Source organism: Schistocerca piceifrons, chromosome 3 (assembly GCF_021461385.2).
Source record: "Schistocerca piceifrons isolate TAMUIC-IGC-003096 chromosome 3, iqSchPice1.1, whole genome shotgun sequence".
Taxonomy (NCBI): domain Eukaryota; kingdom Metazoa; phylum Arthropoda; class Insecta; order Orthoptera; family Acrididae; genus Schistocerca; species Schistocerca piceifrons.
In genome coordinates this window covers 76803289-76947467 of record NC_060140.1, presented here as the reverse complement: position 1 = coordinate 76947467, position 144179 = coordinate 76803289, and the positions used below count along the sequence as shown (strand labels likewise).

General features: G+C 43.1%; 1 pseudogene; it reads left to right on the top strand.

Moving 5' to 3' along the window:
* The first annotated feature begins 127430 nt into the window (after positions 1-127430).
* Positions 127431-127548, top strand: LOC124790444 (annotated as a pseudogene).
* The last annotated feature ends 16631 nt before the right edge of the window (positions 127549-144179 follow it).

Below are 144179 nucleotides of genomic sequence, written 5' to 3'. Positions count from 1 at the left end.
TAGCGGTCGCGTGGTTCCAGACCGAAGCGCCTAGAACCGCTCGGCCACCAGTGGCCGGCAGCTGCGGTTCACCTCAGTTAGCCATTTCGGAAATGCTACTACCCTTGGCTGGAAAACAAATGATCATGCCATTTTGAACGCCAGATAAATCGCATTGTTTCCGCGTTAGGACAACGACTGCACTAATTTCCGTATCCGCCGAGCACACTTTACACGGGGTCGTCCATTCTTACATTACAATGTTGACATTCGAATTTTGTCTAATTTAACACCTTCCCCTTTTCTGTTAAAATTATTATGGCGTTTATAGATCTCAATAGCCTCTCTCTATATACGCTCATGATAATGTCATGTTTTCGATATGACACTCTTTTCAATCAATTTTATTTCATGACCACAGTCTTGGTAAAGCTGTTCCACTAGGCTGATTTATCCGTATGTCCTAGGCAACAGTTGCTCTTGTGTTCGACGAGGCGGGTGTTAACACTTCTTTTTGTGGTACCGGAAGTTTTAAGTGATGTCAGTACCAGCAGTGAAAGATTACATGGTAGGACCATACGTGTATGTTAGCGTGAGACTCGACTCAGAGATAGGATTCACTTCCAGACATCTCTGCAGTGTCTCGTGCAGTGAGGACCTGTGCTAATGCTGACGTCATCCCTCCAGACCTGAAGCTCTATAGTATCTACATCTACATCTACATTTATACTCCGCAAGCCACCCAACGGTGTGTGGCGGAGGGCACTTTACGTGCCACTGTCATTACCTCCATTTTCTGTTCCAGTCGCGTATGGTTCGCGGGAAGAACGACTGTCTGAAAGCCTCCGTGCGCGCTCGAATCTCTCTAATTTTACATTCGTGATCTCCTGGGGAGGTATAAGTAGGGGGAAGCAATATATTCGATACCTCATCCAGAAACGCACCCTCTCTAAACCTGGGCGTTATTCGAGAGAAGCAGACTTTGTGGTGGCTACAAGTCTCACTCTCTTCGTACTCCTGTCGTACAACATAACCATAACACTCTACTGTACAAACACCAATTACAGTTATCCACACTAACCAGATACACCGCAGCACACAGTGAGGAAAGGACCCTTTCATTTTGCCTGGAGTTCCACCATTAGGCGACTGAATCTTACCTCTTTGGTCTCCCAGCCAACCGTGCGAGACGACTCTTTCTTTCATTTACTGTTGCATCCAAGACACTGTATCTGCTCATCCACACAATGGCAAAGGCGACGGAGGCAGACAGTTCTTCCACAGAATTAAAATGACTTCCAAACTAACTTCGGCAGTTTCAAGTTTGAGAATAAGTTAACGTCTGGTGGGCTCATGCCAGGATTGTGAATCTGGTGATGTGATTGTACTTTAACATGGTGATTCATATTTTGGGTACGATATTTCTCTCATGAGTCGTTTGTGAGCCAGCATCTATTATCTGACATTTTCCTAAGCATTTTCCGCTTTAACTGACGACAGAAAGCAAATATTATCCTTGACAATATTTCGTTGAAGTCGTTGAACTTTTATTATTATTATTATTATTATTATTATTGGGAGTTCATCGAGGATCACAATGTCGCAGTAAATAGTACTGATACGCCCGCTAAACCCGGTGGTCAGAACAGGTAATAGGATTGTGAAAAAGGCCAAGGGTTGAGGTCAGTATCTGCTTCTAATTGTCATTTATTGTAATTTAATAACCTTTACAACTAAATCGGCACATAGCCTAATCTTTACCGAATGCAACTCTTTCACAGCTGGAGGCCTCCAACAAGAAATCTTAACAAGATAAAAATCCAATTAAGATAGCAATAAAATAATTCAAGAGACAACATACGCAAGGTGCCATACAAAGGGCTGAGGGCCACAATGAAATTCCAAAATCTTAGAATATAGTACCATAGACCTCTAAAGGCAGAAGGCCAACAAGAAATCTTTAAAAAATCGAAAATTCATTTAAGATAGCAATAAAATAATTTAAATCCCGAAGAGCAGCATGTGCAAGTTGCAACACAAATGGCTAAGGGCCACAATTAAATTTCAGAACTTCAGAATATATTACCTTAGACCCTTAAAGGCAGAAGTCCAGCAAGTTTAACAACAAGACATCTTAAAATCCAAATAAGATAGCAGTAAAATAATTTAAAGAAGAAGCATATGCAAGGTGCAATACCAACGGCTGAGAGCCACAATTAAACCTTAAAATTTTTAAAATATATTACCACAATCTTTAAAGGCAGAAGGCTGCAGTGTTTAAGCTAGAAAGATAAATTTAAAACTTAATTTTGCAAAATTTTAAGAAAACAAAACAAATAATCATACCTGAAATTTAAAATAGCTGACAACAGATAATTAAACACTGGTGGCACTCAGAAAGCCTCCAGGGAGGTCGGTCTGCCCTCGTTCACTTAGGTGAGACAGGTGGTCAGCCCAACTACACTTGATCCGTCGGAACCCAACCGGGGGAAGCCACGGACCAAGCGACACAACAACTTGCTTCCCGTCAATCAGTACATGAGAACGCAAACCGGCAATGTTACATACGTGATAATCCGCAATGGAGTATCTTATTAGCTGTCAAAATTACACACTATGTTGGACAGCGACAGGAAAGGGCACTGCCTGAATTTAGGTCAGTGCCCAGGGCAAGTAACTAGAACACTAACGGCCACAAGACAGAAAATCCCACTGGTGCACTCAAATCGAAGTCGACCAAAATAGTTAACTGCACCGCATTTTGGCTAAATCTCAGCAGTAGAACCACTCAGTGTTGCTCACTGGAAAACCCCCCCGACAGCAAACCACCGAAGCGAACCACCACAACACGAATAGACGTGGCTTGGGTAGTTGAAACCACTACTCAACTTTGACGTCCTGGATTGGTGAACCACGAAGCTCGTAGCGATTGGACAGCTCCACACACACTCCGACACTGTGCAGGGGCTGCCAGTGGCCCCAGCCGACTGCACCGTGTGGACATAATTTCCCTCCTCCGCAACAACCAACCGACTCACTCCAAATCCCCTTGCCGGAAATTATATGCACCAAACATGGAGCAAATATCGATACACGTCACTGCTGCCACACATAGAAGGAAGAAGAACCACGACGTAACCGCAACAAGGGAGGGAAACCAAAAATAGATAGACAGTGAAGTTCACGAAAACGCATAGTTGGGAGAGAGCTCGGATCATGTGACTGCATAATAAATATGCGAGGTGTGCAAAACTTTAGTACAAAGGTAACTTTCACATAATGTACTCCTATCAAGTAAAATAGCTGGACGGACCTTGGTCCATATGTACAAAGAAATGCTAGAATAAAGTATAGAAGTAAAGGAAAGGAATACATAATGAGACAAACTACAATTACAGTTTTATTCAAGGACGATGACTACATTGAGTTCACAGCGGTTTATGATGTTCTGAGATATGGTTCTTAATAGGGTGTGTAATAACTACAGAGATTAGTGTGCTCTGAACTGTTCTTGCATGCTAGCCACAAGACTGGTAATGAGCTCTTGTGATAGCGCGTTCCACTGCTTCAACAATGTGGTTGACAACCGCTGGGTGGTCGCTGGTGCATGTGAGTAGTGGAGCTAGGCCAGCACCAGTCCATTTTGTTAGTGCGAGTAACCTACATCAGGGGCAGGTATGCACTCAGGGGCAAACCCATTGTTCTCCTTTGTTTGACAGGTACTTAAACTATTGTTCTCCTTTGATTGACAGGTCCTCAACCTATTGTTCTGTTAAGTGGTTTTCCATGTCACTGCACTTAACCTACTGTCCCCCCCCCCCCCCCACAGGAAACCTCTCATCGCTGCTACAGGTACACTTTCAGGTTATTGGAGTAACCTCTGTCACTACTATCAGTTTGATAAAATCGACAAACTGCAGCGACGGATTCCTGATTGCAAATAGAGGAAAAACGGTTCTATGAATATATGTCTGGAAATTCAGCAATGCGTTTCCAGACACACCTTCATAGCACTAGTTTTCCTCCATTTTCAATCAGGAATCTGTCCCTGCAGTTTGTCGCTTTTATCAAACTGATAGTAGTGACAGGGGATATTCCAATAACTCGAACCTAAAAGTTTACCTGTAGCAGCGAGGGGAGGTTTCCTGAGTGGGGAGCAGGGTGGACAATAGGTAAAGTGCAGTGAGATGGAAAACCACTTAACAGAACAATAGGTTGAGGACCTGTCAATCAAAGGAGAACAATAGGTTAAGTAGCTGTCAATCGAAGGAGAACAATAGGTTTGCCCCTGAGTGTATAGCTGCCCCTGATGTGGACAACCCGCCCTAACGGAATAGGCTGGTGCTGGCCTAGCTCCACTACTCATGTGGACATGCTACTATATGCAAATGCTTCCTACAAGTTCTCGATGATACATTATAAGAGGGAACTGCCAGTCCAGTCAGTTCACTAATATCCTCTAGTTCCCGCGCTGTTTGATGCGGTCGTGCATTTTCATAAAAGAAAATGCATCCCTGAAAAGACCAATGAGTGTACCGTGTTCAAGGATTTGGCGGTCAGTACGCTAATTTGGCATTATGCATCACCACACCATAACACCTAGTCACCAAACTGATTATCTTCGACAAGATTGCTGGCTGCATTCCGTTTTTCAACCTCTCGCCGTATGAAGATACGTCGAGAACGGCTATCCAGATTGACTCTGCCCTCATCTGGTCCAGTCTCTAGTCTGTTGGCTCCATCGAAAACGTTGTCACCGATGTGCGGGAGTCAACGGAAAACGATGTACTGAGTGCCGTCGCGCTCCGACTGCCGAGCGTATGACTGCATGCCTAGCAGTGCTGTTAAATGTAGTTGCAATTGCACTCTCTGGTCGACAAGGTTCCCTCCTTGCCTGCTGCACAGCCTAGCGGTCGTCTCCTGCTGTACCTGAGTGTGCTCGACCCCCTTCTTTCCTTCGGACATCAGTGCACGTGTTACGGAATACTGCCCACATACGTGAAATAATCCTGTGAGCAATTACTAAATCCTGGGCTACACCCATCACACTTTGTTCCTTCTTCCAGTTTCTCGACGACTGTCCCCTGTGTCAAGTGATCCATATGACATCTCTGGGCCATGTTGGGATGAAGAGCACCACCACAGTGCACCGCAACTGCTCGTTGATAGACGCACACTGTTTTCTCCTTTCCTTCAACAGCCACGTGTTTAGGGACCAGTCGCATTGGCGCTACACTCACGCTGACCTCACGCTATCCAATTTCATGTCTATTACTGGAAGGAGACCACTGACAATGTTTTACCGCACTTTCATTCATTTCCATCTAGTAGTTAGTACGTTATGTTGTTTTACATATCTCGTCCTTAAGTGCACATACGAAGTATGGGTCCTGCACCCTTTAGTCCACCTAGGTACAGAAAGTGATTTGGGTGGTGTGAGGTTGTACGGAAATTTCTCAGTGGTTGGTTATCTATTGTCCTACGCAGTGTGAGCTGGTTTATTACCTTATCACCTCCATATCCTTCCCAAATTGCTTCAAAACTTATTACAGTTTAACTAAGACGCTGTTGCAATTCTGCTTAGCCATGAAATATGATAAAAAATCAAATACTGAATAACGGGTACTGCCTTGAAAAGGCAGAAATGAATTTCTGCTGCTATTCAGGTGTACGTTAGAGCAGCGACTCAATTTTCCGTCCGCAGCTTGTGGTTTCGTGGTCGCGTTCTCGCTTCCCGAGCACGAGGTCCCGGGTTCGATTCCCGGCGGAGTCATGGATTTTCAGCTGTCTCAAGATGACTGAGTGTTTGTGTTGTTCTCATCATTCCATCCTTCTACGTGAAAGGGGCGAGACTCGACTGAGCAAAGGTAGGGAATTTGTACGGGTGTTGATATCCGTGCAGTTGAGGGCCCCTCAAACCAAACATCATCACCATCATTCAATTTTCCTAACCATTCACATTAATGCGATCACCAGCCAAAAACCAAATACCGACTCGTTGCAGTGCGCACTGATGTGAGAGGTTCAGAAAGTGAGGGTTGGGTTGTTTGGGGGAAGAGACCAAACAGCGAGGTCATCGGTCTGATCGGATTAGGGAAGGACGGGGAAGGAAGTCGGCCGTGCCCTTTCAAAGGAAGCATCCTGGCATTTGCCTGGAGCGATTTAGGAAAATCACGGAAAACCTAAATCAGGATGGCCGGACGTGGGATTGAACCGTCGTCTTCCCGGATGCGATCACAAAGTGAGTCAGTGAGGTTCTGGAAGACACCGACTGACTACAGTATCATGACCAGCTGCCCTAGATTTTTCGGTTGAACATCCGCGGCGCGAACAACCATATTGAGATTTTGTTTAAATCCAGGTAGTTTGGTGTCCAGGGAAATACGGCAAACTCATCCTGATGTTCTTACAACTACGAACGTACACTGCGAGCTCTGTGCCACTCTGCATTGTCGTGCTGGTAGCGTGATATCACGCCGATGAACGACAAATTACGTTTAGGACTATTGATCCGTTGTGCTTTCAGGAATGATGAAATCGCCCAGGGAATGCCATTTAAAGTTTCCCCAATCTATAACGAGACCTCCTCCGGTCTGGACAATTCCGACGACTGTTTCAGAGTGTTTGCTTTCAGTTGTTTCATGCCGTTGGAGCAAAAAAGGTATTTCAAATGAAAAGGCCACGTATCGCCATTCAGTGGACGTCCATCTAAATCTTCATCTGCATACCTACTTCGCAAGCCACCATACGGTGCCTGGCAGAGGGTACCCTGTACGTCAACTTATCGTTTACTTTCTTGTTCCACTCGCAGATACATCAAGGTAAAACGAATGTTTATTTGCCTCCTTATAATTTCTCAAATCTCATCTTCGTGGTTCTTATGGGCAGTCAGCTTGAAATGCCACTTCTCTAAAATTCCTCAGTAGTGTTCTTCGAAATGAATGTCTTCTTCTCTCCATGGATTCCCTCTTGAGCTCCCGAAGCACATCCGAAACGGTTACGTGTTGTTCGAACTTTCCGGTAACAAATCTAGCAGCCGGCATCTGAATTCCTTCAGTCCGACCTGATGCGGACCCCAAACACTAGCATACTCAAGATCACGTCACACTAGCGCTCTATAAAGGGTCTTCTTCACAGATGAATTACACTCTCCTAAAATTCTCCCAATAAACCACAATCGACCATTCGCCTTCACTACCACAATTCTCAAATGCTTGTTCCATTTCATATTTCTTCCCAACGGTACGCCCAGACTGTGCCAAACAGGACACTGCTAATGCTGCATCCTAAAATTAAAGATTTGATCGTCCTATTCATCCTCATCGAATTACATTTTTCCACATTTAGGGCTAGCTGCCATTCATCACACCAGCTAGAAATTTTGTTTAAATCATCTTGTATCTTCTTACATTCACTCAACTTCGACACCTTACCGTACACCACAGCATTCATTATCATCAAACAATCGCAGACTGCTGCCCACCCTGTTCGCGAAATCATTTAGGTATACAGAGAACAAAAGCGGTCGTGTCACACTTTCCTGGGACACTCCTGATGATACCGTTGTCTCTGATGAACAGTCGCCGTTTAGGACGACATGCAGAGTTCTATTACTTGAAGAGTCTTCGTGGCACTCACATATCTGTGAACGTATTCCATATGCTCGTAACGTCGTTAACAGTCTCCAACGGGGCAGCGTGTCAAACGCCTTCCGGAAACTTAGAAATAGGCATCTGCCCGTTGCCCTTCATCCATAGCTGCAGTCTGTCATGTGAGAAAAGGGCAAGCTGAGTTTCGGACGAGCTATGCTTTTTGTCGTATCAATCGTATCAATGATACGATTCGATGATGACATTTCTATCCTGAGTGAAAGTGAAGAAGAATTAAATGATCTGCTGAACGGAATGAACAGCCTAATGAGTACACAGTATGGTTTGAGAGTAAATCGGAGAAAGACGAAGGTAATGAGAAGTAGTAGAAATGAGAACAGCGAGAACCTTAACATCAGGATTGATGGTCACGAAGTCAATGAAGTTAAGGAATTCTGCTACCTAGGCAGTAAAATAACCAATGACGGACGTAGCAAGCAGGACATCAAAAGCAGACTCGCTATGGCAAAAAAGGCATTTCTGGCCAAGAGAAGTCTACTACTATCAAATACCGGCCTTAATTTGAGGAAGAAATTTCTGAGGATGTACGTCTGGAGTGCAGCATTGTATGGTAGTGATACATGGACTGTGGGAAAACCGGAACAGAAGAGAATCGAAGCATTTGAGATGTGGTGCTATAGACGAATGTTGAAAATTAGGTGGACTGATAAGGTAAGGAGTGAGGAGGTTCTACGCAGAATCGGAGAGAAAAGGAATATGTGGAAAACACTGATAAGGAGGACAGGATGATAGGACATCTGCTAAGACATGAGGGAATGACTTCCATGGTACTAGAGGGAACTGTAGAGGGCAAAAACTGTAGAGGAAGACAGAGATTGGAATACGTCAAGCAAATAATTGAGAACGTAGGTTGCAAGTGCTACTCTGAGATGAAGAGGTTAGCACAGGAAAGGAATTCGTGGTGGGCCGCATCAAACCAGTCAGTAGACTGATGACCAAAACAAAAAAAAAATGCTTTTTGTCCTGACGTTGATGGAGCTCTTCCCCACCGCCATCTGAGCCATTTTGCATCCGGTGCTGACTTCTGCCTTGGGGCGCTTGTTCGCTGAGTTCTAAGTTGTTGTTGTGATCTTCAGTCCTGAGACTGGTTTCATGCAGCTCTCCATGCTACTCTATCCTGTGCAAGCTTCTTCATCTCCCAGTACCTACTGCAACCTACATCCTTCTGAATCTGCTTAGTGTACTGATCTCTTGGTCTCCCTCTACGATTTTTACCCTCCACGCTGCCCTGCAATGCTAAATTTGTGATCCCTTGATGCCTCAGAACATGTCCTACCAACCGATCCCTTCTTCTAGTCAAGTTGTGCCACAAACTTCTCTTCTCCCCAATCCTATTCAATACGTCCTCATTAGTTATGTGATCTACCCATCTAATCTTCAGCATTCTTCTGTAGCACCACATTTCGAAAGCTTCTATTCTCTTCTTGTCCAAACTGGTTATCGTCCATGTTTCACTTCCATACATGGCTACACTTCATACAAATACCTTCAGAAACGACTTCCTGACACTTAAATCAATACTGGATGTTAACAAATTTCTCTTCTTCAGAAACGATTTCCTTGCCATTGCCAGTCTACATTTTATATCCTCTCTACTTCGACCATCATCAGTTATTTTACTCCCTAAATAGCAAAACTCCTTTACTACTTTAAGTGTCTCATTACCTAATCTAATCCCCTCAGCATCACCCGATTTAATTTGACTACATTCCATTATCCTCGTTTTGCTTTTGTTGATGTTCATCTTCTATCCTCCTTTCAAGACACTGTCCATTCCGTTCAACTGCTCTTCCAAGTCCTTTGCTGTCTCTGACAGAATTACAATGTCATCGGCGAACCTCAAAGTTTTTACTTCTTCTCCATGAATTTTAATACCTACTCAGAATTTTTCTTTTGTTTCCTTTACTGCTTGCTCAATATACAGATTGAATAACATCGGGGAGAGGCTACAACCCCGTCTCACTCCTTTCCCAACCACTGCTTCCCTTTCATGCCCCTCGACTCTTATAACTGCCATCTGGTTTCTGTACAAATTGTAAATAGCCTTTCGCTCCCTGTATTTCACCCCTGCCAACTTCAGAATTTGAAAGAGAGTATTCCAGTTAACGTTGTCAAAAGCTTTCTCTAAGTCTACAAATGCTAGAAACGTCGGTTTGCCGTTTCTTAATCTCTCTTCTAAGATAAGTCGTAAGGTTAGTATTGCCTCACGTGTTCCAACATTTCTACGGAATCCAAACTGATCTAAGTAAGTTTCTAAGTAAGTTTCGCATTTCGCAGTTAGTGCAGGTCGTTACCTCAGCAGGTCGCAATTTGTATAATTTGCAGTGCAACTTGGGTTGCTTTATTAGTTGACGTAGTTCGCGAATCTTAAACGCAGTTACTTTGCTGCTGCGAGCTGTGTAGGTTACAAAGCTCGTAGCGCTTTCCGAGCAGTCTCCAGTTGCATCTGAGGTGTGCTCCAAGTTTGTCGGGCGTACATTCAGATAATAAGCTTCTAGCGAGACACTGTTTGCCGTTAATGTTCAGAGAACTTAAGTTTGCACGATATTAACTGCTTAGTATTAATTATCTTTGGTTCATATAGAACTCTGATCAAAATGAATCTAAATTGTCCATTGAACTCCTGTCTTGCACTTGTAAATCCGATTGTCCGACAACTAATCCTAGCCAGTCGACACATAAATAATAAATTTAATTAGTTATTTCCATATCTAATTTGTTGTCTCATTGTGGCGGTATTTCCGTTGAGGTTTGAGCGCCCACGCTTTGGAGATTAGCGTCTCGTTGGGATGTTGACAATTTAACCATCAAGGGTAAAATTTTAACGCGACTGTACGTATTCAAACTTATTTAACATAAGCTGGTCAAATACAGAGCTCATTCCATAACTAAGGTAGACTGTCGCCTGATGTAAGTCCAATCTTAGTCGAGCCCCCGCGGATTCTCCATACACTGTGGTCTGTCTGTCTGTTTACATATTTTGAGTCTGCTGTGACGTGAGACATGTAAATCAATTATTTTTCTTCCAAAATTGTAATGTACTATATCGGTTCTACCAGAGCAAACTTTTTAGGGACACTGTCGGAAGTAACTCTCGCTTCATTGTGTAAGTGATTAGCCTTTACTTGTATGTGTGTTGTCGTAAATACAAACCTGGGAATGTGAATTGACAATATAAATATGCTAGTGAGCTCAAAGTCACATCACTTACATAAACTGAAAAGAATACTATGTTTGTGAAAACCGATGTCATTCATGGTCAGATAAATAAGCAAACCAATCATTTCGCGCTCTGTAGACTTGGTCAGTGCGAACTGTTTGAAAAAAAAAAAAAAAAAAGTAACTGTGTTCAAAGAAAACTGTAATGTCGACCTGTATAAGAATGTAACCTGAAACATACGAAAATTTCTGTACTGACATATTGCCCTGGTGAAATAAAGAAACTCACACAACCTACATTGCGCAAAGGAAACGGAACAATCACGTTTTATGAATCTCACCTGCAGAATGAAGTATGGGCACAAACAACAACATAGCATGACTCCGCACCAGCTAAAAAAATATTGCTAAAAACTAACCACAGTTAGTTCAGGGAAAATGGGATCGTAATTTTGACACAGAATGCCAATGAAACACATGGCTCAACCTTTAAGTACTGAAATTTCAGTTGGGAAGGAACTTAGATTCAAAATGGTTCAAATGGCTCTCAGCACTATGGGACTTAACTGCTGTGGTCATCAGTCCCCTAGAACTTAGAACTACTTAAACCTAACTAACCTAAGGACATCACACACATCCATGTCCGAGGCAGGATTCGAACCTGCGACCGCAGCGGTCGCGTGGTTCCAGACTGTAGCGCCTAGAACCGCTCGGCCACTGCGGCCGGCGAAGGAACTTAGAGTCTAAAAAGAAAATTCATTTAATGTAATAACTTACATGGTACACTAAATTAACTCAGAAGATTAATCAAGAGAATAATTGTTAAAAACTCTATTGTGACGTGTGTGAAGTGGACCAACAATACAAGTCTACAAAAATAAAAATAAACGTGTTACCTCATCTTCATTTCAAAACCTTTCTATGTCTGTACACTGCCCAAGCATTGTTCTGAGTCATTTCTACTCGTAATAAATCTGCAGCTCACATAGTTCCAAAAGTGCGCCCGTGCATTACACTGTGCACTCAACGAATCGTCCCTCCTGCACCGCAGCTATCCACTACTGACTGTCAAAGATTCTGCGACTCCACAGTGCTGCCATCCCAGACGCAGATGCTGCTGCCTAAAACTGTTTCTCTGACCATAATTCTTCAAATATATCGTTTTCTTTTACAAATATTAACACATCCAATGACATCATCAAAAAATAGCCATCTTACAATGGTTATTCTAATAATAATGCGTTGTTTCGCGATCGCTTCTTGTTTCCTCGGTCGTCCATTACTTTGACTCGTCCATCTGCTGGTTGACAAGGGCTGTCTGCCATCGGATATTGTGCATTCCTTTTGGTTTGAACCTTTTGTACCCTTACACCCATCCTCCAAAGCTTTTCATAAACGCGCTCTCAAGCCAGCCATGAAAACGTGGCGTCCTTGGGTGCTCTGTCGCCCCACCAATGCGACGCCGGTAGCCTCCTGTCTTCATGTGGTACAAAGAATTATGATTCGAGTGCATAATTAAAACCGAAACATCTCGTTGATCTACCAGTTGGATCCAACTTACGTTAATAACATTCTAAATACATCTACATATGATTCCACCTGATTATTTCTCTTCTTTAGTATTTTAATTTATTAACTTTAGATATTTCCTGACGAAACCACTGTCAGAGATTCATAACTGTGAGTTCCTTGATTGCTCTGAACGATGGTTGATTGGAACTACAACATATGAAATGTTAGTCACTTTATTACTGGAATGATAAAACGCTTTACTTGGCTTTACACAGTCCAGAGCCATAGGGATGTGCTAAATATTTACAACTGTCTTTGAGTATTAAAATTTCACTTGATACAGACATTTACTATGACCTCAGACGTTAAGTCCCATAGTTGTCAGAGCCATTTGAACTACATATTCAGCAGAAACTAAGAAAGTTTTTAAATAAATTTCTTTGTAAAATGCAAAGCTCTCCTGTGCCAAATTTTGTAAAATGAGTAGCTCTAACAGTTAATTTTGAAACATGTGGAAAAATGTAAGTTAATGCGGATGAGTAAGAAGATCAAAACTGTAATGTTCGCATACAGTATTACTAATGTCGAGCTTGACACAGTCAAGTCGTTTAAATGTCTGGGCGTAACGTTGCAAGGCAATATGAGGTGGAACAAGAATATGCAACTGGATAGGGCACGTGAACGGTCAACTTCAGTTTATTCAAAGAATTTTAGGAAAGAGTTGTTCACCTGTAAAGGAGACCGCGTATAGAAATCTGTTGCGACCTATTGTTGAGTACTGCTGAAGTATTTGGGATCCCTACCAGGTAGTATTGAAGGAAGACATCGAAGCAATTTAGAAGGCGGGCTGCTAGGTTTGATAAGGGTAGGTTCGAACAAAACGTAAATGTTACAGCGATGCTTTGGGTACCCGAATGGGAGTTCGTGGAGGGAAGGCGACGTTCTTTTCGAAACACACTATTGAGAAAATTTAGAGAACCACCATTTGAAGCTGACTGCCTAACGATGCTACCGCCGACAACATACATTGCGCGTCGGGACCACGAAGACAAGGCACGACAAATTAGAGCTGATGCGGAGGCATGTAGACAGTCGTTTTTCCTTCGTCTGCTTGAAAGGAAATGACAAGCAGGGGTACATCGTACTCTCCGCCACGCACCTTGCTGTGGCTTGCTGTGTATCTATTTAGATGTAGTTGTAGATGTAGATTAACGTGAACTGAGTATTTTAGTCCTCTACAGTAGTGGCGTCTCTCAGGCTAAAGTTTTGTTCAAAAATGGCTCTGAGCACTATGGGACTTAACATCTATGGTCATCAGTCCCCTAAAACTTAGAACTACTTAAACCTAACTAACCTAAGGACAGCACACAACACCCAGTCATCACGAGGCAGAGAAAATCCCTGACCCCGCCGGGAATCGAACCCGGGATAAAGTTTTGTCATTTTGTACACAGAACACTATTACAATTCTCAAAAAATTATTTCGAGCAGTTAGTTCATGAGCCCACGCGAACGGTAAACGGTTGTGAGAATACACTTGACCTCTTAGCAACAAATAATCCTGAGTTAATAACGAGCATCAACACCGATTCGGGGATTAGTGAACACAGAGTTGTAGCGAGACTGAGTATTGTAATCCCCAAATCCTCGGAAAATAAGCGAAAAATATACCTATTCAGAAAAGCAGATAAAAATTCACTTGACGCCTTCCTAAGAGACAACTCCACTCATTCCAAATTAATAATATAAGTGTAGACCAGATGTGGCTTGGATTCAAAGAAATAGTATAGGCATCAATTGAGAGATTTATACCAAATAAATTAACAAACGACGTAGCTGATCCTCCTTGGTACACAACGCGTGTTAGAACACTGTTGCAGAAACAACGAAACAACCATGCCAAATTCAAACAGACGCAAAATCTCCAAGATTGGCGATCCTTTACAGAACCTCGAAATTTAGCACGGGCCTCAGTGCGAGATGCCTATAATAGTTTCCAAAACGAAACTTTTTCTCGAAACCTGGCAGAAAATCCAAGGAGATTCTGGTCGTATGTGAATTATGTTAGCGGCAAGAAACAATCAATGCCTTCTCTGCGCGATAGCAATGGAGATACTATCGAAGACAGTGCTGCCAAAGCAGAGTTGCTAAACACGGCCTTCCGAAGTGCCTTCAAAAAAGAAGACAAAGTAAATATTCCAGAATTCGAATCGAGAACAGCTGCCAACAAGAGTAACGTAGAAGGAAATATCCTCGGAGTAGTGAAGCAACTCAAATCACTTAATAAAAGCAAGTCTTCTGGTCCAGACTGTATACCAATTAGTTTCCTTCGGAGTATGCTGATGCATTAGCTCCACACTTAACCATCATATACAACCTTTCGCTCGACCAAATATCCGTACCCAAAGACTGGAAAGCTACACAGGTCACACCAATATTCAAGAAAGGTAGAAGGAGTAATCCACTAAATTACAGCCCCATATCGTTAACGTCGATATGCAGCAGGATTTTAGAACATATATTGTGTTCGAACATTATGAATTACATCGAAGATAACAGTCTATTGACACACAGTCAATATGAGTTTAGAAAACATCGTTCCTGTGAAACACAAGTACCTCTTTATTCACATGAAGTGTTAAGTGCTATTGACAAGGGTTTTCAGATGGATTCAGTATTGTTGGACTTCCGGAAGGCTTTTGAAAATGTACCACACAAGCGGTTCGTAGTGAAATTGCGTGCTTATGGAATATCGTCTCAGTTATGTGACTGGATTAGTGATTTAATGTCAGAGAGGTCACAGTTCGTAGTAATAGACGGATATTCACCGAATAGAAGTGATTTCTGGCGTTCCCCAAGGTAGTGTTATAGGCCCTTTGCTGTTCCTTATCGATATAAACGATTCTGGAGACAATCTGAGCAGCCGTCTTAGGTTGTTTGCAGAGGACGCTGTCGTTTATCGACTAATAAAGTCATCAGAAGAGCGAAACAAACTGCAAAACGATTTAGAAAAGATATCTGAATGGTGCGAAAGTGGCAGTTGATCCTCAAGAACGAAAATTGTGAGGTCATCCACATGAGTACTAAAAGGAATGCTTTAATCGTCGGTTACACGATACATCAGTCTAATCTAAGAGCCGTAAATTCAACTAAATACCTAGGTATTACAATTACGAACAACGTAAATTGGAAGCAACATATAGGAAATGTTGTGGGGAAGACTAACCAAAGACTGCGTTTTATTGGCAGGACACTTAGAAAATGTAACAGACCTGCTAAGGAGACTGCCTACACTACGGTTGTCCGTCCTCTTTTAGAATACCGCTGCGCGGTGTGGGATCCTTACCAGATAGGACTGACGGAGTACATCGAAAAAGTTCAAAGAAAGGCAGCATGTTTTGTATTATCACGAAATATGGGAGAGAGTGTCACAGAAATGATACAGGATTTGGGATGGACATCATTAAAAGAAAGGCGTTTTTCGTTGCGACGCAATCTCCTCGCGAAATTTCAATCATCAACTTTCTACTCCGAATGCGAAAATATTTTGTTGACACCGACCTACATAGGGAGGAACGATCACCAAGATAAAATAAGGGAAATCAGAGGTCGTACGGAAAGATATAGGTGTTCATTCTTTCCGCGCGTTACACGAGATTGGAATAATAAGGATTTGTGAAGGTGGTTCGATGAACCCTCTGCCAGGCACTTGAATGTGATTTGCAGAGTAATCATGCAGATGTAGATGAAGCTATTTCGAATACTAGCAACGTATAAAATGTTTAGGTATTGAGCGCTTCATTCACCATTTTACAAGACATGACTATAAATGTTATTAAATTATTTTCTACTCTAGGTTGTATATTGATCCAAAAGTCGTTAAACAATGATTAGTCCAAACACGAAACTGAGATGTGATAATAAAGGTACAACTAAGTAACAAAAATTATGGTGTATTGTACTCTTTACTGCCGGCCGGAGTGGCCGTGAGGTTCTAGGCGCTACAGTCTGGAACCGGGCGACCGCTACGGTCGCAGGTTCGAATCCTGCCTCGGGCATGGAGGTGTGTGATGTCCTTAGGTTAGTTATGTTTAATTAGTTCTAAGTTCTAGGCGACTGATGACCTCAGAAGTTAAGTCGCATAGAGCCATTTGAACCGTTTTTTTGTACTCTTTACTAAGAAGATACGAGGGTTGTTTTTTAAGTAAGGGCCGTTTTTATTTTTTTTAAAAGATAGAAATACTTTTGTAAAAAAACTTCTATTTTCTGATTCTACACACTTTTACCTATTTTTCTACATAGTTGCCTTGTTTATTTAAGCACTTGTCATACCGTACAACTAAGTTTTTAATTCCCTCTTCAAAGAATTCGGCCGCCTGCTCCGACAGCCAAGAGTTCACGGCCGCTTTCACTTCATCGTCGTTATTGAAGCGCTGCCCGCCAATATCGTGTTTCAGGTACCGGAAAAGGTTAAAATCGCTAGGAACAAGTTCGGGGCTGTATGGTGCATGGTCCAAAACTTCCCAGCCAAAAGAATCAATCAAATCCCGAGTCTTTTGAGAGGTGTGAGGCCTAGTTTTATCGTGCAGGAGCAAAACTCCTTTTGTCAGCATGCCGCGCCTTTTGTTTTGAATTGCTCTGCGGAGCTTCTTTAGAGTTGCACAGTAGGCATCTGAGTTGATTGTCGTTCCTTGTGGCATAAAGTCCACTAGCAAAACACCGCGCTGGTCCCAGAACACAGTTGCCATAATCTTGCGCTTTGACAGCGTCTGTTTGGATTTGACCTTGACGGGTGAGATTGTGTGTCGCCACTCCATCGATTGTCGCTTGCTTTCGGGAGTGATATGGGATACCCATGTTTCATGTCCAGTGACAATTTGACTCAACATGTCATCCCCTTCTTCCTCGTAACGAATCAAAAAGTTCAATGAAGTGGCAAATCTCTTCCCTTTGTGGTCCTCTGTGAGGAGTCTGGGTACCCACCGAGAACACAGTTTCTTAAAGTTTAGGTTTTCAGACACAATTTTGTACAAAACCGATCTTGAAACTTGTGGAAATTCCAAAGAAAGAGTGGAAATTGTGAATCTTCTGTCCTCCCGAATCTTTGTTTCGACTGCAGCCACCAAATCATCAGTGATCACAGAGGGCCGGCCTGAGCGTTCTTCGTCATGGACGTTTTGACGGCCATTTTTAAACTCTCTAACCCATTGACGCACTTTACCTTCACTCACTGCATTCAAGCCATAAACATCTGTTAACAGACGATGAATTTCTGCAGCTGATAGGCTTCTCGCGGTCAAAAAACGTATCACTGATCGTATCTCACACGCGGCGGGCGATTCAGTAATCGTAAACATTATAAAGTAGCACAGCGATGCGTACACGTCAGCTACAGAGCTGCAACTTGCATCAGTGTGAACGGGAAGGATGCCGGCAAGTGGCGCGGTGGCTTGTTGCGGCGTCCGCGCGAACTACGGGACTATACGCGCGAACGGCCCTTACTTGAAAAACAACCCTCGTATATCGACAGGTTCTATCCTAAAATCTGGGGCTCTTAAATTACATATATTACTTATATAATTGGCTCCTCCTTCCAGAATCACCTTTCCACCTGCGAACTATACACGCAGCTTACAATACGAAGTACACGAAACGAAGTTATTACATATGGTAATGGTGTGTCACTGCAGCTGCTGAATGAACGTTTGAAATAGGCACAGTAGTGAGCGGAATAGCTCTAAATCGGTTTTCCGATTGCACTGGTAATAGGCACGCCCTTACGTGCTCGGTGGCGGACCGCGGAGAACTCGTCAACACCGGCGCCGGCCGGCCCGACTGGAGGCTCCATTATTCACGCCGCGGCCCATTACCGCAGCGCCGCGCCGGCTGGGCGCCCGCCGTCCATTTGTTGGCGTCTCGCCCTGACTTGGGTCCCCGCAGCCGTATCGGGCGTGGCGGGCAGTCGGTTCCTCGTCTGTCCGCGGCGGCGCGTGTCCGCGATTTATGGAGCCCGCGTCGCTGCCCCTTGCACGGCGGAGTGGCTGCGCCTCCATTACAGACAGCGCGGTTGTAACAAATTCAAGTCTGTCTCACTGTCTGCCGGCCCTTGACAATTACTGAGATATTTGTCTCAGATATCGACCATTATTCTCCAGTCCTATCCCGTGTGTTACACTCAACGCACGTCATTAAAATATCAGTTCCAGTTATAGATACAAACGCCCCTACGCTACTATCGTTCTGATTCATCACGTCGTTTCTGACTCCTCGTGACATGAAGGATGATGCAGGTCCATACATTTCCATCCTTAGTTGGTCCAATGAAATAAATTCTGCTGCCCCCCCTCCCCACCCCTCCCCGATGTCATCTATCCACATGCTCCTTGACTTTGACTCCCTATTCTTCTGATCATTATACAGACGCCGGAAAATACACTCCAAGTTAAAAAAAAAAGACGCATTATGAAGTAATTATCCGAACGGGACGGAAATCGACAGACGTGATGTACATACACATATACACAAATGATGACAGTTTCAAACAAACTGAATGATTTATTCGAGAGAAAAAACTTTAAAATTTGATCAAGTGAATAGAGCGTTGAGACGCTTCTGGCCGTTATGCAACTAGTTATTCGCCTTAGTAATCATTGATATAGTTGTTCAGTGGCATGCTGAAGTATGTCGTTGTCGTTGTGGTCCTCAGTCCTGAGACTGGTTTGCTGCAGCTCTTAATAATAATGTGTGTGAAAACTTACGGGATTTAACTGCTAAGGTCATCAGTCCCTAAGCTTACACACTACATAACCTAAATTATCCTACGGACAAACACACACACCCATGCCCGAGGGAGAACTCGGACCTCCGCCGGCAACAGCCGCATAGTTCATGACTGCAGCGCCTTGGACCGCTCGGCTAATCCCGCGCGGCGATACAGCTCTTCATGCTGCTCTATCCTGTGCAAGATTCTTCATCTCCCAGTACCCAAGTCAACGTATATCCTTCTAAATCTGTTTAGTGTGTTCATCTCTTGGTCTCCCTCTACGATTTTTACCCTCCACGCTTCCCTCAGAACATGTCTTACCAACCGATCCCTTCTTCTAGTCAAGTTGTGCCACAAACTCCTCTTCTCCCCAATTTTATTCAACACCTCATCATTAGTCTAATTTTCAGCATTCTTCTGTAGCACCACATTTCGAAAGCTTCTATTCTCTTCTTGTCCAAACTATTTATCGTCCGTGTTTCACTTCTATACATGGTTACACTCCACACAAATACTTTCAGAAACGACTTCCTGACACTTAAATCTATACTCGATGTTAACAAATTTCTCTTCTTCGGAAATGCTTTCCTTGCCGTTGCCAGTCCATGCTGAAGCATATGGTGCCAAATTCTGTCCAGATGGTCCGTTAGATCGTCAAAACCCCAAACTGGCTGGAGTATAATGCCCGTAGCGCTCCAAACGTGAGATTGGGGAGAGATCCGGCGACCTTGCTGGACAACGTAGTGTTTGGAGAGCGCGAAAAAAAGCAGCAAAAATTGTCGCCGTGTGCGGGTGGGGACTATCTTTCTGAAATGTAAGCGCAGGACGGCTTGCCATAAAACAGGAGAAAAGAAAAACGGGGCGTAGAATATCGACGACGATTCGTTTTACTGAAGGGTTACCGCGGATTTCAACCAAACGGTTCCTACTACGCTACTGGCCATTAAAATTGCTACACCACGAAGATGACATGCTACAGACGTGAAATTTAACCGACAGGAAGAAGATGCTGTCATATGCAGATGATTAGCTTTTCAGAGCATTCACACAAGGTTGGCGCCGGTGGCGACACCTACAACGTGCTGACATGAGGAAAGTCTCCAACCGATTTCTCATACACAAACAGCAGTTGACTGGCGTTGCCTGGTGAGACGTTGTTGTGATGCCTCGTGTAAGGAGGAGAAATGCGTACCATCACGTTTCCGACTTTGCAAAAGGTCGGATTGCAGCCTATCGCGATTGTGGTTTATCGTATCGCGACATTGCTGCTCGCGTTGGTCGAGATCCAATGACTGTTAGCAGAATATGGAATCGATGGGTTCAGGAGGGTAATAAGGAACGCCGTGCTCGATCCCAACGGCCTCGTATCACTAGCAGTCGAGATGACAGGCATCTTATCCGCATGGCTGAAACGGACCGTGCAGCCACGTCTCGATCCCTGAGTCAACAGATGGGGACGTTTGCAAGACAACAACCATCTGCACGAACAGTTCGGCGACGTTTGCAGCAGCATGGACTACCAGCTCGGAGACCATGGCTGCGGTTACCCTTGACGCTGCATCACAGACAGGAGCGCCTGCGATGGTGTACTCAACAACGAACCTAGGTGCACGAATGGCAAAACGTGATTTTTTCGTATGAATTCAAGTTTTGTTTACAGCATCATGATGGTCGTATCCGTGTTTGGCGACATCGCGGTGAACGCACATTGGAAGCGTGTATTCGTCATCGCCATACTGGCTTATCACCTGGCGTGATGGTACGGGGTGCCATTCGTTACACGTCTCGGTCACCTCTTGTTCTCATTGACGGCACTTTGAACAGTGGACTTTACACTTCAGATGTGTTACAACCCGTGGCTCTACGCTTCATTCGATCCCTGCGAAACCTTCCCGCGCCCGGGTTCCCGGGTTCGATTCCCGGCGGGGTCAGGGATTTTCTCTGCCTCGTGATGACTGGATGTTGTGGGATGTCCTTAGGTTAGTTAGGTTTAACTAGTTCTAAGTTCTAGGGGACTGATGGCCAAGGATGTTAAGTCCCATAGTGCTCAGAGCCATTTGGACCATTTGGACCTGCGAAACCCTACATTTGAGCTGGATAATGCACGACCGCATGTTGCAGGTCCTGTACGTGCCTTTCTGGATACAGAAAATGTTCGACTGCTGCCCTGGCCAGCACTTTCTCCAGATCTCTCACCAATTGAAAACGTCTGGTCAATGGAGGCCGAGCAACTCGCTCGTCACAATACTGCGGTATCGTGTTGAACCTGCATGGTCAGCTGTACCTGTACACGGCATCCAAGCTCTCTTTGACTCTATGCCCAGGCATATCAAGACCGTTACTATGGCCAGAGGTGGTTGTTCTGGGTACTGATATCTCTGGATCTATGCACCCAAATTGCGTGAATATGTAATCACATGTCAGTTCTAGTATAATATATTTGTCCAATGAATACCCATTTATCATCTGCATTTGACTTGGCGTAGCAATTTTAATGGCCAGTAGTGTATTAAAAAATTGCAACCCAGCCCGTAGCTCCTGGTTTTCTGGCCGCATGGCGGACGAAACTCACGTCGGCGTTATCCCATTGCTGGCTGGGGCGTTACCAGACACGTATTCGGACTGGAATGTCATTGACTGGTGTAGGCATGTATACAGTGATAAGCCTCCTTTCGAAACGAGCCCCGATGACCAGCGAGTCTGGAGACGATCCAGATAGCGTTGGTATACCAACCTCACAGTCGCCCGCCATACCTCCCTACAGCCAAGAGTGACAGTATGGGGCTCCATTTCCTTTCGAGGATGATCCCGTTGGTTGTCACCCGCGACTCCCTCACAGTGCAGTGGTACGTTGGCGATACTGCACGCCAGTTTTGTTGCCCCTCATGGTAAGCCATCCTGTCCTTATATTTCAGCAAGATGACGACCGCTTGCAGACAGTGAGGGTTTCTACTGCTTGCCGTCGTGCTTGTCAAACCCTACCTTGGCTGCAGAGGTCACCGGTTCCCTCCCCATTTGTAGCATTTTGTCCAGGGACCTGAAATCCTGTCCGGATTTTGACGATATCATGCGCCAGTTGGACAGAATGTGTCATGATATCCCTCAGGACGACTTTCAACGGCTCTATCAATTTATGCCAAGCCGAGTAATGACTTGCATAAGGAGCAGAGGTGAAACAACGCGTTATTGACTTGCTAAATTGGTGAAGCTCTTCCTATTAAATAAATCATCCAGTTTTTGGAAACTGCAGTAAGTTGTTTAACTGCACATGTATATCACTTTTGCTGATTTCCGTCCCATTCGGCTAATTATATCGTGGCAAGTTACAATTTTTTCCTGTTAGAGTGCAAATTACTCTTACTCATCAGTCACCATGCTGGTGCAGTGTTACATTGGCTCGAACTCTGATAATGGTCTCAATTCGGAGAGGAGGTGAGTCAAAAAGTTTCTTCAGTTTTTTATAAAAAGAAATACAAAGCCAGTGTTTATTGATTCCGCTCGCACCTGACGTAAGGATCTGTTAATTTATCGTCTTTCTCACGTCCACCGTTTGGGCTTTGAGTTCTTCAACAATTATGGCGGTCCTCCTATCTCCAGGGACTCTTACTATATCTGCGTCCCGGATAAGGTCTACCAAGTCACCAACGGAACCTGGGAGCCACGTGGTTGGTGTCATGGTCCAAGGGTCGCTACCATACGATATAGGGGCCTAGTTAAAATCCACGTTTTAATCACTGTTTGGTAATCCATGATGAGTCCTGAATACTCTGAATGCCTCTGACTTCTCAGAAGAATTTCGTGGGAAAAAACTGCAACTACTACTATCGTTAGACACAATGACCAAAATTTCACAGAAACTTTCAGTCAAAGAATAAACTAAATGTCATTTTCGTAAAGAAGTTCGCTAATCTGCCGAAGTTGTCCATCCCGATCCTTGTACCGGGTGGCTGAAATTGCAGTGCAACTACTCACAGAGGTCCAATGTGGGCAGCGGTTACTATATGGCAGCGAAAGTTCGCATATATTCTGAAACTTGTTAGATATGGTAATGCGTTAATGCGGAACCGACCTACGCTGGAAAAAACGTTAGTTCCAAATATAACCATCAGGTGCAAATCAGGCGCTGTGAATGCAAGAAAGACGTATAGGAATGTTTCCATATGCTACGGATTAGGAACGTGACGCGGGCAGAAAAGGTCAAACAAGTGAGAAAGGCATAACGCAGATTTTGTTATTGAACGCTGTTTACACAGTTTGTTCAGCATGATAACCTGGGACGTCGACGAGATGCTGCATCCGTAAAACGACGTGATCAACAGTTGTCAGGTCAGGTTGGGACCGAATATTATACCGATAAACGCGTACTTTTAGATATCTCTAGAGACAATAGTCACTACTACTCACATAAGGTCATCTAGCAGGCCATGCATCGGGTAATCCTCTGCAGGTAATATATTCGTGCAAGGCTGTATTAAGCAGATCTTTCACTGGGCCAATGACATGAGGTGTGATCCCATTCCGCTTGAAAACAGTGGTTTCCACACAGTTCCGCATACCAAATGCGATGTTACTGTGAGCACGACTTGTTTGCGAGGTGCTCCGTGGTTATCCAGATTATATTGACACTGAATCTATCACCCCACATCATATAAAATAACAGGTTGCCTCCATGAAGCTAAAAGGCTACCTGCAAAATCATCCATCGCGCACATCACAAAACTTTATTTGGTAAGTTTCTTAAGTCGTCAGGCGGCACGCCTATTGCTTATGGTTGGAGGACCCCAGCAAAGCTGGTCTCAATGTTTTGTTTCGTTTTTCGTCATAGGGTGCCAGCTCACACCTGCCGTAAACCCAATTTTTAAGCTGAAATAAAATATAAAAAGGCATGCATTGCAGTGAAATTTAAAATATTGAGTAACTCACGATTATTTATAATTTGAACAAGTAGGTTATTTCTGTTTTTCAATATATTCACTAAACACTTAAAATGCAGTCTGATGGACTTTTACGTAAGGGAGGCCTTTAACAAGTGATGCTACAACACTTCACTATAAAATTCATATGTCGCGATCACGGGACTGGACAGTTTGTTCACAATTCACAAGGTACACTCTTGTCTGCTGTCCTAAACCAATATATTCCGCTCCATTTGATCGCTTTCGATTGTCGCTACATACATACTGTAAGTAGGCTGTTTAGGTTTAAATGTTGGTAACGTCACGTAGCGCTCTGTATGAAAATCACTAACTGTGCTGTGTGCAGTCTGTGGCTGGTTTGCATTGTTGGAATATGTGCTATTGTAGTGTTTGGCAGTTGGATGTGAACAGCGCATACGTTGCGCAGTTGGATGTGAGCCGCCAGCATAGGTGGATGTCGGGAGAGAGATGGCAAATTTTTGAGAGCGGACGATCTGGATGTGTGTCCATCACAAAGGGTAAATTTGTAATACTGTACATCATGAACTGATATATATATGATGACTTTTGAATATTATTAAGGTAAATACATTGTTTGTTCTCTATCAAAATCTTCCATTTGCTAACTATGCCTATCAGTAGTTAGTGTCTTCAGTAGTTAGAATCTTTTATTTAGCTGGCAGTATTGGCGCTCGCTGTATTGCAGTAGTTCGAGTAACGAAGATTTTTGTGAGGTAAGTGATTCATGAAAGGTATAGGTTATTGTTAGTCAGGGCCATTCTTTTGTAGGGATTATTAAAAGTCAGATTGCGTTGCGCTAAAAACGTTGTGTGTCAGTTTAGTGATGATCAGAATATGTAAAGAGAGAAATGTCTGAGTACGTCGAGTTCTGCTCAGCTGTTTGAAAATCAAATAAAGTAAGAGGTTTATAAGCACAGTAATTCATTTATTTTTCTAAGGGGATGTTTCAATACTTGTCCCCGAATATGGCTACCAACCCACTACTCTCCCAGATGCGCGGCACGTACGGCTCTTAGCGTCGCTCACAACCAGTTGTCCTCAAATATGGCCTGCATATCCACCCTCAAAACAACTGTCTACCTGAAAACAATGTTTGACAAAAATCACGAATATTCTAAAACTAAACATAAAAACGTATACAACATATTGAAAAATACGGAAATTTTCTGGGCAATAACATTTTAAAGACCAATTTTTTGTATCTGCCACCGTTTTTCACAAATAATGTTATTGTGGCGTGATTTTGCTTGACCCGGATTTTTGGTACTACACATAAAAAACAAATAAAAATTCATACTTAGTTACTCATCTGTCTCTTTAAACTTCAGAATGCTGCCGCTAGTTTCGTCTCTTTCAATTTATTTATTACCAAGATCACATTTTCTCTCTGTCGAGTCCGATATTCCGACCTCTCACTCAAAAACGGTGCGTATTCTGCTAAATCGGCTATGACTGTTCAATGCAGCTCTACTATCCACATCCGTAAACACCTGGTGCATATTAATCGGCCAAAGCATTGCCGAGATATTAGCTTTTGAACTTCCATAAATTTACAATTTTTAAGATGACAGCAACTTTTAAACTATTATGTATTTTTGTGGCGCGTCTAGATAATTTAGCTTTACACATTTTTCTGTCCATGAATGCCAGCTCACACCTCCGTGTCACTCTTAGTTCTGCTTTTATCAATTTTTTCTGGAGATAAAGTTCTCCATGCGCGCAGACACAGCCATCCACGCCCCTGCCAAGCGCTCTGGTTTTTACGGGGCAGCGTAAACGCTAGCCACTGGCCACGGCCCCATAGCAACCACCAGCCACGTGCTCTGCCACGGGAAACTGCCGCTCAAATCTCCCGCCACAGCTTGTACGCTCACAATCGCCACCAGGACGATACTGATGACTATGGTTGGGATGGTGCACAGATCCATAAAGGACACGAATTATTTATTACAAAACTTCAAAATTGCACAAAAAGATATGAACTGGAATAGAGAATACAACGGATCAGTGAATAAAGAAAGAATCGGAAAGAAACACCTCTACGTGGGTGAGCTCGAATGACTTAACTAGATATTTCAGCAAACATGATTACAAGAAAAAATCTCCTTTTAAACAAGAAATAGACTGCAGAGGAAATTGAATACCAGTGCGTGATGCGGGTGGATAAAGTTTGGAAGACTAGAAAATAGAAGACAGGAAGAAAGTCCTCTTCGCGATATATCGTGATTCCTAAAGTCGGGAGTGTGCAATGCAAATGCGGTCTTACTTTGACTGTCATCGAGGCGATTGCCGACTAGTAAGGGGTGCGTCGAATGCAGCAGCTGCTAACTGTTGCTGGCCTGAACCCATGTGATGAGACTGCGAATTGTGGGTCTCACCATCCTCCTGATTACTCACCGCGCATGTGCGTAAGTTCAAAGTGAAACTTCGAAGACTTGGCAGATAGATGAAGTCCATAAAACCACGTATGAGCACAGAGTCCACAGTAGGCTCTTGGAGAAGAGACAGCAGCTCGTGGTCAAATGCGCCGGCACGGTAGCTCAGCGTGTTTGGTCGGAGTGCTGGCTGGTCTCTGTAACAAAAAAACTGAGTGAAGGGATCAACAATCAACTTCAACGGGTGTCATGTTACGTCCGCTACGACGAAATACAACGAACAGTAACGAACAAAACGCAAAAAAAGTGGCTAGCGTTGTTGCCTCTGGATCACAGTGTCCTGGGTTCGATTCCCGGCTCGGTTGTGATTGCCTCTGCCTGGGTACTGGGGGTTTGAGTTGTCCTAATCATTTCATCATCTTTTGTGACAGTGGCTAAGTTGGATCGTGTAAAAATAGGACTGTGTACAAATTGGGACTTTGTATAGGTGCCATGACCGTGTAGTTGAACGCCCCATGAACCAAATTTCAAACTCACCAAGAAGAATTTTGCATCAGAATACATATACGAATGCCAATACGAGTACGAATGCCTTTTTCTGATTTTGGTAGCCTTCCTTCAGACTTCAGAAATGCATCCCGCACAATATTTTTTAGCCAGTCGCAGAAAGTGCTCTTCCAGTCAAGAATCTGGAAGTCCGTTCCATAACTTCCACCAAAGTGTTAAAGATGTTTCCACCAATAAGATACATGCATATTGGAACGGCAGGCGAGTGTCACTCCTCTCTGTGTCCATACGCGTTTGTGGGAAATTCTGGAAATTTTGTTTAGCTTCCCACACCGTTCGCACAGGAAGGGCGATGTTTTGAAATTTGTTGACACATGTGGTTGAGGAAACATTGAGAGGTTCCATGCCCTCTTTTGCATGTCTCCTCTCATTTTCATCAACCTTATTAATGCTCTATGTCGTTGCACGGTAGTAACATACCGAATGAGGTTATTGTGATGAGAGTATTTGTACTGGGAGCTCAAAAAAAAAAAAATACTTTTCACTTGATCCCTAAACATGTTGTTTTACTTCCTTGGGTGGCCTGTGCGAGGCGAGCATCGGAGGGCGCGACACACTGCGTTTCCGGTTGGGGGCTGCAATTACCTGAATTCTGTGATGTTTGTACAATAGGTTTAAGTGCCTGGCGGAACGACTGATGTCGGTCAAGTTTCGCCTGTTGTGTGCAGGGTGAAACGATCTGCTAAAACGTCTGAGTGTCGCCGCAGTTTATGTGTTTACCGTTCCGGCGCGTCCAGAACGAAGATTCCTGGCTCCAACTGACTGCATTGTCCTCATGATCTGAGCATACTTGTGGACTGTGCCTTGCTGGGTGCGACTGTCTGGCGCCGGATGGCCGGTGGTCTAGGCAGGTTGTTTTCGTAGCGTGTTCAGTGCCCTCAGCTGAATAGCAGAGGCATGATTGGTCAACTTAAAATTAGGCTAGTTGGCATCATAATGCCCTGCTCGAAACTGGAGGGAACGGCCGCTGTTGGCGCGAATGATGTTCCGAGACAGTGTGGGGGAATTTTGGAATCAGCACTGAATGCTGATTCGCGGTTTTCGAGGAGAGTAGGGAGCAATGCTTCATGCTTCGCTCTTGCATCGCATCACAGAGGGGACTTGGGATCTGATCTTCGTCCAGAGTCGGACGCTCTTGCGACTTGGTCGCTCGTTTTCGGAAGAATACTCGGACAGGCTTCGCGGCCTGGGGTTGACACAGAGTTGCTGCACGGCAGAAGTTGGCGCTGCCTACCAACGACGAGCTGCAGATTTCAGTACTGGTACAGTATTTTGCAGCTCCGGCATTTTAGGACCTTATAATTTTATACTGGATCCCTCAGCAGCACGTGCGCTGGCTTTCCTACAATTTCACCTTGCTCGTTTCTCCATATGATACCATTCGAGCTCTCACTACTAATTGCGATACTGCTATATAGTTGGGAGACTAATATTTGTTTCATTAGGACCTCCTGTCATGATCGTGAATCTATTGCATCACAGAGAGTAGGAGCACCTTGTTCTTTAGCCAACTCTTATTCTCATAATATTTTAGTATACTCTATCCGTTAACTAACTGTATGTGTCGACAGTCATGTGCATTTATATCCTGATGTATAATAAATCTCAGTGTAATATTTAATCCGCATATCATTTCGTAGATATAGGCGGAATCCTATTTCCTGTTTTTTTATGATAAAGTTATCTTTTTTTGAGTATATTACAATTTTTATTAAATTATTGTGAGTGTGCACTCCTTATTTTCCCAACTAGCAGGGTCCACCACTCGGTCTCATAAAAAATTCGTCTGATTTAAGGAGGTACAAACTCTTCCCCACTCCGGCACCTCGCAACGTGTCTGTAGACCACACACAGCAGCATTACACCAATGGGACATCTGAGGACTCCCTACTACCAGTGGTTCCACGCTCTGCTACTGAGAACACCTGTCCCTTTCCGCCACTCATTGTTCTCCGAAGGACAATCCCTGCAAAGGGTGACAGACCGCCCATGCGGCCCACTAGCGTGAGATTCTACATGCCAACTGTCCGCTAGCTCTTCCAGGACGTGCGAAATTTCCTCCTGTTTTCGCCCCAGGGAAAAGGAGTTCTCCTGGTCAAGATCAGATGCATTTAATGAAAAACACAACTACAAGAATGAAATACTAGGAGGGGTTGGCTACCTATATTGCTACACGCTACTCCCTCGTCACTCATGTAAACAACACGGAATACTAGAGGGAAATCGACAAATAAAACTACTTCGGAAAGTAAATGAAGCAAGAGTGTCTCGTATGCAAATTCAGTATGGAAAGACGATAAAATGTGAGCAGAAAGGTGTGAACCCGGTCACCGCCTCATAACAACCCATACTCCGATTCAAAATTGTTGCCAGGAGAGGTTTCACCGAGAAACATGGTGAGATCTACTCCAAAACAATTCTCTCAACCTGGCCTTCAATGAGGAAAGAAAATAAACGAGAAAAGTTTAAAAATACAATAAGAAAGAGAAAAGTACATATAGAGGGCATCTGTTGTGTCTTCCCGACATTTCTCATTCATTCAAATTACAAGATTTCCTTACACAGTAATTTTGAATTCAGATGCATTTAATGGAAAACACAGCTACAAGAATGAAATATTAGGAGGGGTTGGGCCGGCCGAAGTGGCCGAGAGGTTCCAGGCGCTTCAGTCCGGAACCGCGCGACTGGTACGGTCGCAGGTTCGAATCCTGCCTCGGGCATGGACGTGAGTGATGTCCTTAGGTTAGTTAAGTTTAAGTAGTTCTAAGTTCTAGGGGACTGATGACCTCAGATATTAAGTCCCATAGTGCTCAGAGCCAGTTGAACCATTTTCGAGGAGGGGTTGGTTACCTACATTGCTGCACGCTACTCCCTAGCCACTCATGTAAACAACCCGCAATAGAAGTGGAACGTCGACAAATAATCTAAACAACAAATGATCCAAACAAATCATAAAAATCGATTCAGATTACCACACATTCATCCCAAAGACTACGAACTACACCAGAGTTGTGAGCATTTACATAAAAAAAATTGTCACCTGAAACATGAACACACATCACAAATGAAGCATTTAAATACATGAACCAAAACGTCACAATCTGTCAGTCGTGTCACGATGTGAAAAATACTTGTAGGTACAGGTGTACGTTGTGTACAACGAAATATAAAATATGAACATACGGTGACTCAGCGGTGTGCATCTTAAAACCAAATGCAATTTCTCAACTCGAAAGGACTTACATATCGTATAAAAATCGTGAGTCCCATGAAACTTGGCACCTTTACAAATAGTGAACTTGACGTGACATGTGTCACTGAACGTTATGAGCACATGTGTAGAAATGGATGAAACCATGTGAAAAGTCAAAGTAATATTGTCAGTAAAAATATTACGTACGTTCTTTTTTGCACTGGAATTAAAATATACGGAAGTACTAAGGAATGACGAGATACGTTTGAAGTTCTCTAACGCTATAGATACAGCAATAAGGAATAGCGCAGTAGGCAGTACAGTTGAAGAGGAATGGACATCTCTAAAAAGGGCCATCACAGAAGTTGTGAAGGAAAACATAGGTACAAAGAAGGTAGCTGCGAAGAAACCATGGGGAACAGAAGAAATACTTCAGTTCATTGATGAAAGGAGGAAGTACAAACATGTTCCGGGAAAATCAGGAATACAGAAATACAAGTCGCTGAGGAATGAAATAAATAGGAAGTGCAGGGAAGCTAAGACGAAATGGCTGCAGGAAAAATGTGAAGACATCGAAAAAGATATGATTGTCGGAAGGACAGACTCAGCATACAGGAAAGTCAAAACAACCTTTGGTGACATTAAAAGCAACGGTGGTAACATTAAGAGTGCAACGGGAATTCCACTGTTAAATGCAGAGGAGAGAGCAGATAGGTGGAAAGAATACATTGAAAGCCTCTATGAGGGTGAAGATTTGTCTGATGTGATAGAAGAAGAAACAGGAGTCGATTTAGAAGAGATAGGGGATCCAGTATTAGAATCGGAATTTAAAAGAGCTTTGGAGGACTTACGGTCAAATAAGGCAGAAGGGATAGGTAACATTCCATCAGAATTTCTAAAATCATTGGGGGAAGTGGCAACAAAACGACTATTCAAGGTGGTGTGTAGAATATGTGAGTCTGGCGATATACCATCTGACTTTCGGAAAAGCATCATCCACACAATTCCGAAGACGGCAAGAGCTGACAAGTGCGAGAATTATCGCACAATCAGCTTAACAGCTCATGCATCGAAGCTGCTTACAAGAATAATATACAGAAGAGTGGAAAAGAAAATTGAGAATGCGCTGGGTGACGATCAGTTTGGCTTTAGGAAAAGTAAAGGGACGAGAGAGGCAATTCTGACGTTACGGCTAATAATGGAAGCAAGGCTAAAGAAAAATCAAGACACTTTCGTAGGATTTGTCGACCTGGAAAAAAGTTCGACAATATAAAATGGTGCAAGCCGTTCGAGATTCTGAAAAAAGTAGGGGTAAGCTATAGGGAGAGACGGGTCATATACAATATGTACAACAACCAAGAGGGAATAATAAGAGTGGACGATCAAGAACGAAGTGCTCGTATTAAGAAGGGTGTAAGACAAGGCTGTAGCCTTTCGCCCCTACTCTTAAATATGTACATCGAGGAAGCAATTATGGAAATAAAAGAAAGGTTCAGGAGTGGAATTAAAATACAAGGTGAAAGGATATCAATGATACGATTCGCTGATGACATTGCTATCCTGAGTGAAAGTGAAGAAGAATTAAATGATCTGCTGAACGGAACGAACAGTCTAATGAGTACACAGTATGGTTTGAGAGTAAATCGGAGAAAGACGAAGGTAATGAGAAGTAGTAGAAATAAGAACAGCGAGAAACTTAACATTAGGATTGATGGTCACGAAGTCAATGAAGTTAAGGAATTCTGCTACCTAGGCAGTAAAATAACCAACGACGGACGGAGCAAAGAGGACATCAAAAGCGGACTCGCTATGGCAAAAAAGGCATTTCTGGCCAAGAGAAGTCTACTAATATCAAATACCGGCCTTAATTCGAGGAAGAAATTTCTGAGGATGTACGTCTGGAGTACAGCATTGTATGGTAGTGAAACATGGACTGTGCGAAAACCGGAACAGAAGGGAATCGAAGCATTTGAGATGTGGTGGTATAGACGAATGTTGAAAATTCGGTGGACTGATAAGGTAAGGAATGAGGAGGTTCTACGCAGAATCGGAGAGGAAAGGAATATGTGGAAAACACTGATAAGGAGAAGGGACAGGATAATGGGACATCTGCTAAGACATGAGGGAATGACTTCCATGGTACTAGAGGGAGCTGTAGAGGGCAAAAACTGTAGAGGAAGACAGAGATTGGAATACGTCAAGCAAATAATTGAGGACGTAGGTTGCAAGTGCTACTCTGAGATGAAGAGGTTAGCGCAGGAAAGGAATTCGTGGTGGGTCGCATTAAACCAGTCAGTAGACTGATGACCAAAAAAAAACTAAAATATGAACTAGAATGATGAACTTGGGACAGTATTATATTTGCATTCATAACGAGTAGAGACGTTAGTCCATTGGTTAACTTACAGCTGAAAAACCGGGCGGTCGCACTATCAGCGCACCATCACGAAATTTTCGTCGGTGGCACTTCTTCTCCTTCGGCCTTCGTGCTGTGGATACTTGGATCTCAGAAACACCTATGATGCCTACATTCTTCTATGAGCGGCACTGCGTTCTCTTCAGATCACTCTGCAATTACACCTTACTGCGTAAGCCACCTAACGCTGTATGGCGGATGGTACTTCTGGCACCACTAACTAATCCCTCCCGTCCTGTTCCACTGTCGAATGGCGCGTGGGAAGAATGAGTGTTGGTAAACCTCTGTCTTAACTCTAACTACTCGAATTTCCTCGTGTGACCATTTCGCAAGATTTATGTGCGAGGAAGTAAAATGTTGTCCGACTCTTCCTGGAAAGCGCGCTGCCAAATACAACAGTAAGCCTCTCCGTGACGCACAACGCCTCTCTTGTAACGTCGGCCATTGGAATTTGTTGAGCACCCCTGTAACGCTCTCACGCCAGCTAAACGATTCAGTGACGAAACGCGCCGCTCTTCTTGTGATCCTCTCTGTCTCTACTATCAGTCCTACCTGGTAAGGATCCCACGTTGATGAACAATACTCAAGAACAAGCTCCTTATAACTCGCTACCTTCGTAGGGCAATAACATTTCTTTAAGGTTCTTTCTACGAGGTGCATTCAAGTTCTAAGGCCTCCGATTTTTTTTCTCCGGACTGGAAGGAGATAGAAACATGCGCATTGTTTTAAAATGAGGCCGCGTTCATTGTCAATACGTCCCAGAGATGGCAGCACCGTAAGGCAGATGGAATTTTACCGCCAGCGGCGAGAATGACAACTGTTTTAAATACTTAAAATGGCGACGTTTTCCTTACTTGAACAGCGTGCAATCATTCGTTTTCTGAATTTGCGTGGTGTGAAACCAATTGAAATTCATCGACAGTTGAAGGAGACATGTGGTGATGGAGTTATGGATGTGTCGAAAGTGCGTTCGTGGGTGCGACAGTTTAATGAAGGCAGAACATCGTGTGACAACAAACCGAAACAACCTCGGGCTGGCACAAGCCGGTCTGACGACATGATCGAGAAAGTGGAGATAATTGTTTTGGGGGATCGCCGAATGACTGTTGAACAGATCGCCTCCAGAGTTGGCATTTCTGTGGGTTCTGTGCACACAATCCTGCATGATGACCTGAAAATGCGAAAAGTGTCATCCAGGTGGGTGCCACTAATGCTGACGGACGGCCACATGGCTGCCCATGTGGCATGTTGCCAAGCAATATTGACGCGCAACGACAGCATGAACGGGACTTTCTTTTCGTCGGTTGTGACAATGGATGAGACGTGGATGCCATTTTTCAATCCAGAAACAAGGCGCCAGTCAGCTCAATGGAAGCACACAGATTCACCGCCACCAAAAAAATTTCGGGTAACTGCCAGTGCTGAGAAAATGATGGTGTCCATGTTCTGGGACAGCGATGGCGTAATCCTTACCCATTGTGTTCCAAAGGGCACTACGGTAACAGGTGCATCCTACGAAAATGTTTTGAAGATCAAATTCCTTCCTGCACTGCAACAAAAACGTCCGGGAAGGGCTGCGCGTGTGCTGTTTCACCAAGACAACGCACCCGCACATCGAGCTAACGTTACGCAACAGTTTCTTCGTGATAACAACTTTGAAGTGATTCCTCATGCTCCCTACTCACCTGACCTGGCTCCTAGTGACTTTTGGCTTTTTCAAACAATGAAAGACACTCTCCGTGGCCGCACATTCACCAGCCGTGCTGCTATTGCCTCAGCGATTTTCCAGTGGTCAAAACAGACTCCTAAAGAAGCCTTCCACACTGACATGGAAGCATGGGGTCAGCGTTGTGAAAAATGTGTACGTCTGCAGGGCGATTACGTCGAGAAGTAACGCCAGTTTCATCGTTTTCGGGTGAGTAGTTAATTAGAAAAAAATCGGAGGCCTTAGAACTTGAATGCACCTCGTATGAATCACATTTTGACGCCTGATTTTCCTACTATTTTTTTATGTCCTCGTTCCACTTAAGGTCGCTCTGGACAGTTATTCCTAGATTATTACAGTAGATACTGTTTCCAGCAGTTCGTCTTCAACAGCGTAGTTATATAGCAGTGGATTTCTTTTCCTATGTATGAGCAATACTTCACATCTGTTTATGTTCCCGGTCAACTGCCAGAGCTTGCACCTTTCGTCACTCCTCTGAGGGTCATTCTGCAAGTCGATGCTACTTTGTTACAGACAACAACATCACTTTCGAACAGTGTTAAAGAGCATTAGACGCTTTCTGCCGGATCATTTATATACATTGTAAACAATAACACTCCTGCTACCGTTGTCTCCTGCTCTTGCTGTTAATGTCAACAACAAAAGAAGATAACAGAAGAGCACTTTTTGTACTGCAAGTATCTAAGTGGAGCTGTCTCGTGGGTCGCTACCACCACGACACAGCGCGTCCCCAGGTTGCGGATAGGGGATACGGCTTTCAGATATGAAGGGTAGCTGCGAATACAAGAAATAAGCAGTCGCGGACAGCCGGTGGGGAGCAGGCGATGGCGTGATGAACGATCCCTGTTCTTCCTTCTCTTTCTACCAAATCTATTCATCAAGAATCAGCAACATTAATGGGCATGGGTCCCTTTGAAGTAAAATATTCCGGAGGTAAACTAGGTTCCCATTCGGATCGCCGTGCGGAACCTACTTCGAACATATTCAGGCCGAAAGGAACTTTCAGGTTGGGAACACGGAACGTTAAAAGTTTGAACAGACCAGGAACGTTCCAGGAACTATTAGACGAATTAGATAGATACGATGTAGACATTATAGCTATTCAAGAAACTCAGATACAGGGGGCAGGGTAGCCTAAAGAGGGGTAACTATACATTTTTCTGTGGAGGTGCAGAAGCTCACAGTTTCGGAACAGGTTTCGCAGTACAGATAAAAGTGCTTCACGCAATCAGATATATTAGGTTCATTAGTGGCCGACTGTCATAGTGTTGTCCGGCAGGTGGAATAGACTAATTGTAATTAATGTACACGCATCAACTGAGGACACTGAAGAGGTTGTTAAAGACGGCTTTTAAGAAGAATTAGATCAACTGTGGGATGAGTTCTCCTCGTACGATACAAAATTAATCATAGGTGATTTTAATGCGAAGATAGGGAAGGAGGAAGCATTCCGGCCTACAATTGCGAAAGAAAGTTTGCATAACATTTCGAATGATAATGGCACAAGGGTGGTTAATTTTGCTGTTTCAGAGGACATGATTGTTGAGAGCACATACTTCAAACGGAAGGACATTCATAAAGCAACTTGGGTCTCTCCGGATGGACACACCCGAAACCAAATTGATCATGTTCTCGTAGATCGGAGGTGGCACACTAGTATAGAAAATGTTAGGACTTTCAGGGGAACGGACTGCGATTCTGTTCATTTCCTTGTGCTTTCCAAAGCTCACCAACGGCTATCTACAGCAACGTCAAGGTGTCACAATGCAGAACTTGTTAGGTTCGACACTGACAAGCTAAATGCTGAAAACTTTAGAAGAAGGTGCTTGATAGAAATTTCAAATAGGTTTGATGCTCTCAAGACACATGAAGATCAAGATGAGGATGTAAATAAACAATGGATCACTGTGAGGAATAATATCAAAGAGGCAGCGAAGATCACAATAGGTATAATTAAGAAGAACAGGAGGAAACCGTGGTTTTACGAGGAATGCAAGAAATCGGTAGAGGAAAGGAGAAAAGCGCGATTAGATTGGGATAGAATGGGAAACAGAAAACGAGAGGAGTTTTTGAGCATGAGAAGGGAAGTTGTCGTAGACTACAGGCAAAGAAGAGGGATTAATGAACAATCAAATTAAAAAAATGGGATCAAACAGTAAAACAAAAAAAAAACATTAGGGAACTTTACCTAGACATAAATGGGTATAGGAAGGGGTTCAAGGCTTGGACAAATGCACTTCGAGGGGATGCCGGGGGAATACTGACAGACCCCAGTGCTACGTTAAGTAAATGGAGGGCGTATTTTGAGCATCTGTTAAATGTACACTAGGAAGCAGGAAATGAGCAGGCGTACGAAATACATATAGCAGAAGAGATGCAATCAACAAATTGAAAAACCATAAACCACCAGGACCAGATTGCATAACTGCAGAACTAGTTAAAAATGGGGGACAGAAATTGGTGGAAGTAGTTCACAAAGTGATAACTAAAGTATGGAACTCGGAGATGATACCTGAAGAGTGGCAGGAGTCGATTCTGATCCCAATTTTTAAGAAGGGCGACAAAATGGATTGTAGTAATTATAGAGGGATATCGCTATTACCAGTATGTTCCAAAATTTTCTCGAATATTCTGCTAAGCAGGCTTACACCATATGCAGATGAAATTGTGGGGGATTACCAAGCTGGCTTTCGGAGGAATAGATCAACTATAGACCAAATATTCACCCTGCGTCAAATTTTGGAAAAGAAATGGGAATACAATAAACCAGTTCATGATCCCTTCATAGATTTTACAAAAGCATATGATTCAGTATTGCAATCAAAATTGTACAGAATTCTTTTGGAACTTGGAATACCAAAGAAGTGTGTTAGACTTATAGAAGCGAGTTTGAAAAACACAAAAGGTAGAGTACGCGTGGGGAAATTGGAGTCAGAAGGATTTGTAATAAATACGGACTTAAGCAGGGAGATGCCCTGTCTCCGCTACTTTTTAATTTAGTCCTAGAATATATTGTAGGAACGGCAGCAGATAATTCAGAGGGTGTGGAGTTAAATGGAAATATTAAGATATTAGGGTATGCAGATGATCTAAACATCATTAGCGATAGGAAGGAATCTGTAACAGCAAATGCAAATGCGTTAATCAAGGCTAGTGGAGATGTAGGTCTAAGGATAAGTGAACACACTTAAGTATCTAGGCGTGGACATCACTTCGAGAAATGAGATCTAATCCGAACTGAAGAAGAGATTACGGGCGGGAAATGCGTGCTACTTCTCACTGAATAGATTACTTTCATCAGTATATATTGTCTAGAAATTTAAAGATTAGAATATACGAAACTATTATTCTACCAGTTACGCTGTATGGGTGTGAGACTTCGTCTCTCACTGTGCAAAATGAAAAGCCGTTTCGAGTATTTGAAAGCAAAATTTTGAGGAAAATTTTCGGAGCAAAAAGGGATGACATTAGCGGAGAGTGGCGAAAACTGCATAACGAAGAGGTTCACGAACTCTGTTCAAGCTCTGACATAATCAGTATTATTAAATCACGTAGGCTGCGATGGGTGGGTCACGTAGCTCGAATGGTGAGGGCAGGGGAGCGCGCAGAGTACTGGTTGGGCACTTAGAGGGAAAACGTCCTGTGGGGAGACCTAGGCGTAGATGGGAGGACAATGTGAAGGACGATTTGAGGAGCCTAGGTATTGAAGGTGAATGGAAGGAAACAGCCCAAGACAGGGACAGATGGTGAAAATACGTTGCTGCAGTAATGGACTCTCGAGTCCGGTATGACCAGTGAGTGAGTCTGAGTGAGTATCTAAGTGGAGAGGACGCGAATTTCTTTTGATGGGTCATTAAAAGAGTGACGATCACTGAAAGATGACCGAACACTAGCGAATGTGAACCGAATGTGAACCGAATGCAGTTTGATCCCACTGGTCTACCGTTTGCACTAGAGAGACCTATCGTTCGCCGTTGCTCATTTCGCTTCTTTGTAAACAAGGGTTATGACAACGATACGGCGACCGTCTCGGCTGCTACTCATGTCACGTGGTCCAGCTGTACTGTTAGTACACCCAGTGCGTGAGAGTCACTTATTGGACACGGCACACTTGCCGCATGCTAAGGAGCTACTCAGCTACAGCAACGGTTTCTCGCTCTGCAGCCCAGGTGCGGCGGCGTCGTGGGCGCGGCGCTAAGCGAGTGCCCGCAGGTGCAGCGCCGCGGCTGTTTGCGCCATCCATTAGGCGCCATTCATATTGTAACGAGCCGGTGGCGCCAGTCGCCGCTGTCTAATGGGTAAACGCGGCCGCTGGCGCCCTGACTGGCGCGCCAGTGCTGACGCTCACTCGCCAGCCACTTTACTATCCACACAGCCAGCTGCAGGTCTGACGAACTGCAGGGGCCGCCCAGTGACAACACAAAAACCATAGTGCTCCACTATCCTCACTGGATATTTTCACGTGGAACTCCTGATAGCTTGCATGCGCGAGCATAACTAAGCGGCGAAATGCTTTGCTGTCAACGGAAAAGTTCCAGGTACTGGAGCAGCTGGTGCTAGCACCTCATCCGCCAAGGCAAACGGCGTGTTTTCTGCAGTGGTTTCAGTGCCCAGGAACAGACGTCACATTGCCACTCGATTCGCGAGTACGTCAATCGAATACTAGCCGCAGTATTTGACACCAAACTCTTCTTATACACGAGCGACTCTTTTTGTCTCACTACACGACCTTACCGAATGATCTTCGTCTATTTTATTAGTACTTATAACATCTTAAAGTCACTACACGGACATCAATATACGAAAGAGTACGATGAACACACGCACACACACAAACAAACAAACAAAGGTGAACCCACCAGTTTAGTCACTTTACTCCATAAACAAACCAACCAACCAACAAAGGACATCGCCTTTGAATAGCAGATTTCCGAGCGCTGTTTAACGAATAGAATTATTCACGTATTTTCAGACAATTGAGTGGGTAAACTGCGAATCTTACATCTGTAAACCACTGGTTCAAATCTCACTACTAGGAATTTTTTTTTTACTTTTATTTACATCCTGTATTTATTATTTTCAGTAGCCTGTCAAATTCTTCTTGCAATATTGCATCTCCCATTTCATCATATTACTTCTTAAAATTTCGTCCTGAAGAGTTTAACTGTTCTTCTATACGGTGTATTCCTTCCACCTCGTTGTTTTCCTTTCTTTACTTGGTGCTGGACTGCCATCTGAGGTACTGATATTCATATAGCTGCTTCCCCATTTTCTAAATGTCTCTTTAATTTTCCAACTGACTATATCTATCTTTCCCCTAGTCATGCTAGTATCTACAGCCTTGCACTTGCCTCTTACAATTCCGTCATATAAATTTTTCACTTTTGGTGAGTTTCATTTGTTGTACTTCACCTGCTTCATTTCTAAATTTATATATTTTCTCCTTTCGTCAGTTTTCTTCCCCTGTTCCAGTGAGTTGCTGCCTAATGGTCTCTACCAAACTCTCAACAACCAGTGATTCTTCTAATTTATCCAGGTCCCGATTTAAGTAGATAACCAATCAATTGCTACCAGAGTACACAGTTTTCCCTGAAATAGTTTAAAATCTCTTTTGTAAATCTGTGCCTTACTATTACGTAATCTATTTTAAAATTTCCTACGTCTGCTGGTCTCTTACACGTATTCATTCTTATTTCACTAATCTTAAACCCAGTGTTAACATTGATTGAATTATGCTCTGTTTCAAATTTCTACCAAGTGGCCTACCCAATCATTCCTTCTCGATAGCCCATGTTCTCCTACTATTTTTCCTATTCTTTCCTTTCCTAGTATCGAACTCCGATCGCCATCATAATTACGTTTTAGACTCCCTCATTTACCTAAACAGTTCTTTCATTTCATCAAACATTTTTGAATTTATTCATCGTCTGCGAAGCTAATAAAGGTTTAAATTTGTACTGCTGATGCGGGTGTTAGCTTCATACCTATCTTGACTATTATAGTCCACTCACCATGCTTTTGATAGTGGCTTGCCCGTATTGGTATTCTCTTATCCGTTATTGGATCTACTCCTGCATTACCCTTACACACCTGACTAGGAGTCCTGTTATTCCTGCGACCGCACTTCACTTCTTTCCATTATATCTAAAATGAACGTATCCATCTATAGCTTTTATTTCAGTAACACACCCACCTGATTAACGAATCTAACATTTCGCATTCCGGACCATAGAACATTAGGTTTTTTTTTTCCTCCAGATGACGAAATCCTCATGAGTAGTTCCCCTTGGCTATCCAAGTAGTGGACTATCTTATCTCTGAAATATTTTACCCTGGAGGATGCCATTATCATTAAGCCGTATAGTACCCTCCACACTGCATCCAAATCTCGTCATATGGTGAATGACAAGGTGGCCTGTAGGTATCCTGATGTTTTATGGGACTGATCTTGTGTTTACTTTATACAAAAACATTCGAGGGAAACAGAGGGCAGTTAACTCACTTCACCTATTTGAAGCTCCCACGATCGCTGTTCAGCTGGATTAAATGAGATGTTTAGTCTGAAATAATGAGAAAGTCTCAACTTTCGGATAAACCCGTTTCTGATCAGCACTCTCTAGTATCTGAAAATCGTGCTGGGTCTCAACAAAAACACTAAATACATCAAACTGAGTTCATGCCCGTAATAGTTTCCAAACCATCCGTTACAGCTCACCGATGTAATTACCTACACTGATAGAAGAACATATGGCAGAGGTACTGTGCAAGTGTCCTCATCAAACACAGTGAGAATATTCTCCCTGTATGAATTCCATAAGATGTGTCGGTGAAACTGGATAACTTTGGATCCACAGTCGCTATATATGGTAAAATTAGACTTTCAGATCAAGTTCCCCATACGTTCTGAGAATAACACAGGAATAACAGTTGGTAAGTCAGACCAACATGGACCTTCAGACCAGGTTCACTGTACAGGCAGAGGACTGGGGTAAATTGAAATGTAGTTAGGGAATCTGGCCAATCAGTACTTCACTGTACTATGAGGGAACCTGGAAATCAATATTCGCAGCTGGGAGATGTGGCCAACTTGGTCTTCAGGATAATGTTAGCTGTATGGTCTGAGAACTTGGATAATTTGGGATCAGCAGTCAAGAATTCTGACGAATTTGGACTTCATAGCCACATTCATTGTACACTCTGAGAACTTGAGTAAACTGGACTCTACATTTGGGAACTCTGGCCAACCAACACTTTCGGACCCCATTGTCTGTACAGTCTGAGAACCTGGGTAACCTCAGATCTACAGTCGGTAGGGCTGGGCAACATGAGCTTCTGAATGACGTTCACTGTACAGTCTGAGAACTTGGGTAATTTGGTATTTGTGGTTGGGACTCCTGGCCACCAAGTATTTTGAGACCATGTTCACTGTACAGTGTGAGAACCAGGGTAATTTGGAATCTGCAACTGGGAAGTCTGGGGAACCAGGAATTCAGAACCATGTTTACTATACATGGTGAGAACTTGGTTAACTGACTGTTCATAACTGGTTGTTCTGGCCAGTTTAGACTTCAGGATCATGTTAACAGTAAAGTCTGAGAATGTGGGTGATCTGGGAACTGCATTTGGAAAGTCTGGCCAACTAGTGCTTTGGGACAACATTCACCTTGGAAACTTGAAATGCACAGTCAGTAAGTCTGGCCAGCTTGGACTTTAGTAAAATGTTCACCATAAGAATTAAAAGTTACGCTCTCACCTATTTTTCATACATGGAAAATGATTATAGATTTTGTTACAACCTTACACACTTTCTAAATGGCCTGAGCAGATGTTGATGCATCCTGGTAGGGCGCTAATAGCATGAGTTATTTTTATGGCTCTTAGTTTGTAGAAACTGCGATTGGAGGTGAGCTCACCCCTCAGGAAATCTTGCCAGACAGTCCCACAATCGCACAGGGCAGACAGAGCAGCCCCTAATAGAGACAGGTCTCCAGCAGGACAATGCCACTATACCTGTATTGGCGCCAGCTGAAGACTGGGCTGGGGCGACAGAATTCAGGGACACATCTACACAGTGGAGTCGTAAACCAGGCACTGTGTGCAGAGCCACGTGTAATAAGATTTCACAAGTTTTTGTGTTCACTGACATGGCAAATGGGCCTGCAAAGTACTCATCAGCTACTTTGGTTGTATAAGAAATTCCGGCGTCTGAGAAACAGTTAGAGATAGAATCTTTATTACACCTCATAGCTAGGACTAACAAGCTCCAAGGCACAGGTGATTTAGATAAAGATCTTTAAGATTGTATCTGTTCGCCTGTTGGTGTGGGAAGTGAAGCGACTTCAGAAAAAAAATTTCTCCCTCCGAGAAAACTTTAAAAAGCCTGTAATTGGCGGTTTCTTTTTGTACCAGAGACGCAGATTTCTTAGCTCTTGCGCTGGTTCGACATGCGTTTGTGCTGTCGTGTAGGAGGGGAGATTTAGCACTGTGATTGGCTCAATACAGGGTGAAGGCGGTGTCATTTGTACACTTTGCAGGAAAATGGAATTTTTTATCTGGAGAGGTGCGAGGAACTCGGGTTCTGGACTTCAGTCTGGAAGTGCTTTGTGTTAGAAGCTTTGGCATGTGTGGTTGGTGCTTGGGACCTGTCCTGAGACTGACATCACTTTAGACTGGAGAGCCTGTCGTGAAGGTCTTACTGTATCGACAGTGTGACTTCAAGCATCTTGGACTACTCGTTTGCTGAGGGCACTCTTATTCGTTTTTGGTTTACCAGTCTTCACCTTTGGTATCCTCATGTGCTCTGTCATGTAAGTGAGCCAAATTGGCCCTTGGTGAATGGGTGTGTCACATACTGAAACCTATCGCGATTTCAGGGCACTGGTAGAGAGTAAATTTCGATCTGTGTGTCTAATCGCTAGACCATGGGATTTTCCATTTCTTTCGTGGCAGCGATCGATTCACAGGTGCCGCCTTACACGTCCCCTCCACCCCACACATCTCGCCAGCTGCAAGTTGCATCGCTGCACGAAGCAAACAGGGTAACATACTGCTGCTCCGGCCTTGTCAGGGCGTACAGATCTCAATCGCCACTTGCTCTCAGCTGCACCTATAGAGACTTCTGGGGATTATCAATCAAAGACTGCTCAGCGTCAGATCAATTCAGATTGCGTTATCCAAATTTTTAGGACCAGAGTACTTGACTCACTTCTGCCACCCAGGATCGTTGTCCATCAGATTATATTAGATTTACTTTCATTCCATTTGATTCGTAATGAGGAGGTCCTCCAGGATGTAGAACATGTCAGAAAACCAACAATACATGACAAATATTTACAAATGAAAACAAATAAGCTAATGTACCATTCCACAGGTCCCAAGTGGAATGATCTTAATTTTTTAATGAACACTATATGAAAAATTAGTATTTTACAAATACTAATGCACTGAATTAAAAATAAAAAAGCTTTATTTATTTATTTATAAGGTAATACATGTGTAATACAACTACTATAATACTTATTTACAATGAACACATTACTGCACTGAAATTGTGCAGCAGTTATATTGTATTTATCAGCTGGTTTTATTGAGAAATTCATCAATGGAGTAGAAGGAGTTGGCCACCAATAAATCCTTTAGGTTTCTCTTAAACTGAATTTCATTGGTTGTTAAGCTTTTTATGGCTGCTAGCAAGTTATTGAAAATGCCTGGTCCTGAATAATGCACACGTTTTTGTACAATACTAAGTGACTTTAAATCCTTGTGAAGATTATTCTTATTTCTAGTATTGATTCCCTGAAGTGAGCTGTTGGTTTAAAAAAGTGATATATTTTAATGACAAATTTCATTAAGGAATAAATATATTGGGAAGCAGTAGATAGTATCCCTAGTTCCCTAAACAGGCTTCTGCAGGATGTTCTGTAGTTCACACAACATATAACTCTTACTGCACGTTTTTGTGGATGGAAAACTTTAGCTTGGCTTGATGAATCACCCCAAAAAATAATTCCATATGACATTATGGAATGAAAGTAAGAATAGTATGTCAGCTTTTTCATTTTTATATCCCCTAAGTCTGACATAATTCGCATTGCAAATAGAGATTTGTTAAGATACTTCAGTAGTTCTGTTGTGTGCTTCTCCCAGTTGAATTTATTGTCAAGCTGTAATCCCAAGAATTTAACACTGTCCACTTCTTCTATGTGCTTGTCATTGTATGTCAGGCATATACTCATGGGACACCCCTTACAAGTTCTGAACTGCATGTAATGTGTTTTTTAAAAGTTTAGCGACAAGGAATTGGATAGGAACAAGTGATTAATGTCCACAAATATTTTGTTAGCTGATCTTTCTAATACTACACTTGATTTGCTATTTATTGCAATGTTTGCATCATCAACAAACAAAAAAACTTGGCATCTTGTAATGTTACTGATGAAAGGTCATTGATATACACAAGAAAAAGTAAGGCCCTCAAAATGGAACCTTGTGGGACCCCATACATAATTAGTTCCCAGTTGGATGATGCCTGATAGCTTGATACATGTCTCTTTCCTATCAACACCCTTTGTTTCCTGCCAGAGATATAAGATTTGAACTATTTTGCAGCATTTCCTGTTACATTATAATATTCTAATTTATTTAAAAGGATATTGTGATTCACACAGTCAAATGCCTTTGACAGATCACAAAATATACCAGTTGCCTGCAATTTTTTGTCTAATGAATTAAGCACATTTTCACTGTAAGTGTAGATAGCCTTCTCAATATCAGAAACCTTTAGAAATCCAATCTGTGACTTTGACAGTATGTTATTTGAGATAAGGTGGTTATAAAGCCTATTGTACATTACTTTTTCTAAAATTTTTGAGAATGCTGTCAAGAGCGAAATTGGACGGAAATTTGATGCTATTTCTTTATCTCCCTTCTTAAACAGTGGCTTAACGTCAGCATATTTCAACCATTCAGGAAATATTCCACTGATAAACGACTGGTTACACAGATAGCTTAATATGTTACTTAGCACGGAATCACATTCTTTAATTAACTTTGTTGATATTTCATCATACCCACTAGATGTTTTTGATTTTATGATGGACATTATTTCTGCTGGGGTAGTGAGGGTCAAATTCATATTGTGGAAGTTACCTGAAATGTTTTGTCTGAGGTATTCCATAGCAGCACCTACTGAACCTGACAACCCTATCCTTTTAGTAACAGTTATAAATGTTTGTTAAAAAGTCCTGCAACACTATACACATCTGTAACCAATGTATCATTTACTCTTAATGCTATTTGTTCCTCTTCATGTCTGGTTCTACTGGTCTCCTCCTTCACTATATCCTGTATTGTCTTTATTTTGTTATCTGATATGACTATATTTTCCTTATAATATAATTGATTTGATGTCTGTATTACAGTCTTTAATATTTTGCAGTATTTCTTGTAATGTGCTATAGCATCAACATTGGAAGTGTTTCGTATTGACAGAGACAGTTTTCTTTTTGTTTTACAAGATACCCCTATTCCTTGAGCAATCCATGGCTTCTTTGTAGACTTTGCTCTAAGCTTGTTAAGTTTTGGGGGAAAACAGTTTTCAAATAAGATAAGCACTTCATTGGCAAAAGTGTTATATTTTTCATTCATCTTTTCTTAACCCAACTATTAATAGTTTACTCTATCCAGTCAATAACTATAAATTATATCTGTTTTTCTTTTGAAAAATAAATGTTGTTAGTAAATTTTACTACATTCTCAATCATTTTATGTAGTGAGCACCAAGCATTAACTTTGATTGTGGTGTCCCATAGCAGAATAACTTTCAGACTGAGACGTTTGGTATTTTGGAACCTGCAGTCAGCAAGCTTGGCCAACTAGTACTCTGTGACTACATTCACTATACGAGCTGGGAACCTGGGTAACATGGAATCCACAGTCGATAAGTCTGGCATACCTGGACTTCAGGACCGAATTCTGTGCATGATCTTGCAGCCACAGTTGAGCAGTCTGACCAACTAATTATTCAGGACCATGTTCACTGTACGGATTCTTTGGTGTCATTGTTTCTGAGTGGTTCCTTGGTCACTTGTTTTGACTGTGGGTCGATGACTGCACATGGTTTTAACAGACTGAATTTTCTAAATTATCTTCCTGGAAGAAGTGTTTGGCTAGTGATAAAGAACTGAGCTTGCTGATGGACTGACTGAATACTAACTGACAGTAAGGTCTGACTACGAGTTCCTTAGAATATACATGCAATCCAGATCACATGAAATCCATCATAAATAAAAAGAAAAGTAAAATATATATTAACTCCAGTTTATTCATTATCCATAAATGTTCCTTGGTCCTTTCGTGCTGTATTACTTAAGAAGCGGTGTAAATCTCTCAGATGTCTTGACACCAATAAAAGAAATTAATTTTGATTGTATGAACTCTTTGTTCTTTCTGTCTTCCAGAGTTTGGTTTCATTGCAATATGATAGCATTCATATAATTAATTTTTTCATAAAATTTGGTTTGCATGGATCTTATTATCTTGTGATACTTGCCTCACAGTGTATAAAGGGGCTGTATAAGAAAATCAAACTCGAAGAGAGAGAAGGGGTAGTAGATGAATACGAGAAGGTCTCTGGAGTAGACGACACTTCCTGAGAATTATTAATATCCTCGGGAGAGCTATCCATGACAAAACTATTCCACTTGGCATCCAATGCAAGTGAGGCACACAAAATATCCTTCTACTTGAAAAAGATTATAAGAATTCTAATTCCAAAGAAGGCAGGTGCTGACAAGGTTAAATATTACGGAACTAACAGTTCAACAAGCCAAGGTAGCAAGAAACTGATACAAACTATTTACAGGAGTATGGAAAGAATGGATGATGCTGACTTCTGAAAAGAACAGCTTGGATTCTAAGGAAATTTGGAAACATAGAAGGGAAAACTAACCTTTCGAGTTGTCTTAGAGGATAATTCACGTGAAGGTGAACCTAATTTTATAGCATTTTTAGATTTAGAGAGAGCTTTAGACAGTGTTGACTGTGTGAGTGTGTAGGATGGATTGGTCCAACAAGTACCCTTGGCCCCTGCAAGAAACAATTTACACCTCACACTACTGCAGAAGTCAGACAGACGCTCCTAATGTTCCAACAAGAACTGCTTGAAAAACATTCAGCAACAAATGTCTTCTGGAGTCGTATGCTGTAAGGAAAAGACACAAAAATATTTTATATTCTTTCATAACTAGTGGAATACTTGGGTGCTGGAGTATTGCTAGTTAGTGTAAGAAAAACATAAAACGAACGAAAAATATTATTTATTGCAAAAGAATTCTGAGAAATAAGTGAAACTTTTTCTTATAATTTAATAAATTTCCGGGATCTTTTTGGAACAGTAGATTGCCTCTTATGGATAGGAATGCTATTATTTTACAAAGTATGGAAAGGTTCTTTTCTCCCTTTTCTTTAAGAATGTTATATACTCAGCAGAATGGCTGAGAGCCGTGCCTACAGAACTTGAATAATTTTTCTAGGTATGGTGAAGGCTGTTGCGTGAGAAATGTAATGGAGTGTACTGTTAGGGAGGAAAGATGAGTCTCGCATATGTTGTAGCGTACAATAACGTGAGCTGCGATGACTTCTGCCTGCGTCGCTCGCTGCTAACAAATAACCCAACTATCTCTTTCTATCTGGATTGACCTTCGCCAATCAAACTCTCCCTACGCCTTGATGATGTCAAGGACTCCTATCCGCCCCTAGTCTAGCTATTGGCATGGTACACTCGTCAGATAACCAGTCCACCGCGATACCACTCAGTATTCGCTAGCAGTCATTTAACTAGTACTCTGTCTATGTTCACACCGCACGATAAGTGTGGTGACCAACACAGTGAACAACACTTAATCGTGAGCGACTCAACATAGAGTATCACTGCGATTCGCTAACGACAGAGGTGCTCTCCCAGTGAAGTTCTGAGGAGAGACTTTGTTCCTCTCTCTTTGTGTACACGTTCAAGCGCACTCGCTCTCGTTACGTGTCCTCGCTCCAAGAGTGACAACGGAACAGCCCCTTTTTCTGGAAAAATTGCACGGGTATATCATCGCTGTCTTCCCTCACTCGTCTGGCTCTTTGCGTCAGAAATATTCCGCCAATCAGCGTTGCTCTTTTAAATGGGGAAATATGTAGCATCTCCATTAGGCGTATACTGTCTTCCTATGAGAACTCCGTAACTACACAGTCGCTCCATAAAAAAATGCGTCTTCTGGGCATTCCCACACAATGCAGCGGAATTTGCTTTTAAGTCAAACATGGGGGTCGTTATCCCTTCGCTCTGGCAAAAGCTGTCCTCTCCCTGGCTGGTCACTCTGGCTGAAGTAGGTGTGTGTTGTCTCACCCGTCTGAAGGGATGGGCTTCCCAGCGAGTTGGTTGCCTCTTTAGAACGCAAATTCCTGTGGCCGCCATGTTGTGTACTCTAGCCTCGACTTTTTCAACGTCGGTGCGCACTTGCGATTTACTTCATAGATCTGCACATCGCTTACATGAATTCATACAAAAGGGACTCTACCTTATCGAGTTTAGATTCGAATTAAGCGTCTTGACGTGCAGAATACGATTGTGAGGACGGAATATGTAAGAAATGAAGGTCAGGAGACCATGCCACCTTACAACTGGTCTACACTCTTTCAAGATTTGATGGTAGCTGAGGTAAAATACGGGGAGGAAATATCTATTTACAAGTTGGGTACAAACGATACGGTAATTTTAATTGTGGAAGGACATGAAAGTAAGGCAAGACACAAAGAAATTAAAGATATTAGCTCTTAATGGACAAGCTGAAAATTTATGCCAGATCATAATTCGAAGCAAGTCTCCTGCTGGTTTGAATCCTGATCTGGCACAAATTTTCAACTTTCCCCTTTGATATAAATCAATGCCACAGGTAGCTAATGTCTTTAATTCCTCTGTGTCTTCACTCATATTGGCTGCAGTATCAAGTTGATGTGTGAAAGGAAGGGAATAGAGGAAAAAGGACTGAAGCAGGTTTTGGGCTTTATCCAGTGTTATTCAGTCTGTACGCTGAGCAGGAAATAAAGGAAACCAAAGAGAATTTCGGTAAGTGATAATGGTTATGGTGAAGAAAAAATACTTGAAGACTTGCTGGCGACATTGTGATTCTGCCAGAGACTGAAAACAACGTGGAAGATTAGTTGAACGTAATGGATAGTGTCTGGAAGATAGGTTACTAGATATACACAAGAAAAGTGAAACAAAAGTAATGAAATGTAGTGGAATTGAATCAAGTGATGCTGAGAGAATTAGACTAGGAAGTGAGACACAAAAAGTAGTCAATAAGATTTGTTGTTTGGACAACAAAATAACTGGTGGTGATCGATGCAAGGAGAATACATACTGGCAAGCGTTTCTGAAAAACAGAAATTCCTTGACTTCGAATTAAATTTAAATGCTAGGGAGTGTTCTCTGGAGGTATTTATGGAGGTATTTATTTGGATTGTAGCCTTTTACGGAAGGCGAACGTAAACGATAAACTGTTAATATAGGAAGAAAATAGAAGGTCCTGAAAAGTGACGGTACAGAATAATAGTGTGGTTACACGGGAAGGTCGAGCACGTAGTGAGCAGGTACTGAGTCGAATTGGGGAGAAAAGAAATATATGGCACAGTTTGACTAATAGAAGGGATCTGTTAACAGGATACATCATGAGGCATCCAGGAATCGACACTTTGCTAATGGAAGCAAGTTTAGGGTAAACATTGTAGAAGCTAGGCGATGTTTGACTACAGTGAGCAGATTGAGATATTTATAGGTTTCAGTAGTTAAGCAAAGATGAAGAAGCCTTCTAAGGACAGAGTAGAGTGGAGAGCTGCATCAAACCATTCTTCCGACTGACTGAAGACCACAACAGCAAACACAGTCTAAAGACATGGGTAACGGCCACGTTGTCACTGACTTCCTTAAATCTGAACGAAATATTAATTCCTGCACGAACACCTGTCCCTTAAACAACTTGTCAACAGGATTCAGCGAGAACTTGTCGTCACCGAACAATAAGCAAATTTCAATAAAATCACGCTAAATCGTACGAAAACTGCAGCAATACTGTAGAAATCCTTGGGTAATGGAAGAAATATTGAATTTAATTGATAAAAGGAGAAAATATAAAAATGCATTAAATGAAGCAGGCAAAAAGGAATACAAACGTCTCAAAAATGAGATCGACAGGAAGTGCAAAATGGCTAAGCAGGGACGGCTAGAGGACAAATGTAAGGATGTAGAGGCTTATCTCACTAGGGGTAAGATAGATACTGCCTACAGGAAAATTAAAGGAACCTTTGGAGAAAAGAGAACCACTTGTATGAATATCAAGAGCTCAGATGGAAGCCCAGTTCTAAGCAAAGAATGGAAAGCAGAAAGCTTGAAGGAGTATATAGAGGGTCTATACAAGGGCGACGTACTTGAGGACAATATTATGGAAATGGAAGAGGAGGTAGATGAAATGGGAGATACGATACTGCGTGAAGAGTTTGACAGAGCACTGAAAGACCTGAGTCGAAACAAGGCCCCGGAAGTAAACAGCATTCCGTTAGAACTACTGACAGCCTTGGGAGAGCCAGTCCTGACAAAACTCTACCATCTGGTGAGCAAGATGTATGAGACAGGCGAAACACCCTCAGACTTCAAGAAGAATATAATAATTCCAATCCCAAAGAAAGCAGGTGTTGACAGATGTGAAAATTACCGCACTATCAGTTTAATAAGTGACGGATGCAAAATACTAACGCGAATTCTTTACAGAGGAATGGAAAAACTAGTAGAAGCCGACCTCGGGGAAGATCAGTTTGGATTCCGTAGAAATACTGGAACACGTGAGGCTATACTGACCTTACGACTTATCTTAGAAGAAAGATTAAGGGAAGGCAAACCTACGTTTCTAGCATTTGTAGACTTAGAGAAAGCTTTTGACAATGTTGACTGGAATACTCTCTTTCAAATTCTGAGGGTGGCAGTGGTAAAATACAGGGAGCGAATGGCTATTTACAATTTGTACAGAAACCAGATGGCAGTTATAAGAGTCGAAGCATGAAAGGGAAGCAGTGGTGGGGAAGGGAGTAAGACAGGGTTGTAGTCTCTACCCGATGTTATTCAATCTCTATATTGAGCAAGCAGTGAAGGAAACAGAAGAAAAATTCAGAGTAGGTATTAAAATCCATGGAGAAGAAATAAAAACTTTGAGGTTCGCCGATGACATTGTAATTCTGTCAGAGACAGCAAAGGACTTCGAAGAACAGTTGAATGGAATGGATAGCGTCTTGAAAGGAGGATATAGGATGAACATCAACAAAATCAAAACGAGGATAAGGGAATTAAATCGGGTGATGCTGAGGGAATTAGATTAGGAAATGAGACACTTAAAGTAGTAAAGGAGTTTTGCTATTTGAGGAGCAAAATAACTGATGATGGTCGAAGTAGAGAGGATATAAAATGTAGACTGACAATGGCAAGTAAAGCGTTTCTGAAGAAGAAAAATTTGTTAACATCGAGTAGAGATGTAAAAGTCAGGAAGTCGTTTCTGGAAGTATTTGTATGGAGCGTAGCCATGTATGGAAGTGAAACATGAACGATAACTAGTTTGGACAAGAAGAGAATAGAAGCTTTCGAAATGTGGTGCTACAGAAGAATGCTGAAGATTAGATGGGTAGATCATATAACTAATGAGGAGGTATTGAATAGGATTGGGGAGAAGAGAAGTTTGTGCCACAACTTGACTAGAAGAAGGGATCGGTTGGTAGGAGATGTTCTGAGGCATCAAGGGATCTCCAATTTAGTATTGGAGGGAAGCGTAGAGGGTAAAAATGGTAGAGGGAGACCAAGAGATGAATACACTAAACAGATTCAGAAGGATGTAGGTTGCATAAAGTACTGGGAGATGAAGAAGCTTGCACAGGATAGAGTAGCATGGAGAGCTGCGTCAAATCAGTCTCAGGACTGAAGACCACAGCAACAACAACTGTTTACGAAGAAACGGTCGGAACGGAGGACGCGACGTGCCATCAATGGACAGCCAATACGCTGGACTACGATGACAAAATGCCTGGGGGATAAAGGTATGACTTTTACCCCACACATGCAAGATAGAAAACTGAATACTATGAAGATGATCCTGGCAGTCATGTCGTTCTTCACGAGCAGAAATCTAAACCCGTCAACGAAATTAAAACTTTATCGACCAACGGTACAACCCTCCATGATGTACGGCTCGATGTCTTGGGGAACAACATGTGACTCTAATATACGCAGTTTGCACTCACTTCAAAACAGGTGTTTGAAGTGGAGTCTAGGCGCCCCAAGATGTTCCAGGAAAAGAGAAATAAATGAGCTGACTTGAGAAAAATACGTCACTGAGAAGATAAAAGTCCAGGCACCTGGGCTTTCTCACAAATTAGACGAGTATCAGGGAAATGTCCGCCATCTTGCGAATTTAGGCCAGGCCCTACCACAACACTGGCACAAACACAATGTGCCTCGATCCATTATTGTACTCCCACAGGACCATCAAAGATGATGCAGTTATTCGATATTTTGCATGTAAATAGTTGCTGTCAATCACTCGTACGACCATCTAACCAAAACCCTCAAAGGACTGAAGGACCCACAGAGAACCCAAGTCCCTTTGCAAGCGATACACAATAAAGTAAAACAATTTCTCACACTTTGCCACTCCAGAAGAAAAAATTGCCAAAGGAAATCACTCTTTGGACGCAGCATGCCAAACAAATATATATACCCTAGTTGTCGGGACCACACAACACATTTATTGCGGAGAAAAGGTGAACTTCTCCTCACAGGACTAGCTGCTGTACATAACGAATTGAGGTTCAAAAATACTCCTGATAGGGAGATATGTATCTATATCATGTCGAAGTGCAGCTGTGTGACGGGCCAGCAGAAATCCTGCACCGTACGTCATGCACGAGTTTTCATCATCTGCATAACTATTTGCATGTCACACAGGTCTCGGACTGCATTTTGTAGTCATCTGCTACCGAAACAGTATCGACATTTCTACTGCAATCTCACCGTATGCAAAAGAGCAAACGCTTAACGGGGAATATGCTGCAACAGGTATTTTACGACCTTCTCGATTGGTTTCCTGTAGACGATAGAAAAACGCCAATGCAAATTACGTCGCCTGGCGGCACTTACGGCCTCGTGTTACGGGCCTTCTCAAAAGAATCGAACAGCGCCATTATATATAGTGGCTTTAAATCACATCCTGTTCTTGAAATGCAATTAACACTGACGTCGGAGAAACCGCATACGCTTCGCCATGAGCTTACGAGGCGACAAAAATGAGAATCTGACTTGCAGCTTCGGCAAGCAGGCCGTCATCTTGTCAATTAGCTGTGTTTTAGTAGCCTGCATTGAAAATTACTGAAGCTCCTAACACAATAGTGGCCAGGTCTTCTCAGAAACATTTACTGTTCGACCCGACACACACAATTTGTTCCATCTGACACTGGACTGTTTCGTTAAGGTAACTTGCACAACGATGTCAGTACGCAGTCACCGGTACGATTACATTAAGTATTAAACTTCAAATCCAGACGAGTGCAGCAGAAAGAGAAGGAACTCTAGAGCGCTGGCGATTCGACAGACATTTTCCCCTGAATGTAAATAGATATAAAGTGTTGCACAAAAATAGACGTTACATGATTATTCGATTACGATATTGAAGATAAATTACTGCATAAAGTAACAACGGTAAAAAGCCATAGAGTAACTGTCCGGAGCAATGTTTAAGTGGAATGACCACGTAAAATTTATTTTCGGCCAAACCAGATGCTATGATTTACTGGATGAATCTTAAAGACATGTACGAGGATGAGTCAAATGAAAACCTTAAATATTTTTTAAACATTATTTATTGTACAGAAGTGGTACAAAGCTGTATCACTTTTCAGCATTATCTCCCCCACGCTCAATGCAAGTCCTCTAGCGCTTACAAAGTGCATAAATTCCTTTAGAAAACAATGCTTTTGGTAGTCCGCGAAATCACTCATGCACCACGTGGCGTACCTTTTCATCAGAACGGAACTTCTTTCCTCCTATTGCGTCTTTAAGTGTCCAAACATATGGAAATCACTTGGGGAAAGGTATGGTGAGTATGGTGGATGAGGAAGACACTCAAAATGCAGGTCTGTTACAACTTTTGTACGGGCAGTGTGAGGCCATGCATTGTTATGTTGCAAAAGGACACTTGCTGACAGCAATCCACATCGCTTTGATTTGATTGCAGGCCGCAGATGATTTTTTAGGAGATCTGTGTATGATGCACTTGTGACAGTGGTCCCTCTAGACATGTAATGCTCCAAAATGACGCCTTTTTCGTCCCAAAAAAGAGTCGGCATAACCTTAGCTGTTGATGGTTCTGTTCGAAACTTCTTTGTTTTTGGTGATGAGGAATGGCGCCATTCCTTGCTCGCTCTCTTCGTTTCCGGTTGGTGGAAGTGAACCCAGGTTTCGTCCCCAGTAACGATTCTTGCAGGGAAGCCATCACCCTCTCGTTTAAAGCGCCGAAGAAGTTTTTTACAAGCATCAACACGTCGTTCTCTCATTTCAGGAGTCAGCTGCCGTGGCACCTATCTTGCAGACACTTTGTGAAACTGGAGCACATCATGCACAATGTGGTGTGCTGACCTGTGACTAATCTGTAAACATGCTGCAATGTCATTCAGTGTCACTCGGCGGTTTTCCTTCACTATGGCTTCAACTGCTGCAATGCTCTGTCGAGTCACAACTCGTTGTGCCTGACCTGGACGAGGAGCATCTTCCACTGAAGTCACGCCATTTACGAATTTCCTACTCCATTCGTAGACTTGCTGCTGTCACAAACATGCATCACCGTACTGAACCTTGATTAGTCGATGAATTTCAATAGGATTCACACCTTCACTACGCAAAAACCGAATAACAGAACGCTGTTCATCCCTGGTGCAGGTCGCAAGTGGGGCGGCCATCTTTATACTGATACTGCGACGGTATGTGTGCATCTGCACTATGCTGCCACCTACAGGCCATTCTGTCCGCTGTTTGTAGCACGCTTACCAACTTGCAGGATACGGCGCCAAATTTCGATATGTTATTACAAATTTAAGGTTTTCATTTGACTCACCCTCGCAATTCAACGTCAACGGAAGTGGCTTTCTAAACACCTGCCCAAGTGATACTGGAATGCTGAGGTATTTACCCAATGCTTGAGGTATTTACTGACTGTATTAATACGAGAGATGTAGAAAATCCAACGGAGAGGAGCGTATTTCGTCACCGGTTATTTTAGCATGCCGTTCTTCTAATACATCATTTGAGAATGAAACAGGGAATGGTGTATCTGACACTTATATGGGAAGTATCCCCCGCCACTCATCATAACATAGTTTGTGGAGTACAGATGTAGATGTAGAAACGCTGAGACTTTAAATTCACGGTATAGCTCGTTTTTAGAGAAAATGTGACCTCAAAATATAACAATCATTACTCTTGCCACAGCTATCCTTCAAATGCCTTCTCTGTTGGCCCATGTTCAGTCAAACAGACCGCGAAGTTGTTATCAGCCATTGCATATTAATCACTAATAGTGGAAACTATGCCATGAAGATAACGCGCTCTTTGGTCTTGATTTCAATTCATGTCACTGAATATGCGTTTCAGTGACTCTTTCGTTTGAAGAAGTGTTTTACTATATTGAAAAACAAGGACAGAGCTTCAGTGGCTCACAGGTTTTTGTATTATAATAAATCTCAAACATCGGTGTTTTGTCATGTTGTTTAGAATGTAGAGCTTACTCAAGGTCAACTTCTTCCTTCTGACGGCATCAAGAGTTTACCTTCTTTCAAACAAGCAGCTGATAGACTCTTTGTAGTGGCATAATATCTGAATAAACTTGGTGCTGAAAGACAAAAGAAAAATCACACAGACGAAAGAAAACTACACTACTGGCCATTAAAATTGCTACACCAAGAAGAAATGAAGATGATAAACGGGTATTCATTGGACAAATCTATTACGCTAGAACTGACATGTGATTAAATTTTTACGCAGTTTGGTTGCAAAGATCCTGAGAAATCAGTACCCAGAACAATCACCTCTGGCCGTAATGACGGCATTGATACGACTGGGCATTGAGTCAAACAGAGCTTGGATAGCGTGTACACGTACAGCTGCCCATGCAGTTTCAACACGATACAACAGTTCATCAAGAGAAGTGACTGGCGTATTGTGACGAGCCAGTTGCCCGGCCACTATTGACGAGACAATGTGCTGGCCAGGGCAGCAGCCGAACATTTTCTGTATCCAGAAAGGCCCGTACGGGACCTGCAACATGCGGTCGTGCATTATCCTGCTGAAATGTAGGGTTTCGCAGGGATCGAATGAAGGGTTGAACTACGGGTCGTAACACATCTGAAATGTAACGTCCACTGTTCAAAGTGACGTCAGTGCGAACAAGAGGTGACCGAGACGTGTAACCAATGGCACCCCATACCATCACGCCGGGTGATACGATGACGAATACACGCTTCCAATGTGCGTTTATCGCGATGTCGCCAATCACAGAAGCGACCATCATGATGCTGTAAACAAAACCTGGATTCAACCGAAAAAATGACGTTTTGCCATTCGTGCACCCAGGTTCGTCGTTGAGTACACCATCGCAGGCGCTCCTGTCTGTGATGCACCGTCAAGGGTAACCGCAGCCATGGTCTCCGTGCTGATAATCCATGCTGCTGCAAACGTCGTCGAACTGTTGGTGCAGATGGTTGTTGTCTTGCAAACGTCTCCATCTGTTGACTCTGGGATCGAGACGTGGCTGCAGGATCCGTTACAGCCATGCGGATAAGATGCCTGTCATTTCGACTGCTAGTGATACGAGGCCGTTGGGATCCAGCACGGGGTTCCGTATTACCCTCCTGAAGCCACCGATTCCATATTCTGCTAACAGTCATTGGATCTCGACCAACGCGAGCATCACTGTCGCGATACGATATACTGCAATCGGGATAGGCTACAATCCGACCTTTATCAAAGTCGGAAACGTGATGGTACGCATTTCTCCTCCTTACACAAGGCATCACAACGTTTCACCAGGCAACGCCGGTCAACTGGTATTTGTGTATGAGAAATTGGTTGGAAACTTTCCTCATGTCAGCACGTTGTAGGTGTCGTCACCGGCGCCAACATTGTGTGAATGCTCTGAAAAGCTAAGCATTTGCATATCACAACATCTTCTTCGTGTCGATTAAATTTCGCGTTTGTAGCACGTCATCTTCTTGGTATAGCAATTTTAATGGCCAGTAGTGTACATTAAATTCAACAACTCACTTATAGCGATCTTTTAGTGACCGTTTACCAGTAGTAGCTAGAGCGACTAAGTGTACTGTTTAGAGCATTGGTAAATTGTTTAAGATAAAAGGAAGAAAGAATGTGTTGTTAAGGTCCCATCCATCACATGGTCATCAGATAATGTTCAACAGCTCGAAGAAAGACGGGAAAAGGGAGTGGGCATTACCTTTTCAGAGGAACCCTCCTTGTATCCACCGTAGTCAGTTTAGTAAATCCATAGAAAAGCTATGCAAATGACCAAGTGAGATAACAGGCCAGAGCAAGAAACCTCATCTTCTCTAAGTCGGAAAGTTTTTCCAGTAGGTGCGCACTGCTGACATCAGGTCATGGAAAGGGCAGCTCTGGGAAATTCCAGTTTCCCGTGCTACTATGGCCGAGTATTGGTATTAGGCAATAGCGGGTCTTGTGTTAGAGAACATGCGGCAGCACAACGGCACACTAGACGGGACCAGCGTTAGGTATCACACCGACCCACGCCAGCACAGCATCCAGTTCGTCAGACACGTCAGCTGCAGCGAGGAGGTGTTATGAGCACGACATAATACGTGAGGAGTATCTTTAACTAGCAACGAACGTAAACACGTGTGTCTATTTGCTGTTGCTAAGGTCTTTCAAATAGTGGTTTTGAGAGGCACCCACATGCCTTGCTCATACTGTGGCATCAAGCAGTCAGGCCTGCAAGATGAGTGGTCTGCCAAGCGAGTGGATTCATTCTTATCTGTCGAGTAACATGAACTCTAGTACTCACAATAAAGTTACAAATTATCCTCCTGTATGAATAATGCGCAACGGAAACGCTCATCTGGCTATCAGCAATTTACAGAACTCTGACTGTTCACTACGCACTGGCAATAGCACATTTTCTTTTTTTATTTAACGGCTTTTATCAACACGTGGCCATCGCACTGAATATGAGTTGCGCACACATTATAAATTCTGGATATCATGACAACATACAATTCGATGGAAAAGGCCACCAATCTTTTTCTTTTCACTATCTGATTTATTCCGATAAATTCTATAACCTAAACACACAAATTCTATAACCTACAACAATGACACATGAGAAATTCCGCCCAGTGGACATGGCTTTACATTGGTGATTCTCTATCTTATGGTCTCGTAATTATTCAACGTTACAGTGCACTTTCTGGATAGGATGGTGGATCTTTTTGCTATATCTCACACTTCGACTCTCACAACCATCATCACGAAACTTTCCTCCAGACCGAGCGGTACAAAAGGAACACGCATAACCCACTACCTCTGCAACTACCTAGCTACTCTCCCATGCAAACCACACATACCCAAATTACATGACATACACCGCACTACAACATGGAATACAACACAATAAATAGTCACAACACTATCACTTTCAGCTTTCCCACTTCAATTAGTATTGATCCTAGTTTCACACGACACAGCCCCACTTCGTAATTCTTCTTTCCTACTATGAACTCTGGAGATATATGCGCGTCTTCCTGTGCAATGCAAGCCAAGTGGTGTTGCTGGATAGACGGCTGACTCACCTTGCTTCTCTCTCAGAGTATTATAGTTTGAATCAAGCGTCACACGGAAACATAAATGCAAAGTAATATTAAGAGCATATTCATCACACACGCGAGTCCTCAACTGATACCATGGACGAGTACTTCTCTTTATCCTTTGTCTCATACACAGATTGAGACTCACACAGTACTCACCACGTGGAAGTACTCGTCTCCAATTTCAAGTCCTGCACACGGCATTCCTTAAATATTTGAACTTATAGTACACACGCTGGTAATGCAGCTTAACTTAAGCACACGGAAGTATTTCAACTTATTGCTACACGTGGTTTCATTGTGACCGTTGGTCACTTCCGAAGATTACTACAATCCCCTTAATATTACCTGCCTGACATTTAATTCTCCCCACAAAAGTTCCTGAAATAGAGAAATTATTATTCTGAACTACTCTTATGTATTTCACATGCATACCATGTCTCCACTCATTTGTCCTTACGGAGCACACCTTAGACAGGTCTTACCAACACTAGATCCAGCGGCAGAGTGCCGAAACATGGCCATTCTTCAGATCCTCTCGCACCTCTGCCGAAGTGGGGGAGTACCTTGCTACCGTATTGGTCAGCCACATTTCAGGCGCTCAAAGCTCAGGTAAATTTCATCTCTTTGGTTCCACCAAAGGTGGCCAAAGGATCGTCTCAAAGATGATCATATATTCACATTCACTATCTGCGGTTAGCAGACGACCATACATTCATTCATTTCACAGATCTCACCAAACTGGATGTAGGGATTTATTTTATGGGAGTGCACATGTGATCAATTAAATAAATAAATTGTCATTCTTTCCCACACTGGTATCCGGCTTCGCTGTATTAATTGAAATTGAGTTATTTTACAAAAAAAATGTGTTGTTCTGAGAAAAATAATGAAGTATGTTGTACCTATTTTCAATGTCGGGCGGTACTGTACCCTTTCAGTTTAAAGCCACTGTGTCGTGAACTTGATTGTGTTATACTCTAATTCACAATAGTCACTGTCGTCTAATTCGATTTGTACTCCATTCATTATAAGAATAAACCTCATTACAACACTACACTATGTGTTCTTCCGCTTTTGCCGGACTCTCATTGGATTTCGTTTTAAGTGGCGTGGAAGCCAAGCTGTTTCTGGTACAGTCAAGAACGATAATGATTATACGTTTTCTTCTGCGCGTTATGCGTACAGCGATGTTACGGGGCAACAGCTTTACCGGCGCATTTAACTCGGATAGCACTAGACTGGCAAGTAAAGCAACTTACATGCAGTGATGTGAACAGTTGCAGTAAAGACGTAAAAACAGACGAGCAGAAAGCAATAGAGTTTTAAATGTCACTTAATATTTTAAACAGAAGGAATTATGTATGACAAAACACAGGCTATGCGCTTCTTAAGTCACCTGACGCAAAACATAATGTGCCCTCGGTCTTAGCTAACACGGCATTGTAACAAAAACCAAGAGTGATGAAAATCTCTGACTTTAACACGCGTAATTTTTCTGCATGAGCTATGCGTCGCGTGAAAGTGCACAGCTGATTTTGCAAGCAGTTAAATATTGAAGCATATGAAGGTATTACAGCCAGCCGTCTGGTAATCTCCGAACTACTTTCATATCGCACTCTGAGGAATACTTTTCACTACTGCTACGTTGATAACGAAGCGATCAGCTGTAGAATCCCAAGTCACCAAGAAGTCCACATTTCCTCCTCCTCTTTCATGACGTGCTATTCTGCATTTCGCCATAGTTCCGCAGTGACGTTCACAAAGCGTCGTGCATTAGTTCCACTACGTTTGACAGCTTAAATGTCTTGTTTCTCTGGACGAGTCCCGTAACATGGCTCTAGATCAGCTCTGTTGGGTTCAGATAGCATTAGTACGTTGACACCTGTTAAAATGCAGCTTTTGTACAGAGTGCTCGACGCCGTGAAAATTATTGTTTTCCATGTTTCCACGACGCTCAACACTTTGGCTTATGTGAGACCACATGTGGCCTACAAAACAATGGGCACATTTAAATAAAGTGTATTGGATTTTTTCACTTTTCTCCAAAAAATTTGATGGTAGAATGTTTCCTTAACTTCAGCAATCTTTAACAATCTTTTATAAAATTTAAAAGATCTAAGTATTCAAACCCCCCAAAAAAAATTGTAAATGACAACGAGTTTCTAACTTGCTCCAAAACACATATTATTTTCACTCCACTACGGTACTGATAACGGCCGGCCGCTGTGGCCGAGCGGTTCTAGGCGCTTCAGTCTGGAACCGCACAACTGTTACGGTCGTAGGTTCGAATCCTGCCTCGGGCACGGATGTGTGTGATGTCCTTAGGTTCGTTAGGTTTAAGTAGTTCTAAGTTCTAAGGGACTGATGATCCCAGATGTTAAGTTCAAATGGTTCAAATGGCTCTGAGCACTATGCGACTCAACTTCTGAGGTCATCAGTCGCCTAGAAATTAGAACTAATTAAACCTAACTAACCTAAGGACATCACACACATCCATGCCCGAGGCAGGATTCGAACCTGCGACCGTAGCGGTCACGCGGTTCCAGACTGAAGCGCCTTTAATCGCACGGCCACACCGGCCGGCAGATGTTAAGTCCCATAGTGCTCAGAGCCATTTGAACCATTTTGAACTGATAACGCCTGGCGCGTAATTTAAACGTGAGCTTCTATTTATTCCGTAGTGGGTCTCAAAAAACGTCAGAGTTGATTTTTCTCTGTAAGCTTATGAAAAAAACATTGGGAGCAACTTGTTTCTTGCCATTAACGGTGTTCCGCTAGCATGTTTCACTAGGAAGCAGGAAGCAGTATCGTCCATTTTCATAGTACGTTTTAAGAGCGACAGAATCAGAGCACAAGTAGCATTTACGGAGACTGTGACTGTACACTATTTTTTAAATGAAAATTACGTAGCAAATGTCTGATTAAGAAAAACTTTGATGGCTATTAATAAATAAGAATGTCTTACAGTTTCATCTACAGTAACGTAAGAATAAGATATGTAATACCTAAGTTGGATCTACTTGCAAGAGCGGAACAATACCGGTATATAAGAGTCACGGCTGCTGACCAATCATCGCGCTTGTGTTCGTTTCATCTGATTTGTTCTTGTGATGAACGGAGTATAGCGCAGAGGATACGGCTCCTGTGTAATCGAATTAAATAGGGCAGCTTTTTCTGCATTGCGAGCTCCGTAAGCGGTCACAGCGCGACGCTGCAATCGCTTGTCAACACTGAAGCTACGAACTAACAAGGAAATGGGCGCGTTATTGAAACTTTCATGACCGAATCGTCTCAACAAACACCCGCTACTCCAGAAAAACAGCAATCTTCTCTTTCTGCCGATAATGCAGTCTCACCCGAAAGAGCTGTCATCATCGACAATGTTCCCAATACCGTAATATATGGGTACGTAAAATAGGAAAGTGGCATAATTTCTGACATCAATATTACACATTGCTGTCGCATATCTGGAGACAACGTTAGTATTCTTTCAATAACTGTTGGAAATGTAGATCGATTAGTGTATGAGGGTACTTTGCATGCTTAAGAGATAATGATGGCAGTAAGGTGTTTAAAAGTGCCAGTACACTAGTTGTTTTTTCTAATGTATTTCAATGTATTAGAGTGTGTGTGTGAGTGAATTCCTAAGGGACCAAACTGCTGATGTCATTGGTCCCCAGACTTACACACTACTTAAACTAACTTATGCTAAGAACACCACATACATCCATGCCCGAGGGAGGACTCGAATCCCCGGGGGATTTAAGCAAAGCACCATCCATGATACACATCCTCTATGAAATGTCTGTATTACGATGGATGACGTTGTATGTGATCGTTGCAAAGGTGCTGGTGAATCAAGAAAGATTGCTAGCGGTTGCTGACTATTCCGAAGGATGAGAGCGGCCGGCCAGTGTGGCCGAGCGGTCCTAGGAGCTTCAGTCTGGCACCGCGTGACCGCTACTGTCGCAGGTTCGCATCCTGCCTCGGGCATGGATGTGTGTGATATCCTTAGGTTAGTTAGGTTTAAGTGGTTCTAACTTCTAGGGGACTGATGACCTCAGATGTTATGTCCCGTAGTGCTCACAGCCATTTGAACCATTTTTTATTTTATTTATGAGAGCGAATAGCTGCTCTCGTACACAGTGCTGCTACACAAACGTATGTACCACTTGTACAAGAAACAGCTCCAAAAATTGCTCAGCCTCCCACACTGTCTGGAAAAGGGCAACGTACACCTGAATCTTCTATTACAGTAACAGAAATATCACCATCGGTACAAGAAGTAGCTCCTAAAATTCCTCTTCCTCCCATACGATCTGGAAAAGAGTAACATGCATTTGACTCTGGCGCTATCGTTCTAAAAAATCACCTAATCACACTATAAAAACACTTCGATCTTACTTCGATTTCAATAAGGATACTGTGAACAATTCAGACGTCATTAATAACAATATTTCTCCCAATGAACACCACATTAAAATCTCTTGTGGTTGGTAAACACCCACGTGAATTTAGTGAGACTGGTGAATCTAATACGACAGCTCATATAGCGTCGGTCGTAGCCCCTGGTACTACCTGCATCTATTGCTACGCGACGAAACGATGACATGGTAATACGGAATCCGAATGTGATTCGTCAATGGGAGTGAGCCACTGGCGAAAGATATCCAAAGTAATTGCCTCCTGTCTTCGTAGGAATTCAAAGCGTTTTTGAAATCGCCAAGAAATCAGAAAGCGACACTTCCGGATGCAGAAGAGTACGCTAAAGATTTTGTAGCTTTGCAACAATTAATTCATAAACAACACAAAAACCAAAGCAGCCGACGAAAGTCGTCACCTGCAGCGATTGTCAAGTGATATCAAAAAAGAAAAGACGATAAATGAGATACGTGTTCGTCACCTCTGTGATCGAGCAAGAACAATGCAGTAGCGTGGATAAATCCGAAATAAATAGTACACAACGCAAACAGAACACTGATTATTGCTAAACGGACAACCAAGCCAAATAACTTAGTCTCTTCAGAAACAAATCAAGTACATACAAATAAATAGACAGCGCTCCGGAGCTGCAACACCTAACCTAATCCAGCTTGTTGTACAGTATCATCGGATTGACATTGCTGTCGCATCAGAATCATATTGTTATCAACAAAACATAGGTGGAATCACTAGAGGCTATAAGGTATTTAACGCACGTGGCTCAAGGAAAAGGACAGTAAAACCAATAACCAACAAAGATACTGATTCCGCAATGATCAGCAACTTGTCCGACGAATATGCAGTATCTGCAGAAACTGTAAAAGAAAATTTGGATTTATGAGATCGAGCGTGTACTTAGATATCAAAAAACATATCAAAGATGATTGAGAAAAATTGACGACATGATAGCCTACAATAAAAGAGTTCGTGTAATAATTGCCACGGACAGCGATACATGATCTGGCGTGTGGGATGATACAGTAGCAAGCTCCAGACGAAAGTAGATGGAAGAATTTCTGGCTTCCACCAATTTGTACTAACTGAACAAGCGGAATCACAGGCCTCCTGACGGAGGTTCGAGTCCTCCTTCGGACATGGGTGTGTGTGTTTGTCCTTAGGATAATTTAGGTTAAAGTAGTGTGTAAGCTTAGGGACTGATGACCTTATCAGTTAAGTCCCGTAAGATTTTACACACACTTGAACACTTGAACGTGAATCACAGACCAACTTTTGAAGATATCAAGGGAAAGAGCAATGTTGATTTAAATCTGGCCACCTCTCATCTGCTGCCGACGCCAAGCCAATGCTTGTGCGGTGAAGAAGAGAACTGCTCCTACCATAAGAATACTACTTTTAGCACAGGTGTGTGTCCAACAGCATATGCTGAAAACATAATTCAAACTAAAAAATTTATTCTTACTGACGGAATCCCAAGAGACTTTGATGGGTACTTGCTAGAATGCCTTACGCACAAATATTTACGAAACACGGTTTTACACAACTTAAGAGAAGTAGACCAGACTTAGGAAATAAAAGTTCAATCGGAAATCAATACTGGCATTGTTCTCACAAAAGTTGAAGAAGTTGTATATACCTCATGCAATAAAGCCTTCAAGATACAAAACCATCTCAATTACAGAACTGGGAGAATATCGGTCCGCTGGCGGACATCTGAATTAACTGAAATGAGAAAAAAAAACACGCATTAGGGCATATTTGTCAAAAACGACAACGAACAGATCAGTGAGCTACGAAGGCAGCAATATTTTAAAGGGGAGAAAGAAGACAGCACATCTATAGAGAAAGCAAAAACACAGTCTTAAAGCCATATTGCAGCTTGACCCCTTCAAATAACCCTTTGAACGCAGTCTGTCGAATAGCATCAGGGAAAATCAGAAATAATGCTCCCGTGACAACGCTAAGTGTGGTGTGCGTACTGTAAGACCTTCGGTACACACACCATCAGATTATTTGACTTGTCGCTCTAACAAAGTAGGCGAGTGTCAGCAATATGTCTCGTGGTCTTATCATGGCGTGTTTATCTTCTGCCATGAGGTCAGACGATAGAAATGCCACTTGCATGCTTAGAGTAGCAGATTGACGGTGATCAACTTTAAACAGAATTTGATTAATTTTCACACACTTTTATTAAAATAGTAACAAGCATAAACTTACGTAACTTGATTCTGGATGCTATTTACAATTGACAATCTGAAGTTCCTTTGGTCTTGGTACGTTAATCTTATTCTCACATATCTCTGATACTTGACAAAAGTGTCTATACATTTCTCTTCATGGCTATGTACAGGAATATGGTAATCTTCTTAGGCGCAGACTGAAACTTGACTGTAGACTGGGACAGACAAATGCAAACTGGTACAGACTAATGCAAACAAATGCATACTGACTAATCGGAGGTCTATACACTGTAATACCTCGCGCATTCAGGTACTACTGCGTGAGTGTGATCCGCGAGGAGAAAAGGTTCTACGTTAGCAGCCATCTCATTGGCTGCGTTACATATTAATATGCGGATCGGCGGAAGTAGAATTTGGTTCGTCTCTAAGGCAGCGCCATCTCGTAGTGCGGAGTGGACGAGCGCTGCGCCTGCGCTGTTGTGCTTAGCGGGGCGCGCTCTAGTGGGAAAGTTGTGTTCGCGCTGACTACGCGGAACTATGTACACAACACTAAGGAAAAGCGATAACACATCAGCGACGGATTTAACCGAAGCTGCCACCTATATGCTACAATATTTTGTGCCTGAGGACGATCAAATTGAAGACACGGTATACCATAAACTAATAGATATCAAACACTATGACCCAACGGAAGGGTAGATCATGTGGGTTTTACAGCCAGAAATAGAGGAAGTAATAACGAACTTGCCTGGAAACAAGACTCCTGCTGAAAATGGTGTTACTAGTAAGAGCCTACTTTCAGTTATATTACCGCTTCATATAACAATTACCGAAAGAACGCTTGATTCCCAAGATTGTGGAAAAGAGCCAAAATCATAACCATTTTCAAGCACAGTAAAGAAAACAGCATGGTAGTGTCCAGATTTCGTCCCATCAGCCTCTCTACACAGTGGGAAATATATTGGAAGAGCTATTAATTAACAGTCTTCTTTAAGGATCTCCTAAGCAACGATCAGCATGTATTTACTCAGCACTAATGGACACTCGATCTGTTGTTGACTGCTAAGAACTTGGTAGAGGAAAGCATATCACATGGACAGTATATAATAATGGTCAGACTTGATGTTCAGGGAACTTGTGATGGAACTTGGGGACCCAGCGTCCTTAAAGCACTGCTGTAATTTGAGTGCCCTAGGAACTTATATAACCCAGAAAAAACTATGTCAGTGATAGAACAGCGGTGTTGGGGTTTAACAGCATCAAACTAGAGAAGAAACTGCCAGAAGGGAGCACACAGGGATCTTTCTGTGGCCCAGGTTTTTGGAATATGCTATATAATGCTCTGCTTAATTTAGATTACATAAACACGATTACACAAAAACGATAGCATTTGCATATGACTTAATTGTGTTGACCAAAGCAGATGCTGTCATTTGCTCTGAGGAGCTCTGCAACAGAGAAATGGAAAAAATCGCAGGTTGGGCCCAAAACAACAAACTCCGTTTTAATGAGTGAAAATCGAAAGTAATGCTAGTAACAAGAAGAAAGCGTAAAGACAAAGCACAGTCAATTTCGTTGTAAATAATGTTTTGCATCAAGTTGAATGATTAAATCCGATCACCACCTACTGCAAATTAAAGCGAAATTTATACCCAGTAGACAAATCAATAGAACCAACAGAAATTCCCAAAGAGACACAGAGTACGTACAGTTAAATAAGAAGGAAATGATAGAGAAAAATAATAAAATCGACAGTAACGGCTGGACAGGACTGTCAGAAAAAATTAAGGAACTGATAAAACTGGGGAAACCACCAAGAAATAGGAAACACCGGTGGTGAAATATGACATGTGACAGAGCCATATAAGACAGAACAAAAGCCTGGAAAAAATTTAACAGTCATAGAACATTTGAGAAGCGGGACGAAGTCAACAGGAAACAGAAGACCACTTCGAAAATAATTCATGGGGAAGAAAGGAGTAATGAAAACAACAGACTGAAAGAGATAGAGGAGGACTTCGACAAAAACAACACACTAAATTTGTATAGAACATTCTGAGAAACTACGACAGGGTATCAACTACCGCATGTATGCTTCAAAAGACAAGACGAAATACTGAAGATAAATCCGAAAAGAACTTTGAAATATGAGCACAATACTTTGACACACTACTAAACTGCGATAAACCGATGCCGATCTTACAGTTCGAGAATCCAGAACCCAGTCTCGATTCCAACACGCCAACACACGAGGAGATGGTGAAAATAATAAAACCACTGGAAAATAACTGAGCATCTGGAGATGGACAGACTACAGAAATCTGGAAATTACACTACGAACACGTCACACCCAAAATACACTAAATCATCAAAAACATAGGGGGAACAGGAAAGGTATCAGAAAAAAGGAAGTCAGCGATAATACGCTCCCTGCATATGAAACGAGACAAAACAGACCCTAATAACAACAAAGGAATTTCACTACTACATGTAAGTACCAAATTATATGTTCAAATGCGTGTTAATTCCTAAGGGACCAAACTGCTTAGGTTATCGGTCCCTAGACTTACACACTACTTAAACTAACTTAACGCTAAGAACAACACACACACCCATGCCCGAGGGAGGACTCGAACCTCCGGCGGAAGGGGCCGCGCAGTCCGAGACATGACGCCTCAAACCACGAGGCCCAAATTATATCAAAAGACGTAAATCAGAGGGTTCAGGAAGGGACGTTCATGCAATGAACATATCTGGTTCCCGAGAACAATATTAACAACAAAAAGGTGCACGAACATCACAATAACATTCGTCGACTTCGAGAAGGCCGACGACTCCATAGATATGGAAACACTGTTCAACACACTGGAAGAAAGAAGATGCACAACCAAATCAGAAAGCTAATCCAGGAAACGTTAACAAATACATCCCAAGTGAAATCTACGGGAAAGATCTCAGAACCATTCGAAATCAAGATACGAGTGAGACAGGGAGTTGATCTGTCACACATTTTATTTAACTCGGTTTCGTAGAAAATAACCAGCACATGCAACAAAGAGTCAGTGGAGGTAGAGGTGGGAGACGCAAGGATGAGACCATGTGTAAGATGTCTGGCCTTTGTTGACGATATAGCCATCATAACAAATAACAGAGAGGTAGCCTAGGAAGCTCTACACACTACACGAAATCTCAGCCTGAATAGGACTACAAATTTCTTATGGAAAAACGCAATACATGGACGTAAAATCCATAGACAGACGTAACAAAGCATGGAAAGACAAGACACGTAGAAAGTTTCACATGCCTGGGAAAGATTATACAGGAAACGGGTCTGAACGCGACACCCAGTAAGGAAAGGATCACACAACTACAAAAAGCACAAAACTTACATGGAACCACTAAAACAAAAGAAATGTTTCCAGTTTTGCCAGATTAAGATGATACAGTACAGTAACCTTACGAGAGGTCTTTTACGCCTGAGAAATACCAGTAATCAAGGCAAGAACGAAAATCAAGGAGATGGAAAGACAAGAGAGAAAAATACTGCGAAAGTTCTACTGGCCAGTTAAGAAAGAGGGGATCTGGATAAGTAGACCAACAAAAGAACTGTACGAAAATAAGTGACCAACAAAATGTTTAACATAGTGACAGCTCATACAGTGAAAACAAAGTAGGTAAAGGAAACCATAGAAGATTTTAAGGAACTGAACATGTCCACAGAATACATGACAGACAGGGAAAAATAAAGAGAATAAATCAGGAAACAGAAATTTCAGCAACTCCCAAAGAGAAGGAAACAGGAAAGATAGGACAGAAGACAGGACGAAGAAACACAGTCAATACATGAGAGATTTTCTTCAAGAAAAAAGAAAGAGGCAGAAAAAATGCCATGAAAATTAACTGTGTTTTAGCGCTCTTCTCAAAGGGAAATTAACATTAATAATACACTACTGGACATTAAAATGGCTACACCAAGAAGATGACGTGCTACAGGCGCGAAATTTAACCGACAGGAGGAAAATGCTGTGATATGCAAACGATTAGCTTTACGGAGCATTCACACAAGGTTGGCGCCGGTGGCGACACCTACAACGTGCTGACATGAGGAAAGTTTCCAACCGTATTTCATACACAAGTAGCACTTGACCTGCATTGCTTGGTGAAACGTTGTTGTGATGCCACGTGTAAGGAGGAGAAATGCGTACCATCACGTTTCCGACTTTGATAAAGGTCGGATTGTAGCCTATCGCGATTGCGGTTTATCGTATCGCGACATTGCTGCTCGCGTTGGTAGCCATCCAATGACTGTTACCAGAATATCGAATCGGTGGGTTCAGGAGGGTGATACGGAACGCCGTGCTGGATCCCAACGCCCTCGTATCACTAGCAGTCGAGATGACAGGCATTTATCCTCATGGCTGTAACAGATCGTGCAGTCACGTTTCGATAACCGAGTCAACAGATTTGGACGTTTGAAAGACAACAACCATCTCCACGAACAGTAGTATGACGTTTGCAGCAGCATGGACTATCAGCTCATGGCAAACGTCGTTTTTTCGGATGAATCCAGGTTTTGTTTACAGCATCATGATGGTCGCATCCGTGTTTGGCGACATCGCGGTGAACGCACATTGGATGCGTGTATTCGTCATAGCCATCCTGGTGTATCACCCGGCGTGATAGTATGGGGTGCCATTGGTTACACGTGTCGGTCACCTCTAGTTTGCATTGACGGCACTTTGAACAGTGGACGTTACACTTTAGATGTGTTACGACCCGTGGCCCTGCCCTTCATTCGATCCATGCGAAGCCCTACATTTCAGCAGGATAATGCACAACGCATGTTGAGGGTCCTGTACGGGCCTTTCTGGATACAGAAAATGTTGGCCTGCTGCCCTGGCCAGCACATTCTCCAGATCTTTCACCAATTGAAAACTAAACGTCTGGTCAATGGTGGCCGAGCAACAGGCTCGTCACAATACGCCAGTCACTACTCTTGATGAACTGTGGTATCGTGTTGAAGCTGCATGGTCAGCTGTACCTGTACACGCCATGCAAGCTCTGTTCGACTCAATTCCCTGGCGTATCAAGGCCGTTATTACGGCCAGAGGTGGTTGTTCTGGATACTGATTTCTCAGGATCTATGCACCCACATTGCGTGAAAGTGTAATTACATGTCAGTTCCAGTATAATATATTTGTCCAATGAATACCCTTTTATCTTCTGCATTTCTCCTTGGTGTAGCAATTTTAATGGCTAGTAGTGTAATAATAATAATAACAATAATAATTTACTTTAGTGTTTTTCAGGAACTTGCCAACGCAACAGAATACTTGATCTATGAGGAAATTCTTCAGTTTAGACTTGAAAGTGCGAGTGTTACTGCTACGATTGTTTAATTTTTGTGGTAGTACGCTAGAAGTAGATTCAGTGGAATAGTGTACTCCCTTCTGCATAAGTATAAATATGGATTGATCCAAATTCAGACTGGATTTCTGCCTACTGTTATAAGAGTGAAAGCTGCTAATTCGTGGGAAGGAGCTCGTGGTCCTAAGAGCAAACGACGTTAAAGAAAATGTACATTTTATTGAGAGGCCAAATGTTCGTTGGTAAGCAGGGCTAAGTTAGGAGGGGGACTGATCACTGAACACAATTCTACTCCAGGCGGTGAGTCTCCAGGCCGAAAGACGCGTCTGGAGACGCTCTGGTTAGCAGTGGCATAGCAACCTGGCTGTCGCTCGCCGTACGGCCCGACGATCACCAGTGATGGTGTAGGGTGCCATTTCTTCTCATAACATGACCCTTTGGGTTTTCATCGGCAGCACCTTTATAGCACAACGGTTCGTCGACGAAATTCTACTTCCCCTTTTGTTGCCCTTCATGGCAAGCCGTACTAGGTCTACATTTCAGCAAGATACTGTCCGCCTGCACACGGCGAGTTTCTACTGCTTGTCTCGACGCTTGTAAAACTATACCTTGGCCAGCGAGATCGCCATATCTCTCCCCAGTAGAGTAAGTTTGGAGCATTGTGGGCAAAGCCTTCCAACCATCTCGGAATTTTGGCGACGTAACGCGTCAATTGTACAGTATTTGACACGATATCCCTGAGGAGGTCCGCCAAAAAACTCTGTCAGTCAACATCGAGCCGAATAACTGCCTGCATAAAGGTCAGAGGTGAACCAACACGTTATTGAATAGCTCAGTTTATGAAACTCTTCTTTTTTCTCAATGGATTATGTACATTCATGCTCATAAATTAAGAATAATTGCAGAATATGGTGCCGCACACCGTGGCACTACACAAAACTGGCGCTAATAGCATAGGCACATAGGGAACACACACGACACAGATCTGTAAGACCACGGTGTTTGTGATAAGTTGAGAAAACCGTCCCGAAACGCATGTGCTACAAAACGCCACTGTTTCCTGCGCATGTACCCCGACAACAGTATGGTATACGATCACCATGCACCTATACACAGGCCGCACAACGTATTGGCATACTCTGGATCAGGTGGTCGAGCAGCTGCTGGGGTTTAGCCTCCCATTCTTGCACCACTGCCTGTCGGAGCTCCTGAAGTGTCCTAGTGGTTTGAAGACGTGCAGCGATACGTCGACCGAGAGCATCCCCAGGCGTTCTCGATGGGGTTTAGGTCTGGAGAACAGGCAGGCCACTCCATTCGCCTGATATCTTCTGTTTCAAGGAACTCCTCCACGATGGCAGCCCGGTGGGGCCGTGCGTTATCATCCATCAGGAGGAAATTGGGACCCACTGCACCCCTGAAAAGGCGGACATACTGGGGGAAAGTAACGTCCCGATACACCTGACTTGTTACAGTTGCTCTCCCAAAGACATGCAGGGGTGTACATGCACCAATCATAATCCCACCCCACCCCATCAAACCATGACATCAATAAAGGTCCCTTTCAAGGGCATTAAGGAGTTGGTATCTGGTTCCTGGTTCACGTCAGATGAAAACGCGGCGAGAATCACTGTTCACAGTATACCTGGACTCGTCTGTGAACATAATCTGGGACCACTGTTCCAATGACCATTTACTGTGTTCTTGACACCAGGATTTACGGCCTCTCTTGTGACTAGGGGTCAGTGGAATGCACCTTGCAAGTCTCTGGGTGAATAAACCGTGTCTGTTCAGTCGTTTGTAGACTGTGTGTCTGGAGACAACTGTTCCAGAGGCTGCGGTAAGGTCCCGAGCAAGGCTACCTGCAGCATTCCGTGGCTGTCTGCGGGCACTGATGGTGGTGATGGTTCAAATGGTTCAAATGGCTCTGAGCACTATGGGACTTAACATCTATGGTCATCAGTCCACTAGAACTTAGAACGACTTAAACCTAACTAACGTAGGACATCACACAACACCCAGTCATCACGAGGCAGAGAAAATCCCTGACCCCGCCGGGAATCGAACCCGGGAACCCGGGCGCGGGAAGCGAGAACGCTAGATGGTGAGATATCGGTCTTCTTGTGGTGTTGTACACTGTGGACGTCGCGAACTGTAGCGCCTGGACACGTTTCCTGTCTGCTGGAATCGTTGCCATAATCTTGAGATCACACTTTGTGGCACACGGAGGGCTCGTGCTACAACCTGCTGTGTTTGACCAGCCTCCAGTCGCCCTAGTATTCTACCCCTCATAACGTCATCAATATGTGTTCTTTGAGCCATTTTCAACGCACAGTCACCATTAGCACGTCTCAAAACGCCTGCACACTTACTCGCCGCAGCGTAGTCTGATATGCACCAAGACACCTCTGCGTATCTGGACTGCTGCCAGCGCCACCGTGCGACGACCGCACGTCAAATGCACCGCATAGTCGTACCCCGAGGTGATTTAAATCCGCAAACCGCCCACCAGAGCGTTGCTTCCTCATTTATAAGCATTATCATTAATTTATGACCATGAGTGTATATTATCTGAAACTGTAATGATTTGTTTGTCTGTACATGTACATCACAACTACCGATTGCCATCCCATCGGGTAATTCCTTCGTGATACATTATCTTCCTGTTGTTTTAGAGTGTACTTGCAGTGTGGTTAGTGCGGCAGCCTTTTAGAGTGGTGTAACGTCTCTACGGCTTGTTTGTCGGCAGAAAGCAGTCTGTGAAACTCATTAGTACAAGGGCAGTTTCGTGAAATTCGTGAAGTGACCTGCACCTCAGCTACTGTATACCGGAGAGGCACCTGCATCTCCTGTGGTCAACGAATGCTGCGGCCAACCCACAGACTCCAGTGAATAACTGAGCACGATGTTTTTTGCCTTTCTGCGTACATAGACCGAAACACTGCTGCTACATTCGAGTAGTGTGGGACATGTGATCAGGATGAATATGGTTAGACTGACGGAAAGTGTACGAGAAACGACAGGCAGGACAAGTGACATACAGGAAGCAAGAGGATTGTCTAACTTGTGGAGGATTCGTCGGATGTGGGAACCCTGGTGGAAGGAAAGGAAAATTACAGAAGCAAGTACACACGGAACAATATTTCCAGAGATCGATGAAAGACGATACAGGAAATGGATACAGAGTCGCGAGAGGAGCAGACTAGGTGGTTCAAATGGCTCTGAGCGCTACGGGACTTAACATCTGAGGTCATTGGTCTCCTAGAACTTAGAACTACTTAAACCTAACCAACCTAAGGACATCACACACATCCATACCCGAGCAAGGATTCGAACCTGCGACCGTAGCCATCGCGCGGTTCCAGACTGTAGCGCCTAGAACTGCTCGGCCACACCGGCCCGTGGAGCAGACAAGAGAAGAGGATACTGTATTGTGAGAGTGAAGAAGGAAAAAGGATGGAGAGGTACTGGAAGAAGAAGAGAAAAATCCAACCCATGTATGTGCTGCCTGTGCTCCTACAGAGGCCGCAATTCAAGGAGAAGATGAAGAAGAAAAAGGGAGAAGAAGACATATTTGCTTTAAGGGCAGATTAAAATTGTGTTATGTAATTTAACGTACCTGTCGAGTAGGGTTAATTGTATAGCGAAAGAAAACCTTAGCAAAACTACTGGAAAATTAAATCTGGAATAGACTTTAAGTGCACATGAGAAGCGGGAGAAATAATTGGGTAGAGTTAGCAAAAGAAATCGGAGAAGGAAAACAAAAAAGAAATAAACTGGTCTTTCTGCACTCAGTTTGCAGAGAAAGGTTTCAACAAAAACACGTAGCTGCTGCGGAGATGCTATTTCGTGGCTGTAGAGGCGCAAATTTTCGTAACTGGAGAGCAAATGGAGCGTCAGCAAATACACGTGGATCGGCGCCCGACTGAGTCACTTGGAGCTCTTTCAACAGCTGTGTATCGTGGGAACGGCTTTTACTCTGGATTCTAATGGATGGTCATATTAAAGGGAGTCGACAGTGCGGAGTACCAGTGCTAAATGTTTCTGTTGGAGAGATACCTGATACCAGTCCGCATAACTAGCTGGCCGGGTATGGACGTACAAGGCAGCAAGCAGCTGCCGGCTGGTAGCCGCGCCGGGCCGGCTCGTGGGCTGCTGCTGGCTGCTTAGCCATTCCGAGGAGGAGCCTGCCCTAACTAGCTGGTTAATTAGCCACGCGGACGCGTGCTCTCCGCACGCCGCACCTGCTGTCTCACTAGGCACCGCGACGATACATCGCCAATAACGATAGCGTGCATGAATAATATTGATGGTAGTATATCGATAATCGCTGTCAGAACGCCAATTATATCGATACATTTGACCGATATATCGTGCTTCTACAATTCTATTTGCTGCACGCTTTTACAGTTTCTGCGTGCTTGCGCAAGAATCTGTCGCACCACTTCACCTGCTGGCTGAACGGATGACGTCATAAGCTGTATTTATTCTGGGAATAAATAATGAGAAGGGATAGGATGACAGCGCGTGTTTTAAGACGTCACGGAATAATTTCCATGGTACTTGAGGGTAACAGTAGTACGGAAAGACATACATTGGAATATATTCAATAAATAATTGAGGACACTGAGTGCAAATGCTACTCCGAGATGAAGAGGTTATGCAACGTGGCCGTTTCTCTGACAAACTGTCCACTAACATATTTCAGAGGATGATATGCAAATTTCCTTTATCGACTAGTCGTTCAGTTACCCAGCTCCATAACTGCAAATCATGGTTAGCATCGCCAGTGGCTGTTTTCATTTCACTTTTGTGTTTCTTTTTCTCTCCGCTGTAGTAAAGTGGACTATTCCAAAGGTTGAGAACGAGAGTGGACAGAGAAAGATAAGACCTTTCCTTAAGAAAACGCGGCATTGTAAATTTGTTTCCACGGAGAGTGGGCCTCAGTAGGCAGATAAGGGAAGGACAGGCACTTTATTTCAGTTTCTATAGTAATGTGTCACATCAGCAACAACTTTAATCTTGGCACAATTCAGTGCACTTTTAACCCATACGAACTCACACTCTGATTCATCTGGCATTCATCTGGCTTCCCACTATCCCTTGGCACTATCTCCGAAACGCACAGCGCACGGGAAGCCTTTTCTCTCGCAGAGGGCTTTTAGCAAGATAAAAGGTCTATAGCCAGGTGTGGTTTTCCATAGATCGTGTGAATTTTCGATACGGCGCCTCGGAATAACTTTAGGTTTAATCTTTCAGAAACCAGCATTCTGACTGGATCTTAGTGTTATTTTCCGGAGAGCCCAATCTTTTTGGCTGTGTCTAAGCATTGAGCATCTGATAGGCCCTGTTCAGAATTGTGCCATGTACTGGGAGAGATTGTCTGCGTATCTTCATGCTTCAGAGTGTTATTGGTTCAATATAACAAAAATCTACTTGAGGAGTAGAGTGAGTAACCTCTTCACTTGAGTTTCAGTTGTCGGCGCCCGCCTTCTTTGTCACCACTTTCCAGAGAGTTCCTGCTCTCATGAAAAACAGCGAACTTCCACAGTAGCCACATCTACATCTACATCTACGTGATTACTCTTCTATTCACTATAAAGTGCCTGGCAGAGTGTTCAATGAACCACCTTCATGCTGTCCCTCTACCGTTCCACACTCGAACGGCACGCGGGTAAAACGAGCACTTAATTTTTTCCGTGCGAGCCCTGATTCCTCTTATTTTATCGTGATGATCATTTCTCCCTATGTAGGTTGGTGCCAACAGAATGTTTTCTCAATCTGAGGAGAAAACTGGTGATTGAAATTTCATGAGAAGATCCGGTCGCAACGAACGACTTTGTTTTAGTGATTGCCACTCCAATTCACGCATCATGTCTGTGAGACTATCTCCCCTATTTCGCGATAATACAAAACGAGCTGCCCTTCTTTGCCAGAAGAGGAACACTTCAGTTTAGGCTTTTGAGGATGAAACACTTCACTGTAGGCTTTTGCAGAGTTAAGATCAGTGGCGGCTGCTGCGTAAGAGCACAAGAGCACGCGCACGCCCTAACATTTAACATCTTGAGGATTTATTGATTATTTTTCTTTGAACGCTATTAAACACAGTGTAGATGCAGTACACTGAAATGCACGGCACTAAATCTACCGCGCTGTGCTACATTGCCACTAGTGTAGACTGGGTTAAACTTGGTATCGGGCTCGCAAGTACACATTCAGTTGTGCACGTTCTAAGGAGCTTTCGCACTTGCGTAAATGGCATGACGTCATTGCTTTGTGGGTAAAATACATACAGAATTGATAAACAACGTGCGCGGTTCACGGCGTGCGCAGCCAGCCTTTACCAGTCAAGTACAACTTTGCGTCAGTGCCACCAGGTGGAAGCGTTCTGCAGCAGACTTTTAACCCCTCTCGCTTCGTGTAAATCCCACTAAACTGCAGCAGGCTCCTCAAATATGACAGTTCACTCACTATGTGGTAAAATTAGATCGGATGTCCCTATATGTTATAGATATACCCATAAAAACATATTTTGGGTATTTCTGAATGAATTATAGTATATTAAATTTTGGATTTTATCATGCAGTATTCCATTTGAGTCGCTAAGGGCGTAAAGCACATCTTCGTCAGCTGTGAGACTATAGCATTTACTCATGCTTCTGACATCTGTTGATCCTATGCTGAGTAACGTTTATCTGTGCATTTCTCAATTCAGTCATCTTCTGGACCCTTGCTTCCCTTTCTTCTTGGCCTTCCATACATAAAAGTATGTGAAGCACATTCTGCTAAATGTGAACCACGATGAACATTGGATTGTTGGCAAAACAATATCTGCTACTACCTTCTGCTGGGATTTTAGAGGCTTCAGTTGATAAAGAGAGTGGCGGGGTCCTTCTATCCAAGAGAATTTCCATTTGGTTGTAAGCCAGCAGGGATAGTAAACGGCAACAATGTATTCAAGAAGCAGTTGTAACATCATCAATTTGTTACCTATACGGCCATGTCTTCAAAGCCATATGCGACAAATCCTATTTGCAATCGATAACCACCGAGAGTGGCTTTCAGGAAGAATTTCTGATACTGCCATATGTGTTGGAAGTGCACCTGTTCTTAAGGCCTGTGTTATCTTGTAACCATAAGCCTGATATGTAGAGAGATCTTTGACGACAGTGGCACTCATGGGAACCAGACGTTCTGGCAAGGAAATTCTGAGAAATGAGGGGTTGATTTCAAATTCTGCAATATCAAGCATGTTGCCAAACTTACCTTTCCACTTGTTGTTAGACAAAGTTTTCCCATCCAAGTGTTTGACCAAGTGGCTCAAAGAAACTCATTAGTATGAAGAGCACAAACCAGCTAGGCCAATTTACGGTTCAGGTTTGTCTCAACCCAATGCATGACTCGTCCTTCCCACCCAGCGTTAAAATTCGTTCAGTCACCACCAACAGTCTGCAAACTTTTAGCAAAGATGCTTTTCCTTAAAAAATCTTCAAGGTGGTTAGCAATAACTTCAGCAGGTCTCCTTTCCGTTTAATCACTCTCTGGAGTAAAATGGCAAAGATACCTTCTACCTGGCTGACTGCAAACCTTGCAATGCTCTTCTTTCACACTCCTTGGAAACTGATAGCTTGACTTATCTCCGTGTAACAGAACTTCAGTGAAATCTCTGCGTTCATCAAAGAAGGTACATTCAATCTTGCCTGTCCTGCATCGATATGAAATTCTTCATCAAGTGATTCATGACTTTCTCTTGGGCCCTTTTTACTTTACTGTGGTCAATCTCGAGTCTTCTGTCTTCTTCACTAATTAATCTAGCATCCAATATGTAGCTGTATAATGAATGACAGCTGTATCACGTAGAGTGACAGCGTACCTAACACTTTGCAATGCTTCCCGGCGGGGTCAGGGATTTTCTATGCCTCGTGATGACTGGGTATTGTGTCATGTCCTTAGGTTAGTTAGGTTTAAGTAGTTCTAATTTCTAGGAGACTGATGACCATAGATATTAAGTCCCATAGTGCTCAGAGCCATTTGAACAAGCCACTTTGCAATGCAACATTGCGCAATTGTAATGTATTATAATAACTTCAAGTAGATGGTACATCAGAACAATTACATGATATCTGAAAAGGGTATTCAGAATCTTCACCTTTAACATCAGTTGCCTCTTCATCTTTTTTCGGTGAAAAGAATTTCATTTGAGTGTAATGATAACTCTTCATTCATTTTCTGCTTATATTCAGAAATGTATGAGACAGGCGAAATACTCTCAGACTTCAAGAAGAAAATAATAATTCCAATCCCAAAGAAAGCAGGCGTTGACAGATGTGAAAATTACCGAACTATCAGTTTAACAAGTCACGGCTGCAAAATACTAACGCGAATTCTTTACAGACGAATGGAAAAACTGGTAGAAGCCGACCTCGGGGAAGATCAGTTTGGATTCCGTATAAATATGGGAACACGTGAGGCAATACAGACCATACGATTTATTTTAGAAGCTAGATTAAGAAAAGGAAAACCTACGTTTCTAGCATTTGTAGACTTAGAGAAAGCTTTTGACAATGTTGACTGGAATACTCTCTTTCAAATTCTGAAGGTGGCAGGGGTAAAATACAGGGAGCGAAAGGATATTTACAATTTGTACAGAAACCAGATGGCAGTTATAAGAGTCGAGGGACACGAAAGGGAAGCAGTGGTTGGGAAGGGAGTGAGACAGGGTTGTAGCCTCTCCCCGATGTTGTTCAATCTGTATATTGAGCAAGCAGTAAAGGTAACAAAAGAAAAATTCGGAGTAGGTATTAAAATCCATGGAGAAGAAATAAAAACTTTGAGATTTGGACTTGGAAGAGCAGTTGAACGGAATGGACAGTGTCTTGAAAGGAGGATATAAGATGAACATCAGCAAAAACAAAACGTGGATTATGGAATGTAGTCGAATTAAGTCGAGTGATGCCGAGGGAGTTAGATTAGTAAATGAGACACTTAAAGTAGTAAAGGAGTTTTGCTATTTGGGGAGCAAAATAACTGATGATGGTCGAAGTAGAGAGGATATAAAATGTAGACTGGCAATGGCAAGGAAAGCGTTTCTGAAGAAGAGAAATTTGTTAACATCGAGTATAGATTTAAGTGTCAGGAAGTCGTTTCTGAAAGTATTTGTATGGAGTGTAGCCATGTATGGAAGTCAAACATGGACGATAACTAGTTTGGACAAGAAGAGAATAGAAGCTTTCGAAATGTGGTGCTACAGAAGAATGGTGAAGATTAGATGGGTATATCACATAACTAATGAGGAGGTAATGAATAGGATTGGGCCGAAGAGGAGTTTGTGGCACAACTTTACTAGAAGAAGGGATCGGTTGGTAGGACATGTTCTGAGGCATCAAGGGATCACCAATTTAGTATTGGAGGGCAGCGTGGAGTGTAAAAATCGTAGAGGGAGACCAAGAGATGAATACACTAAGCAGATTCAGAGGGATATAGGCTGCAGTACGTACTGGGAGGTGAAGAAGCTTGCGCAGGATAGAGTAGCATGGAGAGCTGCATCAAACCAGTTTCAGTACTGAAGACCACAACAACAACAACATTCAGAAAGTCTTCTTAATTCATTTCCCTGCCTCTTTTGCTTTTTAATTTGTCTTCTGTGCTCAGATAGACCTGGTAACCCAATTTTATGTTGCCCAAAAGATTAAACTTTCTCCCTTTCACCTTTAATAAAGTTTTTTAACTGGATCTTCATGTCTTTAGGACAAGGGCAGGAGATGTGCACTCGATGTTTGCAGATGGTCTCACCTGGATATGGACCGTCAAATTCTGTACATAGTTTTCAATTGGGGATGCCAAGGTGCTTGTCTAACGTTGCTGTAAAAGCTTCTTTCCCTTCCTGTTTTATTCTGCCAAGGGATATGTTTTGGCCTTTTCCCAGTTTTCTCCTACGTTCTTCAGGACTGTGATTCTAGAATTTAAAATTGTCACCACAAAACAACTATTTGCTAGCTGCCACTTTTCAAGAACTTTTGGATAAATATCTTTTGCAAGAGTGCCTGCTGGGTAATTTCAGACATTCTGTCCACTCTGCTCTCTTAGTGGAAGCGCATATCTTAGAACATCACGCAGAGTTGGGATTTCAGGTAGCACCATTTCTCGATCAGTTTTAGGGAGTCACTCATGTGACTGGTAGTTTCCAGTCTTGTCTTCCTTTTACTAGCCATGGTCCCGAATTTTCAGATTCTGGCAGTGGAAGAAAGTATTTGTGCTTATGAAATAGAAAAACAAAAATGTCACCATTTCGTTTGATATTAAGAAAAAGACGATCTGCTGCAGGTGAGTACTGCTATTTTAAGAACTTATACAAGTGGCTTAAAATGCATGGGCAGCTGTTGCTGTACACTCCATTCAAGCTCTGTTTCACTCAATGCCCAGGCGTATCAAGGTCGGTATTAGGGCCAGAGGTGGTTGTTCTGGGTACTGATTTCTCACACACCCAAATTGCGTAAAAATGTAATCACATGTCAGTTCTAGTATAATATATTTGTCCAATGAATACCCGTTTATCATCTGCATTTCTTCTTGGTGTAGCAATTTTAATGGCCAGTAGTGTATTTCATGCCCTAGTAAGGTTGATAGAGGTAGATAGCGATCAAGCACCCTTTTCTCCAAAATAGACCACAGATTCGGATCTGATGATCGTGGTTCTGGATTAGGAGAGCTGTGTGAGCAGGGGCCCTGTCGTCTTGGAACACAGCATCACCATGGGAGAACCAACATTGTACCAAATGGTCACATAGACTTGGCAGTTATGCGAACTTGCTGAGTACCCGAGGGGGCCCTCAAATACCACGATATGCCTGTCCATATTGTCACCCAGCCCGCACCATGTTTCACTCTTGGGACGTAAACTCGGACAGAGTGTGAGCAGTCAGTCATCCCAACATTGCTCCAAAGTACAGTTTTTAAGGCTTCGACGCAGCATTTCCGTGTTACGGGCATCATATGGCACTTATAAGAGTCGAGGGACACGAAAGGGAAGCAGTGGTTGGAAAGGGAATGAGACAGGGTTGTAGCATCTCCCCGATGTTATTCAATCTGCATACTGAGCAAGCAGTAAAAGAAACAAAAGAAAAATTCGGAGTAGGTATTAAAATCCATGGAGAAGAAATAAAAACTTTAAGGTTCGCCGATGACATTGTAATTCTGTCAGAGACAGCAAAGGACCTGGAAGAGCAGCTGAACGAAATGGACAGTGTCTTGAAAGGAGGATATAAGATGAACATCAACAAAAGCAAAACAAGGATAAAGGAATGAAGTCGAATTAAGTCGGGTGATGCTGCAGGAATTAGATTAGGAAATGAGACACTTAAAGTAGTAAAGGAGTTTTGCTATTTGGGGAGCAAAATAACTGATGATGGTCGAATTAGAGAGGATATAAAATGTAGACTGGCAATGGCAAGGAAATCGTTTCTGAAGAAGAAAAATTTGTTAACATCGAGTATAGATTTAACTGTCAGGAAGTCGTTTCTGAAAGTATTTTTATGAAGTGTAGCCATGCATGCAAGTGAAACGTAGACGATAACTTGTTTGAACAAGAAGAGAATAGAAGCTTTCGAAATGTGGTGCTGCAGAAGAATCCTGAATATAAGATGGGTGGATCATCTAACTAATGAGGAGGTACTGAATAGCATTGGGGAGAAGAGGAGTTTGAGGGACAACTTGACTAGAAGAAGGGATCGGTTGGTAGGACATGTTCTGAGGCATCGAGGGATCACCAATTTAGTATTGGAGGGCAGCGTGGAGGGTAAAAGTCGTAAAGGGCGACCAAGAGATGAATACATCAAGCAGATTCAGAGGGATGTAGGCTGCAGTACGTACTGGGAGATGAAGCAGCTTGCGCTGGATAGAGTAGTATGAAGAGCTGTATCAAACCAGTCTCAGGACTGAAGACCACAACAACAACAACAAACAGATCTTATACTGCAAGTGTCCCTTGAAAAATGTCTCTTTTCAGACAATTTTGAAAGTAGACATACGGAAATTGGTATTTGGTTTCTCGATCAGAAATAAATAATTCCTTGTTGCAACACTTTTGGTCATTTAGCCCTATGGGGGTGAAATAGTGGGTGAAAGCCTTTTTATGAAAATATATCATCAATAAAGAACATCTAAAGAATTTTTAAAGTTAAATCTATTAACATTTGTATTTGACTTCTCAGTTACAAATGAAAAAATATGTGTTTCAGTGTTTTTGCAAACTGAACCTGTGAGAGGGTGAAATAGGGGATGAAATTTGTTATGAAAATATTTTATAATGTAAAAATTTTTTAAGCTCTATGTATGAAAATCTAGATTTGGCTTTTCAGTTATTTCACTGCTTTCGGAAATGCAACATGTATGGAGGTGAACGGGGGATGAAAGTTTTTATGGAAATATTTCACTGTGCAAGCACTTTAGAAGCTAAATCTCTGTTAGAAATAAAGATATGCATGTCACTGTTTTTGGAAATTCAACTGATAGGAGCGTAAAACAAGGGGATGAAACGTTTTATGAAGACATTTAACTGTGAAAAAACTTCTAACGCTAAATCTTTGAAAACTGGTGTTTGGTTCCTCAGTCAGAAAATAAAAAAATACGTGTTTCATCACTTTTGGAAATTCAGCCACTAATGAGATAAAATATTGTGTGAATTTTTTTATAAATAAGTAATTGCTAAAGAGCTACTAAAGTACAACTGGTATTTGACTTCTTAGTTAGCTATAAAAAAATACATATTTCAGTTTTTCTGGAAATCCAGACCATAAGGGGGTGCAATAGAGGATGAAAATTTTTTTAGAAAATATTTCGTTACATGAAAATATTTTAAAGCTAATTTTGTGAAAGTTGGTATTTCACTACTCGCTTAGATATAAAGAAATATTTGTAGGGGATGAAATTTGTATGTAAATATCTCCACAAGAGAGCAAAATGCCTGATTAAGAAAACCTTTGGAATCCAGTTTACTAGAATCGCTTTTGGTCAGACGTACATGCAGAAAAGACCATGTCCATATGGTCGTAATTAGCGTCAGAAGCTTAGAAGGTGTTGCCATTTGTAAGCAACATGAAAATTCGATTAAACAAAAACAAAACAAAAAAATCTCTGCAGTCTATATAGTCTACTCGAGCAAACTAGTGGGCGCTAAGCTAGTTGTGTACATTTATGTTATAATAAATATGTAGAACGTTCTTTTTCAGATACTAGAAATGCCGAGGTATTGTTGTGTGTCTGTCTCTAAAAGTAATTTCAAATCACAAAATGAAACAGTCAGACAAATATCTTTACCCAGCAATGAAGAACTAAAGAAAATGTGGCTCAGAAAAAATTTCCACTAACTTCTCAAAATCAAAGAAGCCTATAATATGGTTAAAGCACTTTAGTGAAGAGTTCATAGTAAAAACGGAACGCTTTATAGTTCATGAAAAATTAAAGTCATTTGTAAGGAGTCATCCAAAGCTGGAACAAAACGCAGCGGCATGAACTTTCACTAATTTGCCACGATAACTAACAACAGCTGGACTCTTTTGCAGAAGGTTACGGGATGCAGAAAGTGAAAACTTTGGAAACATGCTGGTAAGAAACTTGGAAGATTATTCGCAGTACAAAGACCAGAAAGCTATTCATAATTTCGAAGAAATATTACTTTTCGAGTGCTATCCATTTCAACAAGAAACAGTGGTGCTGCATCAAAGGTAAACAAAAAGCACTGATGAAATACCCAACACTACTGGATAAGTAACTGTTAAGACGGATCTGAGTGTCATCCTTGCCTTTGGAAAGTATAAAGTTCGTTATCATACGTTCCCAACGCCTTTTTGTCAGTAAAATCTAAGCATGCCTTGGATGGTCTAATTAAATATGTCGAACCAATGATGTCTAAAGAAGACATCTCAAACGAGAATTTTGTAGTTAAACAGATGGTGAATATGTGGAAGAGGTTTTTTCAGGTGGCAATTGTTCATAGCTGATTATGATTATGGAACAGTTCCAGTGTTTAACTATAAACAACAACAGTAACAGGTACAGCCAGAACACATTATTATTGACAGCTATACTTTATGTACATTCCCCACTACCATATGATGCCGTGCACAAGAGTGATTATCTGCATTTGACACGTTCATGCAGTGTAAGAAAGCTGACAGCGAAGGCCATTTTAAATAGTTTAAATGTAGATGTTAGTGTGCAGTATATGAAGATTAAAAGGAAATTTTTGCAAATTCCTGAACTTACGGTAAACGTGCTTCTGGATGAAATTTACATTGAGCCTCGATTATATTTAAGTGAGACGAAATGTACGGTGCCAGCAAAACTGACAATACAGATGTAGCTAAAACAGATAAGATTTTCATGAAATCAAATATTTTTTTCGAAGTTACAGATATTGTAATTATTATGTCTGCTAGCAATTTAACTGCTCCACAGCTAAAAGTAGGGTATTACATAAATTTATAAACCCAACAATGCTCTGCAATTGCTAAAAATGTATGGCAATTATAAACTCGTATACGTCCTAACCTCTGTCTCCCCACTCTCTGTGTCCACCTCCTCTTCCCGCTCTCGTTGTCTGTCTGCTCCTTTTCTTCCCTCAATTTCTCGCCTCCTCCTACCCCATCACATTTTCGATCTCGTCCTCCTTCACTTCTCTCTCCATCTCCTCCTCACCTCTTTCTCTGTTCATCTCCTCTTTCCCTCTATCTCTGACCTTGAGACTTGTTTATTTTCATTCCAAACAAATCCTTGACTGGCAACTGGAATCACTTAAAATGGATGGGTAAATGGATTGGAGTCTCTAATTCAGGGTGAGGCAAATAAAAGTGCCTGTACACGTGTACAGGAGTAGACGGACTGAAGATCTCAAAGACTTTGTGCCCTTGTATCGACACGTCCCGTGTTCACTATCCTTGTCAGCTGCACGGTAAAAATGCGCTGCAGCGTCACACTTTCATCCACCGGCCGCCAAAGTTCACGATTTTGCATTTCCCAGTTTGTGACCAATTTGCATAAATCCTTCGTGGTGCGTCTTTTTCTTCTTTTCCTCTTTTTTTTTGATTTTTGTTAGAATATATTTACAGTATAGTGGAAAAACTGGTAGAAGTCAAGCTCGGAAAAGAACAAAAAATGGTTCAAATGGCTCTGAGCACTATGGGACTTAACATCTGTGGTCATAAGTCCCCTAGAACTTAGAACTACTTAAACCTAACTAACCTAAGGACATCACACACATCCATGCCCGAGGCAGGATTCGAACCTGCGACCGTAGCAGTCGCGCGGTTCCTGACTGAGCGTCTAGAACCGCTAGACCACCGCGGCCGGCCGGAAAAGAACAGTTAGGATTCCAGTAATATGTAGGGACATGTGAGCCAACAGTGATCGTACGACTTATCTTTGGAGATAGGTTCAGGGAAGGCCAACGTTTGTTGCATTTGTAAAGTCAGAGAAAGCTTTTGACGATGTTGACTGAAATTCTGAATATTTCAGACACAAAATACAGGAAGTGAAATGTTACAGACACAAGACCGCAATTATAATTGTAAAAGGACATGAAAAGGTTGCAGCGATTGAGAAAGGAGAGAGATAATGTGTTGTAGACCGTACCAAATGTTATTCAATCAGTGCACTGGACAAACAATAAAAGAAAAATGTGGAGAGCGAACTTAAGTTCAGGGAGAGAAGTAAAACTTTTAAGTTCACTAATGATATTGTAATTCTTTCAGAGACAGCAGTTGATTTGGAAGAGCAATTGGATACAGTAGGCAGTATCCTGAAAAAGAGACTATAAGATGAACGTCAACAAAAATGAAACAGTAATGGAATGTAGTCGAATCGAAGCAGGTGATGCTGAAGGAAGTAGATTAGGAAATGTACCAGATGAGTTCTGCTTTTTAGATAGCAGAATAACTGATAATGTGGGTATAAAACGCAGACTGGCACAAAAAGTGTTTTTGAAAAGGTGGAATTTGTTTATGTCTAAAATATCTCCAAGTATTACTAAGTCTTTAATGAAGGTAAATAAATAAGCACTGTCGGCATCGCAACTTTTTGTTACAGACTACCGGTTTCAGTCTGCGCCGAAGACCATCTTCAGGTGTGGCGAGGCCGCAGTCGGTAATTAAAAGTTTGAAACTTCCTGGAAGATTAAAACTGTGTGCCTGACCGAGACTCGAACTCGGGACCATTGCCTTTCGCGGGCAAGTGCTCTACCATCTGAGCTACCGAAGCACGACTCACGCCCGCTACTCACAGCTTTACTTCTGCCAGTACCTCGTCTCCTACCTTCCAAACTTTACAGAAGCTCTCCTGCGAACCTTGCAGAACTAGCACTCCTGAAAGAAAGGATATTGCGGAGACATGGCTTAGCCACAGCCTGGGGGATGTTTCCAGAATGAGATTTTCACTCTGCAGCGGAGTGTTCGCTGACATGAAACTTCCTGGCAGATTAAAACTGTGTGCCCGATCGAGACTCGAACTCGCGACCCGAGTTCGAGTCTCGGTCGGGCACACACTTTTAATCTGCCAGGAAGTTTCATGTCAGCGCACACTCCGCTGCAGAGTGAAAATCTCAGTCTGGAATAAAAAATTTGTTTCTTTATTACTAGGTGACAAACTCGGCGTTGCGTGAGTATTTATTTTGTCGAGTTTTATTAGAAACGAAATCATATATGTACTCCTGCAGTACTCCTACGTATAGTTAACTGTATGCTGTTCACAGCTGCCTCATATGTCTTACAACACGATTTTTTAAACGTTTCTTTGGCAACACCTCTTCATAGCACTATAGAGGGCAAGTGTTTTCGACTACAGCCGTTTGAGTATCGTTGTTGAAAGCTGTCAAAAGCGCTGCTGCCAGGTGTCAGGGATTTGCTTGTGTTGACTCTATTGTAGGAGTGTCTTAGTAGTAAACAATGAATGTATTAAAACACCATGTATTTCTTTACGCATCTCAGTGTTATCACATCTCTTGAACTATGTGTCGTACAATGATGTATCTGTGTAAGTACATTCAGCGGTACGTGTGCATACTGTCTACGAAACATGTTGCGAATAAAGTTAGTAGCAAAGAAGTAATAAATTTAAACGCCATGCATGATACGGCAGTTTTTCACGCACCACTACGCTTGTCAGTCCTGTTTTAGAGTACTGCTGCAGGATCTGGGATCCCTGCAGCACCTCTTGTATTATCACAAAATAGGGGAGAGAGTATCACAGACATGATAAAGGATTTGGATTGGTTGGTTGGTTGATTCGGGGAGGGACCAAACAGCGAGGTCATCAGTCCAATCGGATTAGGGAACGGTAAGGAAGGAAGACGGCAGTGCCCTTTCAAAGGAACATTCCCGGCATCTGCTTGAAGCGATCTAGGGAAATCACGGAAAACCTAAATTAGGAAGGCCAGACGCGGGATTGAACCGTCGATGTCCAGAATGCGAGTCCAGTGCGCTAACCACTGCGCCACCTCGCTCGGTATACAGGATTTGGGATGGACACCATTAAAACAAATGCGATTTTCGTTGCGGCGGAATCTTCTTACGAAATTTCAATCACCAACTTTCACCTCCGAATGCGAAAATACGCCTACATAGGGAGAAACGATCATCATAATAAAATTAGGGTAATCAGAGCCCACGCGGAAATATATAGGTGTTCGTTTTTACCGCGTTGTTCGAGAGTGGAATAATAGAGAATAATTGTGACGGTGGTTCGATGAACCCTCTGCCAGACACTTATGTGTAATTTGCTGAGTATCCACGTAGGTATATAGGTGGATGTAGATATCGAACTATGATAGGTAGGTGGTTCTCGCCCCCACAGCGATTGTTGCCCGATCATAGGGGATATGTGTACCAATTTTAGTTGAAACCGGGCAAGTGATTTAGGAGGAGAAACGGAAGACAAAGACACAGACACACCCACCCACACACACACACACACACACACACACACACACACACACACACACATGAACACATATAAAAGGTTCAAATGGCCTCGAGCACTATGGGACTTAACATCTGAGGTCATCAGTCCCCTAGAACTTAGAACTGCTGAAACCTAACTAACCTAAGGACATCACACACATCCATGCCCGAGGCAGGATTCGAACCTGCGACGATAGCAGTCGCGTGGTTCCAGACTGAAGCGCCTAGAACCGATCGGTCACACTGGCTGGCTGTACACATATACACACATGCGTTTTTAAAAGTTGTACGGATAACAACAGAGATCACGGTTCCTGGAATGGATCGTGGGCGGTAAGCGGTTCATGCGAGGAGGGGATGGAAGTCATTAAAATGTGACCTTACAGGAGAATGCTGAAAACTAAATAGGTAGATGGAGTAAAATAATGTGGAAGCACTTAATCGAACTAGCGGTCAAAGAAATTTGTTGCACAACTTTACTAAATGAAGCCATGGATTGACAGGAAACATCCTGAGGTGTGACAGAATCATTGCTTTGGTAATGGATGGAAGTGTGTGGGATAAAAATCGTAAAATAGGTCAAAGTGATGAATACAGTGAGCAGCTTCAAATTGATGTAGGTTGTAGCAGTTATTCTGAGATGAACAGGCTTGCACAGAACAGACTGGTGTGGAGAGGTGCGTCAAACCTGTCTTCCGACTGAAGAATACAACGGCACCCCCTATGAATGTATCGAAGCTAAGCAAGAATGGCTGCCATGGAGTCGTGTGCAATAGGATCAAACGATGTTGCGTTCGTTACAGCTACGCATGAACTGTGTTGAGCTTCCCTATTCCCAGCGCCAAGTTGGCCAAAACCTTCGATTTAGTTTGGCACAATTATTCTCTTTGGAAGTAATACACGTCGGTCCTTCACATTTGGAGATGTGTCCTGAGATAATAAGAACTGCTGTGGTTACTGAAGCGACTAGAAAATAAAAGACAGTCCTATCTGAAGACCGGGCAAGAATGAAGTGTCTCTCACCACGCAAGTACACTTTTTCCTACCTTTCTGCCCACGTGGGGTACGACAGTTGCATAACGAGTGTTGAAACAGTATCTCGCACGGGCGATATCTTTGCTGTGCATACGAGCTGGCGCCAGCGCGCTGCTGTTTTGTTTGCGGTCCGTTACGAAACGTCGACGGCAGCACAAAAAACAAGACGCCAACCTCGGTCTCGGCTCGGGAGGGAGCTAGTGCAGGTAGGCGCCACGGAGGGCAGGGAGGCGCCACCTGCGAGACGTGGGGTTCTCGCCGCTGCCGGATGCGATGCGAGCGAAGGAGACAGAGACAGAGAGAGAGAGGGCGTTACCTGGAATCCTCACAGCAAAACATGCAGTTTGCCGAGCTGTAGTGCCAAGATGTTGCGCAGTTTGGTCGTATTTCCCCAGTGGCGAGCAGCGCAAAAGAGTGAAAAATACAGGCCGTTTCTACTTGTAAATTACGCTTTCCAACACGCAGAATGTTGTACAAGTGAAAAGAGCTAAACCTTGTTAATTCGGTAGCAGAGAATTCAAAACAAATGTTTAAGTTTGTGTATTACTTCTAGTTCTCCACTTGTAGCCATTAATTATAATTACAGTGTTTTCCACTGAATAGCCGGCCAGAGTGGCCGAGCGGTTAAAGGCGCTTCAGTCTGGAACCGCACGACCGCTACGGTCGCAGGTTCGAATCCTGCCTCGGGCATGGATGTATGTGATGTCCTTAGGTTAGTTAGGTTTAAGTAGTTCTAAGTTCTAGGGGACTTACGACCACAGCAGTTGAGTCCCATAGTGCTCAGAGCCATTTGACCCATTTTGAACCGCTGAATAACTTGATTTCCGACTTTGACTCACTCAGTACCACAAGAATGCAATTACAAAAAGTACGATCATTTGAGTTATGAAGTAAAATTTGTTACTGGTCTGAGATTTTCTTTTGATAGGTAGGACTCAGCTTCTTATCCTGAATGGAGAGCGGTCATCGGTAGAAGTGAAAATAATTTCAGATTTGTTGGAACGCTTGCTGTGATGCTGTGTGTTACAGAGCAAGTAGACAATATTAAAAGTGACTCAGACTTTTTTTGCAAACTAATGCACTAAGGTATCTCTATTAAAGGACTACGTCAAAAAAGGCTGAAGGATGAGTCAATGTTGATAAGATGTCAGACTGATGCAAAGACTGGCCACTTGTTTCAGATGTTCAGAAATATACATTGTGGTCATCACAAAATGCAGGAATGACTACAATATCAGTTATTCAGGATTAGAGTGAGTCAACTCATACACATTTGGAACAGTTTGTGGAGATATGAAATGGAACGTTCACATAGACTGAGTCGTTATGTGAAGCAGGTGACAGACTTCGGATCATTGGTAGAATACAGGGAAAATCTAATTATCTACAAATGAAATTGCTTACGAAGAAAGATGGGATTTAAAGTTGCGTCGGCATCGAGGTCATTAGAGACGGAGAAATTGCTTATAGAACTCTTGTGTGACCTATCCTAGAATATTGCTCAAGATGCAAAACGCGCACGCTAAACGTCTTACAGGGAACAATGAACGTATAAAAAGGCCAGCGTGAAGGTAGCAAGATTGTTTCGTACACGGTAGTGTCACAGAAATGTTAAAAAATATGAACTGTCGGACGCAGATCTAATGGACACCAATTATTCGACTAAACTCTACTAACAAAATATCAAAAACAGTATTAAGTGAAGTATTTAGAAGTATACTACAGCCCCCAACAAATTAGTCACGTCGGCACAGCGAAGCAACGTTTATCCCCGTGCTTACACAGAAATTAAATAGACTTCCTTCCCGCTCTCCATACGTGAAGAAACCATAATATATGGTACTACAGGAACAAGTCACTTCCTAATGTTACCTGATGTCCCGATTTTCGCGAAATGTCACCATTTTTAGGACTGGCTTGACATCCCACCTAATCCTTAAAGAGGCATCTAACGCGGAGTACAGAGATAACAAAGAACTTGAATGCTGGCTAGGTATATGAAATAAGTAAGTTAACAAGCATAAACGTCGGTCCGTCTTACGTTTTAAGGTTTCATTTCTGATCTGAAGAAGTGTAAAGCACATAATACTTTATTATGTGCGCGTTTCATCAGATTTAACACTTTAATGCGCAGCTTCATTTAAGGAATTTTTGTAGACGAGCTTCTGCGTCATATACAGGGTGGTCTATTGATCGTGACAGGGCCAAATATCTCACGAAATAAGCATCAAACGAAAAAACTACAAAGAACGAAATTTGTCTAGCTTGAAGGGGGAAACCAGATGGCGCTATGGTTGGCCCGCTAGATGGCGCTGCCATAGGTCAAACGGATATCAACTGCGTTTTTAAACAAGCGAGCAACCTAACTCGCTAGGCAACCGAAAGGCGCTGTTGCCTACACCCACTAGCTCATCTCAGGCTAGCAACATTAACACAAAACAAAACGCAAACACAGCTGTGGCGAACAACAACAAAGCACACAAAGCCACAGCAGTGCCCACACAACACAAGACTGGTTTCCCCCCGGTTGTTATACAAAACTACGGGAACCTTAGTGCCCTCAACAATGCATTCGCGGAGAGGCACATAAACAGCACATTACATGCAAAGTACTCGGGGGATAGGGCCTCACTGTACGTTGCCACAGACAAAGAATATAAAGATCTTCTGACCTTCCTCAAAGATCGGAAGATTGAACATTACACGTACAGAACGCTGGACGAGAGAACCCAGCAGTACGTGATCAAGGGAGTGGACCCCAGCACCCCCAAGGAGACAGTACATGCGGCCCTTTGTTATCTGGGATTCGACTGCAAAAGTGCCTCCCGGATGACAGGGTTCCGCACACACGCACCGTTACCACACTACATGGTTGAGTTAGCCGACACGGCTGATTCCCGCGCCATCCTGCAGATAAAGAGCTTTCTGCGGATGGACGTACGTGTAGAACACTATGAACCACCCAACGTCCCCCAACAATGCAACAACTGCCAGCGGTTCGGCCACTCGGCCCTCCGCTGCGGCCTGGCAACTCGCTGCCGCGGATGCGCTGGCAATCACAGATCCAACACATGTACACAAATACAACCAAACCAGCGACGCTGTGCCAACTGCGGTGGGCCCCATGCGGCAAACTTCAGACAGTGCAACTCGTACAAACAGGCGCTGAAGCGAAAGCGAGACATAAGTAGGGTACTGTACGACATACCACGTCCAAGGCCAGCGCCGAACCCAGTAAGGAACGGCGTAACGTTTGCCACGGTTGCACGCCCTGGCGGGACGGCACAGGCTGCGGAACTTCAGCGCCCTACACACACACGTGAAACAACCGCTGCAACAGCCACACAACAACCACAGGCAACACCTGAAACCCAGCAAGCATCGGTACCAACACCTATGCCCCCAAACAACACGACCCCACTCCCGGAAATCACGCGCTGCGAAGAAACGCATCGTATACAAGAAAACACACCCACACAAGAACCCCCCGAACCCCAAGCCCAGAGGAGGAATAGACGCACACGCAAACACAGGGCGGGGAACACGAAACCACCACAACAGGCCACACAGCAACAACGGAACAGCAACACACAGGAAAACAGTCAACAAGACACCGAGACTGTAACTCACACTACCATCCCCCTCACCACAGAAGTAACACAGGCGCCACAACCTCTGCCACAATGCACAAATGCCGCTCCTAACAACACACCAATACCCGCACAAGCGGCCGCTAACTCCACAACAGCACCTCAGGCTGCCACACCCAACACCAGCACACCACCTGGGGGAATACTGGAAACACTATTCCCCCGACACACGACCGTTCAAATCCTTACCAAGGTGCTGACGGCCGTCACTACACTCATCACCCAGCTCATGAGCGCCGAACCCGGGCAATACTGGGCTGTCATACACACTGCCATCACAACACTCTTTCACACTCTTACATGAATAATACACCACACCCGGCCCATAACGCAGACCCGCATACACTATCACGGATCCTGTTCTGGAATGCAGACTCGATCCACAACAAAAGGGCAGAATTTGCCGCGTTCATGGAGCGCAAGGGAATCCTTGTCGCGCTACTGAGCGAGACTAAACTTAAACCGCACAAACAATTAAACTTTCCTGGCTATTGTGTCTATCGTACCGACCGACCGGGCGACGCCGTGGCAGGTGGAACTGCAATCGTCATACACAAAGACATTGAGCACACAAACATAGAGCTCCCTGAACTGGAAAAAATCGAGGCTACGGCCGTCAGAGTCAAGTTCAACGGAGCCTACACCACGCTGATATCGGTATACAACAGCCCTGTAGGCATCTCAACACGCGATATCAGCACATTACTCAACATTTCACCGCGAGTAATAGTCGCTGGAGATCTGAACGCAAAACACCCAGAATGGAACTCACGCATACGAAATCCCAACGGCAAAAAACTGTACGAACATTCGCTAGGTAGAAACTACATTACACTAGCGCCGGCCGAACCGACGCACATTCCCTATCAGAGGGGACACAGGCCAGACGTGATAGACATGGCCCTCATCAAGGGCATTACAGCGACACTCAACGTTGCCGTTGAAAACGATCTGCCCTCAAACCACCAACCTGTAATACTATACATCGAGGAAACACTGCAGCACACAGAACAACGCAAGATGTTGGACTACGGGCGTGCGAATTGGACATTGTTCAAGCAAACGCTTGATAGCCACATCCCACCTATACACGAAATTAACGAAACAGGACAAATTGACGAGGCAGTGGAAACCCTCACTAACGCCGTCCGGGACGCAATGGCAGGCACCATACCTGATCGCACCTCACAACAACGCAGTGCGGCCCTGTCCCAGGAAATCCTGGGCCTAATCTCAATGAGGAATCGCCTCAGGAGACAATGGCAGCGCACCAGGCGTCCGTACTTCAAACGGCACATTAACAGACTACAGGGCATCATACACGATAAAATACAAACACATAGAACACAACAGTGGAATCAAAAACTTGAAGGGCTGGACACCGCACGACCTGGCGTGTGGCAGCTAGCCCGACATTTCACCAGGGAGAAAATATACACCCCAACGCTTCAAGGGCCTGACGGACCTGCATACTCAGCGGAAGAGAAAGCAGAACTAATGGCTCGAACACTCGCAGCGTCATTCACACCGAACCTGGTACCATCAGATCCAGTGTTCACACTTGCTACTGACCAAGAGGTTACACGCATTCTAGCCCAACCATCGCGCGACGACATTCGACATGCTAGCACAGCCGAAGTCTCCTGGGCTATAATGCATTCCGCTGCTAGGAAAGCCCCTGGTCATGATGGCATTCAAAACCGTGTCCTCCAGGAGTTCACGGATAAAGCAACTGAGTACCTAACACACATAACGAATGCCATACTAAAACACCAACACTTCCCCGCCTTTTGGAAGACGGCCAAGGTCCTGATGTTCAGGAAGCCGGGGAAAGACCACAGCCTCCCACAAAATTACCGACCCATCAGCCTTCTGAGTTCACTCAGCAAGATTGTTGAGAAGGTGATTCTCAAACGCATCACTAGGCACTGCATAACAAATAACATCCTGAGACCGGAGCAATTCGGCTTCAGGAATCACCACTCCACAACACAACAACTCCTACGGGTCGTTGAACATATAACACATGGCTTCAACATAAACAAAGCTACAGGGGCAGTGTTCCTGGACATCGAAAAGGCTTTCGACCGTCTATGGCACAACGGCCTCATCCGCAAACTCAGCGACGCGGGATTCCCTGACGGGCTGCTGCGTCTAATACACTCATACCTCACAGACAGGAGTTTCAACACTGACGTGCAGGGAAAACAATCAACACAACACGGTATACACGCGGGAGTACCCCAGGGAAGCATCCTAGGGCCCCTGCTGTTTAACCTCTACATAAACGATCTCCCAACCACACACAACACAATGATGGCAATCTACGCGGATGACACAGCCATCCTTGCGCAAGATTGGAAACCATCAAACATTACGTCACGCCTACAGACTGCACTCAGAGTGGCCGAGCCTTGGTTGGAGAAATGGCGTGTTAGAGTAAACGTCGACAAGTGCGAAGCCGTTCTGTTCACTAGAAGACCGAAGCAACTGCGCAAACACCGCTACTGCAGACCAATAACTCTACATGCACGCCCAATACGTTTCCGCGAGAAAGTCAAATACCTCGGTGTCTGGCTGGACCGGAAATTACTCTGGGGGGACCACATACAACACATGACCAACCGAGCTAGCGCGAGGCTCAAACAGCTCTATCCTATGCTCAACAGGCGTAGCACACTGAACAGAAGGGTGTCGAGGTCCATGTACATGACACTTATCCGACCCCTGATGACGTACGCAGCTCCTGTCTGGGGATACGCTGCGCCTACACGTCTGCGCCGTCTGCAGCTCATACAAAACAAAGTACTCAATATCATAAGCAATGCTCCACGATACACACGCATCGCGGACCTTCACCGGGAATACCGACTTGAGACTCTCACGGAGGTAATCCACAAACTCACCACAAGACTATACAGAAACTCCAGACATTCGCAGAACCCGTTTATTCTGAATCTGGGGAACTACGACCACAACCATAGATGGAAACATAAAAGACCAAAAGACATACTTGTAAGGACATAACATCTATGGCCAAGCATACGCAAACATAACGGCACAGGCGAGCCCCTGTTTATCAGACCCATTACTGGATATCCAGCTGGATTGGAGTACACTGCCGAATAACTGGCACCACACAGGGAAGCCGCACCGTACACTGCATGCAAACAAGCTCCACACATCCCCCACACAGTGAGATGATCTATGGCCGATCTCCCACTACTGTATAACGATCTTGATTGTTCCAGGAATGCAGCAGCAGCAACAACTGGGACACATCGCCATCGCTTGTCATGGTAATGATGCATGATACCCATACTAACAAATCCAACCTTGCATGAGCTATCGCAGCTAGTAAGCCACTACTGCTCTTACTACCCATCCCACTGTCGCAGAGGTTTTTTTCCCACGGCACGAGCCATGGCACTTTTTTTCCTCTGCTCTTCAAATCGCTACCCTCACTCGCGTTTCGTCCACTATCTATCACCTGATGGACCGTGTTAATGCGTAGCCTTACCCAGACGCACGGACAACGTCACAGCCCAGCATCCTGTGATCCACATACTAGACAACTAACATGTTGACGGAGGTGACAGTAGAACTTTTGGTTTGGTCACCACGTTGGTGCGGGCGTGGAGGGGCCCCATCTCGCCAACTGCGTTTTTTTTTTTTTTTAAATAGGAACCCCCAATTTTTTATTACATGTTCGTGTAGTACGTAAAGAAATATGAATGTTTTAGTTGGAGCACTTTTTCGCTTTGTGATACATGGCGCTGTAATAGTCACAAACGTATGAGTACACGGTATCACGTAACATTCCGCCGGTGCGGACGGTATTTGCTTCGTGATACATTACCCGTATTAAAATGGACCGTTTACCAACTGCGGAAAAGGTCGATATTGTGTTGACGTATGGCTATTGTGATTAAAATGCCCAATGGACGTGTGCTGTATATGATGCTCGGTATCCTGGACGACATCATCCAAGTGTCCGGACCGTTCGCCGGGTCGTGTGAAACGCCAACCACGACCTGCAACAAATGATGATGCCCAAGTAGGTGTTTTAGCTGCTATCGCGGCTAATTCGCACGTCAGTAGCAGACAACTTGCGCGAGAATCGGGAATCTCAAAAATGTCGGTGTTGAGAATGCTACATCAACATCGATTGCACCCGTACCATTTTCCTATGCACCAGGAATTGCATGGCGACGACTTTGAACGTCGTGTACAGTTCTGCCACTGGGCACGAAGAGAAATTACGGGACGATGACAGATTTTTTGCACGCGTTCTATTTAGCGTCATTCACCAACGTAAACCGGCATAACATGCATTACTGGGCAACAGAAAATCCACGATGGCTGCGACAAGTGCAACATCAGCGACCTTGGCGGCTTAATGTATGGTACGGCATTACGGGAGGAAGGATGATTGTCTCCCATTTTATCGATGGCAATCTAAACGGTGCAATGTATGCCGATTTCCTACGTAATGTTCTACCGATGTTACTACAAGACGTTTCACTGCATGACAGAATGGCGATGTACTTCCAACATGATGGATGTGCGACACATAGCTCGCGTGCGGTTGAAGCGGTATTGAATAGCATATTTCACGACAGATGTATTGGTCGTCGAAGCACCATACCATGGCCTGCACGTTCACCGGATCTGACGTCCCCGGATTTTTTTCTGTGGGGAAAGTTGAAGGATATTTGCTGTCGTGATCCACCGACAACACCTGACAACATGCCTCAGCGCTTTGTCAATGCGGAAGGCCAACTACTCGCTGTTGAGAGGAATGTCGTTACACGTATTGCGAAATGCATTGAGGTTGACGGACATCATTTTGAGCATTTATTCTATTAATGTGGTATTTATGGGTAATCACGCTGTAACAGCATGCATTCTTAGAAATGATAAGTCCAGAAAGGGACATGTAGCACATTGGAACAACCGAAATAAAATGTTCAAACGTACCTACGTTCTGTATTTTAATTTAAAAAACCTACCTGTTACCAACTGTTCGTCTAAAATTCTGATACATATGTTAGTGACTATTATAGCGCCATCTATCACAAAACGAAAAAAGTTGTCCAAATAAAACATTCATATTTTTTTACGTACTACACGAATATGTAATAAAAAATGGGGGTCCCTATTTAAAATAATGCAGTTGATATCCGTTTGACCTATGGCAGCGCCATCTATCGTGCCAAACCATAGCGCCATCTGGTTTCGCCCTTCAAACTAAACAAGTTTCGTTCTTTGTAGTTTTTTAGTTTGAAGCTTATTTCATGAGATATTTGGCCCAGTCACGATCAATGGACCACCCTGTATATCAGGAAGACGAAAACCATATTTAATTCTGAAATTTGGGGTTTATTTTTTATATTAAGGAAGTTTTGTGCTCGAGCTTGCGAATCATATATGCTGGGAAGGCCAATTAAAATTCCAGTTTTAACTCTCGTAAAATATTACAGTCTTAGTTTATACAGTGGAATGTATGCTGCACAAATGCACAGATGTACATAATAATAAATTTTCCTTGTCTTTTAGACCGATATGGTGAAGCATCTAACAAATTTTTTGCTTCCAGCCTCAAGTTAGTAGTTTTCATGAACAGGACAGTACTTCGGAGTACGTTTCCTATGTATTATAAGTAAGTACGTATCTAATGATTGAAAATTTAGGTCCAGCCAAATTTTAAAGGGGCCTCCATTTTCAGTGAAGGAGTAGTCGCTGTGGAGCTGGCCAAGGTTTCAGTGCAGTTCACGGAGCCCGTCTGAACCTCTCCAAATTCCAACATGTACCAATTCCACTACGAGTCTGCGAAGTTAAACTTCGCCAATCCCAGTTTACGCTGTATGGATACAGTTTCATCTACTGCGTAAAAGGCTATGATACATACGACGTCATTAAGAACAGCCACAAAAAATTCGCCACTTCCGCAAAAGCTACCGACGGTCCTCTTGGTATAACACCACAAAACAATAAGTTTGCCGGCCTGATGAAAGACGAGGCGAATGGTTCGTAAATTGTGAAGTCTGTGGAACTCAGATTGCGGAAATGTATGCATACCACTTTGATGCCAAGTGCCATCCAAAGGTGGAGTAAGACTGTGCATTGTGCTACTCAAACGCTACGTCTCTTAGAGCGTTATGGTGAAGTGTGTCGGCAATGTTTTACTACCAATCTATTAGTAAAGTTGTGTGCTTGAAGGCGTTGGTGCACCTCCACATATGGTGCCCTAAGTAGCTTCCCTACTGATAAACCGTGTGGTACATACTGCATTACAGCTGAAAGTAGGACTGTCTCGTCATGACAACAAACGGTTCGTCTGTGATGACAGCATTGGCACGCTCCTCTGATCACACTATTCATTGACTGATTGACTGTGTGGCTACGTATTTAAATATTTATAAGTACACTTGTCATAGTTTTGTGTGTGTGTGTGTGTGTGTGTGTGTGTGTGTGTGAGTGTATGATTACTCTTCACTTGATGCTACCAGTCCCCACTTACCAATATATATTGTGTACAGAAATAAACGATCAGAAAGCGTTGATTAAAATATAAACACAGTATGTTTGGGAAAGGAAATTCGAGTACAGTATATAGTAACAAAAATTGGAACATAGTATCGGGTTCTCCTAGCTTTAGTGTGATGTACTTGATAGTCATAAGTCTCCAGAAAAATAGCTGTAAATACAACCAACGTATATATGCAAGAAAAAAGGCTATGTAAATACGCCAGCAAACAAATTGTACATTACTGCATATAAGCAAAAAATAGCCTTGTAAATAACATTGTGTGTGTGTGTGTGTGTGTGTGTGTGTGTGTGTGTGTATCATGTGAAACAAATGTATTTGTAAATAAAAAATCTCAATAAATAACAAAAATATTGTAAAAATTTACTATAAAAGTAAAACTTTATAATAGGTACTGAATAGAATTGAGGAGAACAGAAATTTGTGGTACAACTTGACTAGAAGAAGGGATCAGCTGGTAACATATGTTCTGAGGCATCAAGCGCTTACCAATATAGTATCTGAAAGCAGTTTGGAGGGTAAAAATCGTAGAGAGAGACCAAGAGAGGAATACACTAATCAGATTCAGAAGGATGTAATTTGCGGTAGGTACTGGGAGATGAAGAAGCTTGCATGGGATGTAGTAGCATGGAGAGCTGCATCAAACCAGTCTCTGGACTGAATACCACCACAACAACATTATTTCCAAGCCCTTTCAATACATAATTATAGTTTACAACAAACCGGAAACTCTTCCCATGTTGCATAGATAATGAATGAGGAGCCCTCCACAATTGAACTAGATAAGAGAGTAGAGCGTTTTAATCTTATTGGTCTAAGGGGAGAGGAGGGGTTTTCCAACATTTTAATTTTCTCCTACTGGTACATGGGTTCCCTACTAATTTTATAACAGGTGACTGGTATCGAGTTAGCCCATTTGAATTAGGAGTGAGGGTAGTGCGAGATCACTTAAATGACCTCAAACATTTGCCCTGGGTGAAGGGTAGCCGGTGGTCACCTTGAATACATACAAACTGTATATATAGCAGAAATGTATAACCTGAAAGTCCTAGCCAGCGATGTTGATCTTACACCCACTCCATCCTCTATGCCCACTAACAACCTACTGCTTATCAGTTACAGCACTATATCATCAGATGTGCAGGTAGACAACCCCCTCATGTCCTTGAGCTTGAATCAGCCCCGCTACACTACTGTGGATTGTGGGTGTGAAAGCCTGTGATCATATATTTGTGAGGAGTGAAAATTATATTCACGGTAAGCATGAAAACAGGTACCATAGGAACACAAGCCGCACATTAGCTGTTACAATATTTTTGTATGCCCCAGCAAAAGTCTCACAATTGGCATTTCTGTTTTGTTTGTCTCCATTATCTTCCGCATTCATATCAAACAATGTGTTCACTTCTGCATAAATAATGGAGATGCTTACGGACATCTGATGAGCTACACTTCTGTAAAGGTTTTGGTTCCTGTTCGTATATTTGCACTTAAAAGTATGACAGCGCTTTCAACCACCGACATAACATTTCCTGACAGTTTGGTAAGGCATTCGTAACAAAAGTAAAAAAATAAATGACAACTGCGAGTAGAACTCGCGCTCTAGGGGTTCTGAACAAACTTAGTTATTTGTACAGATAGGTCAATAGGAAGTACCCTATAGGTTTTGTTGATTGGGTTGGCGAATATCATTCTCTATGTAATGACTTAGAGGCTTATATATATATATATATACAGGGTGAGTCACCCAACATTGCCGCTGGATATATTTCGTAAACCACATCAAATACTGACGAATCGATTCCACAGACCGAACGTGAGGAGAGGGGCTAGTGTAACTGGTTAATACAAACCATACAAAAATGCACGGAAGTATGTTTTTTAACACAAACCTACGTTTTTTTAAATGGAACCACGTTAGTTTTGTTAGCACATCTGAACATATAAACAAATACGTAATCAGTGCCGTTTGTTGCATTGTAAAATGTTAATTACATCCGGAGATATTGTAACCTAAAGTTGACGCTTGAAACCTCCGACGTTCAGTTGCGTGTTGTAACAAACACGGGCCACGGTCGGCGAGCAGCATCTGCAGGGACATGTTTACGATGACGACCGTGTTTACGAGTGTAGCTGTAGTGCACTGATGTGGTTTGGTCTAGCTGTCGCAGTGTCCGCATGTAGTGCTTGCTGCTATTGTTATTCTGCATTCGTCTCCGCACGCAGACCAACTGTAGTACACCGTGTTACCAGACGTCTGTGATAGTGTAGTGTTGTAGGAACTGTGACCATGGTGTATTCGAACCCTGAAAAGGCGGAGATGATACTCATCTATGGCGAGTGTCGACGAAATGCAGCTGAAGCCTGCAGGGTGTATGCAGAACGGTACCCGGACAGAGAGCATCCAACGTGCCGCACATTGCAAATCATCTACCGCCAACTGTATGCAACAGGTATGGTCGTAGCACGCAAACGGGTCCGTAACAGGCCCGTCACAGGAGAAGCGGGTGCAGTTGGTGTGTTAGCTGCTGTTGCCATGAACCCACACATGAGTACATGGACATTGCGAGAGCTGGTGGACTGAGTCAAAGTAGTGTCATGCGCATTCTGCATCGTCACCGCTTTCACCCGTTTCATGTGTCGCTACATCAGCAATTATATGGTGATGACTTTAATTATCGAGTGCAGTTCTGTCAATGGGTATTAACAGAGAATGCGTTGCAGTTCTACCTGTTTACCGATGAAGCGGGTTTCACAAACCACGGGGCAGTGAATGTACGGAACATGCATTACTGGTCCGTGGACAATCCTCGCTGGCTCAACAGGTAGAGCGACAGCGACCGTGGACTGTAAATGTATGGTGCGGAATCATTGGCGACCACCTCATTGGTCCTCACTTCATTGCAGGGGCCCAAACAGCTGCAACATACATCGCGTTTCTACAGAATGATCTGCCAACGTTGCTCGAAAATGTCCCACTGGAAACGCGTCGACGTATGTGGTATCAGCATGATGGTGCACCTGCACATTCCGCAATTAACACTAGGCTGACCCTTGACAGGATGTTCGACGGGCGTTTCATAGAACGTGGACGACGCATAAATTGGCCAGCCCGTTCTCCTGATCTTATACCTCTGGACTTCTTTCTGTGGGGTACGTTAAAGGAGAATGTGTACCGTGATGTGCCTACAACCCCAGAGGATATGAAACAACGTATTGTGGCAGCGACATTACACTAGGTGTACTGCGGCGTGTAGGACATTCATTACGCCATAGATTGCAGTTGTGTGCAGCAAATGATGGTCACCACATTGAACATCTATTGGCCGGACATGTCGGGACACACTCTATTCCACACCGTAATTGAAAACGGAAACCACGTGTGTACGTGTACCTCACCCCTCATGGTAATGTACATGCGTCAGTGAAAAAGACCAATAAAAAGGTATTAGCATGTGGACGTAATGTGCTGTTCCAGTCTCTTCTGTACCTAAGGTCCATCACCGTTCCCTTTGGATCCCTACGCAATTCGGTGCTCTCCGATACTGTATCGAACAGCGGAGGAGTGGTATTCAACCGTCAACTTTAGGTTACAATATCTCCGGATGTAATTAACATTTTACAGTGCAACAAACGGCACTGATTACATACTTGTTTATATGTTCAGATGTGCTAAGAAAACTAACGGGGTTCCACTTAAAAAAAACGTAGGTTTGTGTTAAAAAACATACTTCCGTGCATTTTTTAATTGTTTATATTAACCAGTTACACTAGCCCCTCTCCTCACGTTCGGTCTGTGGAATCGATTCGTCAGTATTTGATGTGGTTTACGAAATATATCCAGCGGTAATGTTGGGTGACTCACCCTGTATATGTGTATGTGTGTGTGTGTGTTTGTGTGTGTGTGTGAAAATCGAGTATTTCAACCATTTTTGCCAGTTTTCGATGTAGATACTGGCAGACATAGATCCAGGGAACTGTATCAAAATCTATACATACGTTCTTCAGACAAATACCGTGCGTACAAAAAGAAGCAAGCAGGCGACTTTAGTTTGCATATGTAGATATAAAAGATTTAATAATTTTTTTTTTTTTTTTTTTTTTTAAGACATAACTACAACTTATATTTTATGTTTGCATCAGTAATTTAGATGTATTATGTTTTCGATGGATGCCGAATGCAATATACACCTTATGGCAAAAAGATATTTTGTACTTTGAAACCTTGCTTCTTGCCAAATTCCATAGTTCTACGTCAGTGCATGGTGCCCTATAGGTTCTGGTGAGTGAAATCACGAGTGTCAAATAATGTGATAAATGGCTGAATCTTTTGATTACGTTGACTCTAGGATTAAATTTTTTACACCGCCAAGTGACCATAGTGATATAAATTTGAATTTTATACGCTAGCAAGTTCAAGATACAAATGTGTATTAATGGACGGCAGGACAGACAGACGGATAAAAAAATGACAAAAAAATATTTGTTCGTGTTACGCACTTACAAATTAACTATTTTAGCATTTTTTTCCATTACCTATACTGTGTAACGTTACTTCTTTCAGAATTTCATGATTATAGGTCAACGGGAAGTACACTATAGGTTTTGATGAATCGATTTACAAATTTCAAAATATGTCTCATAAATGTCCGAATTTTTCGATTGACTTGACTTAGATGCTTAAATGTTTTATACCGCATACGAATCGTATACTTTAGTATGTGGCACAAATTTGAGCTTAATACGCCAACCTGTTACAATGAGGAAGGTGCTTTAACAGTCATACAAACAGACAGATGGTTAAAAATTATAAGAAATATTCTTTCTTCAGATATAATTATAAATTTACAGTTTTCGGACGTTTTCCTTGACTTGCAGTATGCATATGTGCGTCTTTGCAATTTTCATGATTCTAGGTCAACGGGAAGTTCGTTATAGGTTTTGGTGCATGAGCTGGCGAGTACCAAAATATTTCACGTACATGTTAGTATGTTTTGATTGCCTTAGTACTGATATAAATTTGACTATGATGGGTCAATATGTTCTAAAGAATAAGCGGTCTCAACAGACGGGCAGACAAACAGACAGACGGGTGAAAAACGACAAAAGAATATTTTTTCGTGTTATATAAGTAAAAATTAATAATTTTCGAGTTTTTCCTTGATTTTTACTATGAACTCCTGCTTCTTTCCAATTTTCACGGTTCTAGGTTAGCGGGAAGTGTGCCATAGATTCTGATGACTGAGTTTGCGAATATCAAAATGTGTGAGATACATGGCCATATCTGTTAACTGAATTGATTTAGAAGCTTAAAACTGATACACTGCCAAGAGAGCATAGACTTCAATATTGACATGAATCTGACCTAATAGGTGTAGCCTTTCCTGAGAGAAAACGGTTCCTAACCGTCGGACAGACAGACTAACGGGAAACGAAGTGATCCTATATGGGTTCCACTTTTATTGACTTAGGTACAGAATAAATTAAAAAACCGCAGAAATTTCGACAGGCGAAAGACAGTAGAAATTCATGCATCTATAGGAAGATCGATGAGCGAGGCACCCCACCATCATACGTTAGCGGAAGATCTTTCAGAGAATTCTATAAAATTATGGTCCTACATAAAATCACTATGCGGATCAAGTCACTCGGATATCGGCTCTGGTGTGGCAATAGTAGAGGGCAAAAATCAAGCTGAAGTTTTAAATTTGCTGTTTAAAAAATGGTTCACGTTCGAGAATCGTACAGACATACCATCATTTGACCGCCGCATATACTCCGATATTTTAGGAATAGAAACAGACATCCCTGACCTTGAAAAGTAGCTGAGATAGTTGAATACAAGTAAGTCATCAAGTTCAGATGGAATCAGAATTCGCTTTCGTAGAGGTGCTCCTCGACTCTGGCCCCGTACTGAACTGGTATCTAACGCGAATCTTTCACTCGGCGCTAAGTCCCAAGCGACTAGAAAAGAAAAGTGCGGTTGGCTCCTGTGTCTGAGAAGGGTAAAAGAACGGACCGAAAAATGACACACTACTGTCCTTAAAGCTTCAGAAATCTTGCGGATATTCTTTGTTCGAATATAACAAATTTTCTTGAGACAGAAGAGACAGATTAACACGGATTCAGAAAGCATCTGTCGTGCGAAATATTTCTTGTGAACTGCGGATGAAAGGCAACAGGCAGATTATGTATTCCTAGATTTCCGGAATATGTTTGACGCAGTGACACACTGCAGACTCTCAGCAAAGGTCTGAGCGCACCGGAAAGGATCTCAGACATGTAAGCGGTTCGAAGATTCTTTTATTTAATAGAACTCAGTACACCGTCCTGGACGTAAGTGTTCATCGGAGACGATGGTATCGTCCGGAGTGTACCAAGGAAGTGTGATAGAACCGCATTCTCCTCTAAGCACATAAACTATCTGACAGAGTGAACAGGAGACGACGATTCTTTGCTGATGACGCTGTAGAGTACTGGAAGTGATGTCTTTGAATGACTATAGGAGGATGGCTTGGATAGAATTTCTGTTTGGAACGATGAATGGCAGATTCCTCTAAGTGTCGGAAATGGTGAGTTAATGAAGACGGGTAGCAAAAACAATGCTGTGAATACTACTGGTGTGCTGCTTGCCACAGTCATGCCAACGAGCTATTACGGCGCAAAACCACAAATGGAACAAGTACATTATATCGGTTGCAGGAAAGGCGAATGCTCGAGTTCGGCTTATTCAGATAATTCTAGAACAGTGTAGCTCACCTGTAAAAGGAGACTGAACATGGAACGCTTGTGTGACCCTTAAGTACTGCTCGAGTGTTTGGGACTCACAGTAGGTCGGATTAAAGGAAGATATCGAAGCAATTCAGAGGTTTCATTTTCGATATACGATCGACTCCCGAGTATTGTGGAGCTGCTGCGCGGACTCAAATGGGAATCTTCGGACGAAAGATATTCTTCTCGCGAAACTATTGAGAAAGTTAAGAGGACTGACATTTGTCACAGACTGCAGAACGATCCACTACAATCAACATACGACGCATGCTCAGAAACTAAGTGTACTAGATTTTTATATTTTTTATATTTTATATTTTTTCCGAAGAAATGTATTTGAAAAAGAAAACAGGGTACCGTTGATACACTTGTTGACTGTTCTTCCCCATAATCGGCATCCCGTTCAGTATATGTAGCTAGCTGTGACACAAGCTTCTTTATGCCCTCCTCGAAGAACTCTCCAATCAGCTGCTTCCCCCACTTAAGAATCGCTTTATGAACCCGCTCGTCGGTAGAAAATTTGATTCAACTCATATATGCCTCCAGGCAGGTGAAAGGAGGATAATCTTAAGGTGCCATGTCAGTGAAAGGCTCAGGTTGGTTCGAACATCCCACCAAACAAGTCCTAGAGCACCTCTGTGGCTAAGGCTGTGTGAGGACCTCCTTTTGTTTCGAACACTCGCTTTGAGGTTTTTGGGTCTCAAAATATCGTTGTGCATTAATGGTGCCCCCTGAGACAGAAATTCTACCGAAGTGATACCTTTTCGAACACCGAGGCCATGATTTTTCCCGAGATTGTGGTTTCTACCTTAGAAAATAGATTAAGGAAAGGCAAATCTACGTTTCTAGCATTTGCAGACTTAGAGAGAGCTTTTGACAATGTTGACTGGAATCCTCTCTTTCAAATTCTGAAGGTGGCAGGGGTAAAATACAGGGAGCGAAAGGCTATTCACAATTTGTACACAAACCAGATGGCAGTTATAAGAGTTGAGGGGCTTGAAAGGGAAGCAGTTGGGAAGGGAGTGAGACAGGGCTGTAGCCTATCCCCCATGTTATTCAATCTGTATGTTGAGCAAGCAGTAAAGGAAACAAAAGAAAAATTCGGAGTAGGGACTAAAATCCATGCAGAAGAAATAAAAACTTTGAGTTTGCTGATGACATTGTAATTCTGTCAGAGACAGCAAACGACTAGAAGAGCAGTTGAACGGAGTAGACAGTGTCTTGAAAGGAGGATATAAGATGAACACCAACAGAAGCAAAACGAGGATAATGGAATGTAGTCGAATTAAATCGGGTGATGCTGAGGGTATTAGATTAGGAAATGAGCCGCTTAAAGTAGTAAAGGAGTTTTGCTATTTTGGGAGCAAAATAACTAATTATGGTCGAAGTAGAGACGATATAAAATGTAGAGTGGCAATGGCAAGTAAAGCGTTTTTGAAGAAGAGAAGTTTGTTAACATCGAGTATAGATTAAAGTGTCAGGAAGTCGTTTCTGAAAGTATTTGTATGGATTGTAGCCATGTATGGAAGTGAAACGTGGACGATAAATAGTTTAGACAAGAAGAGAATAGAAGCTTTCGAAATGTGAAGCTACAAAAGAATGCTGAACATTAGATGGGTAGATCACATAAATAATGAGGAGGTATTGAATAGAACTGGCGAGAAGAGAAATTTGTGGCACAACTTGACTAGAAGAAGGGATCGGATGGTGGGACATATTCTGAGGCATCAAGGGATCAGCAATTTAGTACTGGAGGGCAGCGTGGAGGATAAAAATCGTAGAGGGAGACCAAGAGATGAATACACTAAACAGATTCAGAAGGATGTAGGTAGCAGCAGGTACTGGGAGATGAAGAATATTGCACAGGATAGAACAGCATGGAGAGCTGCACCAAACCAGTCTCTGGGCTGAAGACCACAGCAACAACAACTGTTTTTGTTATTTTGGCAGGTCGGGTATTGATGTGACGCCACTGTGACGACTGTCTTTTTGTCCCAGTCGTGTAATGAGCCACCGACATTTTGACTCTAGTCACAACAGAGCTGAGAAAATCCTCACCTTCCAATTCGAGTCGCTCAAGTAATTAGTGGGCGCTGTTCACACGATTTTTCTTGTGCAGTTCTGTCAGGTGTTTTGGGTCCCATTTTACGGACAGTTTCCGGTACCCGGCGTTTCTGTTAGTGTCTTGTGTAAGAGAGTTCCAGGGAGTTGTGGAAACATGGCAGAAATTTCATCCACTGTCTGTCTTCACGAGCAATTTCCTCGATTTTTTGCACCAACTCGATGTTCAAAATAGAAGGTCTTGCGCTCCCCTATTCGTCATTAACATTTGTTCTATCTCCACTAAAATCCCTACACTACTTAACGCAGTAGTTCTGTTCATAAGACTTTCGCAGTAAGCCGTTTTGATCCACGAAAAAATTTCCGTAGTTGCTATTCCTTCCGATAGCAGGCTGCGGATCAGAGCATGTGGCTCTCACTCGGTGAGATATCTTGCCGATATCTTTCACGCAGCTGGACACTGTAACGTGAGTTTACTTACTGCCGCCGCGTTCCTGCGATGCTCGCTTTGGGCTGGGGATCCCACCCTTACCACTCAGTATTGGCTATCCCCAAAAAAACAAACAAGCACAACCCGTTAGGCTCAGACTGCAATTACTTTCTGAACATGCCTCGTATCACCACGAAAATAAGGTAATAGAAATCAGAGATAAGCAGACAATCGTTTTTCCCTCTCTTCACTCGCAACTGGGACAGAAAAGGGAGTCACGAGTAGTGGTACATAGTGGCTACTGCCATTCGCCTTATGGTGGCTTGCGGAGTATATTCGATGATGTAGGTGTAGATAGAATTCAATACTTCGAAGCATATTTACGTATTCATGGCAGTCAAGTTCTAGTACTAAAGCCACAAAACTCGATACTTCAGCTCCAGAGCTCTACATCCCAGTATGAGATCTGCCTGTGACGCAGCAAAGAAACCAGTGAAAGGATGAGGGTGCAATTAGCAAATCATGACTGGTTGGTCTAAAAAAAGAGAAACGTCTAAGTACCAGTATTAGCTGGTGAGCCTTATAACTTAGGTCGAGACGTACAGTGCAAGCCACTTCTGTCAGTCCATTAAGAGGTCATAATGCAAAGAGAAACCCTTGATTTCACGCTCACTGATTTCGAATTTAAGGTAAAAAGTGACGCACTCATTATCTATAAGGAAACAGTTCCAAACGCCGCATACAGTTGTTCTAAAACGCCTAGCAAGGCAGAGTTCGATACAGTTCAAGAGTTTCTGCGAACGACAGCAGCCTTAGACGAAGGACCCTACAGCAGATAGTATGTGCGTGAGCATCAGACTGAATTAACCTTGTGCACTAAGCACTTGCAAAACTTCCCTGTTCGTACCTCTGGACATCGGTTACTGGTTTCCATCGAACATTTGTCCAAATGTACTAATGTCTGTGTGGTGTTACCGCCAGACACCACACTTGCTAGGTGGTAGCCTTTAAATCGTCCGCGGTCCGTTAGTATACGTCGGACCCGCGTGTCGCCACTATCAGTGATTGCAGACCGAGCGCCGCCACACAGCAGGTCTAGAGAGACTTCCTAGCACTCGCCCCAGTTGTACAGTCGACTTTGCGAGCGATGGTTCACTGACAAATTACGCTCTCATTTGCCGAGACGATAGCATCAGCTACGTCATTTGCTACGACCTAGCAAAGCGCCAATACCAGTTACTATTGATGCTGTAAAACATGTACCGTCAAGAGCGATGTTCACCATTTATGGATTAAAGTTAAGTATTACACAGCTACGTCCTTTTTTCCTAGTCTCATTTCCTTGACCTGTTCCAGACCCCACGCCAGCCTGCGTGAGCTAAAACGCGTGCCTTTCGACTTCCTCTCATAGTGGGTTGGCTGTCTTGCCAATACACAACAGTCTGTATGTCCCTTTCATTGTGATGAGTACTTGAACCTCAGGGCTGGATTAGAGCAGTAGAATATTGCACTTCCATTGTTCATAGTCCTAATATCACACATAACTGTGTATACCCAAATCTTAACGAAGTTATAGGCCATTGTGCCATGTATTCTGGTAACTGACTGGAGAATCTGGGACGTTTCCTCTGTGTTTTACGCTTACTCAAGTTATAAACTAGTGTCTATTTTCTTTCATATGTTCCTTTCTAACACGTGAAGAAGTAATAAAAAGCAGACCAGGAAGAAAACCTCATTTCCGCATTATCACCATATCTGCCAACCTAGACTAACATCCAAGTCTTTCTGCACTGTATGCAACCACAAAGACCTGAAAAATCTCAGCTTGATCCTGTCGCCATTTCACTTCTGTACAGTCGTGTACCAAATAACTGGCGCCCACAAAATCCTGCTTCACCTCTGACGTGAGGGTAAGCTTATAACGTAGGTATGTCACAATCTACGTCGGGTTACTATAACGATATACATGTTACTGTGTCATATCAGAACATCCTCTATTGTGGTCACAGCATTGTGCTGTTTGCCTCAGCTGCAAATAATCAGCTGGCCGGTGTGGCCGAGCGGTTCTAGGCGCTTCAGTCTGGAACCGCGCGACTGCTACGGCCGCAGGTTCGAATCCTGCCTCGAACATGGATGTGTGTGTTGTCCTTAGGCTAGTTAGGTTTAAGTAGTTCTAAGTTCTAGGGGACTGATGACCTTAGATGTTGAGTCCCATAGTGCTCAGAGCCATTTTGCAAATAATCGTGGGCTCCAAACGGAGGAAATTAATATAACCAGTTTGTAAGTGGGACTGTTTGTCTACAACAGTGAACATTTTGCTTGAAATGACCTTCAAGAGAAACTTTTCAAGTGCACCTGAATCTCATTTACCACTAGGTCAATGCGAAAAAAAAAACATACATATTAGAAGTTGTGTCATACGACTATTTGGTGAGCTTTGTAGGTAGGACAACTAAACACGAAAACTGGACTGGCAATGAAAGACATAAACAGAAACATATATAAAAACTATGTACATAATCATCTACCTATAAAGAAGAATACTTTTGCACTGATATGACGTAAGACAGCTAGAGACCCATCTAGAATTGGAGAGCCTACAGCTTGAAGTTCTTTTCATGATTTATGATGCTCACGACCAGTGAGATACCACTTGCGATACGAGGATTACGCGTCGACATGAGATAACGCATAATCTGACTTATCTCTGTGACAACGCAGCTGTGAACGGTTTGTGAGCCCTGATTAAGCCGCTCGCCCCGTTAGGGAATTCACGCTGCCTTCATATCAAGATAAATCTCAAGTGAATCGCTTAAGTACATTCGAACTGAAACGTAATCCGTGGGCGTGTATGAAATTACACAAAAGCGAAGAGTAATATATAAAAAGAGGAGGAATCATTGTATAATCTTTAGGCATAATGCTACGAACCGGAACTAGTGTGTAAATGGAACGCCTTCAAGAACTAGCAAGCTTTGACACAGTTCAAATGAAAACGTAAGAGATATGCTCGTAGAAAGTAAGCTGATGTTCAGATGAAAAGTGATGTCATTCTCGTAAGAATCAAAACTAACTTGGTGGGAAGTGATACTTGTGTCATATCTGTCAGTAATTGAACAAAATAGAAGATTTATTTATATGTATATACCAAATGGGCGTTTGAGAAACGATTAATGAAAACTAAGTTATTGTTGTTGTGGTCTTCAATCCAGATGGTTCAAATGGCTCTGAGCACTATGGGACTTAACTACTGTGGTCATCAGTCCCCTAGAACTTAGAACTACTTAAACCTAACTAACCTAAGGACATCACATACATCCATGCCCGAGGCAGGATTCGAACCTGCGACCGTAGCAGTCGCGCGGTTCCGGACTGCGCGCCTAGAACCGCTAGACCACCGCGGCCGGCGGTCTTCAATCCAGAGACTGGTTTGTTGCGGCTCGCCATGCTATTCTATCTTGTGCAAGCTTCTCCATCTCTGAGTAACTACTGCAACATACATCCTTCTGAATCTGTTTAGTATATTTATCTCTTAATCTACGTCTGCTATTTTTACCCTTCTTGCTTCCCTCCAATAATAAATTGGTGATCCCTTGCTGTCTCAGAATGTGTCCTTCTTCTAGTCAAGTTGTGCCACAAATTCCTTTTATCTCCAATTCTATTCAGTACCTCCTCATTAGTTACGTGATCTACCTATGTAATCTTCAGCATTCTTCTGTTGCACCACAATTCGAAACCTTCTACTCTCTTATTGTCTAAGCTATTTATCGTCCGTGTTTCACTTCCATGCATGGCTACACTCCATAGAAATATTTTTAGAAAGAGTTCCTGACACTTAAAATGTATACTCGATGTTAGCAGATTTCTCTTCTTCATCAACACTTTCCTTACCATTGCCAATCATTTTATATCGTCTCTACTTCGACCATCATCAGTTGTTTTGCTCCCAAAATAGCAAAACTCATCTACTACTTTAAGTGTCTCTTTTACTAATCTAATGGCTTCAGCATCATCTGATTTAATTCGACTACATTCCATTTTGGTTTTGTTGATGTTCATCTTATATCCTCCTCTCAAGACACTGTCCATTCCGTTCAACTGCTCTTCCGGGTCCTTTGCTGTCTTCACAGAATTACAATGTCCTCGGCGAACCTCAAAGTTTTTATTTCTACTCCTAATTTTTCTTTTGTTTCCCTTACTGCTGATTCAATATACAGATTTAATAACATGGGGGATAGGCTACAACTCTGTCTCACTCGCATCCCAACCACTTCTTCCCTTTCATGCCCCTCAACTCTTATGACTGCCATCTGGTTTCTGTACAAATTGTAAATAGCCTTTCGCTCCCTGTATTTTACCCCTGCCACCTCCAGAATTTGAAAGAGAGTATTCCAGTCAAAATTGTCAAAAGCTTTCTCTACGTCTACAATTTCTAGAAACGTATGTTTATCTTTCCTTAATCTATATTGTAAGATAAGTCGTAGGGTCAGTATTGCCTCGTGTGCTCCAACATTTCTACGGAATCCAAACTGATTTTCCCCAAGGTCGGTTTCTGCCAGTTTTTCCATTCGTATGTAATGAATTCGTGTTAGTATTTTGCAGCCCTGACCTACTAAATTCGTAGTTCGGTAATTTTCACACCTGTCAACGCCTTCTTTCTTTGGGATTGGAATTATGACATTCGTCTTGAACTCTGAAGGTATTTCGCCCGTCTCATACATCTTTCTCATAAGATGGAACAGTTTTGTCATGGCTGGCTCTCCCAAGACTATCAGTAGTTCTAATGGAATTTTGTCTACTGAAGGGGCCTTGTTTCGACTTAGGTCTTCAGTGCTCTATCAAATTCATCACGCAATATCATATCTCCCATTTCCTCTACGTCCTCTTCCATTTCTATATTATTGTTTTCAAGTACATCGCCCTTGTATAGATCCTCTATGTACTCCTTCCACCTCTCTGCTTTCCCTTCTGTGTTTAGAACTGGTTTTCCATCTGAGCTTTTGATATTCATACAGATGGTTGTCATGCCTCCAAAGGTCTCCTTAACTTTCCTGTACGCAGTATCCATCTTACCCCTAGTGAGGCATTTATATTCCTTTTCGCCTGCTTCATTTCATCACTTGAATTCAGGATCTCTTCTGTTACGCACGGATTTCTACTAGCCCTCGTCTTTTTACCTAATTGATCCTCTACTGCCTTCAAATGGTTTAAATGGCTCTGAGCACTATGGGACTTAACATCTGAGGTCATCAGTCCCCTAGAACTTAGAACTACTTAAACCTAACTAACCTAAGAACATCACACACAGCCATGCCCGAGGCAGTATTCGAACCTGCGACCGTAGCGGTCGCGCGGTTTCAGACTGAAGCGCCTATAACCGCTCGGTCTCAATGGTATGCTGCTACCTTCACTATTTCATCTCTCATAGGTACCCATTCTTCTTCTACTGTTTTTCTTTCCCCCGTTCTTGTCAATCGTTCCCTGATGCTAAGTATAATGGCAAAATATAGCGAAACGCAAAAAAAATGTTGGAGAAAATGTCGGACAATAGTGGGCATGATACCCAACTTCTTCTTCTTGTGGTGCCTATTAGGTTCGGATGGTGGCGATCGTGGTGGCTACTCTTGTCTTGTTGGCAGCAATACTTCTGTTGAAGACATATTGAACCAGCATCTAAGTTTGACACACCGAGATATTTGTCTTCTCCCAGGAACTCTTTATCTGTTTATTGTCCGCCCGGTAGCTGAGTGGTCAGCGTGAGAGACTGTCAATCCAAAGGGCCCGGGTTCGATTCCCGGCTGGGTCGGAGATTTTCTCCGCTCAGGGACTGGGTGTTGTGTTGTCCTAACCATCATCATTTCATCCTCATCGAGGCGCAGGTCACCGAAGTGGCGTCAATTCGAAAGACCTGCACCAGGCGAACGGTCTACCCGACGGGAGGCCCTAACCACACGACATTTCATTTCATTTTTATCTGTTTATTTTCCCTTGAAGTGTTTTCTGTAGCAAATCGTATCTGATTGTATTACGCATGATATGTCCTAGATATTGCAGCTTCGGCATTTCACTACCTTGGTTAATTTAGGCGTTGTGTTCATACTTCTCAAAAGCTCTACGTTTGTCACTCTCTGAGTGAAAGGTATTCTCAGGATCCGCCTATGAAGCTACACTTCAAAGGCCTCCAGACTCTCCTCCGTGTTTTTGTTTACGGTCCATGTCTGTACCTCATATAGTACAGATGGAGAAGGGTTAAATTTGGTGGGAGATATAAATGTTGGAGCATATTTCATGGTCTGGTAGAGGAAGTTGGCTGAAGTAGCATTGAGATAGGATACAGAGTGCGTGGAGGTGGAGGGATGTGTTTGTGAAAGCATGGCAGTATATGTGTTGGTGATCAAAGGTGAAACAATGAGATTATTGGGACCTAGTTTGTGGATGGTACAGAAGATAGATGGCGGTGCAAAAGTCTGATTTTTGTTCTTAGATGTAGGTTATGGCTTTTGAAGGCACCACTCATTTTCTGAAACATACTTTTTGCTTTCCCGATGCGAATCTTTATTCCTTGCGAGTTACCACAATTCTTATTTATTATGGTTTCAAGGTATGCATATCGTTTTGCCCTTTCTACATTTCTGTGGTTTATGACTAAGTTTAGTCCTGTAATATTTTCCTTACTTACGACCTTGAGTTTTGTCTTTGTGGTGTTTATTTCAAACCCATACTGACTGCTAACTCTTAGAGTTATATCCATTAATAATTATAACTCTTGAATAGTGTCAGCAAATACAACAGTGTAATTAGCATGCCGAATGTTGTTTCATCTTATTTCACTTATAAAAGTTCTTTCTTCTACTACTTCCAGGGATTCTCTAAATATGAGTTCTGAGTACATATTCACCAGTGAAGTCTGAGTATAAACTTAAAGAAACCGAACCCCAAAAAAATAATAATTTCGACCGGTTTGTGGGGCAGTAGATTTGTAACGTAATAGGGTGAAACGACCATCCTACCTGTACTTCACTCAGGTGCTAAACCAAGAATGTTGGAGAGTGAAAATGCATACGAAATACAAACAGAAGATGCAGCAGTCTTTTTAGTTGCTTTAAACCGGCAGAGAAGAATAAATATTTTATGTCTATTACGACAGTAACCTTCATTTAGTTGTCATTTCTGAATTCGAGCCAAGAAGAAATTTTTCTCTCAGCGTCCTCCTGCTCAGCTGGGTGGTATCGTGCTTGCCTCCCATGCAAGAGGGTCCGCGTTCGATTCCCGACCGATTTAGAGGTTATCTCCGCTCTTGGACTGGGTATTGTGTTGTCTTTATCATCATTTCATTCTCATCGCAGTTGCGCGTGTCGCCCAGTGTGGCGTCGAATGAAATAAGACATGCACTTGGCGGCCGAACTTCCCCGAATGGGGGTCTCCCGGCCAACGATGCCATAAGCTCATTCCCATTTCTTTCCTCCTAGTGTACTGGATAAATGAGACGAAATGGCGGATAAGACGAGGCAAGGAGACGGCATTAGGCGAGAGAGACGTTTGGCACGCTGTAGGAGTAGTCAGCAGGGGCCAAGACCAAAAACCCTGTACGTCGATGGGGATTTAAGTTTCTCTAGCTGATGGTAGTTTGGACTCCGGTGACCAAATGGTTGTATGTAACAACCTGCAAAAAGGCGCGAAACAAAGAAAGAAATGAGGAGAAAACAAGAAATGTGCGAGGTGAAGGATACCACGAGCGACACAAGAAACAATTGTTTGCCTTGTAAAGATAACACCGTATTAGCATAGTAAAAAGAGCTGCACACAAGTGGAGCATTTCACCTTACATTTTTACATACACAACCGAAGAACAGTGGAAGAATGGCTCGTTACAAGCTAGGCACGATGATTTCTGAATTACACTCAAAGTTGAACTATGTGTTGAAAGTTGTAGGAGATTCTATTACAACAATTAAACTGTGTGACCTTCCGATAAGTCCTTAAAATTACGGTGTTAGTTGTGACTAGCAAATTGCATTTGTTAATTTCGTATCAATTTCACGTAGGTATATTTCCCCACATTGATATTTGCAGCCATTCTTGCTCATGATACCAGTGATTCGCTAGTGAACTTTTGTTACTGCTTTTACCAAACACGTTTCACGTTATTGTGTTAGGCAACTTCGCGGTTTTTGTGTCTCCTGTGTTTTATTTGTGGTTACTGGCTCCGCGTAAGGACTAGATGAACCAGAATATAATTTTTCTATCAACTACATGTCACACCTCTGTATGTTGCTGCACAAAACCTTCCTGCTACAATCTTCTTGTGTGTTGTTTTGTATGTTCCATCAAGGATATGTTCTTACAAGTTGAATGAGTGTAAGATATTATCAGGGTTGATACGCATTAGGCACGTATTTGATGTTAAGCGTGCAGTAGCATATTTTTCGAGATAATGAAACGTAAATGGGTTCACATCTCTCGCCGTAGCAGTAAAGGTGAGTTTGTAAGACAATAGAGCGCAAGTGATACTGCAAGCTATAGCATTCAGGACATTAGATGCCTTTACAAACCTACAAGGCGTGCAGATTGCTACTTCTCTGCTGAAGACAGTGGCATACGTTTCCCCTGCAAATTTCAGTATGTGTAGCGTCGTTAGGTGTCTTTTCCACACAACGTTTCCTGACCACAGTTTGTTTCTTGAGTCATCACATATAACTTTTGGAAGTAATAGAAATGTTTTTGTTACACTCAACTTATTGAAAACAGTAACGCTCCTATGAAACTCCTTTGAGATAGTCCCAAAGTTACTTTTACGTTTAGTCTATTTGGACCAGTCAAAAATTACCCGTTGAGTTATTTCTGCTTGGAAGTCCTCAATGAATTGTCGCCGATAGAAAAATCTGTGAAATTTGCACCCAGTATTTCAAGAGGCTGCTTGGTCACTACGTCACGCCTACTGCACACGTGACTCCCAGTCCACAGAAACATTCTGTATCGGCTGTTTCACATTAGGCCAGCGATTTAGGCAAGTTTCAATTGATTTAGTAGCTCTACTTAACGGCTAAACGACACATACACAAGTGCGCCTGCTGTAGTTGGCAGTCAAGTGTAGGCTGTTATCGAGCGTGCACTGCAACATGATTCGGAAAGCGAAAGTCAAACAAACTTTAAATCTTAAGTCAGTGGTTGCACTGCAAAACGTGGAACAAGAGACTGAAACTGTACGGGAAAGGAAGAGAAAGTGGGTAAGAAAATAGTGTGTCGGAGGAGGTTTGCTCGGAGCATCCAATGAGCTTCTGAAAGAACTCGCAACTGAAGACCCGAAAAAAACTTCTAAGTAATAAGAATGTCAGAAAGTCGCTCCAGTTTTCTATTAGAAAAGCTACGGAGTAAAATCCGGTGTACTGATGCTCAGCCGGCCGGTGTGGCCGTGCGGTTCTAGGCGCTTCAGTCTGGAACCGCGTGACCGCTACGGTCGCAGGTTCGAATCCTGCCTCGGGCATGGATGTGTGTGATGTCCTTAGGTTCGTTAGGTTTAAGTAGTTCTAAGTTCTAGGGGACTGATGACCACAGATGTTATGTCCCATAGTGCTCAGAGCCATCTGAACCATTTTTGAACTGATACTCATCTGAGAGATTCCATACCTGCATAAGGTAAACAGCAAGCAATTTTGTAGCTTCTTGATACAGCTCTCGTTTAATGGCCTTTCCATTAGGTAAGTAAACCTTTTCCTTATCCCTTCAAGAAGTATGTGACGTTACTTGTGAAGGACTGAAGGAGTAAAGACTTAAAAATCGTCTCATATGGTTTCATGTATTTATTAGTTTGTTTATGTATACGATGTATTTTTTAAAGTTATTATGCAGTGTGGTAATTGTAATACTATACTATTAAAGTTAGAATGTAAGTCTCATCTGGCCGTTGCAGTACAATATTCAGAAACTAAAAACAAAAACCTCTGGTCTGATGCTTTTAATTTCCTGTTTAGTCTCATTGTCCTGTAACCCCTGTATCCCCGTCGTCTTTTCTCGTTGTGTCATTGCGGCTGCCTTGATCACTTTATTTTTGTACAGCGGACATTTCACGTCCCACGAGCAATGATGCTCTACGTAACGTGACACAAACCTTACCGTTGTATTGTCACTCGGAGCTGTGTAACTGATCCACAAGAAACAGATGACTCAGACGAGAGAGAGGAACAAAGATAGACAGTAGTGCGCGCCAGTAAACAGTGTCCACACGTGTCCAGTGACGCACCATTCTTGTGAACAACCTGGGGTAGGGGAATCTACTTGACAGACAACTATTAAAGCTGCTGGATCGGGCCAATTAAACTGTTTTACTTACCAACTTTACTAAACAATGTCGTTCAGACACTTTCAGGTACCAAATCACTCTCCACTTTATTCAATTTCTGGCGTAGTGTGAACCAATTCTAAGTGTCAGGGTGAACCTTCATTTGGAAAGTCCTCGTCCGCTCCAGGGGTTGACTGCTTGAACAATCACTCCCAGCACGATTCAAACCTAGATCGTAATTTAGATAGAAAAAACTTAGCGAGGATAACAAAAAAAAAAATGGTTCAAATGGCTCTGAGCACTATGGGACTCAACTGCTGTGGTCATCAGTCCCCTAGAACTTAGAACTACTTAAACCAAACTAACCTAGGGACATCACACACATCCATGCCCGAGGCAGGATTCGAACCTGCGACCGTAGCAGTCGCACGGTTCCAGACTGAAGCGCCTAGAACCGCGAGACCACCGCGGCCGGCGAGGATAACATCACAGAGTAAATGGAAATGACGAAAAGAAAAGGTGTTTTATAACAAAGAAAGTACAGGGCTATTACAGATGATTGAAGCGATTTCATAAATTCACTGTAGCTCCATTCATTGACATATGGTCACGACACACTACAGATACGTAGAAAAACTCATAAAGTTTTGTTCGGCTGAAGCCGCACTTCAGGTTTCTGCTGCCAGAGCGCTCGAGAGTGCAGTGAGATAAAATGGCGACAGGAGCCGAGAAAGCGTATGTCGTGCTTGAAATGCACTCACATTAGTCAGTCATAACAGTGCAACGACACTTCAGGACGAAGTTCAACAAAGATACACCAACTGCTAACTCCATTCGGCGGTGGTATGCGCAGTTTAAAGCTTCTGGATGCCTCTGTAAGGGGAAATCAACGGGTCGCCTGCAGTGAGCGAAGAAACGGTTGAACGCGTGCGGGCAAGTTTCACGCGTAGTCCGCGGAAGTCGACGAATAAAGCAGGCAGGGAGCTAAACGTACCACAGACGACGATTTGGAAAATCTTACGGAAAAGGCTAAAGCAGAAGTCTTACCGTTTACAATTGCTACAAGCCCTGACACCCGGTGACAAAGTCAAACGCTTTGAATTTTCGGCGCGGTTGCAACAGCTCATGGAAGAGGATGCGTTCAGTGCGAAACTTGTTTTCAGTGATGAAGCAACATTTTTTCTTAATGGTGAAGTGTTTAAACCTCCTCTACCAAGAAACGTGCCAGAACTGCGAGCTCGCATCAACGATGCTTTCGAACTCATTGATGGGGACACGCTGCGCCGAGTGTGGGAGGAACTTGATTATCGGCTTGATGTCTGCCGAATCACTAAAGGGGCACATATCGAACATTTGTGAATGCCTAAAAAAACTTTTTGAGTTTTTGCATGTGTGTGCAAAGCATTGTGAAAATATCTCAAATAGTAAAGTTATTGTAGAGCTGTGAAATCGCTTCAATCATTTGTAATAACCCTGTATATAGACAGACTGCTTAATGAGCGCCGGCACCTGCATCAGAAGGACCGGCGAAGTAAACAAATCATCCTGCTAGCGGAAAAAAATGGTCGTCATTGCGATATGTCGGCTTGTCCAGGCATTTTGCATCGTTTTTAGTTCTTTATCGTTTAAGTCTTGCTGTTAATTTTGTTATGGTACATACTCTGTCATAAAATGAAATATCATGTTATGCATTATCATTCAAAATTTTGTTTGTTTTTACATCAGTTATTTTATCATGCATAGTGTGTCCTAAATTATACACTGAAGGACCAAAGAACTGGCATAGGCACGCGTATTCAAATACAGAATTACGTAAAAAGGCATAATACGGCACTGCAGTCGGCAACACCTATATAATACAGCTAGAGTCTGGGGCAGTTCTTAGATCGGTTACCGCCGCTACAAAAACAGGTTATCAAAATTTAAGTGAGTCTGAACATGGTGTTATAGTCGGCGCTCGAGCAATGGGACACAGCATCTCTGAGGTGACGATGAAGTGGGGATTTTCCCTTACGACCATTAAACGACTGTACCGTGAATATCAAGAATCCGGTAGAACAACAAATCAACGACATGACTGCAGCAGGGAAAAGAACGTGCCTGAACGGGACCAACGACAACTGAAGAGAATCGTTCAACGTGGCAGAAGTGCAACCCTCCCGGAAATTGATGCAGGTCTCAATGCTGAGCCATTAATAAGTGTCAGCGTGCGAACCATTGAACTAAACGTCATCGATATGGGATTTCGTAGCCGAAGGCTCACTCGTGTACCCTTGATGACTGCACAACACAAAACTTTACGCCTCACTTGGGTCCGTCAACACCGACATTGGACTGTTGATGACTGCAAACATGTTGCCTGGTCGGACGAGTCTCGTTTCAAGAGCGGATGAACGTGTACGGGTATGGAGACAGCTTCATCAATCCATGGACCCTGCATATCAGCAGGGGACTGTTCAGGCTGGTGAAGGTTCTGTAATGGTGTGGAGTGTGTGCAGTTGAAGTGATATGGGACCCTTGATACGTCTAGATATGACTCTGGCAGGTGACACGTACCTAAGCATCCTATCTGACCACGTGCATCGATTCATGTCCGTTGTACATTCAGACGGACTTGGGCAATTCCAGCAGGACAATGCGACACCCCACACGTCCACATCTGCTACAGAGTTGCCCCAGGAGCACTCTTCTGAGTTTAAACACTTCTGCTGTCCACCAAACACCCCAGACACAAACATTATTCAGCAAATGTGGAATGCCTTGCGACGAGCTGTTCAGAAGAGATCTCCACCGGAGTCTATGCCACGTCCTGTTGCGGCACTTCTGCGCGCTCGCGGGAGCCATACAGGATATTAGGGAGGTGTAGCAATTTATTTCGCTCTTCAGTATATATTAATGTACAATTTTAGGATACACATATCTATTTCACTTGGCAACACTGACAATTACTGGTATGGAGAAAATTGTTTCCGTGATGTGGAGTCTCATATGGAGCATGTGTGCATATGGTGCTAGGAGAGGAAGCAGAAGCTCTATCTGTATACACACATACTCCTTGCCTTCTCGTGGTGTTACCCACTGCTAAACATTTACTTATAAATAAATGTTAACCACGAAACGCACAAGAGTTATGTCTTGGAGATACTGAGGGGTAAGCAGCTTGCGAACCAGCAAACCGCGCGACATCGGAAAAAAACATCATATTTGGAGACGATGGAAGCAGTTGACAGAAACACGTCGCTCACAACTCACTAATTTACTTAAGGACAAAAGCTTTACGCAACCGATTAGCGAATTACAATATGTGCCGGGAAAGGGGGAAAGTAATTTCACGAGTTTTGCTACATGTCTAACACGGAAAAGATCGTAATTGTCTTGGTGTATGTGGAGTGAAAGAGAACCAGAGATCTACTGTAATACGTTGACCATCCTACGAGAAGAGTGATTTTTTTGGAATAAAGGGCAGCCTACGTGTTAATCCAGGGTATAGGCTATCTCCATTCTGAAGTTCAGCCAAATCCGTCCAGCCACTTCAGCGTGAAGTAACAAACATAAGCCGGCCGCGGTGGTCTTGCGGTTCTAGGCGCTGCAGTCCGGAACGGCGGGACTGCTACGGTCGCAGGTTCGAATCCTGCCTCGGGCATGGATGTGTGTGATGTCTTTAGGTTAGTTAGGTTTAAGTAGTTCTAAGTTCTAGGGGACTGATGACCTAAGATGTTAAGTCCCATAGTGCTCAGAGCCATTTTTTAACAAACATACACGCAAACTTTCGCGTTTATGGGGTACAGATGACGACATTTGATCTTATTTTCATTACACGTAGCATATAATGGTCCATGTCCATGGATCCTATTATATTTGTCAAGTAGAAGGGATACGATACTGCAAATCGCTCATTATTTTTTCCATTGCAGTTTATGAAGACCCGGTTGCAAGTAAAAGTCATACAGAAAACAAAATACCTGGTGTTCATAATTAAACTTTCCCTAGTTAACACGTTATAAAACAGAAACCAGTTATCGTACGAGTACCAAACGTAGTAGCATTAATGTCAAGGATATGGGGAAGAGAAATAATGGGAAGAGAAATAATGCAGACTCAATTCAACAGAAACACTTTTAATGTGCTGCTACAGTACATCATACCATTACATGCCGGTACTATTACTGCTCCGAAAGGGGGTCAACATGGCGCTCATCAGTGTCCAGAAGAGTCTGAAACCGCAGGATTGCATTCTGCACAGCAAAACAGAGCGTTTCCGTAGATGTGCTGGCTACCTTTCTTGATATGCTGCGCTTCGGATCAGCACATGTTCCCCTAGTAAATCCTGTCCTTCAGATAGCCCCACAACCAGAAATCACAGGGAGTGAGATCATGTAATCGTACCAGCCAAGCATTTGGAAACAATGGGCTGGTAATTAGATCGTTTCCAAACGTGTTTCGGAGAAACAGGTGAATTTCACTAGCGATGTGTGATGTGTCCTGAGGTGTTTCAAAAGTCTAATCAGGAAACATCGCGTTTCTTTACCGCTTGAGCGACGCCAGGTAAGAAATGTTAATATATATATTTATTTACTTGTAGTATGTTAAGTAGAGACATGTTATTTAAAAAGATTTTGTTTCTTTTTTTCCATGTCGAGCGTGGCAGCAAGGTGATACAGTGGGGACTCCAGACGCGGCGGACGACGAGAGCTAACCACTGTTGCTTCGTAGTCGACGGCCGGTGGCTGGAAGAACCGTTGAAACATCATGCTGACCATTATTAAAATATGTTTTATGTTTTTTTAATAAAATGAAAAGGAGTTCAATGTTGAATGTGGAATGATAAAGTTTTTAATTGGACGTCAATTAGTTATCAACTGTTAAATAAACTTCGAGTTGGAAGTTAAGACAGTCAGTTCTCTGTTGTACGACATACATCGTAAATATTACTTATGTATGAAATTTGCAAATTTTATTAAAATTTAGACTTCTTGAAGAGATTGTGGCAGAATTTTATCAGGTGGTGGACGATCTTCAATAATTAACTAGTTTAAAGTTTTATTAATGAGAAGTCGACACGTATTGACTTTTTGAAAATAATCGATACTGTGAAGTGTATTAAAATTCTGTTTTAAAACTTTATCGGAGATTGTGGACAAGAAGATCGGTTTTAAAGTGGAATATTTCGTTAAATGAAAACAAGATTGATTCTTTAGTGACATTAATTAATTATTTAAGGAAAATTAGGAGAATTTCAATTAATTCTGGCAAAGATATCAAGGAGTGTCAGACCGCACAACGAACATATAGAAACTCTGTGACTTTGTGGAACTGTCAAAAATTTATTTTACGATAAAAATTTTCTGCAACAGGGACTGATGAATTTTGCTGTGTCTATCCTTATGTTCTAGGCTGGATCTGCTACAGCTTAATGTTTTTCTTTATGGATTTTTCAAGTAACTGGGAGAAAAACTTATCACTTGATCTGCGGCGGACCGTCGATATTGGGTACACGGTTAGCCTGTTGTGAAGCCTGTTGGTTTGCAGATTGCCTTACTTTCCCCTGCTGCAGACATCGTTGCTGAGTTGCTGCGACAGGACCGGCGGTTCAGCGCAGCCCCCATCTTGCATGAAAACTGTTGAGTTTAATGCGTCTCTCTGCTGAACGACGGGTATATGATGCTTATGAAGCATATCATAATAACGCTGGCCAGTCGCACTGCACGTCTTTGGCCCTGGACGCTAACCAGTTCAGAAAAGAATGGGCTAACAATGAACGTGGCCGTGAAGCCACATCAACCTGTGACACGTTCACCATACAGAGAAACTTCATGTACAGTGACTGGAGGTGAAGTACCCCACACTCGGCAATTCTGTGTGTTCACCTCACTTGTCAGAGAAAAATGAGCTTCGTCTGTCCATAGGATGGTCCAGTCAACTTCAACCCTTGCCAGAATGTTGAAAGCTTCCTGTTTTACGATAAGGATCTTGTACGGATAGCACTTGATAATTTTCCGAAGCACTTTCCGCACAGTGGACCACGGGCTGTTCTACTCTCGTGGCACACCACGCGCACTGCCCGAAGATCGGGAATTGCGCGCAGCGTTGTCTGCTATAGCAACAGCGGTTTCATCAACCACTTGTGCTGCAACCGGTCGTAGGCTTCTTAGCGGAGCGACGCCCAGTTCTTCAGTTGATTCGAACTTCTTCATCACGCTCCGCACAGCAGGAGGAGAAAGAGGACGCGTCAGCAATCCTTTGAGCAGTCGATATTCTCGAAGTGCAATTGGAGTATTATTGTTGTTTTAATAAGAGAGATTCACGAATAGTGCCCTGCTGCTTTTGTCCAAGCTCATGTTGATATGTTGAAAAGTACACTGCGACTGGTCGGGTGAACCACGATGACTGATCAAGGCACCTGGTGGCCATAATTGGAACTAGACGATGGCATGGGAATCATACTCTGGACATTAATGCTACCAAGTTTGGTACTTGAACAATAGTTAGTTCCCGTGTTATAACGTGTTAAATAGGGAAAGATTAATTATAATCACTCGGTAAATTTTGATCTCTTCCTATCGTGCAAATTTTAACGTGACCGTATTTTCTATTTATTGACAACATGCCCCGTTACATTATTTGTAATACTACATGTATGGAGTGTGAGTGTATCTGTCTATGGTGTGTAGTGTAATATTTGTGTGGTATGGTGATGATGATCAGAGAAGGTAGAGGGTGAAACCCGATGCTGGCACATGGACCACTCCCCTCGAACAGCACCAATGTGATCACCAGGCTTAACGCCCCCATCCGATGAACAGGTCACCATCAACAGTGCCACACGACCTCACTTCAGGAGCCACTGCGGATCAGTTTGATATTTAAACCAGGATACTGGGACAAAGTCAGGTGATCACGAACTTTTCGCCACCAACTCTCTTCCTCTTGTCGGCCAAACACTGCCAGTGAAATTTTTTTCTATCTGCAGGATTCGAACTGATTTGTGCATCGGATCGAGTGCCACCTCACAAGCGTGCGTTAGCGAAATTTTTTCCCTGTTCTCTTTTTTTCACTTTTTTCGGATTTTTTCCCCAGGAAAGAGGGACCACAGTCAGCTTCAGGTTGGGTGGAGACAAGGTGGACAGGGGTCGAAACCCAAGGCCTCCTTCCCCCCTTCCCCCCCTCCCCCCCTTGTTACTGTGCTCATACCTCACATTTATATGGTACTAGGTTGGTTTATTCAAAGTTTTTATTATTTTTGTTGTTTTTTATATTTTTAAATTTTCTCTTTATTTTTGTTTATTTTTATGAACAGAAATCTTGATAGACATAAATTACACAATTCCGGGACTGAAAGGAAAACAAAATTATTCTCTAGGAAGAACACAATGACAGGAGGCTCCAGGACTCCAGAACAAGGAAAAAAAATAAAGCTATTCAGTTCCTTGACGATTTAAGACGAGGTGCAACATATTTAGGTAACGGCCTTGCCGCAGTGGATACACCGGTTCCCGTGAGATCGCCGAAGTTAAGCGCTGTCGGGCGTGGTCAGCACTTGGATGGGTGACCATCCAGGCAACCATGCCCTATTGCCATTTTTTGGGGTGCACTCAGCCTCGTGATGCCAATGGAGGAGCTACTCGAGCGAATAGTTGCGGCTCCGGTCACAGAAAACCATCATAACGACCGGGAGAGCGGTGTCCTGATCACACGCCCCTCCTATCCGCATCCTCAACTGCGGGTGACACGGCGGTCGGATGGTCCCAATGGGCCACTTGTGGCCTGCAGACGGAGTGCTGCTGCTGCAACATACTTGCAAATAAAGCTCGATTACGTGGGAGCCTCTGTCACTTGCAATGAGTGTTCACCATATATTCGCGAAAAACGCGAATTAGTCTTCGTCAGAGGGAAGATGGAAAGACCGGACGCAGAAGAACTTCAGCCGAGAAAACACTCAGCTGATGGGGTAAGGAAAGATAGTTGTCGGCGAATCCAGTGCCAGTGTTCTATGGTCATCAGTCCGCTAGAACTTAGAACTACTTAAACCTAACTAACCGAAGGACAGCACACAACACCCAGCCATCACGAGGCAGAGAAAATCCCTGACCTCGCCGGGAATCGAACCCGGGAACCCGGGCGTGGGAAGCGAGAACGCTACCGCACGACCACCTGCCTCAAGAAATGGTGACTGACCCCGTCTAATGCCTTATTAAAGTCATTAAAAAGCAAGGCTCTACAGACAGAAGTCGCTGCAGCCTCCGAGACAACGTTGCCGCATTCGACAGGCCCACAGCTTTGGTGAACAGCTGGAATTTTCTCTAGCAGTATCGATAAACGGCTTTTAACAGCCCGGACGACAGTTTTGTAATCGAACTTAAGTAGTATTATAGGGCAAATTTATCAGTGTCTGGACGTCCGGTTGTCTTCGGAACTAGAACGATTTTACCAACCTTGACGGGATCAGGGATCAACACCCCCTTCCTCCCCCCCCCCCCTCCGGGAGAAGCCAAAAATGTGCATAAAATTACTTAGCAATGCAGTGTAGTACCGGCGATTTTTCCGATAGTGAATCAACAACAAGGCGAGACATACCGTCGTGAGTAAAGTCACTTAGCCGCGCGGGATTAACCGAGCGGTCTGAGGCGCTGCAGTCATGGACTGTGCGGCTGGTACCGGCGAAGGTTCGAGTCCTCCCTCGGGAATGGGTGTGTGTGTTTGTCCTTAGAATAATTTAGGTTAAGTAGCGTGTAAGCTTAGGGACTGATGACCTTAGCAGTGAAGTCCCCCCGCCCCCCCCCCCCCAAAAAAAGTAGTCACTTATAAATTCATCGTTTAATGCGGGACTAACCACGCAATCCAGGAGAGGGGTAAATCCAACAGCGGCAATCGTATCAGTAGCATGAACTCGGAGAAGTAATTGTAGGTCGCCTTGGAAATGTCACTCTGGGATGTCAGTACGTGACCACCGCTGTGATTAAGGAACGTAATACGCGCTCTTTTCCGAAGCGTCCACAACCAGTGATATAAGGAGGTCAGAACAACCTGTACGAAGGAACGGGATTTTGATCGCACCCTGAGTCCATTACATTTGTTGTCTCTTTAACTGAAGGAGCTTCGCCTTAACACGGCGCACATCCATAATCCTTAAGGGACCCAGTCTGGCCCCATCATAAAGTTGTAGCAAGACAGAATAACAAAATTCCTGCGTCTGTCGGAGACCCCTTACCCTTTCAGCGCCGTAACGCATGAACGCTTTCCGGAGCGAAGGTATCGCATGCCCTGACCACCATTCCATAAGAGAAGGATAATGGTCCTGAGAACGCAAGCTACGGACCCAAACATCTCGAACGGTAATCTCGAGGGAAGTATCCTTTAAGAGGGATGTGTTCAGGATCCAGGGGAGACGATACAGTTTTACTGGCTGCGGCACATGATTTAAAGTTACAGTTACGGCACGGTGATCAGTGAAACAACTGGGTACTGCGTCTGTTGCTAACAGCTGTCCACGTAAAGAATATGAAAGGTGAGAGCGATCGAGTCTGCTTCTGGAAGTAGCTGTGAAACGCGTATCCTCACGAGAGTGGGTAGTGACAGATCCACGCTTTGCGTATTTGCCAAGAGCCCACCAAATCGTCTAGCTCCTTACTGCAATTAAAATTAGGAGTCTCATCCAAAGGACGCAAAACATAATTAAAATCTCCGCCTGACAGAAGTTTCTGCGACGTTTTACGAAATATATGAACTATATCCTCTTTATAAAAACGCGCACGATCTGTGGAGCGACTAGATCGTGAAGGGGCATAAAGAAGAATAAAACTAAGGTCACAAATGGTCCACTCTGTTCTTCGGCTGTCATCAAGAACTTCAGAATCAGACAGTGTCACTCTCTGTCTGTAAAATAATGCAGTACCAGTAGATAGTTCAAGAGCCACATTAAAATAAGTAGAGAAACCAGGAATAGAAAAATTGTCAAATAATACTTCTTCTAAAAATATCACATCTGCATTTGAATCGTAAATAAATTGTCGCGGCGCCGCAAGTCTAAGTTCGGAACTAATTCTATTCACATCTATTTATTACCAACTCCGCAACTGATTACGCACAAGCGACCTTTAAGGTCGTGTATCACAGTTCATGGCAAAGTCAATGGATGAATCCGAATGTTAAGAGAAGCGAATCCCTCTCTTGCACCCTTATTCCCTTTTTTTTAAGCTCAGGTTGAAAATACCGTTTTTTTGCGGCTTTGCGGGAAGGCGACTGCCGCATGGGGCAACGTGGTTGAGATGGAGGAGGGAAGGATGATCCTGTGGAAATTCAGTTTAGGTACAGAGGATACACCCCATTCTTCCACAGGCGGGCCGTGCTGCTCCTGGGAATCAACGGAAACGAAAACTGACGGTACGTTTTTTACCGTCACCACATGTTCCACTGGTACACTTTACCGTTCTGCCGGCCTCTCTGACCGAGCGGTTCTAGGCGCTTCAGCCCGGAACCGCGCTGCTGCTACGGTCGCAGGTTCGAATCCTGCCTTGGGCATGGATGTGTGTGATGTCCTTAGGTTAGTTAGGTTTAAGTAGTTCTAAGTTCTAGGGGACTGATGACCTCAGATGTTAAGTCCCGTAGTGGTTAGAGGCATTTGAACCATTTTTGTGCCGATCTGGTTCTGATCAGCGGCGGCCCATTCGGGGGCGCAGAAGAAGCGTGGGAGGACGTTACAGGCTGTGGAATGTCTGGCAAGTCAGTCGATGTTGTACGGAGCCCCAGAACAAATCAATCCTCATGTTATTCCGAAGAAGCGGTTTCGATCACGGAAGTTCACATCGGAGGGGGTGACGAACGCTTTCGAATCTCGAAAGGCAACAGACATGTTATCATTCACTCTGAACTCGGGGATGAGAGAGGCCTCCTCAGACGCAATCTGTACAGTAGAGTGACGACGAGTGGAAGAGGAATCGTGTCTGACTCTTCACCATCTTCACCATCATGACTTTTCACTATCTACGGTAGTTTGAAAGTGGAGCTTTTGGCGCTACAGAACCTACACAGGCGAAGTCCCTACACGAGGTAAACGGAGCAAATGCACTGAGACAATCACGCGAGGCTTGCGTTGGTTAGGCACAATGGCTATCACTTGGTGAACCTGGTCCGTTAAACTTACCATTTTACGTTTTCAGAGACCGTGACACGACGCTGGCAATCTGAGCGGAGGAGTCCACTCTCATTCGTATAAAACAGACCCAGTCTTGTCCTGTGTATGTTATATATATCCGGTATCCATACACCTGAAAATGGGAGGGGATATTCGGGCTGACCACCACGTCAACGGATCGAACTCCACGATAAACTTGTGATCGATGTCGAAGGGGCCAGTGTTCCCCCTGTATATCCTGTATGTCCCGTAATGGAAGAGGGACGTTCTTGAGAAAGCTGACGTAACTTCGGCTAGAGTGTTGAACACCCTAACATTCGTATATTCCATCTTCGAGTTCGCGGGAGTAGACATACTACTGGAGCCATCAGGGTGAGTGGGAGGGACTTGTTGCCCATGCTACAAAAGGGACCTGGCAGCCTGAACTGGGTCGAAAAACTTGACATAACACGCACGATTCAGAATCGAAGTAAGTCGTGTGAACCTGTTCTGAAGTGACCCTGATCGCATCTAAAAGCCAATCATGAAATTCTAACGAACTTGGCTGCACACGCTACGTGGATTTGCCAGAACTGACGGCGCCTGAGTGTGGATTGTTCCTGGGAAAGATAGACATCATGGCGCAAGACAATGCTGCGTCAGAAGTGAATCACAAACACGAGACTCCGAGAGACAAACAACGACGTAATGTACACAACTACTCACAAGATATAGAAGACGAACAAGCAAGCTCTCGCAGCGCTAAGATAGAGGCGGGAACAGGACTACTCGCCCGGTGCGCAAAGCAGGAATGTGGCTTTGGCCACAGGGGTGGGTGACATGTTAGTCTTGACCAAGCAGCTACATACTCTTCATCAGTCATAATTATAAAGTAAAAAGCAACGTATGAGCCCGAGCGAGTTGCAGGAGTAGTGGACGTTTCTTCGACCTGTTTTGGCTACAAGTTTCACTGTGCTCAGGTCACAGGACACAGGCCTCAAATGGATGCGTATGGAGTATTGTGTTGTTTAGACACTATTATAACAGAAAATAATTGAGAAAATGAATAGCTAAGGAACTTGTTTTCTTTATCGACTGAGAATGTAGGTACACTGCTGGCCATCAAAATTGCTACACCACGGAGATGACGTGCTACAGAAGCGAAATTTAACCGACAGCAAGAAGATGCTGTGATATGCAACTGATTAGCTTTTCAGAGCATTCACACAAGGTTGGCGCCGGTGGCGACACCTACAATGAGATGACATCAGGAAAGTTTCCAGCCGATTTCTCATACACAAACAGCAGTTGACCGGCGTTGCCTGGTGGAACGTTGTTGTTATGCCTCGTGTAAGGAGGAGAAATGCGTACCATCACGTTTCCGCCTTTGATAAAGGTCGGATTGTAGCCTATCGCGATTGCGGTTTATCGTATCGCGACATTGCTGCTCGCGTTGGTCGAGATCCAATGACTGGTGGAACATTGTTGTGATGCCTCGTGTAAGGAGGAGAAATGCGTACCATCACGTTTCCGCCTTTGATAAAGGTCGGATTGTAGCCTATCCCGATTGCGGTTTATCGTATCGCGACATTGCTGCTCGAGTTGGTCGAGACCAATGACTGTCAGCAGAATATGGAATCGATGGTTTCAGGACGGTAATACGGAACGCTGTGCTGGATCCCAACGGCCTCGTATCACTAGCAGTCGAGATGACAGGCATCTTACCCGCATGGCTGTAACGGATCGTGCAACCACGTCTCGAGCCCTGAGTCAACAGATGGGGACGTTTGCAAGACAACAACCATCTGCACGAACAATTCGACGACGTTTGCAGCAGCATGGACTATCAGCTCGGAGATCATGGCTGTGATTACCCTTAACGCTGCATCACAGACAGGAGCGCGTGCGATGGTGGACTCAACGACGAACCTCGGTGCACGAATGGCAAAAATTCATTTTTTCGGATGAATCCAGATTCTCTTTACAGCATCATGATGGTCGCATCCGTGTTTGGCGACATCGCGGTGAACGCACATTGGAAGCGTGTATTCGTCATCGCCATACTGGCGTATCACCCAGGGTGATGATATGGGGTGCCATTGGTTACACGTCTCGGTCACCTCTTGTTCGCATTGACGGCACTTTGTACAGTGGACGTTACATTTCAGATGTGTTACGATCCGTGGCTCTACCGTCTATTCTATCCCTGCGAAACCCTACATTTCAGTAGGATAATGCACGACGGGGCCTTTCTGGATACAGAAAATGTTCGACTGCTGCCCTGGCCAGCACATTCTCCAGATCTCTCACCAAATGAAAACGTCTGGTCAATGGTGGCCGAGCAAATGGCTCGTCACAATACGCCAGTCACTACTCTTGATGAACTGTGGTATCGTGTTGAAGCTGCATGGGCAGCTGTACCTGTACACGCCATCCAAGCTCTGTTTGACACAATGCCCAGGCGTATCAGGGCCGTTATTACGGCCAGAGGTGGTTGTTCTGCGTACTGATTTCTCAGGATCTATGCACCCAAATTTCGTGAAAATGTAATCATATGTCAGTTCTAGTATAATATATTTGTCGAATGAATACCCGTTTATCATCTGCATTTCTTCTCGGTGTAGCAATTTTAGTGGCCAGTAGTGTGTTTTTATTGATGAAGATAAGGAAGGGACCATTGCGTCAAGGCTGTGCCGGTAAACAGGAAGGTGGGCAACAGCGTAAGAGTTAGGCTAGGGCCTTATCTCGGCAGAGAACAGAGCGAAGCGACACGGCCGCTGGGTGCGCTGGTGTGGCGACCGTGGCAGCAGCGCTGCCTGCCGTGTCACGGGGCACGCTGCGGCTGGTGCAGCCATCCGATAATCGCCGCGGCGTCTGCGGGGGCGGCGCGGGCGGCCAGATGGCCTCCCAGATAAGGGACACCTGGCCGCCGCAGCCACCGCCGCCATTGCTACTGCCCAGACAACGTGCCGGCTGCGTCCCTGGCTCTCCACTCTCGTAAACTTCCACAGGATCCACATTGCTGGCTAACTTCAATATTTAAACATTTTAATTTTATCCATGTTTCGCAGCTGCGGACGCGACAGTATTCAGTACACTAGAAGTTCGAATTAAAATGTTTTCACTTGCAGTTTTTTTTCCTTGTTTTACTAAATTACACGATGCGTCTCAAACTCTGTGGGTCCATCCTCAGGTGCAAGTCGTCTAGTACAAAATTTACGCTTGCTCTTGAGTGAGGTGAAATGCAATTTCCTGTTATGAGGAAGTTAAATGTTAGATTTCGTGTTTCGTAAATCTTGTGAGAAAATATGTTATAAACACTGGAAAAATCTTTACATTTTACTAGTACCTATGATTACAGTCTGTCTCCATTACTCTTCGCCGCTGTCTTTCATTTTCAATGACCCTTCACGATTACCATTCTCCCTCATCACTGGCTGACTCCGAGCCTTACGTGGGCCCCTTGTAAGGGACTACTGTTTTTGAAGATTGGACTACTAATGCAAGTAGCATCATTCAATATTATTTTAGTAACACTACGCATTCTTATGAAAAAATTCATATCCAAACAGACAATTTCGTATAGCTCAATATGACAATCAAAAGGAATAAGAATTGATGTAATATCTCACGTTTCGAAAAAAATGGCGCAACGGGGAAAAAGCAGACACAGTTTGCATCATTGAGCATTAACCACTGTAGAAAAGGCTTCTCATAAGATTGTACGGATCATGACCCCTGCTTTTAATTACCGTATGTATTTGGATACGGAAATGACTAATTGTTTATAACATTGCTAGCAGTTATTTGAGTATAAAATGGTTCAAATGGCTCTAAGCACTATGGGACTTAACATCTGAGGTCATCAGTCCCCTAAACTTCGTACTACTTAAACCTAACTAACCTAAAGACATCACACACATGCAGGTCCGAGGCAGGATTCGAACCTGCGACCGTAGCAGCCGCGTAGTTCCGGACTGAAGTGCTTAGAACCGCTCATTCACCGCGGCCGGCAGTTATTTGATTACTGCCGTCCTTCGAATGAGCTGAACGCTGAAATTTACGTCTTGGAAGAGATGTACATAGGATAAAGAATCTCCCACAACAACTCTTCATTTTGTAACTGACAAAGAAACTTATCTTCACACCTCAAAACATGTGTGCGAGGAACAGGGTATCGATTACTATTTTGTGGGAAAACTACGTGAAATCCTAATTGCTTCACCAGCTGCTCTATTTGCAATTAATAGACAAAAGGGGTGTCTTGCAAGATGTACATGCAAAATGGCGACAGACGTAAGCTGCGCCGGCCGCTGTGGCCGAGCGGTTCTAGGCCCTTCGGTACGGAACCGCGCTGCTGCTACGGTCGCAGGCTCGAACCCTGCCTCAGGCATGGATGTGTGTGATGTCCTTAGGTTAGTTAGGTTTAAGTAATTGTAAGTCTAGGGGACTGATGACCTCAGATATCAAGTCCCATAGTGCTTAGAGCCATTTTAACAATAAGCTGCATCAAAAATGTACGCAGATATCCACTAAATGATTTAAGAAAGTTGGAATGAGCAACAGCAAATTCAGTTAAATCATGTATACTGACTTCAGTTTCAGTAAGCGAAGAGTATGGACCATTTGGCTTTCAGGATACACAAGGAACATCTCTCGGGGATTTTAGTAATCATTCGTATTCAGATCTAAGAGCAGGGGAAACAGTGTAATATGGAACGACTTAACTTGGAAAAGATAATGAGAAAACTGAACGCGTAGTGCTTCAGAATAAGTAAATACTGTCAGATCCTGTAGCCAGCTTCATGACAACGAAGAACACTTTTATAATACCTCACGCATGGCGAACCTCTCGTCTTCGCAAATTATCACAAGTTTACCACACGGAATTAATGACAAAAAAAAAAAAAAAAAAAAATTGGAAGTACCACCCGCCTAAATCGACTGCAACCTCTTGCTTACTAGCAACCACTACGAATGTACTGCACTTTCTCTTCAAAATTGCCGACTAAAGCTGCCGCTACAGAGCTGCGTGTGCCCCACACGCGACTCCAGTACGCAAGTGTGAAATAAACTCCTTTTACGCATGGCCCAAGCAACAGCCAGCTACCTGAAAGACGGAGGGCGCGCATGTTGCCACAGGCAACACGTTTCCACCACACTGTCTCAGAGAGAGAGACAAATCAAGGAAACTACACTGCATATCGATACTGGTTGCATAACGACTTTGAGAAGTGCTGGCAAAGACAAAGTCATCAGTTATTGAAAGGAAAACTGTTGGGGAAATAGAAATTTGGTTTAACATGCAACCTTTAACATGTGGGTTACAGTGGTTTTTTTCGTATATGGCCAGCTCTCTGGACGCCTCTAACACTTTTCCCTTCATTCTATCTGTTTTTATCGGTAAGTTGAATGCTAAGAGGAGAGCACCGATTTTTGTGAGAGATTTTGCATTTCATGAATTACTGAAGACGCAGCGCTATTGCCATCTATCACCTGTGGACTTAAAACAGTGGCAGTATTAACTGTTTGGGAGTTGACACAGAGATTGAGCCTGATAGTGATAGGGACGGCATGCGTGGTGGACTAGTTTCGGTGTTCCATACGAACAGAGGTGTATCTGCGTTTGTTGTATTCAAAAATTTAATCAGGGGAAGTGATTGTGTAAAATCGAGAGAACACTCTCTCTGTTCCTCTCTCTCTCTCTCTCTCTCTCTCTCTCTCTCTCTCTCTCTCTCTTGCTATTGCTCTTAGACGTAACACATGTGACTTAATATCTCATAAGCATTGTATAAATGACAGTATTGAAAAAAGAAGACAGATATTTATGTATAACTAGCTTAGCGTCCACTCCGATGCTCGCATATACTATATGGCCTACGGAGATTTTTTTTTCGTTTTTATTTAATCGAATTTTTATGTTGTTCACAAATTGCAACATCTTCTAAGCTTATCGCTCTAATTAAGGCCATAGAAGCGTGGTCTTTTCCAAATGTATCTCTGATCAAAAATCGATTCTCGTAGCTGGAGTTCAAAGTTTTTTTTAATCACGCCTTTTACGTTATTTTGGAGATACTTCCGTAGCAACTTTCATCCCCTAGCAAATATTTCTTAATATCAACCGAGAAGAGAAATACCGACGTTCATAAATTTAGCTTTAATTTTTTTAGTGTAATGAAATTTTCTTAAAAATTTTCATCCCCTATTGCACACCGTTTGGGGCTGAATTTCCAGAAACGCCGAAAAACTTTTTTTTTTTTTTAATTTCTAACCGAGAAGTCCAGTACCAGTTGTCATAGATGTAGCATTAAAAATTCTTTAGTAATTCTTTAGCTATATTTATTTTCAAAAGTATTTTCACCCGCTATTTTACCCCCCTATTGGTTGAACTTCCATAAGTGCTAAAACAAGTATTTTTTTTCTGACTGAGTTCTAGCTTAAAAATTCCTTAATAGCTGCATGCTTTCATAAAGCCTTTCCTTTTATATTTCATCTCCTTTGGAGTGAAATTTCGTAGAATCCCTTCGGAAACGATGCCTATAGTATAAATCCACGCTCTGACCAAAGTTCAAGTTTTTATCCTTACCGGTTTTAGCTGGCCAATGGTGAGTCAGTCAGTCAGTCGGAACATCGCCTTTTATGAATAAAGATTGCTTATTTTGTTATAATTATTGTCGTAGTGGGTCTGAAGATTAGGAATTGTTACATTTTATACAATTATTACATTTGATACCGTTATTATATTTAATATACGTAGCCTTCAAAATGGCGTCTGTAGCGCAGGTGCGTTCCAAGTAGAGAACTCTCATTGGGTTTCTTCTGGCAGAAAATCTGAGTATCGCAGATATTCATAGGAGCTTGCAGAATGTCTATGGAGATGTGAAAGGAAACAAAAACTCGTTGAGTCGTTGGGCGAGACGGCTGTCATCATCGCAACATGGTCGCGGGAACCTGTCCCGAGTGCCCACCGGCCGCACATAGCTGTGAAACTGAAGAAACGAGTTCACAGTGTTCGTCGTCGCAAAAAATGCGAACCAACTTCTCTTTCTCCATCACTACGCAGCGTCTCGCACGAGTCTATGCACCCGAGAGGAACTCACGAAACTTCATTCGAGTGATCTTACTCATCCACCCTACAGCTGGATCTCGCACCTTCCGACTTCCATCCGTTTTGCCCAATAGAGGATGCACTCCGCGCGAAGCAGTACGCGTGTGATGCTGAGGTTATTGATTCAGCAAGACGTTGGCTTCGGCGTCGCCCAGTAGAGTGGTACCACGCTGGTATACAGGCCCTCGAAGTAAGGTGGTGTTAAGGCCGTTGCACTGAACGGAGTTTACGTTGAAAAATAGTGTTCTGTAGCCACAAGGGTGAGGGATAATATGATACTAAAATGTAAACTTTCACGGCCGGAAATATCATGTCCATTATAATTATCCGGGCTGTTATGCCGTGGTCGGTTGATGAATTCTGTGGTGATTCCCAACGTTTCGTCTCCGACTGCGGGAGACATCTTCAAGGACCCCCTTGAAGATGTCTCCCGCAGTCGGAGACGAAACGTTGGGAATCACCACAGAATTCATCAACCGACCACGGCATAACAGCCCGGGTAATTGTAATGGACATGAGGGATAATATGGTGAATTGCAAACCTGAATAAAACCGGACAGCCTTCAGAATAAAAATATGTCTTGCCTTTTTTATTGAACGCTCCTCGTAATCTCTCAAAAAAAAAAAAAAAAAATCAAATTGCTCTGAGCACTATGGGACTTAACATCTGAGGCCATCAGTCCTCTAGAACTTAGAACTACTTAAACCTAAATAACCTAAGGACATCACACACTTCCATGCCCGAGCAAGGATGCGAAACTGCTACCGTAGCGGTCGCGCGGTTCCAGACTGAAGCGCCTGGAACCGCTCGGCCACACCGGGTGGCCGTAATTTCTCAATGAAAAGGATTATATTGTGCATGTTTTACAGTATTAATTTATTTTAGTAATCCTTTTAAGGCTTCCATTGCCACCATAAGACTTAAACTGACTGTCGTTCTCAAAGAGGCTACAATACGCAACGACAAAGAACAAAATGTTACACATCGGGAGAGTGGTGGGAGGACAGACACATCTTTGCCAATGCAGTGGCGATGCGGTTGAAAATCTTACAGTTGTACGGTACAAAATATATAGGGAACAGACACGAGATACATTATTTCAATTAAATTAACACTCCCAATAAAACAAAAATTGTACGTGATAAGAGCACTGGAGAACAGCTTGCAAATGGTCTGACATGTGGACGGGGATACAGAAATAGAGTAAAAGATAAGAACCGACAATAGTAACTACGGGATATGTGGTGTATAAAGACAAAGGCAATAGAGTGGAACAGTGTGCGGAAGACATTGGAAAACTGAGGAGATTAAACGAAGTTTAGAAGTGAGGAAATGCTGAGCCGTGTTTTGTCAGGCACTTCCTAAATCAGGTCTGCGGACGAGATATTTGTTGATTTTTCAGGGCTTCCAACAAATTAACTTTGGTGGTTGTATATTTCTTGAAGCAAGTGTCTACAGCTGTGAAGCTAGGGCGAATGGCTATGAAGAAGCTTACCAAGGTCTGGCAATACAGAACAGTATCGAACACCACAAACGTCTGATTTGTTTAAATAGCGTGTTTTCTGTCTTTTTTATGGTTGGGAGACGTGCAACCTTAAAGCCAGAGACGTACAGTGCATCCATGCATCTGAGTTTTGACGCTGGGGCAGGACGCTCCGCATAAAATGGACTGAAGGAAGAACAAATGTGTTCATTAATGAGCATCTCAGTATCTCCACGCACCTTTATTCTACACCTACATCTACATCTATATCTGCATTTATACTTTGCAAGCCACCCAACGGTGTGTGGCGGAGGGCACTTTACGTGCCACTGTCATTACCTCCCTTTTCTGTTCCAGTCGCGTGTGGTTCGCGGGAAGAACGACTGTCTGAAAGCCTCCGTCCGCGCTCGAATCTCTCTAATTTTACATCCGTGATCTCCTCGGTAGGTATAAGTAGGAGGAAGCAATATATTCGATACTTTATCCAGAAACGCACCCTCTCGAAACCTGGCGAGCAAGCTACACCGTGATGCAAAGCGCCTCTCTTGCAGAGTCTGCCACTTGAGTTTGCTAAACATCTCCGTAACGCTATCACGGTTATCAAATAACCCTGTGACGAAACGCGCCGCTCTTCTTTGGATCTTCTCTATCTCCTCCGTCAACCCGATCTGGTACGGATCCCACACTGATGAGCAATACTCATGTACAGGTCGAACGAGTGTTTTGTAAGCCACCTCCTTAGTTGATGGACTACATTTTCTAAGCACTCTCCCAATGAATCTCAACCTGGTACCCGCCTTACCAACAATTAACTTTATATGATCATTCCACTTCAAATCGTTCAGCACGCATACTCCCAGATATTTTACAGAAGTAACTGCTACCAGTGTTTGTTCCGCTATCATATAATCATACGACAAAGGATCCTTCTTTCTATGTATTCGCAATACATTACATTTGTCTATGTTAAGGGTCAGTTGCCACTCCCTGCACCAAGTGCCTATCCGCTGCAGATCTTCCTGCATTTCGCTGCAATTTTCTAATGCTGCAACTTCTCTGTATACTACAGCATCATCAGCGAAAAGCCGCATGGAACGTCCGACACTATCTACTAGGTCATTTATGTTGTTGTTGTTGTTGTGGTCTTCAGTCATGAGACTGGTTTGATGCAGCTCTCCATGCTACTCTATCCTGTGCAAGCTTCTTCATCTCCCAGTACCTACTGCAACCTACATCCTTCTGAATCTGCTTAGTGTATTCATCTCTTGGTCTTCCTCTACGATTTTTACCCTCCACGCTGCCCTCCAATACTAAATTGGTGATCCCTTGATGCCTCAGAACATGTCCTACCAACCGATCCCTTCTTCTGGTCAAGTTATGCCACAAACTTCTCTTCTCCCCAATCCAATACTTCCTCATTAATTATGTGATATACCCATCTAATCTTCAGCATTCTTCTGTAGCACCACATTTCGAAAGCTTCTATTCTCTTCTTGTCCAAACTATTTACCGTCCATGTTTCACTTCCATACATGGCTACACTCCATACAAATACTTTCAGAAATGACTTCCTGACACTTAAATCTATATTCGATGTTAACAAATTTCTCTTCTTCAGAAACGCTTTCCTTGCCATTGCCAGTCTACATTTTATATCCTCTCTACTTCGACCATCATCAGTTATTTTGCTCCCCAAATAGCAAAACTCCTTTACTACTTTAAGTGTCTCATTTCCTAATCAAATACCCGCAACATCATCTGACTTAATTCGACTACATTCCATTATCCTCGTTTTGCTTTTGTTGATGTTCATTTTATATCCTCCCATCAAGACACCATTCATTCCGTTCAACTGCTCTTCCAAGTCCTTTGCTGTCTCTGACAGAATTACAATGTCATCGGCGAACCTCAAAGTTTTTATTTCTTCTCCATGGATTTTAATACCTACTCCAAATTTTTCTTTTGTTTCCTTTACTGCTTGCTCAATATACAGATTGAATAACATCGGGGATAGGCTACAACCCTTTCTCTCTCCCTTCCCAACCAGTGCTACCCTTTCATGCCCCTCGACTCTTATAACTGAAATCTGGTTTCTGTACAAATTGTAAAGAGCCATTCGCTCCCTGTATTTTATCCCTGCCACCTTAAGAATTTGAAAGAGAGTATTCCAGTCAACATCGTCAAAAGCTTTCTCTAAGTCTACGAATGCTAGAAACGTAGGTTTGCCTTTCCTTAATCTTTCTTCTAAGATAAGTCATAAGGTCAGTATTGCCTCACGTGTTCCAGTATTTCTACGTAATCCAAACTGATCTTCCCCGAGGTCGGCATCTACTAGTTTTTCCATTCGTCTGTAAAGAATTCGTGTTAGTATTTTGCAGCTGTGGCTTATTAAACTGATTGTTCGGTAATTTTCACATCTGTCAACACCTGCTTTCTTTGGGATTGGAATTATTATATTCTTCTTGAAGTCTGAGGGTATTTCGCCTGTTTCATACATCTTGCTCACCAGATTGTAGAGTTTTGTCAGGACTGGCTCTCCCAAGGCCGTCAGTAGTGCCAATGGAATGTTGTCTACTCCGGGGGCCTTGTTTCGACTCAGGTCTTTCTGTGCTCTGTCAAACTCTTCACGCAGTAATGTTACTTTAAATCCGTCTTGATTGCAGATTGTTTTTTTATTATTCATATGACCGGTTTCGGTTCATTCAGAACCATCTTCAGATCTGATATTTAAGTTACAGGAGTAACCCGTCCAATTCAGCAACTTTCACATGCTACGTGAAACCGGTCATATGAATAATAAAAAAAAAAATCTGCAATCAAGACGGATTTAAAGTAACATTATAAAATCACTGATTGCTGTTATCCCATAAGACATTATGTCTGTTTTTGCAATCTTCACGCAGTATCGTATCTCCCATTTCCTCTTCATCTACATCCTCTTCCATTTCCATAATATTGTCCTCAAGTACATCGCCCTTGTATAGACCCTCTATATACTCCTTCCACGTTTCTGCTTTCCCTTCTTTGCTTAGAAATGGGTTTCCATCTGAGCTCTTGATGTTCATACAAGTGGTTCTCTTATCTCCAAAGGTCTCTTTAATTTTCCTGTAGGCAGTATCTATCTTACCCCTAGTGAGATAAGCCTCTACATCCTTACATTTGTCCTCTAGCCATCCCTGCTTAGCCATTTTGCACTTCCTGTCGATCTCATTTTTGAGACGTTTATATTCCTTTTTGCCTGCTTCATTTACTGCATTTTTATATTTTCTCCTTTCATCAATTAAATTCAATATTTCTTCTGTTACCCAAGGATTTCTACTAGCCCTCATCTTTTTACCTACTTTATCCTCTCACTGCCTTCACTACTTCATCCCTCATAGCTACCCATTCTTCTTCTACTGTATTTCTTTCCCCCATTCCTGTCAATTGTTCCCTTATGCTCTCCCTGAAACTCTGTACAGCCTCTGGTTCTTTCAGTTTATCCAGGTCCCATCTCCTTAAATTCCCACCTTTTTGGAGTTTCTTCAGATTTAATCTATAGGTCATAACCAATAGATTGTTGTCAGAGTCCACATCTGCCCCTGGAAATGTCTTACAGTTTAAAACCTGGTTCCTAAATCTCTGTCTTACCATTATATAATCCATCTGATACCTTTTAGTATCTCCATGGTTCTTCCATGTATACAACCTTCTATCATGATTCTTAAACCAAGTGTTAGCTATGATTAAGCTGTGCTCTGTGCAAAATTCTACCAGGCGGCTTCCTCTTTCATTTCTTAGCACCAATCCATATTCACCTACTACGTTTCCTCCTCTCCCTTTTCCTACACTCGAATTCCAGTCACCCATGACTATTAAATTTTCGTCTCCCTTCACTATCTGAATAATTTCTTTTATATCATCATACATTTCTTCAATTTCCTCGCCATCTGCTGAGCTAGTTGGCATATAAACTTGTACTGCTGTAGTAGGCGTGGGCTTCGTATCTATCTCTATCTATCTTGGTCCTTTATATATATTGTGAAAAGCAATGGTACCATAACACTTCTCTGTGGCACCCCAGAGGTTACTTTAACGTCTGTAGACGTCTTTCCTTTGATAACAACATGCTGTGTTCTGTTTGCTAAAAACTCTTCAATCCAGCCACACAGCTGGTCTGATATTCCGTAGGCTCTTACTTTGTTTATCAGGCGACAGTGCGGAACCGTATCGAACGCCTTCCGGAAGTCAAGGAAAATAGCATCTACCTGGGAGCCTGTATCTAATATTTTCTGGGTCTCATGAACAAATAAAGCGAGTTGGGTCTCACACGAACGCTGTTTCCGGAATCCATGTTGATTCCTATAGAGTAGATTCTGGGTTTCCAAAAACGACATGATACGCGAGCAAAAAACATGTTCTAAAATTCTACAACAGATCGACGTCAGAGATATAGGTCTATAGTTTTGCGCATCTGCTCGACGACCCTTCTTGAAGACTAGGACCACCTGTGCTCTTTTCCAATCA